General features: G+C 42.7%; 1 protein-coding gene across 2 annotated transcripts; it reads left to right on the top strand.

The window, feature by feature from the left end:
- The first annotated feature begins 81,989 nt into the window (after positions 1 to 81,989).
- Positions 81,990 to 138,214, top strand: LOC147634546 (uncharacterized). Of its 2 annotated transcripts, XM_086803635.1 has the most exons (15): positions 81,990 to 82,046; positions 82,404 to 82,498; positions 82,628 to 82,720; positions 83,793 to 83,936; positions 84,037 to 84,144; positions 99,800 to 99,851; positions 99,993 to 100,081; positions 100,240 to 100,323; positions 100,479 to 100,571; positions 135,451 to 135,594; positions 135,687 to 135,794; positions 135,918 to 135,969; positions 136,659 to 136,954; positions 137,067 to 137,111; positions 137,524 to 138,214. In XM_086803635.1, exons 1-15 carry the CDS (start codon positions 82,004 to 82,006, stop codon positions 137,632 to 137,634), a joined length of 1,557 nt encoding a protein of 518 aa, XP_086659761.1. In that variant the 5' UTR covers positions 81,990 to 82,003; the 3' UTR covers positions 137,635 to 138,214. The 2 variants fall into 2 exon arrangements, with proteins under 2 accessions (XP_086659761.1, XP_086659762.1); XM_086803636.1 differs by lacking the exon at positions 137,067 to 137,111.
- Positions 138,215 to 144,179: the final 5,965 nt, after the last annotated feature.

Raw genomic sequence — 144,179 nt, 5'->3', positions numbered from 1 at the left:
CTTTAATTTGACCTTCTTTAAGTTAATTTGACCTTCTTTAAGTTACTTTTGTGGCTCAATTTTTGAGCTTGTATTAAATCACAATTAGAGTTTCCATGGCTCAATGATTCTCAATGGCATTGACATATAACCAGAGTCGACATAATCACTTTCTTACTCTCGTCAAGAATGGGCTTTAATAGATATCATGACTCTTGGAGTTCATGCAGATATGTGTGTTATAAACTCCCAACAACGATAGCATTGTAGTGTAGTATATGAAACTTTTAATGGACTACATTATATGAGAATGGAGAGCCTCATTGTTGTCTCTCTTAAAGTGAATGTTGTCGAGTATGAGAGTTGGAGATGTAAGGCTCTCTTCTTGCATGAGGTTTGCATTCGACATATTTTTGTGAAATATTGCCACTATTACGTACGACTAGTACTATTGCTATGTGCTTGGATGGTTTCAAACGGGAGAGGTTGAATGCTTTTGAATCTATTATATTAACTTCACCTTCCACTCGCCCATTAGTTGATCGTGTTTCCAGTTAATGTTCCTTGTCATTGTGAACGACACTCTATTTGATCAGGGTATGAATAAATCCTTGTGTCTACATGCTCGTTAGGGCACGAAGTGACTTCTAATGCTATAGGCATCGATAGTTGGTTGAGCCCCAAAGTGCAGTCCCAATGCTGTAGACATCAATAGTTGGTTGAGCCTCAAAGTGCCACAAGCATTTTCCAATTATATCTCATGTTGGGGATCTTTCTTGATACTTTGAAAGGTTGCTAATATCTCATAGAGACAAGAAACCTAAATTCCTTCCAGTACCAAATGGAAATCGCAATGCTAAAGCACTAAAATTAGGATTCTGGGAGTATATGTCCCTCCCACTAGCTACAATACATTGGTTGTGGTCAATACGGGTTTGGAGGTCTAAGAGGGGCTAATCATGAACTTTCAATAAAGAACTAATTGGTTGTAGATGTTAGGTAAGGATTGTTGTTGGATGTACAACAAGGACATCAATTATCTTCAGTTACATGAATAAGTACATCCTTATACTTGACACTATTTATTTTGAAATTATTAAATATTTGTGATTCCAACGTGTCCTTGATTTTGGTATTTTATGAGTTTGTGATGTACTTGATTATATAACTATATTTGATAATCATATTGTGATAGACAAGTATCAATTCTTATGTGGTATCTAGGTTACTAAATTTTAGAGTCGTAAAGACATAACAAACCAAATATTTTAGAGTATTTATGATCTCAAATCTAACTTTTATCCCACTTTACCAAGTGCTTAGAATATGGAGAATATGTCGTATGTAAATTAGAAAAGTTGATAGATTAAATTAATCCTTAACATACACGACCATAGGAAACCTACACGATAATGCTAAAATTTATATAAATTAAATTTATAGGGTAGGAATACCAAAGTTTATTTATAATAAAGGGAATAAATGGAATTATTCATTGTGTATAAATTGTTTAATCAATAAAGCATGTGTTTTGAAATCAATTTTTTTTAAAAATCAACCTTAAGAAAATTCGCTTACAAGATATCTAGACTAAATCAATGTTCTGAATGTAATCAAAGATGGATGTTTGTTTAGCTTTCGTTTTAGGTTTTGTTGAAGTGCACACTTCCTTGTGTGATATTTAAAACATAATCATCTAATTTTTGTAAATAAAACAAAAATTTAATAAGTGGTGATTGTGTGTATTCTTAACACAAGAGATTGGTCATCTATTTGAGCATTATTCAAGTCAAGAGCTTATCTTAGCCTTGTTGAAGCATGTGTCATCAGGTCTTGTCTTGGAGAGGCATTAATGCAAATTTTCTATGTGGATGCTTTAGTTGTTGCGTCCCCACTCCATTGTCACCCGTTGCCAAAGGAGTGAAGGAAGCTCTCTCTATGCCTAGATGGAAGCAACAAGAGATGGTCCATTGTGATGGTTCTCTCTCATAAAAGGTAAACAAAGAAACTAATGAAAGAGAAAAATCTACAATTAAACCTATTCAAACAAGCATCTATCTAGTATGCAAGAATCCAACAACATGCAAGCAAGAAGAGAGAGAAAGGGGAGTTCACAAGTAAACTATTACAAGGAAATGATTGTGTGTTGCTTATTGTAAAAAATGACTAGTTTTCACACTAGGCTAACCAAACTTTAAAATGGTCTTTATCACTAGTCTTAAGCAACTATGTACATGAAGTCTATAGACTTTTCCTATTTGATATTAAGCTCATGGTAAGGGTGCTTTATGTGTTTCATCGTTGTCGTACAAAAGATGTGTGTCTGTTTGTGCGAGTAAGATGGCAAGGCACCTTAGGGTAGGTCGAGTGAGTGAAACCATGTTAACCAACGGAGTGAGTAACTTGGTGGTAAAGTTGTTGTTGGGGTGAAAGTGTGGATGATCCAAGATATGCCATGAAGTTGGTGACCGACATTAAGTGATATAGTTTGGGACTAATTTGTTTAGCTCGATATAAGAAAAAGTGGTGGGAAGCTTTGGGTAGCCTTGATGGCAAGCAACATGTCAAGGCGGCATGGAAAGTGATAGACAATGTAGCTGTTCTACATGCAAGGTCTCTAATACTAGTTGTCGAAGTGACGTAGACCCTTCAACATGAGGTAGTTGATAGAAACAGTATGTACTCTATGATTGGTGGAATGAGCACCAAGATCACCATGGAATGATTTACATGCAAAAATGGCGGACGAGATTTTCATGGCATGACATGAGAGTATGAGGATTCTTTGTGGCGAATACGTCGGCCAAGGTGAGGTTGTGCTGGTGATGAATTGGAGTTGAAGTAGAGGATACGTATGAAAGCTCGTTGGAGGTAGTTGTAAGATCGAGGTTTCTTCAAACGATGGATCATACCATGAACCAAGCTTACGTTCCTTGCCATGGTCTCTCTCTCTCTCTCTCTCTCTCTCTCTCTCTCTCTCCTCTCTCTCTCTCTCTCTCTCTCTCCCCCCCCCCCATCTAGAGATGTGCTTGAGAGTTGGCATTGAGATGAGGTTAGTTACAGTTGCGTGTATTTGTGTGCCGAGAGATGCAAGAAGTGAAAAAATTGTGATACCCGTAGTGAAATATACAGGTGACATGCATGGGCAATGGGTAAAAGGTCTAAGTTCACCTATGGTGGGAAGCCAATACAAAGAGTTAGGAGATATGTCTACATGGGGGTCACTTTTGTTGTACCGCGCTTTACCATGAGGAGGGCGGCGGAGGACAGATTGACTAGAGGATATGTTGCACTCAGAGCCCTGCAGAGCCAGTGTGCACACATCCAGTTTCATGAACTTGGGACGAAGCTCTGGTTATTTGACACGTTGGTTACACCAACTCTTTTGTACGGCGCTCCCATTTGGGTTCCTCTCAATTGAAATTTGGAAGAATTTGGTGGATGAGAAATAGTCCTCAAGCTGGGAACGAGCTTCTTTACCCATTTCTGAATGTCAAGCCTAGCCTTAAACAAAAGGATAAGGCATCCAACACCTTCTTGATACAAGCTAGCATCAAAAGAGTCACTTGTATCTTTAAGACTTAGTCGTAAACTTGGCACCATAGGTGTAGCCACATGATTACAGTCTTCAAGATTGAACCTCTTCAACAATGTATCTATGTAGTTCCTCTGCAGCATAATAATGCCATCATTACGTTGTCAAAACTCAAATGTCCAAGTAAGAGTGCAACGGTTCAAGATCTGACATCTTAAAAGACTTCTCTAAATTAGCTATAAAAGCTGAAATATAATCATCATTAGAACTTGTGAGCATCATGTAATCAATGTATAACACGATGATCAATAAAACTTAATCTCCTTAATATAAAGGGTATCGTTAGTTGGGCTGCTGTAAAAACCTTGTGCAACCAAGTATGCATGTATCTTTTCATACCATGCTCTAGAAGCTTGCTTAAGACCATATAACGCTTTTTTCAATATGCATACTTTTGATTCTTGATTTTTTGGAATAAAACCACGAGGCTGAGATACATATACCTCTTCATGCAAATCTTCATTCAAGAAAGCAATTTTGATAGTACATTTTAACCTCTCTGTGTTGCAAATGCAATGATAATTCTCATGGTAGTCATTCGACATGTGGGTGCAAAGGTTTCACCATAGTCAACGTCTTTCTTTTGTATATAATCCTTTGCAACAAGCCTAGTTTTGTATCGCTCAACATTGCCATTCGCTTTATGTTTGAGCTTGTAGACCCATTCTACCAAATCCCATGTATCATTTTTGAGTATTGAATCATACTCATATTGTATAGCACTCATCCAATTTTTTGATTCCTTTGCTTTCTCAAAGGAGAAAGGTTCTACTTCATTACATAATTAGCAATAAGAGTATAACCTGTGTCAACAAGAGATACATGATGAGAGCTTGCATGTGTTTTGCTAAGCAACGGTATGGTCAATTTGCTGTCACGTAGTGTCTGCACCAGTCATTTTGGCATACTTTTAGGCTTCACATTTATCTCATCAATAGGTTGATCTGTGGGTTGAAAAAGATGTTGATTTGTAACTTGTGTGGGCTAATTTTCAGCATTCCTTGGATTATCCAAATTCTCTATATCAATGTGTCGTGCATTAAACAATGGAAAGAGTGTTGAATTTGTCCTGCGAATATACATTTTGTTGTTTTTTACATGAAAGCAAGATCTTTCACAAATAGAATATCTCTACTCACATTGGTAGTAGGATGATAGCGACGATAACTCTTACTTTCTAAGCTGTATCCCAGAAAAATACATTTAACAGCCTTATCATTAAAGTTTGTTGCGAAGTTACTTAAGCACAAGTGCAAAATGCGTGAGTGAGTCCTAGAGGACTTTCTGTCATTCTAAGCTTTAAAAGGCATAATTGTATACAAAGCCTTTGTAGGACACTTGTTCACAAAATCTGTTGCACACATGACTCCTTCTAGTCAAAAACCATGAGGTAACTCGACTTTTGACCATACAACGTGCCATCTATATGAGAGACATGTTTTCACGTTAGCTACACTATTCAGGTGTAATTTTTGGGACAGCTCTAACTGAACCATTCTTAGGAAATGATGTTTACAACATTTTTCCAAGAATACAGCTCTCACAAACATGTTTGATAGAGGCTTCAAGATGTGGCAGCTTAGACAGCATGTCATGTTTATTCAAATGCAGCAAATTATCAAAGTTTAAGTGAATAAAGCATGTATGCTACGGCTTAGCATTAACCATTGTCTTTGTGGCAAAAACTGTACATATAGAATGCCTTTATCTTTCATATGCATCTAGCTTAGAAAAGCCATGAGACAAAGTACCAGAAGAAACAATTGTCTTGTCATCACTGCGATCATGAACAATACATCTGTCATCCTCAAACTGAACCACTAAGCCAGCCTTAGTAATGGCAGAGACGGATAATAAGTTTTTCTTGATCCCTGGTACATATAATACATCTAAAAGCGTGATTGTTCCACCATTTGCAACAGTGAGACTAATTTTACTAACTCCTTTTACAAGATATGAGTTGTTTGTACATTTTATAGTGTTTCTCTGTGGAGTAGATTCAAGTGATGCGAATAGACTGCGATAAGAAGTAATGTGCTTACTAGCATCACTGTACATATGTTATAGCTATGCATGCATTCTTATGCCAAGGCTCATAATTACATTTAACAATGAAAGCCCAATCATCATATGTTGTCCGATGACTCTGATTTTGGCTTGTAATTACCTTGAGGAAAGGATTTACCTTTATCTCCGTTGACTCGTAGTAAAAGCGTTCATATGTACGCATGATAGATCTGTTTTGCTTGGATTGCTCTTCTTACAAAAGCACATAAACCAACTCCTCAAAATTCAAGGCATTTGGATTGTCTTTCATCATGAGCGTGATGGTAGAAGCAAAACCTTGATGTGATTTTGGCAACGCATTCAAGACAATAGGCATGAATGAACTGTTAGGATATATTTCATCAATGAACTGTTAGGATATATTTCATCAATACTACCTAAATGCTCCTTAAAATCCTTGATTTTTGTAAGGAAACTATCCATAGAGTTTCCCTCATCCATATACTCTGACTCTTATTGCTTGTGTATACAAGAAATACGTGCTTCATTACATACCTGGCACAATGACGCAAGTGCATCCCAAGCACGTTTTGCAGTCCTACATGACCAAATGTGAGGAATGATACTCCTCTTAATTGACAAAGCAAGCAATGCATATACTTGCACATCTCTTTCATGCCACTTTGTTTGGTTTTGTGTAGTAGGTATGCTATGCTGTCTGCAGATGTGCCTTCTACATTATGTTCATCAAAGGAACCAGGATGTTTCTTAATGTCAACCCAATATTCCATAGCCCGTTGGCTACCAATACATGCCGCATTATACAGGACCATAACAGGTAGTTGGTTTCATTAAGCTTATCCTCAATGGAGATAACATCCGAAATACATCACTGTCGGCCATTTCTGATATTATTCAAGCAAGTAATCACGTAACTTGCAAAGTGCTGAGTGCCTTTAATGCAACCAATGTGGTTGCTAATAAGGTCGTTGACAATGGAGACTTGCAAGGTGTATGAAAGAAATGTAGAGTATAGTCAATAGAAATTTTACTCATAAAGCGCAGAGATCGATGTTGAAGTGAAGCTTGTAGATGCTTTCTCGCATATTTGCACACCTATTTGTAGTAGATCTAACAAAACTACTACAAAATTCGATTAAGAACAGCACAAATTCGGTTTCCGAAGATATCTACAGTAATAGCAAAGCAGAAATCGCGCAAACGGCTCCTAAAGCGCACCTAGAACAAAAATCTATTGGAAAAAAATTAGTGCACACTTCACAGTCCTCTTTCTTCTTCCAAAAGGGCTCCTTGATCCGATTCAAGAAGACAAACGACTCAGGGTGAGGGATAGGCAGCACCATAGGGACGAGGAGCTTATGCTATGATACCAAATGTTGGAAATAGGGTTGTGGGAATGCACACACAGTGGAGGAGCTCAAGAGAGCACACAATGAGATGATAGATAGATAATGAATGTGTACCGCACAATAGTGTGTTCACATATGACTACATACGTGTCTCTCATGTATGGAAAGAGGTGCTCTTACTTTCCATGATCTATATCCATTTGGCACCTTCTTAAAAGCTCACACTAGCATCCACCATTTTGAATGAGAAAATTTGAACACATAAGCCCTACCCTACTTTGTATACATAACCTATTAGTAAGCTATCCACAACACCATAAATCATCAAGCTTAGGGCCACGAAGAGATGTAAGCTAAGCGTTTAAGCATCTTGCTAAGAAAAGCTTTCCAACAAGAGAGTTCAAGTACAAAGCTATTCGATGATGTTGTTTGTGGTCTCCTTTAGTATTTTGTTCCGAAGAATTCTTTCCATGGAAATACTTTCAACACAAGATATTAGTGTTTTATTTCTAAGAAATTCTTACAATAGAAATACTTTTAACACAAAATATTAGTTAAAAAAGTTTTATAAACATAGTCTTCCATGGTCGTGTTTTAATTTACTTTGAAAAATATCTTAGATAAATTTTCAAGCAATCTATAAATGTAATACAAAAAAATTTCTCCATATATTTTGGCTATCACTTTTTTTATATAGGTCTCTATGAAGGTGGGATAATTACAGTATTTTCATGCTATTTTTAGAGTTTCTAAACTCTTAAAATTACTAAGTGTATGTTTTTTTTTGAAAACTTTGTCATAGATAGATGTGCTAACCTAGGAGTCTCGAGTAATTTCATTGAGTTCCAAGTTGATTATTCTTTTTATGGTTGAGCACCAAATCTACACATGGATGTCTCATGGTTCCCCAAGCGTTTGAATGTGCACACTAGAGCAGGCTGCAAATGCAGACATGCGGTTTTGTCTATATATTGAGCACCATAAAAGCTCTTCTTGGGTAAAGATGTGCATTGTCAGAAGGTTTCTTTACCTCTTTAATTTGACCTTCTTTAAGTTAATTTGACCTTCTTTAAGTTACTTTTGTGGCTCAATTTTTGAGCTTGTATTAACTCACAATTAGAGTTTCCATGGCTCAATGATTCTCAATGGCATTGACATATAACCAGAGTCGACATAATCACTTTCTTACTCTCGTCAAGAATGGGCTTTAATAGATATCATGACTCTTGGAGTTCATGCAGATATGTGTGTTATAAACTCCCAACAACGATAGCATTGTAGTGTAGTATATGAAACTTTTAATGGACTACATTATATGAGAATGGAGAGCCTCATTGTTGTCTCTCTTAAAGTGAATGTTGTCGAGTATGAGAGTTGGAGATGTAAGGCTCTCTTCTTGCATGAGGTTTGCATTCGACATATTTTTGTGAAATATTGCCACTATTACGTACGACTAGTACTATTGCTATGTGCTTGGATGGTTTCAAACGGGAGAGGTTGAATGCTTTTGAATCTATTATATTAACTTCACCTTCCACTCGCCCGTTAGTTGATCGTGTTTCCAGTTAATGTTCCTTGTCATTGTGAACGACACTCTATTTGATCAGGGTATGAATAAATCCTTGTGTCTACATGCTCGTTAGGGCACGAAGTGACTTCTAATGCTATAGGCATCGATAGTTGGTTGAGCCCCAAAGTGCAGTCCCAATGCTGTAGACATCAATAGTTGGTTGAGCCTCAAAGTGCCACAAGCATTTTCCAATTATATCTCATGTTGGGGATCTTTCTTGATACTTTGAAAGGTTGCTAATATCTCATAGAGACAAGAAACCTAAATTCCTTCCAGTACCAAATGGAAATCGCAATGCTAAAGCACTAAAATTAGGATTCTGGGAGTATATGTCCCTCCCACTAGCTACAATACATTGGTTGTGGTCAATACGGGTTTGGAGGTCTAAGAGGGGCTAATCATGAACTTTCAATAAAGAACTAATTGGTTGTAGATGTTAGGTAAGGATTGTTGTTGGATGTACAACAAGGACATCAATTATCTTCAGTTACATGAATAAGTACATCCTTATACTTGACACTATTTATTTTGAAATTATTAAATATTTGTGATTCCAACGTGTCCTTGATTTTGGTATTTTATGAGTTTGTGATGTACTTGATTATATAACTATATTTGATAATCATATTGTGATAGACAAGTATCAATTCTTATGTGGTATCTAGGTTACTAAATTTTAGAGTCGTAAAGACATAACAAACCAAATATTTTAGAGTATTTATGATCTCAAATCTAACTTTTATCCCACTTTACCAAGTGCTTAGAATATGGAGAATATGTCGTATGTAAATTAGAAAAGTTGATAGATTAAATTAATCCTTAACATACACGACCATAGGAAACCTACACGATAATGCTAAAATTTATATAAATTAAATTTATAGGGTAGGAATACCAAAGTTTATTTATAATAAAGGGAATAAATGGAATTATTCATTGTGTATAAATTGTTTAATCAATAAAGCATGTGTTTTGAAATCAATTTTTTTTAAAAATCAACCTTAAGAAAATTCGCTTACAAGATATCTAGACTAAATCAATGTTCTGAATGTAATCAAAGATGGATGTTTGTTTAGCTTTCGTTTTAGGTTTTGTTGAAGTGCACACTTCCTTGTGTGATATTTAAAACATAATCATCTAATTTTTGTAAATAAAACAAAAATTTAATAAGTGGTGATTGTGTGTATTCTTAACACAAGAGATTGGTCATCTATTTGAGCATTATTCAAGTCAAGAGCTTATCTTAGCCTTGTTGAAGCATGTGTCATCAGGTCTTGTCTTAGAGAGGCATTAATGCAAATTTTCTATGTGGATGCTTTAGTTGTTGCGTCCCCACTCCATTGTCACCCGTTGCCAAAGGAGTGAAGGAAGCTCTCTCTATGCCTAGATGGAAGCAACAAGAGATGGTCCATTGTGATGGTTCTCTCTCATAAAAGGTAAACAAAGAAACTAATGAAAGAGAAAAATCTACAATTAAACCTATTCAAACAAGCATCTATCTAGTATGCAAGAATCCAACAACATGCAAGCAAGAAGAGAGAGAAAGGGGAGTTCACAAGTAAACTATTACAAGGAAATGATTGTGTGTTGCTTATTGTAAAAAATGACTAGTTTTCACACTAGGCTAACCAAACTTTAAAATGGTCTTTATCACTAGTCTTAAGCAACTATGTACATGAAGTCTATAGACTTTTCCTATTTGATATTAAGCTCATGGTAAGGGTGCTTTATGTGTTTCATCGTTGTCGTACAAAAGATGTGTGTCTGTTTGTGCGAGTAAGATGGCAAGGCACCTTAGGGTAGGTCGAGTGAGTGAAACCATGTTAACCAACGGAGTGAGTAACTTGGTGGTAAAGTTGTTGTTGGGGTGAAAGTGTGGATGATCCAAGATATGCCATGAAGTTGGTGACCGACATTAAGTGATATAGTTTGGGACTAATTTGTTTAGCTCGATATAAGAAAAAGTGGTGGGAAGCTTTGGGTAGCCTTGATGGCAAGCAACATGTCAAGGCGGCATGGAAAGTGATAGACAATGTAGCTGTTCTACATGCAAGGTCTCTAATACTAGTTGTCGAAGTGACGTAGACCCTTCAACATGAGGTAGTTGATAGAAACAGTATGTACTCTATGATTGGTGGAATGAGCACCAAGATCACCATGGAATGATTTACATGCAAAAATGGCGGACGAGATTTTCATGGCATGACATGAGAGTATGAGGATTCTTTGTGGCGAATACGTCGGCCAAGGTGAGGTTGTGCTGGTGATGAATTGGAGTTGAAGTAGAGGATACGTATGAAAGCTCGTTGGAGGTAGTTGTAAGATCGAGGTTTCTTCAAACGATGGATCATACCATGAACCAAGCTTACGTTCCTTGCCATGGTCTCTCTCTCTCTCTCTCTCTCTCTCTCTCTCTCCTCTCTCTCTCTCTCTCTCTCTCTCTCTCCCCCCCCCATCTAGAGATGTGCTTGAGAGTTGGCATTGAGATGAGGTTAGTTACAGTTGCGTGTATTTGTGTGCCGAGAGATGCAAGAAGTGAAAAAATTGTGATACCCGTAGTGAAATATACAGGTGACATGCATGGGCAATGGGTAAAAGGTCTAAGTTCACCTATGGTGGGAAGCCAATACAAAGAGTTAGGAGATATGTCTACATGGGGGTCACTTTTGTTGTACCGCGCTTTACCATGAGGAGGGCGGCGGAGGACAGATTGACTAGAGGATATGTTGCACTCAGAGCCCTGCAGAGCCAGTGTGCACACATCCAGTTTCATGAACTTGGGACGAAGCTCTGGTTATTTGACACGTTGGTTACACCAACTCTTTTGTACGGCGCTCCCATTTGGGTTCCTCTCAATTGAAATTTGGAAGAATTTGGTGGATGAGAAATAGTCCTCAAGCTGGGAACGAGCTTCTTTACCCATTTCTGAATGTCAAGCCTAGCCTTAAACAAAAGGATAAGGCATCCAACACCTTCTTGATACAAGCTAGCATCAAAAGAGTCACTTGTATCTTTAAGACTTAGTCGTAAACTTGGCACCATAGGTGTAGCCACATGATTACAGTCTTCAAGATTGAACCTCTTCAACAATGTATCTATGTAGTTCCTCTGCAGCATAATAATGCCATCATTACGTTGTCAAAACTCAAATGTCCAAGTAAGCGTGCAACGGTTCAAGATCTGACATCTTAAAAGACTTCTCTAAATTAGCTATAAAAGCTGAAATATAATCATCATTAGAACTTGTGAGCATCATGTAATCAATGTATAACACGATGATCAATAAAACTTAATCTCCTTAATATAAAGGGTATCGTTAGTTGGGCTGCTGTAAAAACCTTGTGCAACCAAGTATGCATGTATCTTTTCATACCATGCTCTAGAAGCTTGCTTAAGACCATATAAAGCTTTTTTCAATATGCATACTTTTGATTCTTGATTTTTTGGAATAAAACCACGAGGCTGAGATACATATACCTCTTCATGCAAATCTTCATTCAAGAAAGCAATTTTGATAGTACATTTTAACCTCTCTGTGTTGCAAATGCAATGATAATTCTCATGGTAGTCATTCGACATGTGGGTGCAAAGGTTTCACCATAGTCAACGTCTTTCTTTTGTATATAATCCTTTGCAACAAGCCTAGTTTTGTATCGCTCAACATTGCCATTCGCTTTACGTTTAAGCTTGTAGACCCATTCTACCAAATCCCATGTATCATTTTTGAGTATTGAATCATACTCATAGTGTATAGCACTCATCCAATTTTTTGATTCCTTTGCTTTCTCAAAGGAGAAAGGTTCTACTTCATTACATAATTAGCAATAAGAGCATAACCTGTGTCAACAAGAGATACATGATGAGAGCTTGCATGTGTTTTGCTAAGCAACGGTATGGTCAATTTGCTGTCATGTAGTGTCTGCACCAGTCATTTTGGCATACTTTTAGGCTTCACATTTATCTCATCAATAGGTTGATCTGTGGGTTGAAAAAGATGTTGATTTGTAACTTGTGTGGGCTAATTTTCAGCATTCCTTGGATTGTCCAAATTCTCTATATCAATGTGTCGTGCATTAAACAATGGAAAGAGTGTTGAATTTGTCCTGCGAATATACATTTTGTTGTTTTTTACATGAAAGCAAGATCTTTCACAAATAGAATATCTCTACTCACATTGGTAGTAGGATGATAGCGACGATAACTCTTACTTTCTAAGCTGTATCCCAGAAAAATACATTTAACAGCCTTATCATTAAAGTTTGTTGCGAAGTTACTTAAGCACAAGTGCATAAGCAAGACAGCCAAAAATGCGTGAGTGAGTCCTAGAGGACTTTCTGTCATTCTAAGCTTTAAAAGGCGTAATTGTATACAAAGCCTTTGTAGGACACTTGTTCACAAAATCTGTTGCACACATGACTCCTTCTAGTCAAAAACCATGAGGTAACTCGACTTTTGACCATACAACGTGCCATCTATATGAGAGACATGTTTTCACGTTAGCTACACTATTCAGGTGTAATTTTTGGGACAGCTCTAACTGAACCATTCTTAGGAAATGATGTTTACAACATTTTTCCAAGAATACAGCTCTCACAAACATGTTTGATAGAGGCTTCAAGATGTGGCAGCTTAGACAGCATGTCATGTTTATTCAAATGTAGCAAATTATCAAAGTTTAAGTGAATAAAGCATGTATGCTACGGCTTAGCATTAACCATTGTCTTTGTGGCAAAAACTGTACATATAGAATGCCTTTATCTTTCATATGCATCTAGCTTAGAAAAGCCATGAGACAAAGTACCAGAAGAAACAATTGTCTTGTCATCACTGCGATCATGAACAATACATCTGTCATCCTCAAACTGAACCACTAAGCCAGCCTTAGTAATGGCAGAGACGGATAATAAGTTTTTCTTGATCCCTGGTACATATAATACATCTAAAAGCATGATTGTTCCACCATTTGCAACAGTGAGACTAATTTTACTAACTCCTTTTACAAGATATGAGTTGTTTGTACATTTTATAGTGTTTCTCTGTGGAGTAGATTCAAGTGATGCGAATAGACTGCGATAAGAAGTAATGTGCTTACTAGCATCACTGTACATATGTTATAGCTATGCATGCATTCTTATGCCAAGGCTCATAATTACATTTAACAATGAAAGCCCAATCATCATATGTTGTCCGATGACTCTGATTTTGGCTTGTAATTACCTTGAGGAAAGGATTTACCTTTATCTTCGTTGACTCGTAGTAAAAGCGTTCATATGTACGCATGATAGATCTGTTTTGCTTGGATTGCTCTTCTTACAAAAGCACATAAACCAACTCCTCAAAATTCAAGGCATTTGGATTGTCTTTCATCATGAGCGTGATGGTAGAAGCAAAACCTTGATGTGATTTTGGCAACGCATTCAAGACAATAGGCATGAATGAACTGTTAGGATATATTTCATCAATGAACTGTTAGGATATATTTCATCAATACTACCTAAATGCTCCTTAAAATCCTTGATTTTTGTAAGGAAACTATCCATAGAGTTTCCCTCATCCATATACTCTGACTCTTATTGCTTGTGTATACAAGAAATACGTGCTTCATTACATACCTGGCACAATGACGCAAGTGCATCCCAAGCACGTTTTGCAGTCCTACATGACCAAATGTGAGGAATGATACTCCTCTTAATTGACAAAGCAAGCAATGCATATACTTGCACATCTCTTTCATGCCACTTTGTTTGGTTTTGTGTAGTAGGTATGCTATGCTGTCTGCAGATGTGCCTTCTACATTATGTTCATCAAAGGAACCAGGATGTTTCTTAATGTCAACCCAATATTCCATAGCCCGTTGGCTACCAATACATGCCGCATTATACAGGACCATAACAGGTAGTTGGTTTCATTAAGCTTATCCTCAATGGAGATAACATCTGAAATACATCACTGTCGACCATTTCTGATATTATTCAAGCAAGTAATCACGTAACTTGCAAAGTGCTGAGTGCCTTTAATGCAACCAATGTGGTTGCTAATAAGGTCGTTGACAATGGAGACTTGCAAGGTGTATGAAAGAAATGTAGAGTATAGTCAATAGAAATTTTACTCATAAAGCGCAGAGATCGATGTTGAAGTGAAGCTTGTAGATGCTTTCTCGCATATTTGCACACCTATTTGTAGTAGATCTAACAAAACTACTACAAAATTCGATTAAGAACAGCACAAATTCGGTTTCCGAAGATATCTACAGTAATAGCAAAGCAGAAATCGCGCAAACGGCTCCTAAAGCGCACCTAGAACAAAAATCTATTGGAAAAAAATTAGTGCACACTTCACAGTCCTCTTTCTTCTTCCAAAAGGGCTCCTTGATCCGATTCAAGAAGACAAACGACTCAGGGTGAGGGATAGGCAGCACCATAGGGACGAGGAGCTTATGCTATGATACCAAATGTTGGAAATAGGGTTGTGGGAATGCACACACAGTGGAGGAGCTCAAGAGAGCACACAATGAGATGATAGATAGATAATGAATGTGTACCGCACAATAGTGTGTTCACATATGACTACATACGTGTCTCTCATGTATGGAAAGAGGTGCTCTTACTTTCCATGATCTATATCCATTTGGCACCTTCTTAAAAGCTCACACTAGCATCCACCATTTTGAATGAGAAAATTTGAACACATAAGCCCTACCCTACTTTGTATACATAACCTATTAGTAAGCTATCCACAACACCATAAATCATCAAGCTTAGGGCCACGAAGAGATGTAAGCTAAGCGTTTAAGCATCTTGCTAAGAAAAGCTTTCCAACAAGAGAGTTCAAGTACAAAGCTATTCGATGATGTTGTTTGTGGTCTCCTTTAGTATTTTGTTCCGAAGAATTCTTTCCATGGAAATACTTTCAACACAAGATATTAGTGTTTTATTTCTAAGAAATTCTTACAATAGAAATACTTTTAACACAAAATATTAGTTAAAAAAGTTTTATAAACATAGTCTTCCATGGTCGTGTTTTAATTTACTTTGAAAAATATCTTAGATAAATTTTCAAGCAATCTATAAATGTAATACAAAAAAATTTCTCCATATATTTTGGCTATCACTTTTTTTATATAGGTCTCTATGAAGGTGGGATAATTACAGTATTTTCATGCTATTTTTAGAGTTTCTAAACTCTTAAAATTACTAAGTGTATGTTTTTTTTTGAAAACTTTGTCATAGATAGATGTGCTAACCTAGGAGTCTCGAGTAATTTCATTGAGTTCCAAGTTGATTATTCTTTTTATGGTTGAGCACCAAATCTACACATGGATGTCTCATGGTTCCCCAAGCGTTTGAATGTGCACACTAGAGCAGGCTGCAAATGCAGACATGCGGTTTTGTCTATATATTGAGCACCATAAAAGCTCTTCTTGGGTAAAGATGTGCATTGTCAGAAGGTTTCTTTACCTCTTTAATTTGACCTTCTTTAAGTTAATTTGACCTTCTTTAAGTTACTTTTGTGGCTCAATTTTTGAGCTTGTATTAAATCACAATTAGAGTTTCCATGGCTCAATGATTCTCAATGGCATTGACATATAACCAGAGTCGACATAATCACTTTCTTACTCTCGTCAAGAATGGGCTTTAATAGATATCATGACTCTTGGAGTTCATGCAGATATGTGTGTTATAAACTCCCAACAACGATAGCATTGTAGTGTAGTATATGAAACTTTTAATGGACTACATTATATGAGAATGGAGAGCCTCATTGTTGTCTCTCTTAAAGTGAATGTTGTCGAGTATGAGAGTTGGAGATGTAAGGCTCTCTTCTTGCATGAGGTTTGCATTCGACATATTTTTGTGAAATATTGCCACTATTACGTACGACTAGTACTATTGCTATGTGCTTGGATGGTTTCAAACGGGAGAGGTTGAATGCTTTTGAATCTATTATATTAACTTCACCTTCCACTCGCCCGTTAGTTGATCGTGTTTCCAGTTAATGTTCCTTGTCATTGTGAACGACACTCTATTTGATCAGGGTATGAATAAATCCTTGTGTCTACATGCTCGTTAGGGCACGAAGTGACTTCTAATGCTATAGGCATCGATAGTTGGTTGAGCCCCAAAGTGCAGTCCCAATGCTGTAGACATCAATAGTTGGTTGAGCCTCAAAGTGCCACAAGCATTTTCCAATTATATCTCATGTTGGGGATCTTTCTTGATACTTTGAAAGGTTGCTAATATCTCATAGAGACAAGAAACCTAAATTCCTTCCAGTACCAAATGGAAATCGCAATGCTAAAGCACTAAAATTAGGATTCTGGGAGTATATGTCCCTCCCACTAGCTACAATACATTGGTTGTGGTCAATACGGGTTTGGAGGTCTAAGAGGGGCTAATCATGAACTTTCAATAAAGAACTAATTGGTTGTAGATGTTAGGTAAGGATTGTTGTTGGATGTACAACAAGGACATCAATTATCTTCAGTTACATGAATAAGTACATCCTTATACTTGACACTATTTATTTTGAAATTATTAAATATTTGTGATTCCAACGTGTCCTTGATTTTGGTATTTTATGAGTTTGTGATGTACTTGATTATATAACTATATTTGATAATCATATTGTGATAGACAAGTATCAATTCTTATGTGGTATCTAGGTTACTAAATTTTAGAGTCGTAAAGACATAACAAACCAAATATTTTAGAGTATTTATGATCTCAAATCTAACTTTTATCCCACTTTACCAAGTGCTTAGAATATGGAGAATATGACGTATGTAAATTAGAAAAGTTGATAGATTAAATTAATCCTTAACATACACGACCATAGGAAACCTACACGATAATGCTAAAATTTATATAAATTAAATTTATAGGGTAGGAATACCAAAGTTTATTTATAATAAAGGGAATAAATGGAATTATTCATTGTGTATAAATTGTTTAATCAATAAAGCATGTGTTTTGAAATCAATTTTTTTTAAAAATCAACCTTAAGAAAATTCGCTTACAAGATATCTAGACTAAATCAATGTTCTGAATGTAATCAAAGATGGATGTTTGTTTAGCTTTCGTTTTAGGTTTTGTTGAAGTGCACACTTCCTTGTGTGATATTTAAAACATAATCATCTAATTTTTGTAAATAAAACAAAAATTTAATAAGTGGTGATTGTGTGTATTCTTAACACAAGAGATTGGTCATCTATTTGAGCATTATTCAAGTCAAGAGCTTATCTTAGCCTTGTTGAAGCATGTGTCATCAGGTCTTGTCTTGGAGAGGCATTAATGCAAATTTTCTATGTGGATGCTTTAGTTGTTGCGTCCCCACTCCATTGTCACCCGTTGCCAAAGGAGTGAAGGAAGCTCTCTCTATGCCTAGATGGAAGCAACAAGAGATGGTCCATTGTGATGGTTCTCTCTCATAAAAGGTAAACAAAGAAACTAATGAAAGAGAAAAATCTACAATTAAACCTATTCAAACAAGCATCTATCTAGTATGCAAGAATCCAACAACATGCAAGCAAGAAGAGAGAGAAAGGGGAGTTCACAAGTAAACTATTACAAGGAAATGATTGTGTGTTGCTTATTGTAAAAAATGACTAGTTTTCACACTAGGCTAACCAAACTTTAAAATGGTCTTTATCACTAGTCTTAAGCAACTATGTACATGAAGTCTATAGACTTTTCCTATTTGATATTAAGCTCATGGTAAGGGTGCTTTATGTGTTTCATCGTTGTCGTACAAAAGATGTGTGTCTGTTTGTGCGAGTAAGATGGCAAGGCACCTTAGGGTAGGTCGAGTGAGTGAAACCATGTTAACCAACGGAGTGAGTAACTTGGTGGTAAAGTTGTTGTTGGGGTGAAAGTGTGGATGATCCAAGATATGCCATGAAGTTGGTGACCGACATTAAGTGATATAGTTTGGGACTAATTTGTTTAGCTCGATATAAGAAAAAGTGGTGGGAAGCTTTGGGTAGCCTTGATGGCAAGCAACATGTCAAGGCGGCATGGAAAGTGATAGACAATGTAGCTGTTCTACATGCAAGGTCTCTAATACTAGTTGTCGAAGTGACGTAGACCCTTCAACATGAGGTAGTTGATAGAAACAGTATGTACTCTATGATTGGTGGAATGAGCACCAAGATCACCATGGAATGATTTACATGCAAAAATGGCGGACGAGATTTTCATGGCATGACATGAGAGTATGAGGATTCTTTGTGGCGAATACGTCGGCCAAGGTGAGGTTGTGCTGGTGATGAATTGGAGTTGAAGTAGAGGATACGTATGAAAGCTCGTTGGAGGTAGTTGTAAGATCGAGGTTTCTTCAAACGATGGATCATACCATGAACCAAGCTTACGTTCCTTGCCATGGTCTCTCTCTCTCTCTCTCTCTCTCTCTCTCTCTCTCTCTCTCTCTCTCTCTCTCTCTCTCTCTCTCTCTCTCCCCCCCCCATCTAGAGATGTGCTTGAGAGTTGGCATTGAGATGAGGTTAGTTACAGTTGCGTGTATTTGTGTGCCGAGAGATGCAAGAAGTGAAAAAATTGTGATACCTGTAGTGAAATATACAGGTGACATGCATGGGCAATGGGTAAAAGGTGTGTCCATATATGTATACTTCTCTAACACGAAGATTTCTCCAAACTCAACTCCTTTCTTTAACTCTCCTTGTTGCTTTCTTTGCCATTTAGTTGACATCCATTTTCTTGCAGAGTGGAGATCATTAGATTGTTTGAGGCATGGCAATGAACTTTGCTTATGGCTACACCTACAATTCCAATGTAGCCCAACGATCTCTATGGCTCGATGGATTTGGCATTGGCAATAGCATTTGGAATAGAGGAAGTGTGGATCAAATGAGTGGTGTGTTCGAAGACGAGGCCACGAAAGATTCTTGTTGATTTAAGGAAGATCCACACGATGGGTTGTACAATGGGACAGGCTTGACCCCGCCATTGTGCCCCTATCCAGAGATGTACCTAGAGAGTTGGTGTTGACGAGGTTACTTGCAGGTGCATGTATTTGTATAAGAACATCGTCTATGTGATTATTACATGTAGAGTCCAAGGATATATTGCATGTAGCGTACATAGACATTGGGAAAGAAGTGTCATCATGTAGAAGCTTCTTCCGATGAAAACTCTCACACATTGCTTTCTTTGATCCCTTTCATTCTGCTCTCTTTGACTCTTACACATAGTTTGAGATAGGGAATTGGTTATTGATATGTAACGAGACTAACTGATAAGGAAGGTGTGAATGAGATTGGATTGTCCATGAGACTGGAAGAATTTACAACACCCACTCTGGCAGGTACATTAGTAAATCACGAACTATGGATGGCTTGCCAAACATACTGAATAGATCCGATTGCTTCTTGAGCCTCGTTTTCTGAAATGTTGGTGGCTATGTGGCCCGCTTGCTTAATGCATGACAACATTAGCAGAAAGAATGGAAGAAAAAACAAGCTTCCACAAAATTTGGGATTGCCAAACAATGCCAATCCTAGGCATGTTGCATACCCCACTTGATTAGCACGGATATAGGTAAGTTTTGTATCTTGGCCACGATTGGGATGCCCCCATTTGATTGGATAAGATGAAGGATTCTGCAATGAGCATATTCATGGATTCCAAGCATGCTTCATGCCGATGGAAAGCTAGTAACCCTTGAGACGCCAGAATTGTGATTCATGGATGGGAAAAGAGCTGGACTGAGCCTAGAAGTCTAGAATCACCTGTGCACAAGTTTTACCCGATTCTTTACAAACGAGAAGGTGCAGCTTATCCAATGCCTTTACACATGCACTCAGTTTACACAGATGCCCACTCGCCGCCGCCCAACTGTGAGCTACTGCAACCTGCCATTGTCGTGTATGAGCGGAGACAAGGGCTATTGGCCGTGGAGCCCCAGGCGGCAGAGCTTGCCAAGGAGAGGTGCGGCTGCGGTTGGGGATCAGAGGCGGGGCAGCAGCGGTACTGCTATACAGAGGAGGTTGAAAGGCTGGAGGCTATTGGGGTGTAGGTGGAGACGACTGGGGCGCGCCTGGAGGAAGATCTGTACAGGGGATCTGTACACATCACCAGGTGCGCATGATCTTTTGCCGCCTCGTGCGGAGGAAGAAGCGAGCCTACCTGGCGAAGTTGGAGCATGAGTTGTACCATCGTTTCTTGGGACAGGACAGCAAGGAGGCATGGCGAGTTTTCCAGACACCCAGAGCCCAGACACCTATTCCATCACCGGAGACATGGCATGCTTATACTACCTCGCTCTACCAGATACCCAAACAGCCACCTCTCCCCCGACCACCGGAGAGCTGACTCACCTCCTCCACCTTCTTCTCCGTCGGCATGATCCGCGACGCCATTGACAAGTTGCAAGATGGCCAAGCCCAGGATCATGATGGATTAGCGGTAGAGCACCTTTCGCATGCGAGGGATGTGCTCGTGCCACTCTTACCCCACATGTTCAATAAGGCCCTTTGCGAAGGTTTCCTAGTTGGTAAGCAAATACTATTGTGCCGATCTTGAAAGCAGGTGATCCTACGGTTCCGAGTTACTATAGGACCATCATGGTTGGCCACGTGCTAGCCAAGCTCTATGGATCGGTACTAGAGCATGAGTTGAGCAACTGGGCAGAGACACATCAGCATCGGGCACATGGACAGGCGGGGTTCAAGAGGGGATACTCTACCCTGGATCACATCTTCACGCTTCGGGCCATCATCAAGGAGGGCAGAGTTCATGGGAGGAGAGTATATTGTTGCTTTGTGGATTTCCACGAGGCCTTTGACACAGTACCACGAGGGAGGCTGATGCAACGGCTACAGGACATGGGGGTGCCAGCTGAGATGAGATGGGGAGTCTTAGCATTGTATGAGTCAGTCAAAGGCCGGGTCCGGGCTCCAGGAGGAATGCTAGAGGAGATCACTAGCACTATTGGGGTGAAGCACGGTTGCTCGCTATCACCCACTCTTCGGGCTATACATTGATGAGATCTTCGACTACATTGACGGACTAGGAGGACCTAGAGTTGGCTTGGGAGGAGTGTTGATCCCTATGTTGCTCTATGCCGGGACATTATACTTATCTCAGATACACCAGAGAGGCTATAGAGACACTTGGATGCATTACGGACCTTCTGCCAGGATAGGGACCTTATAGTGAACCTTGGGAAGACCAAGGTAATGGTGTTTAACACCTCTTAGCAGTGAGCCAATCAGTTGTCTAAGTTCACCTATGGTGGGAAGCCAATACAAAGAGTTAGGAGATATGTCTACATGGGGGTCACTTTTGTTGTACCGCGCTTTACCATGAGGAGGGCGGCGGAGGACAGATTGACTAGAGGATATGTTGCACTCAGAGCCCTGCAGAGCCAGTGTGCACACATCCAGTTTCATGAACTTGGGACGAAGCTCTGGTTATTTGACACGTTGGTTACACCAACTCTTTTGTACGGCGCTCCCATTTGGGTTCCTCTCAATTGAAATTTGGAAGAATTTGGTGGATGAGAAATAGTCCTCAAGCTGGGAACGAGCTTCTTTACCCATTTCTGAATGTCAAGCCTAGCCTTAAACAAAAGGATAAGGCATCCAACACCTTCTTGATACAAGCTAGCATCAAAAGAGTCACTTGTATCTTTAAGACTTAGTCGTAAACTTGGCACCATAGGTGTAGCCACATGATTACAGTCTTCAAGATTGAACCTCTTCAACAATGTATCTATGTAGTTCCTCTGCAGCATAATAATGCCATCATTACGTTGTCAAAACTCAAATGTCCAAGTAAGAGTGCAACGGTTCAAGATCTGACATCTTAAAAGACTTCTCTAAATTAGCTATAAAAGCTGAAATATAATCATCATTAGAACTTGTGAGCATCATGTAATCAATGTATAACACGATGATCAATAAAACTTAATCTCCTTAATATAAAGGGTATCGTTAGTTGGGCTGCTGTAAAAACCTTGTGCAACCAAGTATGCATGTATCTTTTCATACCATGCTCTAGAAGCTTGCTTAAGACCATATAACGCTTTTTTCAATATGCATACTTTTGATTCTTGATTTTTTGGAATAAAACCACGAGGCTGAGATACATATACCTCTTCATGCAAATCTTCATTCAAGAAAGCAATTTTGATAGTACATTTTAACCTCTCTGTGTTGCAAATGCAATGATAATTCTCATGGTAGTCATTCGACATGTGGGTGCAAAGGTTTCACCATAGTCAACGTCTTTCTTTTGTATATAATCCTTTGCAACAAGCCTAGTTTTGTATCGCTCAACATTGCCATTCGCTTTATGTTTGAGCTTGTAGACCCATTCTACCAAATCCCATGTATCATTTTTGAGTATTGAATCATACTCATATTGTATAGCACTCATCCAATTTTTTGATTCCTTTGCTTTCTCAAAGGAGAAAGGTTCTACTTCATTACATAATTAGCAATAAGAGTATAACCTGTGTCAACAAGAGATACATGATGAGAGCTTGCATGTGTTTTGCTAAGCAACGGTATGGTCAATTTGCTGTCACGTAGTGTCTGCACCAGTCATTTTGGCATACTTTTAGGCTTCACATTTATCTCATCAATAGGTTGATCTGTGGGTTGAAAAAGATGTTGATTTGTAACTTGTGTGGGCTAATTTTCAGCATTCCTTGGATTATCCAAATTCTCTATATCAATGTGTCGTGCATTAAACAATGGAAAGAGTGTTGAATTTGTCCTGCGAATATACATTTTGTTGTTTTTTACATGAAAGCAAGATCTTTCACAAATAGAATATCTCTACTCACATTGGTAGTAGGATGATAGCGACGATAACTCTTACTTTCTAAGCTGTATCCCAGAAAAATACATTTAACAGCCTTATCATTAAAGTTTGTTGCGAAGTTACTTAAGCACAAGTGCAAAATGCGTGAGTGAGTCCTAGAGGACTTTCTGTCATTCTAAGCTTTAAAAGGCATAATTGTATACAAAGCCTTTGTAGGACACTTGTTCACAAAATCTGTTGCACACATGACTCCTTCTAGTCAAAAACCATGAGGTAACTCGACTTTTGACCATACAACGTGCCATCTATATGAGAGACATGTTTTCACGTTAGCTACACTATTCAGGTGTAATTTTTGGGACAGCTCTAACTGAACCATTCTTAGGAAATGATGTTTACAACATTTTTCCAAGAATACAGCTCTCACAAACATGTTTGATAGAGGCTTCAAGATGTGGCAGCTTAGACAGCATGTCATGTTTATTCAAATGCAGCAAATTATCAAAGTTTAAGTGAATAAAGCATGTATGCTACGGCTTAGCATTAACCATTGTCTTTGTGGCAAAAACTGTACATATAGAATGCCTTTATCTTTCATATGCATCTAGCTTAGAAAAGCCATGAGACAAAGTACCAGAAGAAACAATTGTCTTGTCATCACTGCAATCATGAACAATACATCTGTCATCCTCAAACTGAACCACTAAGCCAGCCTTAGTAATGGCAGAGACGGATAATAAGTTTTTCTTGATCCCTGGTACATATAATACATCTAAAAGCGTGATTGTTCCACTATTTGCAACAGTGAGACTAATTTTACTAACTCCTTTTACAAGATATGAGTTGTTTGTACATTTTATAGTGTTTCTCTGTGGAGTAGATTCAAGTGATGCGAATAGACTGCGATAAGAAGTAATGTGCTTACTAGCATCACTGTACATATGTTATAGCTATGCATGCATTCTTATGCCAAGGCTCATAATTACATTTAACAATGAAAGCCCAATCATCATATGTTGTCCGATGACTCTGATTTTGGCTTGTAATTACCTTGAGGAAAGGATTTACCTTTATCTCCGTTGACTCGTAGTAAAAGCGTTCATATGTACGCATGATAGATCTGTTTTGCTTGGATTGCTCTTCTTACAAAAGCACATAAACCAACTCCTCAAAATTCAAGGCATTTGGATTGTCTTTCATCATGAGCGTGATGGTAGAAGCAAAACCTTGATGTGATTTTGGCAACGCATTCAAGACAATAGGCATCAATGAACTGTTAGGATATATTTCATCAATGAACTGTTAGGATATATTTCATCAATACTACCTAAATGCTCCTTAAAATCCTTGATTTTTGTAAGGAAACTATCCATAGAGTTTCCCTCATCCATATACTCTGACTCTTATTGCTTGTGTATACAAGAAATACGTGCTTCATTACATACCTGGCACAATGACGCAAGTGCATCCCAAGCACGTTTTGCAGTCCTACATGACCAAATGTGAGGAATGATACTCCTCTTAATTGACAAAGCAAGCAATGCATATACTTGCACATCTCTTTCATGCCACTTTGTTTGGTTTTGTGTAGTAGGTATGCTATGCTGTCTGCAGATGTGCCTTCTACATTATGTTCATCAAAGGAACCAGGATGTTTCTTAATGTCAACCCAATATTCCATAGCCCGTTGGCTACCAATACATGCCGCATTATACAGGACCATAACAGGTAGTTGGTTTCATTAAGCTTATCCTCAATGGAGATAACATCCGAAATACATCACTGTCGGCCATTTCTGATATTATTCAAGCAAGTAATCACGTAACTTGCAAAGTGCTGAGTGCCTTTGATGCAACCAATGTGGTTGCTAATAAGGTCGTTGACAATGGAGACTTGCAAGGTGTATGAAAGAAATGTAGAGTATAGTCAATAGAAATTTTACTCATAAAGCGCAGAGATCGATGTTGAAGTGAAGCTTGTAGATGCTTTCTCGCATATTTGCACACCTATTTATAGTAGATCTAACAAAACTACTACAAAATTCGATTAAGAACAGCGCAAATTCAGTTTCCGAAGATATCTACAGTAATAGCAAAGCAGAAATCGCGCAAACGGCTCCTAAAGCGCACCTAGAACAAAAATCTATTGGAAAAAAATTAGTGCACACTTCACAGTCCTCTTTCTTCTTCCAAAAGGGCTCCTTGATCCGATTCAAGAAGACAAACGACTCAGGGTGAGGGATAGGCAGCACCACAGGGACGAGGAGCTTATGCTATGATACCAAATGTTGGAAATAGGGTTGTGGGAATGCACACACAGTGGAGGAGCTCAAGAGAGCACACAATGAGATGATAGATAGATAATGAATGTGTACCGCACAATAGTGTGTTCACATATGACTACATACGTGTCTCTCATGTATGGAAAGAGGTGCTCTTACTTTCCATGATCTATATCCATTTGGCACCTTCTTAAAAGCTCACACTAGCATCCACCATTTTGAATGAGAAAATTTGAACACATAAGCCCTACCCTACTTTGTATACATAACCTATTAGTAAGATTTCCACAACACCATAAATCATCAAGCTTAGGGCCACGAAGAGATGTAAGCTAAGCGTTTAAGCATCTTGCTAAGAAAAGCTTTCCAACAAGAGAGTTCAAGAACAAAGCTATTCGATGATGTTGTTTGTGGTCTCCTTTAGTATTTTGTTCCGAAGAATTCTTTCCATGGAAATACTTTCAACACAAGATATTAGTGTTTTATTTCTAAGAAATTCTTACAATAGAAATACTTTTAACACAAAATATTAGTTAAAAAAGTTTTATAAACATAGTCTTCCATGGTCGTGTTTTAATTTACTTTGAAAAATATCTTAGATAAATTTTCAAGCAATCTATAAATGTAATACAAAAAAATTTCTCCATATATTTTGGCTATCACTTTTTTTATATAGGTCTCTATGAAGGTGGGATAATTACAGTATTTTCATGCTATTTTTAGAGTTTCTAAACTCTTAAAATTACTAAGTGTATGTTTTTTTTTGAAAACTTTGTCATAGATAGATGTGCTAACCTAGGAGTCTCGAGTAATTTCATTGAGTTCCAAGTTGATTATTCTTTTTATGGTTGTGAAGCACCAAATCTACACATGGATGTCTCATGGTTCCCCAAGCGTTTGAATGTGCACACTAGAGCAGGCTGCAAATGCAGACATGCGGTTTTGTCTATATATTGAGCACCATAAAAGCTCTTCTTGGGTAAAGATGTGCATTGTCAGAAGGTTTCTTTACCTCTTTAATTTGACCTTCTTTAAGTTAATTTGACCTTCTTTAAGTTACTTTTGTGGCTCAATTTTTGAGCTTGTATTAAATCACAATTAGAGTTTCCATGGCTCAATGATTCTCAATGGCATTGACATATAACCAGAGTCGACATAATCACTTTCTTACTCTCGTCAAGAATGGGCTTTAATAGATATCATGACTCTTGGAGTTCATGCAGATATGTGTGTTATAAACTCCCAACAACGATAGCATTGTAGTGTAGTATATGAAACTTTTAATGGACTACATTATATGAGAATGGAGAGCCTCATTGTTGTCTCTCTTAAAGTGAATGTTGTCGAGTATGAGAGTTGGAGATGTAAGGCTCTCTTCTTGCGTGAGGTTTGCATTCGACATATTTTTGTGAAATATTGCCACTATTACGTACGACTAGTACTATTGCTATGTGCTTGGATGGTTTCAAACGGGAGAGGTTGAATGCTTTTGAATCTATTATATTAACTTCACCTTCCACTCGCCCGTTAGTTGATCGTGTTTCCAGTTAATGTTCCTTGTCATTGTGAACGACACTCTATTTGATCAGGGTATGAATAAATCCTTGTGTCTACATGCTCGTTAGGGCACGAAGTGACTTCTAATGCTATAGGCATCGATAGTTGGTTGAGCCCCAAAGTGCAGTCCCAATGCTGTAGACATCAATAGTTGGTTGAGCCTCAAAGTGCCACAAGCATTTTCCAATTATATCTCATGTTGGGGATCTTTCTTGATACTTTGAAAGGTTGCTAATATCTCATAGAGACAAGAAACCTAAATTCCTTCCAATACCAAATGGAAATCGCAATGCTAAAGCACTAAAATTAGGATTCTGGGAGTATATATCCCTCCCACTAGCTACAATACATTGGTTGTGGTCAATACGGGTTTGGAGGTCTAAGAGGGGCTAATCATGAACTTTCAATAAAGAACTAATTGGTTGTAGATGTTAGGTAAGGATTGTTGTTGGATGTACAACAAGGACATCAATTATCTTCAGTTACATGAATAAGTACATCCTTATACTTGACACTATTTATTTTGAAATTATTAAATATTTGTGATTCCAACGTGTCCTTGATTTTGGTATTTTATGAGTTTGTGATGTACTTGATTATATAACTATATTTGATAATCATATTGTGATAGACAAGTATCAATTCTTATGTGGTATCTAGGTTACTAAATTTTAGAGTCGTAAAGACATAACAAACCAAATATTTTAGAGTATTTATGATCTCAAATCTAACTTTTATCCCACTTTACCAAGTGCTTAGAATATGGAGAATATGTCGTATGTAAATTAGAAAAGTTGATAGATTAAATTAATCCTTAACATACACGACCATAGGAAACCTACACGATAATGCTAAAATTTATATAAATTAAATTTATAGGGTAGGAATACCAAAGTTTATTTATAATAAAGGGAATAAATGGAATTATTCATTGTGTATAAATTGTTTAATCAATAAAGTATGTGTTTTGAAATCAATTTTTTTAAAAAATCAACCTTAAGAAAATTCGCTTATAAGATATCTAGACTAAATCAATGTTCTGAATGTAATCAAAGATGGATGTTTGTTTAGCTTTTGTTTTAGGTTTTGTTGAAGTGCACACTTCCTTGTGTGATATTTAAAACATAATCATCTAATTTTTGTAAATAAAACAAAAATTTAATAAGTGGTGATTGTGTGTATTCTTAACACAAGAGATTGGTCATCTATTTGAGCATTATTCAAGTCAAGAGCTTATCTTAGCCTTGTTGAAGCATGTGTCATCAGGTCTTGTCTTGGAGAGGCATTAATGCAAATTTTCTATGTGGATGCTTTAGTTGTTGCGTCCCCACTCCATTGTCACCCATTGCCAAAGGAGTGAAGGAAGCTCTCTGTATGCCTAGATGGAAGCAACAAGAGATGGTCCATTGTGATGGTTCTCTCTCATAAAAGGTAAACAAAGAAACTAATGAAAGAGAAAAATCTACAATTAAACCTATTCAAACAAGCATCTATCTAGTATGCAAGAATCCAACAACATGCAAGCAAGAAGAGAGAGAAAGGGGAGTTCACAAGTAAACTATTACAAGGAAATGATTGTGTGTTGCTTATTGTAAAAAATGACGAGTTTTCACACTAGGCTAACCAAACTTTAAAATGGTCTTTATCACTAGTCTTAAGCAACTATGTACATGAAGTCTATAGACTTTTCCTATTTGATATTAAGCTCATGGTAAGGTTGCTTTATGTGTTTCATCGTTGTCGTACAAAAGATGTGTGTCTGTTTGTGCGAGTAAGATGGCAAGGCACCTTAGGGTAGGTCGAGTGAGTGAAACCATGTTAACCAACGGAGTGAGTAACTTGGTGGTAAAGTTGTTGTTGGGGTGAAAGTGTGGATGATCCAAGATATGCCATGAAGTTGGTGACCGACATTAAGTGATATAGTTTGGGACTAATTTGTTTAGCTCGATATAAGAAAAAGTGGTGGGAAGCTTTGGGTAGCCCTGATGGCAAGCAACATGTCAAGGCGGCATGGAAAGTGATAGACAATGTAGCTGTTCTACATGCAAGGTCTCTAATACTAGTTGTCGAAGTGACGTAGACCCTTCAACATGAGGTAGTTGATAGAAACAGTATGTACTCTATGATTGGTGGAATGAGCACCAAGATCACCATGGAATGAGCACCAAGATCACCATGGAATGATTTACATGCAAAAATGGCGGACGAGATTTTCATGGCATGACATGAGAGTATGAGGATTCTTTGTGGCGAATACGTCGGCCAAGGTGAGGTTGTGCTGGTGATGAATTGGAGTTGAAGTAGAGGACACATGTATGAAAGCTCGTTGGAGGTAGTTGTAAGATCGAGGTTTCTTCAAACGATGGATCATACCATGAACCAAGCTTACGTTCCTTGCCATGGTCTCTCTCTCTCTCTCTCTCTCTCTCTCTCTCTGTCTCTCTCTCTCTCTCTCTCCCCATCTAGAGATGTGCTTGAGAGTTGGCATTGAGATGAGGTTAGTTACAGTTGCGTGTATTTGTGTGCCGAGAGATGCAAGAAGTGAAAAAATTGTGATACCCGTAGTGAAATATACAGGTGACATGCATGGGCAATGGGTAAAAGGTGTGTCCATATATGTATACTTCTCTAACACGAAGATTTCTCCAAACTCAACTCCTTTCTTTAACTCTCCTTGTTGCTTTCTTTGCCATTTAGTTGACATCCATTTTCTTGCAGAGTGGAGATCATTAGATTGTTTGAGGCATGGCAATGAACTTTGCTTATGGCTACACCTGATGTAGCCAACGATCTCTATGGCTCGATGGATTTGGCATTGGCAATAGCATTTGGAATAGAGGAAGTGTGGATCAAATGAGTGTGTGTTCGAAGACGAGGCCACGAAAGATTCTTGTTGATTTAAGGAAGATCCACACGATGGGTTGTACAATGGGACAGGCTTGCCCCCGCCATTGTGACCCTATCCAGAGATGTACCTAGAGAGTTGGTGTTGACGAGGTTACTTGCAGGTGCATGTATTTGTATAAGAACATCGTCTAGTGATTATTACATGTAGAGTCCAAGGATATATTGCATGTAGCTACATAGACATCGGGAAAGAAGTGTCATCATGTAGAAGCTTCTTCCGATGAAACTCTCACACATTGCTTCTTTGATCCCTTTCATTCTGCTCTCTTTGACTCTTACACATAGTTTGAGATAGGGAATTGGTTATTGATATGTAACGAGACTAACTGATAAGGAAGGTGTGAATGAGATAGGATTGTCCATGAGACTGGAAGAATTTACAACACCCACTCTGGCAGGTACATTAGTAAATCACGAACTATGGATGGCTTGCCAAACATACTGAATAGATCCGATTGCTTCTTGAGCCTCGTTTTCTGAAATGTTGGTGGCTAGTGGCCCGCTTGCTTAATGCATGACAACATTAGCAGAAAGAATGGAAGAAAAACAAGCTTCCACAAAATTTGGGATTGCCAAACAATGCCAATCCTAGGCATGCTACATACCCACTTGATTAGCACGGATATAGGTAAGTTTTGTATCTTGGAGGGAGATGAAGAGCATGATTGATTGAATCACTGCTTTGTGTGAAGATCTTCGTTTGGGTGTATGGATCCGATGACTCAATAGACCACGATTGGGATGCCCCCATTTGATTGGATAAGATAAAGGATTCTGCAATGAGCATATTCATGGATTCCAAGCATGCTTCATGCCGATGGAAAGCTAGTAACCCTTGAGATGCCAGAATTGTGATTCATGGATGGAAAAGAGCTGGACTGAGCCTAGAAGTCTAGAATCACCTGTGCACAAGTTTTACCCGATTCTTTACAAACGAGAAGGTGCAGCTTATCCAACGCCTTTACACATGCACTCAGTTCACGCAGATGCCCACTCGCCGCCGCCCAACTGTGAGCTACTGCAACCTGCCATTGTCGTGTATGAGCGGAGACAAGGGCTATTGGCCGTGAGCCCCAGGCGGCAGAGCTTGCCAAGGAGAGGTGCGGCTGCGGTTGGGGATCAGAGGCGGGGCAGCAGCGGTACTGCTATTCAATAAAGCATGTGTTTTGAAATCAATTTTAAAAAAAAAATCAACCTTAAGAAAATTCGCTTATAAGATATCTAGACTAAATCAATGTTCTGAATGTAATCAAAGATGGATGTTTGTTTAGCTTTCGTTTTAGGTTTGTTGAAGTGCCACACTTCCTTGTGTGATATTTAAAACATAATCATCTAATTTTTGTAAATAAAACAAAAATTTAATAAGTGGTGATTGTGTGTATTCTTAACACAAGAGATTGGTCATCTATTTGAGCATTATTCAAGTCAAGAGCTTATCTTAGCCTTGTTGAAGCATGTGTCATCAGGTCTTGTCTTGGAGAGGCATTAATGCAAATTTTCTATGTGGATGCTTTAGTTGTTGCGTTCCCACTCCATTGTCACCTGTTGCCAAAGGAGTGAAGGAAGCTCTCTGTATGCCTAGATGGAAGCAACAAGAGATGGTCCATTGTGATGGTTCTCTCTCATAAAAGGTAAACATAGAAACTAATGAAAGAGAAAAATCTACAATTAAACCTATTCAAACAAGCATCTATCTAGTATGCAAGAATCCAACAACATGCAAGCAAGAGAGAGAGAAAGGGGAGTTCACAAGTAAACTATTACAAGGAAATGATTGTGTGTTGCTTATTGTAAAAAATGACGAGTTTTCACACTAGGCTAACCAAACTTTAAAATGGTCTTTATCACTAGTCTTAAGCAACTATGTACATGAAGTCTATAGACTTTTCCTATTTGATATTAAGCTCATGGTAAGGTTGCTTTATGTGTTTCATCGTTGTCGTACAAAAGATGTGTGTCTGTTTGTGCGAGTAAGATGGCAAGGCACCTTAGGGTAGGTCGAGTGAGTGAAACCATGTTAACCAACGGAGTGAGTAACTTGGTGGTAAAGTTGTTGTTGGGGTGAAAGTGTGGATGATCCAAGATATGCCATGAAGTTGGTGACCGACATTAAGTGATATAGTTTGGGACTAATTTGTTTAGCTCGATATAAGAAAAAGTGGTGGGAAGCTTTGGGTAGCCCTGATGGCAAGCAACATGTCAAGGCGGCATGGAAAGTGATAGACAATGTAGCTGTTCTACATGCAAGGTCTCTAATACTAGTTGTCGAAGTGACGTAGACCCTTCAACATGAGGTAGTTGATAGAAACAGTATGTACTCTATGATTGGTGGAATGAGCACCAAGATCACCATGGAATGAGCACCAAGATCACCATGGAATGATTTACATGCAAAAATGGCGGACGAGATTTTCATGGCATGACATGAGAGTATGAGGATTCTCTGTGGCGAATACGTCGGCCAAGGTGAGGTTGTGCTGGTGATGAATTGGAGTTGAAGTAGAGGATACATGTATGAAAGCTCGTTGGAGGTAGTTGTAAGATCGAGGTTTCTTCAAACGATGGATCATACCATGAACCAAGCTTACGTTCCTTGCCATGGTCTCTCTCTCTCTCTCTCTCTCTCTCTCTCTCTCTCTCTCTCTCTCTCTCTCTCTCCCCATCTAGAGATGTGCTTGAGAGTTGGCATTGAGATGAGGTTAGTTACAGTTGCGTGTATTTGTGTGCCGAGAGATGCAAGAAGTGAAAAAATTGTGATACCCGTAGTGAAATATACAGGTGACATGCATGGGCAATGGGTAAAAGGTGTGTCCATATATGTATACTTCTCTAACACGAAGATTTCTCCAAACTCAACTCCTTTCTTTAACTCTCCTTGTTGCTTTCTTTGCCATTTAGTTGACATCCATTTTCTTGCAGAGTGGAGATCATTAGATTGTTTGAGGCATGGCAATGAACTTTGCTTATGGCTACACCTGCAATTCCAATGTAGCCCAACGATCTCTATGGCTCGATGGATTTGGCATTGGCAATAGCATTTGGAATAGAGGAAGTGTGGATCAAATGAGTGGTGTGTTCGAAGACGAGGCCACGAAAGATTCTTGTTGATTTAAGGAAGATCCACACGATGGGTTGTACAATGGGACAGGCTTGCCCCCGCCATTGTGACCCTATCCAGAGATGTACCTAGAGAGTTGGTGTTGACGAGGTTACTTGCAGGTGCATGTATTTGTATAAGAACATCGTCTATGTGATTATTACATGTAGAGTCCAAGGATATATTGCATGTAGCGTACATAGACATCGGGAAAGAAGTGTCATCATGTAGAAGCTTCTTCCGATGAAAACTCTCACACATTGCTTTCTTTGATCCCTTTCATTCTGCTCTCTTTGACTCTTACACATAGTTTGAGATAGGGAATTGGTTATTGATATGTAACGAGACTAACTGATAAGGAAGGTGTGAATGAGATTGGATTGTCCATGAGACTGGAAGAATTTACAACACCCACTCTGGCAGGTACATTAGTAAATCACGAACTATGGATGGCTTGCCAAACATACTGAATAGATCCGATTGCTTCTTGAGCCTCGTTTTCTGAAATGTTGGTGGCTATGTGGCCCGCTTGCTTAATGCATGACAACATTAGCAGAAAGAATGGAAGAAAAAACAAGCTTCCACAAAATTTGGGATTGCCAAACAATGCCAATCCTAGGCATGCTGCATACCCCACTTGATTAGCACGGATATAGGTAAGTTTTGTATCTTGGAGGGAGATGAAGAGCATGATTGATTGAATCACTGCTTTGTGTGAAGATCTTCGTTTGGGTGTATGGATCCGATGACTCAATAGACCACGATTGGGATGCCCCCATTTGATTGGATAAGATGAAGGATTTTGCAATGAGCATATTCATGGATTCCAAGCATGCTTCATGCCGATGGAAAGCTAGTAACCCTTGAGACGCCAGAATTGTGATTCATGGATGGGAAAAGAGCTGGACTGAGCCTAGAAGTCTAGAATCACCTGTGCACAAGTTTTACCCGATTCTTTACAAACGAGAAGGTGCAGCTTATCCAACGCCTTTACACATGCACTCAGTTCACGCAGATGCCCACTCGCCGCCGCCCAACTGTGAGCTACTGCAACCTGTTGAAATATACAAGTGAAAAGGGTGTGTGTGGGAACAAGCTCTTGGATAGAGGCTGTAAAAGAGGAGATGTAATTGTGAAAGAACCTGTGAAAAGGTTAGGAGAATCTACTAGGAGAGAATAATGGGTAGCATGAGGGAATTTAGGAGTGTGGAGATATTCTGGGAGATATTCAGGGAAAAGAGAAGAGGTGGAGAGAATCAGGCAAGAGGTGGAGATATTCAGGGAGTGAATCATGGAGAAATCAAGGGGATTTGATGCTTGATGTAAACACTATAAATTGAGGCATAGCCCTAATGAGAATTTGCTGGTTTTTGAGTATCCATGCCTACATTAATCTATGTGCTAATTATTCACTAATTACGTCTTAATCACTTACTAATCACAATGTTAATTATGCTGATTCTAGTGTTTGATCCACCATAGCTCATCATTTAGCTCAAATTTCAACATGGTATCAGAGCCATGCCTAGAATCAACTAGATTTATGAGCCCATTAGTGAATTAATTAGGATTAGTAAAATAATTAGCAAAAAATCAATTTTTTAGTAAGCTTTCACTCTTCCCCTTCACCCCCAGCCAGTGGAGGACTCTATTCTCCATGCACAGTCAATATTAGGCTATGCCCTCTTAGCACAAGATAGCTAATACATCTAGCTACCAGCCCATCGAAACGGCGCAGCAAACCGCCGAAGGAACTAGGAGAATTCGTGTTTTTTGCAGGCGCCTTTTTTCTCTGCAGTTTCTGCCATTACTACTTGCTCAAGTCAAATTGCTTCAATTCCTCTTAGCCCTGGGGGTTTTCAAGCATGCTCTACAAGCTGGTGAAGACAGAAATCAATTTCATCAAGTCTACAGAGAGATCCAAGCTCTTCATCAAATCTGCAGGTGACTTTGGTAAAACAGAGATTAAGCTTTCATTATTTGGTCAAATCTTGTGTTTCTTGGCTTAATCCTCTACTAGACTCATTGCTATTGATGCCTTTGAAAGCATTTGAGCTCATTTGAAGTGGAAGGCACCAGATCTGAGCTCCCCGCATACTCTGTTTTCTGCACACAAACCAGAGCATTAATTTGCTGATTAGCACTCACTGTACTTTGGTGCAATTGAGGGTTCAAATTAACCATTAGGTATCTGATACAGATCCCTAAAGCTTCAGATTGCAAATCGGAGTTGGTTTGATACTCCAACCATCCCGTACAAATTGGTTACTCTCAATTTAATGTAATTTTTGGTGATTTTATGCTGATAAAATTGTTGTAATCATCTATTAAACACCAGATTGAGTTGTAAAAGGGTAGACACTGCCCTTGAATCTTGAATTTGGATCAAGAGGTAAGACCCCCTTCACATCACCATGAATTCAGCACAGGAAATAGCCAAATTTAATGGAGAACAGTTTTATACATGGCAAACAAAAACCATGTATTTGCTGATGAGGAAAAATCTGTGGGGATTAGTTGAAGGGAGAGATGAATGCCCAGAGAGAGGGGGAAATGAGTGGAAGAGTAGGAATGAAAAAGCATTGGGGCTTATTGCACTCAGTTTAAATGATGAGATCATTCATCATATCACAGGGATACAGTGGGCAAAAGATGCATGGGATGAACTCAATAAATTATTTGGTACACAAGCAAAAAATTCCAAGATAAATTTGTTAATGCAATTCTACAAACTGGACATGAAGGAAAGTGAACCTTTAATCACACACTTGAACAAATATAAAAGCATTAAGCAACAGCTGGCAGCTATTAGCAAAAAGGTAGAAGATGATGAAGCATTAGCTATACTTTTGAAGAGTGTGCACAAAGGAGATTATGAAAACATTGTAGCAACACTAAAGAATGTACCTGAACTGAAGATACACGAGATAGAAGCAGCTCTACTAGAGCAAGAGAGCAGAGGCAAAGAGAAGAAAGAGTTCGACTCAACAGCAGGAGAGGAAAAAGCATTCTTCACCCGAGGAGGATTCTCTCGAGGACGAGGACGAGGAAGAGGCAGAGTAGGAGGGAGGACCTTCACTTGCCACAAATGTGGAAAGCCAGGACACATGGCGAGAGACTGCTACAGCAAACCCAGTGAAGAAGGAACGACATCGGCAAACTTCATGGAGGCTCCAAGAGAAGTGGAGTCGGATCATCTTTTCTGAGAGAGAGAGAGAGAGAGACCCCACAACCCAATGTAACCTGCCCCAATAAAGTAAAACCACCTCTGAGCCACCGATGATGTAGGCCAAGTGGTAGATGTATGTGTGAGCACTTTAGTCAAGGTCGCGGGCACTTATAGTAGCCTTGGACACATAGAGAGAGAGAGTGTCAAGGACTATGGAGTTTAGGGACTTGAGGCACTGGTCGCGGGCTATCAAGTAAGAGAGAAACTTGATACAGGGTCCAGGTGTGTTAGGATTATTCACTTGAGGGGAGGTGTTGAAATATACAAGTGAAAAGGGTGTGTGTGGGAACAAGCTCTTGGATAGAGGCTGTAAAAGAGGAGATGTAATTGTGAAAGAACCTGTGAAAAGGTTAGGAGAATCTACTGGGAGAGAATAATGGGTAGCATGAGGGAATTTAGGAGTGTGGAGATATTCTGGGAGATATTCAGGAAAAAGAGAAGAGGTGGAGAGAATCAGGCAAGAGGTGGAGATATTCAGGGAGTGAATCATGGAGAAATCAAGGGGATTTGATGCTTGATGTAAACACTATAAATTGAGGCATAGCCCTAATGAGAATTTGCTGGTTTTTGAGTATCCATGCCTACATTAATCTATGTGCTAATTATTCACTAATTACGTCTTAATCACTTGCTAATCACAATGTTAATTATACTGATTCTAGTGTTTGATCCACCATAGCTCATCATTTAGCTCAAATTTCAACACAACCTGCCATTGTCGTGTATGAGCGGAGACAAGGGCTATTGGCCGTGGAGCCCCAGGCGGCAGAGCTTGCCAAGGAGAGGTGCGGCTGCGGTTGGGGATCAGAGGCGGGGCAGCAGCGGTACTGCTATACAGAGGAGGTTGAAAGGCTGGAGGCTATTGGGGTGTAGGTGGAGACGACTGGGGCGCGCCTGGAGGAAGATCTGTACAGGGGATCTGTACACATCACCAGGTGCGCGTGATCTTTTGCCGCCTCGTGCGGAGGAAGAAGCGAGCCTACCTGGCGAAGTTGGAGCATGAGTTGTACCATCTTTTCTTGGGACAGGACAGCAAGGAGGCATGGCGAGTTTTCCAGACACCCAGAGCCCAGACACCTATTCCATCACCGGAGACATGGCATGCTTATACTACCTCGCTCTACCAGATACCCAAACAGCCACCTCTCCCCCCCGACCACCGGAGAGCTGACTCACCTCCTCCACCTTCTTCTCCATCGGCATGATCCGCGACGCCATTGACAAGTTGCAAGATGGCCAAGCCCAGGATCATGATGGATTAGTGGCAGAGCACCTTTCGCATGCGAGGGATGTGCTCGTGCCACTCTTACCCCACATGTTCAATAAGGCCCTTTGCGAAGGTTTCCTAGTTGGTCAGCAAATACTATTGTGCCGATCTTGAAAGCAGGTGATCCTACGGTTCCGAGTTACTATAGGACCATCATGGTTGGCCACGTGCTAGCCAAGCTCTATGGATCGGTACTAGAGCATGAGTTGAGCAACTGGGCAGAGACACATCAGCATCGGGCACATGGACAGGCGGGGTTCAAGAGGGGATACTCTACCCTGGATCACATCTTCACGCTTCGGGCCATCATCAAGGAGGGCAGAGTTCATGGGAGGAGAGTATATTGTTGCTTTGTGGATTTCCACGAGGCCTTTGACACAGTACCACGAGGGAGGCTGATGCAACGGCTACAGGACATGGGGGTGCCAGCTGAGATGAGATGGGGAGTCTTAGCATTGTATGAGTCAATCAAAGGCCGGGTCTGGGCTCCAGGAGGGATGCTAGAGGAGATCACTAGCACTATTGGGGTGAAGCACGGTTGCTCGCTATCACCCACTCTTCGGGCTATACATTGATGAGATCTTCGACTACATTGACGGACTAGGAGGACCTAGAGTTGGCTTGGGAGGAGTGTTGATCCCTATGTTGCTCTATGCCGGGACATTATACTTATCTCAGATACACCAGAGAGGCTATAGAGACACTTGGATGCATTACGGACCTTCTGCCAGGATAGGGACCTTATAGTGAACCTTGGGAAGACCAAGGTAATGGTGTTTAACACCTCTTAGTAGTGAGCCAATCAGTTGTCTAAGTTCACCTATGGTGGGAAGCCAATACAAAGAGTTAGGAGATATGTCTACATGGGGGTCACTTTTGTTGTACCGCGCTTTACCATGAGGAGGGCGGCGGAGGACAGATTGACTAGAGGATATGTTGCACTCAGAGCCCTGCAGAGCCAGTGTGCACACATCCAGTTTCATGAACTTGGGACGAAGCTCTGGTTATTTGACACGTTGGTTACACCAACTCTTTTGTACGGCGCTCCCATTTGGGTTCCTCTCAATTGAAATTTGGAAGAATTTGGTGCATGAGAAATAGTCCTCAAGCTGGGAACGAGTTTCTTTACCCATTTCTGAATGTCAAGCCTAGCCTTAAACAAAAGGATAAGGCATCCAACACCTTCTTGATACAAGCTAGCATCAAAAGAGTCACTTGTATCTTTAAGACTTAGTCGTAAACTTGGCTCCATAGGTGTAGCCACATGATTACAGTCTTCAAGATTGAACCTCTTCAACAATGTATCTATGTAGTTCCTCTGCAGCATAATAATGCCATCATTACGTTGTCAAAACTCAAATGTCCAAGTAAGAGTGCAACGGTTCAAGATCTCACATCTTAAAAGACTTCTCTAAATTAGCTATAAAAGCTGAAATATAATCATCATTAGAACTTGTGAGCATCATGTAATCAATGTATAACACGATGATCAATAAAACTTAATCTCCTTAATATAAAGGGTATCGTTAGTTGGGCTGCTGTAAAAACCTTGTGCAACCAAGTATGCATGTATCTTTTCATACCATGCTCTAGAAGCTTGCTTAAGACCATATAAAGCTTTTTTCAATATGCATACTTTTGATTCTTGATTTTTTGGAATAAAACCACGAGGCTGAGATACATATACCTCTTCATGCAAATCTTCATTCAAGAAAGCAATTTTGATAGTACATTTTAACCTCTCTGTGTTGCAAATGCAATGATAATTCTCATGGTAGTCATTCGACATGTGGGTGCAAAGGTTTCACCATAGTCAACGTCTTTCTTTTGTATATAATCCTTTGCAACAAGCCTAGTTTTGTATCGCTCAACATTGCCATTCGCTTTACGTTTGAGCTTGTAGACCCATTCTACCAAATCCCATGTATCATTTTTGAGTATTGAATCATACTCATATTGTATAGCACTCATCCAATTTTTTGATTCCTTTGCTTTCTCAAAGGAGAAAGGTTCTACTTCATTACATAATTAGCAATAAGAGTATAACCTGTGTCAACAAGAGATACATGATGAGAGCTTGCATGTGTTTTGCTAAGCAACGGTATGGTCAATTTGCTGTCACGTAGTGTCTGCACCAGTCATTTTGGCATACTTTTAGGCTTCACATTTATCTCATCAATAGGTTGATCTATGGGTTGAAAAAGATGTTGATTTGTAACTTGTGTGGGCTAATTTTCAGCATTCCTTGGATTATCCAAATTCTCTATATCAATGTGTCGTGCATTAAACAATGGAAAGAGTGTTGAATTTGTCCTGCGAATATACATTTTGTTGTTTTTTACATGAAAGCAAGATCTTTCACAAATAGAATATCTCTACTCACATTGGTAGTAGGATGATAGCGACGATAACTCTTACTTTCTAAGCTGTATCCCAGAAAAATACATTTAACAGCCTTATCATTAAGTTTGTTGCGAAGTTACTTAAGCACAAGTGCATAAGCAAGACAGCCAAAAATGCGTGAGTGAGTCCTAGAGGACTTTCTGTCATTCTAAGCTTTAAAAGGCGTAATTGTATACAAAGCCTTTGTAGGACACTTGTTCACAAAATCTGTTGCACACATGACTCCTTCTAGTCAAAAACCATGAGGTAACTCGACTTTTGACCATACAACGTGCCATCTATATGAGAGACATGTTTTCACGTTAGCTACACTATTCAGGTGTAATTTTTGGGACAGCTCTAACTGAACCATTCTTAGGAAATGATGTTTACAACATTTTTCCAAGAATACAGCTCTCACAAACATGTTTGATAGAGGCTTCAAGATGTGGCAGCTTAGACAGCATGTCATGTTTATTCAAATGCAGCAAATTATCAAAGTTTAAGTGAATAAAGCATGTATGCTACGGCTTAGCATTAACCATTGTCTTTGTGGCAAAAACTGTACATATAGAATGCCTTTATCTTTCATATGCATCTAGCTTAGAAAATCCATGAGACAAAGTACCAGAAGAAACAATTGTCTTGTCATCACTGCGATCATGAACAATACATCTGTCATCCTCAAACTGAACCACTAAGCCAGCCTTAGTAATGGCAGAGACGGATAATAAGTTTTTCTTGATCCCTGGTACATATAATACATCTGAAAGCGTGATTGTTCCACCATTTGCAACAGTGAGACTAATTTTACTAACTCCTTTTACAAGATATGAGTTGTTTGTACATTTTATAGTGTTTCTCTGTGGAGTAGATTCAAGTGATGCGAATAGACTGCGATAAGAAGTAATGTGCTTACTAGCATCACTGTACATATGTTATAGCTATGCATGCATTCTTATGCCAAGGCTCATAATTACATTTAACAATGAAAGCCCAATCATCATATGTTGTCCGATGACTCTGATTTTGGCTTGTAATTACCTTGAGGAAAGGATTTACCTTTATCTCTGTTGACTCGTAGTAAAAGCGTTCATATGTACGCATGATAGATCTGTTTTGCTTGGATTGCTCTTCTTACAAAAGCACATAAACCAACTCCTCAAAATTCAAGGCATTTGGATTGTCTTTCATCATGAGCGTGATGGTAGAAGCAAAACCTTGATGTGATTTTGGCAACGCATTCAAGACAATAGGCATCAATGAACTGTTAGGATATATTTCACAAATGAACTGTTAGGATATATTTCATCAATACTACCTAAATGCTCCTTAAAATCCTTGATTTTTGTAAGGAAACTATCCATAGAGTTTCCCTCATCCATATACTCTGACTCTTATTGCTTGTGTATACAAGAAATACGTGCTTCATTACATACCTGGCACAATGACGCAAGTGCATCCCAAGCACGTTTTGCAGTCCTACATGACCAAATGTGAGGAATGATACTCCTCTTAATTGACAAAGCAAGCAATGCATATACTTGCACATCTCTTTCATGCCACTTTGTTTGGTTTTGTGTAGTAGGTATGCTATGCTGTCTGCAGATGTGCCTTCTACATTATGTTCATCAAAGGAACCAGGATGTTTCTTAATGTCAACCCAATATTCCATAGCCCGTTGGCTACCAATACATGCCGCATTATACAGGACCATAACAGGTAGTTGGTTTCATTAAGCTTATCCTCAATGGAGATAACATCCGAAATACATCACTGTCGGCCATTTCTGATATTATTCAAGCAAGTAATCACGTAACTTGCAAAGTGCTGAGTGCCTTTGATGCAACCAATGTGGTTGCTAATAAGGTCGTTGACAATGGAGACTTGCAAGGTGTATGAAAGAAATGTAGAGTATAGTCAATAGAAATTTTACTCATAAAGCGCAGAGATCGATGAAGTGAAGCTTGTAGATGCTTTCTCGCATATTTGCACACCTATTTGTAGTAGATCTAACAAAACTACTACAAAATTCGATTAAGAACAGCGCAAATTCGGTTTCCGAAGATATCTACAGTAATAGCAAAGCAGAAATCGCGCAAACGGCTCCTAAAGCGCACCTAGAACAAAAATCTATTGGAAAAAAATTAGTGCACACTTCACAGTCCTCTTTCTTCTTCCAAAAGGGCTCCTTGATCCGATTCAAGAAGACAAAGGGATAGGCAGCACCACAGGGACGAGGAGCTTATGCTATGATACCAAATGTTGGAAATAGGGTTGTGGGAATGCACACACAGTGGAGGAGCTCAAGAGAGCACACAATGAGACGATAGATAGATAATGAATGTGTACCGCACAATAGTGTGTTCACATATGACTACATACGTGTCTCTCATGTATGGAAAGAGGTGCTCTTACTTTCCATGATCTATATCCATTTGGCACCTTCTTAAAAGCTCACACTAGCATCCACCATTTTGAATGAGAAAATTTGAACACATAAGCCCTACCCTACTTTGTATACATAACCTATTAGTAAGCTATCCATAACACCATAAATCATCAAGCTTAGGGCCACGAAGAGATGTAAGCTAAGCGTTTAAGCATCTTGCTAAGAAAAGCTTTCCAACAAGAGAGTTCAAGAACAAAGCTATTCGATGATGTTGTTTGTGGTCTCCTTTAGTATTTTGTTCCGAAGAATTCTTTCCATGGAAATACTTTCAACACAAGATATTAGTGTTTTATTTCTAAGAAATTCTTACAATAGAAATACTTTTAACACAAAATATTAGTTAAAAAAGTTTTATAAACATAGTCTTCCATGGTCGTGTTTTAATTTACTTTGAAAAATATCTTAGATAAATTTTCAAGCAATCTATAAATGTAATACAAAAAAATTTCTCCATATATTTTGGCTATCACTTTTTTTATATAGGTCTCTATGAAGGTGGGATAATTACAGTATTTTCATGCTATTCTTAGAGTTTCTAAACTCTTAAAATTACTAAGTGTATGTTTTTTTTTTTGAAAACTTTGTCATAGATAGATGTGCTAACCTAGGAGTCTCGAGTAATTTCATTGAGTTCCAAGTTGATTATTCTTTTTATGGTTGAGCACCAAATCTACACATGGATGTCTCATGGTTCCCCAAGCGTTTGAATATGCACACTAGAGCAGGCTGCAAATGCAGACATGCGGTTTTGTCTATATATTGAGCACCATAAAAGCTCTTCTTGGGTAAAGATGTGCATTGTCAGAAGGTTTCTTTACCTCTTTAATTTGACCTTCTTTAAGTTAATTTGACCTTCTTTAAGTTACTTTTGTGGCTCAATTTTTGAGCTTGTATTAAATCACAATTAGAGTTTCCATGGCTCAATGATTCTCAATGGCATTGACATATAACCAGAGTCGACATAATCACTTTCTTACTCTCGTCAAGAATGGGCTTTAATAGATATCATGACTCTTGGAGTTCATGCAGATATGTGTGTTATAAACTCCCAACAACGATAGCATTGTAGTGTAGTATATGAAACTTTTAATGGACTACATTATATGAGAATGGAGAGCCTCATTGTTGTCTCTCTTAAAGTGAATGTTGTCGAGTATGAGAGTTGGAGATGTAAGGCTCTCTTCTTGCATGAGGTTTGCATTCGACATATTTTTGTGAAATATTGCCACTATTACGTACGACTAGTACTATTGCTATGTGCTTGGATGGTTTCAAACGGGAGAGGTTGAATGCTTTTGAATCTATTATATTAACTTCACCTTCCACTTGCCCGTTAGTTGATCGTGTTTCCAGTTAATGTTCCTTGTCATTGTGAACGACACTCTATTTGATCAGGGTATGAATAAATCCTTGTGTCTACATGCTCGTTAGGGCACGAAGTGACTTCTAATGCTATAGGCATCGATAGTTGGTTGAGCCCCAAAGTGCAGTCCCAATGCTGTAGACATCAATAGTTGGTTGAGCCTCAAAGTGCCACAAGCATTTTCCAATTATATCTCATGTTGGGGATCTTTCTTGATACTTTGAAAGGTTGCTAATATCTCATAGAGATAAGAAACCTAAATTCCTTCCAATACCAAATGGAAATCGCAATGCTAAAGCACTAAAATTAGGATTCTGGGAGTATATATCCCTCCCACTAGCTACAATACATTGGTTGTGGTCAATACGGGTTTGGAGGTCTAAGAGGGGCTAATCATGAACTTTCAATAAAGAACTAATTGGTTGTAGATGTTAGGTAAGGATTGTTGTTGGATGTACAACAAGGACATCAATTATCTTCAGTTACATGAATAAGTACATCCTTATACTTGACACTATTTATTTTGAAATTATTAAATATTTGTGATTCCAACGTGTCCTTGATTTTGGTATTTTATGAGTTTGTGATGTACTTGATTATATAACTATATTTGATAATCATATTGTGATAGACAAGTATCAATTCCTATGTGGTATCTAGGTTACTAAATTTTAGAGTCGTAAAGACATAACAAACCAAATATTTTAGAGTATTTATGATCTCAAATCTAACTTTTATCCCACTTTACCAAGTGCTTAGAATATGGAGAATATGTCGTATGTAAATTAGAAAAGTTAATAGATTAAATTAATCCTTAACATACACGACCATAGGAAACCTACACGATAATGCTAAAATTTATATAAATTAAATTTATAGGGTAGGAATACCAAAGTTTATTTATAATAAAGGGAATTATTCATTGTGTATAAATTGTTTAATCAATAAAGCATGTGTTTTGAAATCAATTTTAAAAAAAAATCAACCTTAAGAAAATTCGCTTATAAGATATCTAGACTAAATCAATGTTCTGAATGTAATCAAAGATGGATGTTTGTTTAGCTTTCGTTTTAGGTTTTGTTGAAGTGCACACTTCCTTGTGTGATATTTAAAACATAATCATCTAATTTTTGTAAATAAAACAAAAATTTAATAAGTGGTGATTGTGTGTATTCTTAACACAAGAGATTGGTCATCTATTTGAGCATTATTCAAGTCAAGAGCTTATCTTAGCCTTGTTGAAGCATGTGTCATCAGGTCTTGTCTTGGAGAGGCATTAATGCAAATTTTCTATGTGGATGCTTTAGTTGTTGCGTCCCCACTCCATTGTCACCCGTTGCCAAAGGAGTGAAGGAAGCTCTCTCTATGCCTAGATGGAAGCAACAAGAGATGGTCCATTGTGATGGTTCTCTCTCATAAAAGGTAAACAAAGAAACTAATGAAAGAGAAAAATCTACAATTAAACCTATTCAAACAAGCATCTATCTAGTATGCAAGAATCCAACAACATGCAAGCAAGAAGAGAGAGAAAGGGGAGTTCACAAGTAAACTATTATAAGGAAATGATTGTGTGTTGCTTATTGTAAAAAATGACTAGTTTTCACACTAGGCTAACCAAACTTTAAAATGGTCTTTATCACTAGTCTTAAGCAACTATGTACATGAAGTCTATAGACTTTTCGTATTTGATATTAAGCTCATGGTAAGGTTGCTTTATGTGTTTCATCGTTGTCGTACAAAAGATGTGTGTCTGTTTGTGCGAGTAAGATGGCAAGGCACCTTAGGGTAGGTCGAGTGAGTGAAACCATGTTAACCAACGGAGTGAGTAACTTGGTGGTAAAGTTGTTTGTTGTCGGGGTGAAAGTGTGGATGATCCAAGATATGCCATGAAGTTGGTGACCGACATTAAGTGATATAGTTTGGGACTAATTTGTTTAGCTCGATATAAGAAAAAGTGGTGGGAAGCTTTGGGTAGCCCTGATGGCAAGCAACATGTCGAGGCGACATGGAAAGTGATAGACAATGTAGCTGTTCTACATGCAAGGTCTCTAATACTAGTTGTCGAAGTGACGTAGACCATTCAACATGAGGTAGTTGATAGAAACAGTATGTACTCTATGATTGGTGGAATGAGCACCAAGATCACCATGGAATGATTTACATGCAAAAATGGCGAACGAGATTTTCATGGCATGACATGAGAGTATGAGGATTCTTTGTGGCGAATACGTCGGACAAGGTGAGGTTGTGCTGGTGATGAATTGGAGTTGAAGTAGAGGATACATGTATGAAAGCTCGTTGGAGGTAGTTGTAAGATCGAGGTTTCTTCAAACGATGAATCATACCATGAACCAAGCTTACGTTCCTTGCCATGGTCTCTCTCTCTCTCTCTCTCTCTCTCTCTCTCTCTCTCTCTCTCTCTCTCTCTCTCTCTCTCTCTCTCTCTCTCTCTCTCTCTCTCTCCCCATCTAGAGATGTGCTTGAGAGTTGGCATTGAGATGAGGTTAGTTACAGCTGCGTGTATTTGTGTGCCGACAGATGCAAGAAGTGAAAAAATTGTGTAGTGAAATATACAGGTGACATGCATGGGCAATGGGTAAAAGGTGTGTCCATATATGTATACTTCTCTAACACGAAGATTTCTCCAAACTCAACTCCTTTCTTTAACTCTCCTTGTTGCTTTCTTTGCCATTTAGTTGACATCCATTTTCTTGCAGAGTGGAGATCATTAGATTGTTTGAGGCATGGCAATGAACTTTGCTTATGGCTACACCTACAATTCCAATGTAGCCCAACGATCTCTATGGCTCGATGGATTTGGCATTGGCAATAGCATTTGGAATAGAGGAAGTGTGGATCAAATGAGTGGTGTGTTTGAAGACGAGGCCACGAAAGATTCTTGTTGATTTAAGGAAGATCCACACGATGGGTTGTACAATGGGACAGGCTTGCCCCCGCCATTGTGCCCCTATCCAGAGATGTACCTAGAGAGTTGGTGTTGACGAGGTTAGTTGCAGGTGCATGTATTTGTATAAGAACATCGTCTATGTGATTATTACATGTAGAGTCCAAGGATATATTGCATGTAGCGTACATAGACATTGGGAAAGAAGTGTCATCATGTAGAAGCTTCTTCCGATGAAAACTCTCACACATTGCTTTCTTTGATCCCTTTCATTCTGCTCTCTTTGACTCTTACATATAGTTTAAGATAGGGAATTGGTTATTGATATGTAACGAGACTAACTGATAAGGAAGGTGTGAATGAGATTGGATTGTCCATGAGACTGGAAGAATTTACAACACACAATCTGGCAGGTACATTAGTAAATCACGAACTATGGATGGCTTGCCAAACATACTGAATAGATCCGATTGCTTCTTGAGCCTCGTTTTCTGAAATGTTGGTGGCTATGTGGCCCGCTTGCTTAATGCATGACAACATTAGCAGAAAGAATGGAAGAAAAAACAAGCTTCCACAAAATTTGGGATTGCCAAACAATGCCAATCCTAGGCATGCTGCATACCCCACTTGATTAGCACGGATATAGGTAAGTTTTGTATCTTGGAGGGAGATGAAGAGCATGATTGATTGAATCACTGCTTTGTGTGAAGATCTTCGTTTGGGTGTATGGATCCGATGACTCAATAGACCACGATTGGGATGCCCCCATTTGATTGGACAAGATGAAGGATTCTGCAATGAGCATATTCATGGATTCCAAGCATGCTTCATGCCGATGGAAAGCTAGTAACCCTTGAGACGCCAGAATTGTGATTCATGGATGGGAAAAGAGCTGGACTGAGCCTAGAAGTCTAGAATCACCTGTGCACAACTTTTACCCGATTCTTTGCAAACGAGAAGGTGCAGCTTATCCAACCACTCAGTTCACGCAGATGCCCACTCGCCGCCGCCCAACTGTGAGCTACTGCAACCTGCCATTGTCGTGTATGAGCGGAGACAAGGGCTATTGGCCGTGGAGCCCCAGGCGGCAGAGCTTGCCAAGGAGAGGTGCGGCTGTGGTTGGGGATCAGAGGCGGAGCAGCAACGGTACTACTACAGAGGAGGTTGAAAGGCTGGAGGCTATTGGGGTGTAGGTGGAGACGACTGGGGCGCGCCTGGAGGAAGATCTGTACAGGGGATCTGTACACATCACCAGGTGCGCGTGATCTTTTGCCGCCTCGTGCGGAGGAAGAAGCGAGCCTACCTGGCGAAGTTGGAGCATGAGTTGTACCATCTTTTCTTGGGACAGGACAGCAAGGAGGCATGGCGAGTTTTCCAGACACCCAGAGCCCAGACACCTATTCCATCACCGGAGACATGGCATGCTTATACTACCTTGCTCTACCAGATACCCAAACAGCCACCTCTCCCCCGACCACCGGAGAGCTGACTCACCTCCTCCACCTTCTTCTTCATCGGCATGATCCGCGACGCCATTGACAAGTTGCAAGATGGCCAAGCCCAGGATCATGATGGATTAGTGGCAGAGCACCTTTCGCATGCGAGGGATGTGCTCGTGCCACTCTTACCCCACATGTTCAATAAGGCCCTTTGCGAAGGTTTCCTAGTTGGTCAGCAAATACTATTGTGCCGATCTTGAAAGCAGGTGATCCTACGGTTCCGAGTTACTATAGGACCATCATGGTTGGCCACGTGCTAGCCAAGCTCTATGGATCGGTACTAGAGCATGAGTTGAGCAACTGGGCAGAGACACATCAGCATCGGGCACATGGACAAGCGGGGTTCAAGAGGGGATACTCTACCCTGGATCACATCTTCACGCTTCGGGCCATCATCAAGGAGGGCAGAGTTCATGGGAGGAGAGTATATTGTTGCTTTGTGGATTTCCACGAGGCCTTTGACATAGTACCACGAGGGAGGCTGATGCAGAGGCTACAGGACATGGGGGTGCCAGCTGAGATGAGATGGGGAGTCTTAGCATTGTATGAGTCAGTCAAAGGCCGGGTCCGGGCTCCAGGAGGGATGCTAGAGGAGATCAGTAGCACTATTGGGGTGAAGCACGGTTGCTCGCTATCACCCACTCTTCGGGCTATACATTGATGAGATCTTCGACTACATTGACGGACTAGGAGGACCTAGAGTTGGCTTGGGAGGAGTGTTGATCCCTATGTTGCTCTATGCCGGGACATTATACTTATCTCAGATACACCAGAGAGGCTATAGAGACACTTGGATGCATTACGGACCTTCTGCCAGGATAGGGACCTTATAGTGAACCTTGGGAAGACCAAGGTAATGGTGTTTAACACCTCTTAGCAGTGAGCCAATCAGTTGTCTAAGTTCACCTATGGTGGGAAGCCAATACAAAGAGTTAGGAGATATGTCTACATGGGGGTCACTTTTGTTGTACCGCGCTTTACCATGAGGAGGGCGGCGGAGGACAGATTGACTAGAGGATATGTTGCACTCAGAGCCCTGCAGAGCCAGTGTGCACACATCCAGTTTCATGAACTTGGGACGAAGCTCTGGTTATTTGACACGTTGGTTACACCAACTCTTTTGTACGGCGCTCCCATTTGGGTTCCTCTCAATTGAAATTTGGAAGAATTTGGTGGATGAGAAATAGTCCTCAAGCTGGGAACGAGCTTCTTTACCCATTTCTGAATGTCAAGCCTAGCCTTAAACAAAAGGATAAGGCATCCAACACCTTCTTGATACAAGCTAGCATCAAAAGAGTCACTTGTATCTTTAAGACTTAGTCGTAAACTTGGCTCCATAGGTGTAGCCACATGATTACAGTCTTCAAGATTGAACCTCTTCAACAATGTGTCTATGTAGTTCCTCTGCAGCATAATAATGCCATCATTACGTTGTCAAAACTCAAATGTCCAAGTAAGAGTGCAACGGTTCAAGATCTGACATCTTAAAAGACTTCTCTAAATTAGCTATAAAAGCTGAAATATAATCATCATTAGAACTTGTGAGCATCATGTAATCAATGTATAACACGATGATCAATAAAACTTAATCTCCTTAATATAAAGGGTATCGTTAGTTGGGCTGCTGTAAAAACCTTGTGCAACCAAGTATGCATGTATCTTTTCATACCATGCTCTAGAAGCTTGCTTAAGACCATATAAAGCTTTTTTCAATATGCATACTTTTGATTCTTGATTTTTTGGAATAAAACCACGAGGCTGAGATACATATACCTCTTCATGCAAATCTTCATTCAAGAAAGCAATTTTGATAGTACATTTTAACCTCTCTGTGTTGCAAATGCAATGATAATTCTCATGGTAGTCATTCGACATGTGGGTGCAAAGGTTTCACCATAGTCAACGTCTTTCTTTTGTATATAATCCTTTGCAACAAGCCTAGTTTTGTATCGCTCAACATTGCCATTCGCTTTACGTTTGAGCTTGTAGACCCATTCTACCAAATCCCATGTATCATTTTTTAGTATTGAATCATACTCATATTGTATAGCACTCATCCAATTTTTTGATTCCTTTGCTTTCTCAAAGGAGAAAGGTTCTACTTCATTACATAATAAGCAATAAGAGTATAACCTGTGTCAACAAGAGATACATGATGAGAGCTTGCATGTGTTTTGCTAAGCAACGGTATGGTCAATTTGCTGTCACGTAGTGTCTGCACCAGTCATTTTGGCATACTTTTAGGCTTCACATTTATCTCATCAATAGGTTGATCTGTGGGTTGAAAAAGATGTTGATTTGTAACTTGTGTGAGCTAATTTTCAGCATTCCTTGGATTATCCAAATTCTCTATATCAATGTGTCGTGCATTAAACAATGGAAAGAGTGTTGAATTTGTCCTGCGAATATACATTTTGTTGTTTTTTACATGAAAGCAAGATCTTTCACAAATAGAATATCTCTACTCACATTGGTAGTAGGATGATAGCGACGATAACTCTTACTTTCTAAGCTGTATCCCAGAAAAATACATTTAACAGCCTTATCATTAAGTTTGTTGCGAAGTTACGTAAGCACAAGTGCATAAGCAAGACAGCCAAAAATGCGTGAGTGAGTCCTAGAGGACTTTCTGTCATTCTAAGCTTTAAAAGGCGTAATTGTATACAAAGCCTTTGTAGGACACTTGTTCACAAAATCTGTTGCACACATGACTCCTTCTAGTCAAAAACCATGAGGTAACTCGACTTTTGACCATACAACGTGCCATCTATATGAGAGACATGTTTTCACGTTAGCTATACTATTCAGGTGTAATTTTTGGGACAGCTCTAACTGAACCATTCTTAGGAAATGATGTTTACAACATTTTTCCAAGAATACAGCTCTCACAAACATGTTTGATAGAGGCTTCAAGATGTGGCAGCTTAGACAGCATGTCATGTTTATTCAAATGCAGCAAATTATCAAAGTTTAAGTGAATAAAGCATGTATGCTACGGCTTAGCATTAACCATTGTCTTTGTGGCAAAAACTGTACATATAGAATGCCTTTATCTTTCATATGCATCTAGCTTAGAAAATCCATGAGACAAAGTACCAGAAGAAACAATTGTCTTGTCATCACTGCGATCATGAACAATACATCTGTCATCCTCAAACTGAACCACTAAGCCAGCCTTAGTAATGGCAGAGACGGATAATAAGTTTTTCTTGATCCCTGGTACATATAATACATCTAAAAGCGTGATTGTTCTACCATTTGCAACAGTGAGACTAATTTTACTAACTCCTTTTACAAGATATGAGTTGTTTGTACATTTTATAGTGTTTCTCTGTGGAGTAGATTCAAGTGATGCGAATAGACTGCGATAAGAAGTAATGTGCTTACTAGCATCACTGTACATATGTTATAGCTATGCATGCATTCTTATGCCAAGGCTCATAATTACATTTAACAATGAAAGCCCAATCATCATATGTTGTCCGATGACTCTGATTTTGGCTTGTAATTACCTTGAGGAAAGGATTTACCTTTATCTCTATTGACTCGTAGTAAAAGTGTTCATATGTACGCATGATAGATCTGTTTTGCTTGGATTGCTCTTCTTACAAAAGCACATAAACCAACTCCTCAAAATTCAAGGCATTTGGATTGTCTTTCATCATGAGCGTGATGGTAGAAGCAAAACCTTGATGTGATTTTGGCAACGCATTCAAGACAATAGGCATCAATGAACTGTTAGGATATATTTCATCAATGAACTGTTAGGATATATTTCATCAATACTACCTAAATGCTCCTTAAAATCCTTGATTTTTGTAAGGAAACTATCCATAGAGTTTCCCTCATCCATATACTCTGACTCTTATTGCTTGTGTATACAAGAAATACGTGCTTCATTACATACCTGGCACAATGACGCAAGTGCATCCCAAGCACGTTTTGCAGTCCTACATGACCAAATGTGAGGAATGATACTCCTCTTAATTGACAAAGCAAGCAATGCATATACTTGCACATCTCTTTCATGCCACTTTGTTTGGTTTTGTGTAGTAGGTATGCTATGCTGTCTGCAGATGTGCCTTCTACATTATGTTCATCAAAGGAACCAGGATGTTTCTTAATGTCAACCCAATATTCCATAGCCCGTTGGCTACCAATACATGCCGCATTATACAGGACCATAACAGGTAGTTGGTTTCATTAAGCTTATCCTCAATGGAGATAACATCCGAAATACATCACTGTCGGCCATTTCTGATATTATTCAAGCAAGTAATCACGTAACTTGCAAAGTGCTGAGTGCCTTTGATGCAACCAATGTGGTTGCTAATAAGGTCGTTGACAATGGAGACTTGCAAGGTGTATGAAAGAAATGTAGAGTATAGTCAATAGAAATTTTACTCATAAAGCGCAGAGATCGATGTTGAAGTGAAGCTTGTAGATGCTTTCTCGCATATTTGCACACCTATTTGTAGTAGATCTAACAAAACTACTACAAAATTCGATTAAGAACAGCGCAAATTCGGTTTCCGAAGATATCTACAGTAATAGCAAAGCAGAAATCGCGCAAACGGCTCCTAAAGCGCACCTAGAACAAAAATCTATTGGAAAAAAATTAGTGCACACTTCACAGTCCTCTTTCTTCTTCCAAAAGGGCTCCTTGATCCGATTCAAGAAGACAAACGACTCAGGGTGAGGGATAGGCAGCACCACAGGGACGAGGAGCTTATGCTATGATACCAAATGTTGGAAATAGGGTTGTGGGAATGCACACACAGTGGAGGAGCTCAAGAGAGCACACAATGAGACGATAGATAGATAATGAATGTGTACCGCACAATAGTGTGTTCACCAGGGATTTTATATTCACGTGATCACAAAAATTTTTTTGTTAATAACATGTGTGAACATGTTATTAACATGTTCACATGTTAACATGTTCACAAAAAAGCCGGTGGCAAGCGACCTGGTAACCGGGAAAAATCCCGCCGGGCTTTTGATATACCCCGGCGGGCCCGCCGGGCTTTTGCTTTGCCCGGCGGGGTCGTCACATATCCCGGCAGGGTACATTTTTCTATATATATGGGCCCGGGGGGCCCTTTGGGATTTCATTGCTGACAGCATACACAGGTAATAAAAAACTTGTGTGTGTGTGTGTGTGTGTTTGTGTATGTGGGTGTGTTCGTGCGGGCAGCCGCCCACTATCGCAATGCGCGGCAAGATGTGGGTGGTCCGCCACACGAGGGATGTGTGTGTGGGTGAGTTCGTGCGGGCAACCGCCCATTGTCGCAATGCGCGGCAGGATTTGGGTGGCCCGCCACACGACTGGTGTGTGTGTGTAAGGCCATTCTTCGGAATGGTGCTTACCCTGGGGCACTTAGTCGGTAACGCGGCTAGTCTGTGTCCTATGGTAAGTATGGCACGCCGTAGCGGTACTAGTCGGTAACGCGGCAAGCATAGTATCGTTATGGCGATGTCACCTTCCCTTCCCTTCCCTTTGTCAAATGCGGACATATGGTCGGTAACGCGGCCAGTGTATGTTCGTATCCTATTGGTATTCCCATAGAATCGGGCGGCATTTTGTCGTTAACACGGCAAGTTGGTGTCGTCCGCTAGTGCATAAAATGTTTTTTGCATATTGCGGCATTTGATCGTTAACGCGGTCGAATAAATGTCGTAAATTTGTTTGATTTGACTTGTATTGTTTTTATTGTGTTTGATCCATGCGATACTTGGTTGCTAACGCGGCATTAGTATTTCATGGATCAAAGTTTACATCATATTGTCTAACCGTTTTATTTTATAATATCGTGATTCGTAACTCGAAAAATATGAATCTCTCTCTTCTTACCCCCCTCTCTCTCATGATACACTTCACAACTCTTTCTCTATCTCTCTCATGATTCACTTCACAACACGATAGATGTGTAGATAATGATTTTTTTTATTTCTCTTAAAATATACATAATTCTTAATAATTTCTTTTTTCTCCCTCTATTTACTTAAAAATTAAAACAATACATTATTTTTCTCTTTAAGAACTCCCAAAAACATTAAAAATGTGATTTAATGTTTCTTCTCTCTATCTGTCACAACTCTCTCTTCCTCTCCTCTCTCTCTCTCTCTCATGATACACTTCACAATTCTCTCTCTCTCTCTCGCAATGATACACTTCACAACTCTTTCTCTCTCTCTCTCATGATACACTTCACATCTCTCTCTATCACGATAGGTATGTAGATGAGGAGTGCTTTAGGATTACAAAACATTATTTTTCTCTCTTTAGGAACTCACAAAACTATAAAAAATATCATTTAATGTTTCCTCTCTCTATCTGTCACACCTCTCTCTCTTCCTCCCCCTCTCTCTCTCTCTCTCATTCGATAATGTATACATTTCGTAAGTAATAATGCGCTTGTTGCGGTTGTCTCACGTTCGATAATGTATTGCATGATGTTGAGTTCAGTAATGTTTGATATATTCTGTTTTTGTTTGATCATTGATAAGTAATGATACACTTATTGCTGTTTTCTCACGTTTGATGATGTATTGGATGATATTGAGTTCATTAAAATTATTTGATATTCCGTTTTTGTATGAACATTGACGATATTGATATACTTGTTGCTGTTCTCTCACGTCTGCTTGATGTTTATTTCAGTAATGTTTGATATTTTGTTTTTTTATGTTTAGTGTTATTTGCTAGATTTACGAAGACGATCAACATGCTTTCTCCCGAAGAGCGCAAAATTGTTCTGCGAGCAATTCGCGTTGAAGCGGTCATCACAGTATCACAATGTACTGATGATGTCGTCAAGAAGATCAATGAGTCTGAGATACTCATGCGAGATCTCATAGACCAAATATGGGAAAATGCACAGCGTCGGCTTCGAAGCGGAGGCAACGCTGAGCTGCTAGATAGACAGAAGATAGCAGATTTCAACCATCAGCACATAACACGAACCATTTTGGGGAGCATGCGAGTAGCGTGCAGTGATCTTAGAGATGCTGCCCCGCCTGAAGCCAACATGCAACGTCTACAGTTATGGGACGTTGTATGGAGCGAGCAAAGGGCCAAGAGCAAGCGCATGAAGGCGTTGGATGCAGAGTCCCTCCCCAAAAGAGTGCGAATTGCCCAGGACGTCGCTGCAACGTCCAATCAGGCGGATGCAAGTGGTACAGGTGTCATTAATCGTACCATCTACAATTCTATGTGCACACATCTTATTGGCATCCCGCACGAAGCTCTTCACGAAGGACGAACAATTGGCTCCGGTGTGTTTGGAACAGTAAAAGAGTATGCAATTAAAGGTATATCATTTTTACCGGAGCACATCACTTTTTGCGGAAAGCACTACAAAGGAGAAGGCAGCGCGAAGTTCGAGAGCTTCCAGGTAGAGCAGGGTATGCAAGTGCTACATCCATCGATTGTCCGATGCATTGCCTTTACAAAAGAGGCTCCTTGGATCACAATTTTCCCGTACTATAATGGCGGCGCTCTTGGTGATACTCTTCTGAAGGTTCCCTTTAGATTCAGTGAGTTCACCAGAGCCATTTTTTGTTTGGATCGAGGATGGAGACAACCCCCGCCTGATAATATCCCTTTAGGTCATCTAGAACTTTCAAAAATAAAAGAGGTAGTAATAAATATGCCACATATTATGCATGCCCTGGTGGAAGGTGTAGCGGCAGCACATATGGCAGGTATTGTACATACCGACCTACATCCTTTTAATGTAGTGTTGGATTATACAAAAGAGCTAAAGCCACGCATAGGTCTTATCGATTGGGGGTTGCTGCTGAGAGCGCCCAAAAAACGGGTGTCTCTCAATTTTGTTTTTGAAGCAGACAAGAACCCGGAGAAGGTGGCACAGGCAGTCTCCTACGCAGACAGAGAGCGAAATAAACGGCCGTGGATAGCCCCAGAGCTTTATGATCCATTTTTGGCAGATGCATACACTCCTGCATCTGATGTTTTTGCCTTGGGATATTTATTACAAACTTTATATGACTTTTGGAAGAAAGTGCAAGAGTTGTGGATGGATAATAGTTCCCATGACAAAGTTACCATGGATACTATTATTCATAGAGTCAAAAATTGGATGTTTCTGCCTAATCGCGATGAGCGAAAATCAATTTTGCAAGTAGTTGAATTTTTTAGGTCACTAAATACTGACCCTACGAGGGCACAACGTCCTCTTGTAGAGCTATCGGTGGCATTCACCCCGACTTTGTAATGATACAGTATCAAGAGATGAAGTTTCAGGAATTTGAGAATTTGATGTGTCCAATGTTTCAAAATTTTGTTTCTCTTCAAAATTTGATGTGTCCAATGTTTCAAAATTTTGTTTCTCTCTTCATTGAGTCTTTGCAATATCTCTCTCCTCTTCTGGTGTTTAAGTTTATGTTTTCTCTTCAAAATTTGATGTGCGAGCATTGTTTGAAGTGTTTTTGGAGTCAAGTGGATATTTCTCATCGAGTCTTTGCAATACATATCTCCTCTCGTTGTGTTTGACTTCAAGATTTTGAGAGCAATGGTCAATTTATCTTACGTTGATCTTTACAGTTCATTAAAATCCTAAAGTCGTTTACGTTCATGCAGATATGGAGCAGGCGCAAGCGAACGAGCATCAAGAGTTAGCCAAGAAGGCATACGAGAGAATGAAGGCCCTTGCACATGGCCTGACAGCCCGCAAACCAGGTCAAAGAAAGCTTAGGGGCACAGCTAGCAGAGAAGGAGAAAGAAGCTGACCGATTAACTCAAGCGTCAACTCCTCCCCCGGCCAATAGAGGAATTCAAGAGCAGCTAACAAAGATCAGCCAAGACGTGCAGAGCATCTCTTCACGTATTGCTCCTGTGCGCCAAGGAAACCACATCTCTCATTTTTTGATACATCCTGATCTTGTGGGAGTTTCTGCTGAGGCTACAAGTTCCTCCACCCCCCAATGTCCTGTATGTTACAAAGTATTCGATGGGTGGAGCGGCCAGTATATACTACCATGTGGACACTACTACCACTTAATATGTTTAGTGAGACAAATGCAAAATACTTCCACATGTGCATTGTGCAATGTCCCAATAAATTAAGGTATTTATACAATGTTCGGTATGGCTAGCGAATATAAACCACCAGGACCTTTAGATGCAACTCCTAGTGCAATTCGCAATTTATTTCAAGATGAGAGCTAAGAAAAACAAATTCTACTTTTGTATTGATAATTTCTCCAAATATGATCATTTGTACAAGTACTTTTTATTAAATTAATGAAGTGACTTCTTCCTCTATGTCAGTATCTTGCTCCAAAATTCTTTCACCGTTTACTCTCTCGTCTGCTAAATTAAGCTCATCTAAGTCAATGTCTAAATTGTCTTCTATCTCAAGGGTGGTGCACAACGTACGTCCAACATCAAAGTTCTCGTCTACTACATCTTCACAATTGTACATCCATCTGGGCATATCTTCTTCATACTCTTCGCTTTCGATGTCTCGCAAGATCTTTTCATTGCAGTACATGTAAACAAGTTTATCTGCTCGATCTGCAAGAAGTTTATCTGCTCGATCTGCAAGAAGTCGATTGCAAGCATATAACAATGAATACACAAATGAAAAAACAACAAATCACTCACGTATAACAAAACATACATCTGCAGACAAAGTACTTCGAAACTATCTTGACAAATACAAAAGATCATCACATAACACAAAACTATTTCAAACTATCTTGCAAGGTCTTACTACAAAACTACTTCGAAACTATCATGCACATTGCACACCCAATGAAGGATGCCTTTTGTACCCAATTAAGGATACTTTACACAATCAAAGATCTATGCTTGCCTATAGGACAATAGACCCTTGTCTACTCTAAACTATATCAAGTATCAAGAACCAATACAAGCCCCTAAGTAGGACTCTTGGCTCCATCAAACCATTCATAAAGCAGAATGAGGTAGATTACGTACGTGGCTCAAATGCAAAGCTGAATGACTCCAAATTTGTCCCTAAATCTCCGCAAGTATTAGCTACGAACCACACCCTGCCCCCAGTTCAAAGAACTAAGGACGAGTGGCCCAATAGCCTTAGGAGTGCCTACAAGGAAAGACGACAGCCCCTAAAATAAGGACGTTCTTCCCAAGAGGACACTTCTAGCAACTCGAGAGCTCTACAAGTACTTTGAGGAGAGATATCACGCCCCCAAAACAAGGACTATCTTCCCAAAAGTTGTACGATGGGTGTCGGGCAGTGTTTATATACAGAATAATACCCCGCCGGTGTTTTTGTTTTTCCCGGCGGGCCCGCCGGGCTTTTACCTTTCCCGGCGGGCCCGCCGGGAAAACCTCATACCCCGGCGGGCCCGCCGAGAATGGTAGAAGCCCGGAGGTGTTACTGGAATAGTGGGTTCCGGCAGGTCATTTCTCAGGTCATGTGAATATACAATGTGATCACAAGTTTTAATATGTTAACAATAGGTTTTGTTAACGTGATCACGAAATTGTGAAGACGTTAATGAAATCCCTGGTGTTCACATATGACTACGTACGTGTCTCTCATGTATGGAAAGAGGTGCTCTTACTTTCCATGATCTATATCCATTTGGCACCTTCTTAAAAGCTCACACTAGCATCCACCATTTTGAATGAGAAAATTTGAACACATAAGCCCTACCCTACTTTGTATACATAACCTATTAGTTAGCTATCCACAACACCATAAATCATCAAGCTTAGGGCCACGAAGAGATGTAAGCTAAGCGTTTAAGCATCTTGCTAAGAAAAGCTTTCCAACAAGAGAGTTCAAGAACAAAGCTATTCGATGATGTTGTTTGTGGTCTCCTTTAGTATTTTGTTCCGAAGAATTCTTTCCATGGAAATACTTTCAACACAAGATATTAGTGTTTTATTTCTAAGAAATTCTTACAATAGAAATACTTTTAACACAAAATATTAGTTAAAAAAGTTTTATAAACAGTCTTCCATGGTCGTGTTTTAATTTACTTTGAAAAATATCTTAGATAAATTTTCAAGCAATCTATAAATGTAATACAAAAAAATTTCTCCATATATTTTGGCTATCACTTTTTTTATATAGGTCTCTATGAAGGTGGGATAATTACAGTATTTTCATGCTATTTTTAGAGTTTCTAAACTCTTAAAATTACTAAGTGTATGTTTTTCTTTGAAAACTTTGTCATAGATAGATGTGCTAACCTAGGAGTCTCGAGTAATTTCATTGAGTTCCAAGTTGATTATTCTTTTTATGGTTGAGCACCAAATCTACACATGGATGTCTCATGGTTCCCCAAGTGTTTGAATGTGCACACTAGAGCAGGCTGCAAATGCAGACATGTGGTTTTGTCTATATATTGAGCACCATAAAAGCTCTTCTTGGGTAAAGATGTGCATTGTCAGAAGGTTTCTTTACCTCTTTAATTTGACCTTCTTTAAGTTAATTTGACCTTCTTTAAGTTACTATTGTGGCTCAATTTTTGAGCTTGTATTAAATCACAATTAGAGTTTCCATGGCTCAATGATTCTCAATGGCATTGACATATAACCAGAGTCGACATAATCACTTTCTTACTCTCGTCAAGAATGGGCTTTAATAGATATCATGACTCTTGGAGTTCATGCAGATATGTGTGTTATAAACTCCCAACAACGATAGCATTGTAGTGTAGTATATGAAACTTTTAATGGACAACATTATATGAGAATGGAGAGCCTCATTGTTGTCTCTCTTAAAGTGAATGTTGTCAAGTATGAGAGTTGGAGATGTAAGGCTCTCTTCTTGCATGAGGTTTGCATTCAACATATTTTTGTGAAATATTGCCACTATTACGTACGACTAGTACTATTGCTATGTGCTTGGATGGTTTCAAACGGGAGAGGTTGAATGCTTTTGAATCTATTATATTAACTTCACCTTCCACTCGCCCGTTAGTTGATCGTGTTTCCAGTTAATGTTCCTTGTCATTGTGAACGACACTCTATTTGATCAGGGTATGAATAAATCCTTGTGTCTACATGCTCGTTAGGGCACGAAGTGACTTCTAATGCTATAGACATCGATAGTTGGTTGAGCCCCAAAGTGCAGTCCCAATGCTGTAGACATCAATAGTTGGTTGAGCCTCAAAGTGCCACAAGCATTTTCCAATTATATCTCATGTTGGGGATCTTTCTTGATACTTTGAAAGGTTGCTAATATCTCATAGAGACAAGAAACCTAAATTCCTTCCAATACCAAATGGAAATCGCAATGCTAAAGCACTAAAATTAGGATTCTGGGAGTATATATCCCTCCCACTAGCTACAATACATTGGTTGTGGTCAATACGGGTTTGGAGGTCTAAGAGGGGCTAATCATGAACTTTCAATAAAGAACTAATTGGTTGTAGATGTTAGGTAAGGATTGTTGTTGGATGTACAACAAGGACATCAATTATCTTCAGTTACATGAATAAGTACATCCTTATACTTGACACTATTTATTTTGAAATTATTAAATATTTGTGATTCCAACGTGTCCTTGATTTTGGTATTTTATGAGTTTGTGATGTACTTGATTATATAACTATATTTGATAATCATATTGTGATAGACAAGTATCAATTCCTATGTGGTATCTAGGTTACTAAATTTTAGAGTCGTAAAGACATAACAAACCAAATATTTTAGAGTATTTATGATCTCAAATCTAACTTTTATCCCACTTTACCAAGTGCTTAGAATATGGAGAATATGTCGTATGTAAATTAGAAAAGTTGATAGATTAAATTAATCCTTAACATACACGACCATAGGAAACCTACACGATAATGCTAAAATTTATATAAATTAAATTTATAGGGTAGGAATACCAAAGTTTATTTATAATAAAGGGAATAAATGGAATTATTCATTGTGTATAAATTGTTTAATCAATAAAGCATGTGTTTTAAAATCAATTTTTTAAAAAAATCAACCTTAAGAAAATTCGCTTATAAGATATCTAGACTAAATCAATGTTCTGAATGTAAACAAAGATGGATGTTTGTTTAGCTTTCGTTTTAGGTTTTGTTGAAGTGCACACTTCCTTGTGTGATATTTAAAACATAATCATCTAATTTTTGTAAATAAAACAAAAATTTAATAAGTGGTGATTGTGTGTATTCTTAACACAAGAGATTGGTCATCTATTGAACATTATTCAAGTCAAGAGCTTATCTTAGCCTTGTTGAAGCATGTGTCATCAGGTCTTGTCTTGGAGAGGCATTAATGCAAATTTTCTATGTGGATGCTTTAGTTGTTGCGTCCCCACTCCATTGTCACCCGTTGCCAAAGGGGTGAAGGAAGCTCTCTCTATTCCTAGATGGAAGCAACAAGAGATGGTCCATTGTGATGGTTCTCTCTCATAAAAGGTAAACAAAGAAACTAATGAAAGAGAAAAATCTACAATTAAACCTATTCAAACAAGCATCTATCTAGTATGCAAGAATCCAACAACATGCAAGCAAGAAGAGAGAGAAAGGGGAGTTCACAAGTACAAGGAAATGATTGTGTGTTGCTTATTGTAAAAAATGACTAGTTTTCACACTAGGCTAACCAAACTTTAAAATGGTCTTTATCACTAGTCTTAAGCAACTATGTACATGAAGTCTATAGAGTTTTCCTATTTGATATTAAGCTCATGGTAAGGTTGCTTTATGTGTTTCATTGTTGTCGTACAAAAGATGTGTGTCTGTTTGTGCGAGTAAGATGGCAAGGCACCTTAGGGTAGGTCGAGTGAGTGAAACCATGTTAACCAACGGAGTGAGTAACTTGGTGGTAAAGTTGTTGTCGGGGTGAAAGTGTGGATGATCCAAGATATGCCATGAAGTTGGTGACCGACATTAAGTGATATAGTTTGGGACTAATTTGTTTAGCTCGATATAAGAAAAAGTGGTGGGAAGCTTTGGGTAGCCCTGATGGCAAGCAACATGTTGAGGCGGCATGGAAAGTGATAGACAATGTAGCTGTTCTACATGCAAGGTCTCTAATACTAGTTGTCGAAGTGACGTAGACCATTCAACATGAGGTAGTTGATAGAAACAGTATGTACTCTATGATTGGTGGAATGAGCACCAAGATCACCATGGAATGATTTACATGCAAAAATGGCGAACGAGATTTTCATGGCATGACATGAGAGTATGAGGATTCTTTGTGGCGAATACGTCGGCCAAGGTGAGGTTGTGCTGGTGATGAATTGGAGTTGAAGTAGAGGATACATGTATGAAAGCTCGTTGGAGGTAGTTGTAAGATCGAGGTTTCTTCAAACGATGGATCATACCATGAACCAAGCTTACGTTCCTTGCCATGGTCTCTCTCTCTCTCTCTCTCTCTCTCTCTCTCTCTCTCTCTCTCTCTCCCCCCATCTAGAGATGTGCTTGAGAGTTGGCATTGAGATGAGGTTAGTTACAGCTGCGTGTATTTGTGTGCCGAGAGATGCAAGAAGTGAAAAAATTGTGATACCCGTAGTGAAATATACAGGTGACATGCATGGGCAATGGGTAAAAGGTGTGTCCATATATGTATACTTCTCTAACACGAAGATTTCTCCAAACTCAACTCCTTTCTTTAACTCTCCTTGTTGCTTTCTTTGCCATTTAGTTGACATCCATTTTCTTGCAGAGTGGAGATCATTAGATTGTTTGAGGCATGGCAATGAACTTTGCTTATGGCTACACCTACAATTCCAATGTAGCCCAACGATCTCTATGGCTCGATGGATTTGGCATTGGCAATAGCATTTGGAATAGAGGAAGTGTGGATCAAATGAGTGGTGTGTTCGAAGACGAGGCCACGAAAGATTCTTGTTGATTTAAGGAAGATCCACACGATGGGTTGTACAATGGGACAGGCTTGCCCCCGCCATTGTGACCCTATCCAGAGATGTACCTAGAGAGTTGGTGTTGACGAGGTTACTTGCAGGTGCATGTATTTGTATAAGAACATCGTCTATGTGATTATTACATGTAGAGTCCAAGGATATATTGCATGTAGCGTACATAGACATTGGGAAAGAAGTGTCATCATGTAGAAGCTTCTTCCGATGAAAACTCTCACACATTGCTTTCTTTGATCCCTTTCATTCTGCTCTCTTTGACTCTTACACATAGTTTGAGATAGGGAATTGGTTATTGATATGTAACGAGACTAACTGATAAGGAAGGTGTGAATGAGATTGGATTGTCCATGAGATTGGAAGAATTTACAACACCCACTCTGGCAGGTACATTAGTAAATCACGAACTATGGATGGCTTGCCAAACATACTGAAAAGATCCGATTGCTTCTTGAGCCTCGTTTTCTGAAATGTTGGTGGCTAGGTGGCCCGCTTGCTTAATGCATGATAACATTAGCAGAAAGAATGGAAGAAAAAACAAGCTTCCACAAAATTTGGGATTGCCAAACAATGCCAATCCTAGGCATGCTGCATACCCCACTTGATTAGCACGGATATAGGTAAGTTTTGTATCTTGGAGGGAGATGAAGAGCATGATTGATTGAATCACTGCTTTGTGTGAAGATCTTCGTTTGGGTGTATGGATCCGATGACTCAATAGACCACGATTGGGATGCCCCAATTGATTGGACAAGATGAAGGATTCTCCAATGAGCATATTCATGGATTCCAAGCATGCTTCATGCCGATGGAAAGCTAGTAACCCTTGAGACGCCAAAATTGTGATTCATGGATGGGAAAAGAGCTGGACTGAGCCTAGAAGTCTAGAATCACCTGTGCACAAGTTTTACCCGATTCTTTGCAAACGAGAAGGTGCAGCTTATCCAACCACTCAGTTGACGCAGATGCCCACTCGCCGCCGCCCAACTGTGAGCTACTGCAACCTGCCATTGTCGTGTATGAGCGGAGACAAGGGCTATTGGCCGTGGAGCCCCAGGCGGCAGAGCTTGCCAAGGAGAGGTGCGGCTGCGGTTGGGGATCAGAGGCGGGGCAGCAGCGGTACTGCTACAGAGGAGGTTGAAAGGCTGGAGGCCGTTGGGGTGTAGGTGGAGACGACTGGGGCGCGCCTGGAGGGGCGGAACGGGCAAAGACACAGACGGAGGGGTGGAGGCCGCAGAGCCATGGCGGCGGCTGGACTGAGGCGACTACATGCGATTTCTGGTAGACGGAGAAGAGGTGCATGCGTAGGTGGAGGTGAGAGACAAAGGCATAGCGGAAAAATTTTTGGTTAATAATTTATATATATATATATATATATTGGGGTTTTTTATTTGTTAATAAAAAGAAAAAGGGGGTTGTTTTCTAATAAATAAATTTAAAAATTAGAATAGGGGAAGGGACTTTTTTAATTGGAAAAATGAAAAACAAGGGGAGGGTTTTGTTAAAGATATATGTGTGTGTGTGGGGGGGGGGGGGATTTATACATGCATGTGTACGATATGCATGGTTTGTGCAGGTGTGTGCACAAGGTGCAAGGTACGTGCACGTGCACGTGGAAATGTGTATAGGCATGCATGTGCAAATGTGTATGCAATTCGAGAAAGGTGTGTGCACATGCATGAAGGTGGGTGCATGTGCGCATGAAAATGTGTGCACGTGCATGTTTTTAGTTAATTTCTTACGTCTCTTGTGTTTTTAGGTTTTTTAAGTTTTTTTATCATTCCCAATAAAGGTGGTAAATATACACTTGATCGGGGAGTCTATGTTACATATGTACACATGGACTGAGGGTTTGAGCTTACCGTACACGCGCTCACGTGAGGGCAAAGAATCGTTTACCTATCCCACGATGAAAGCTTGGACAACTCAGCAGTCAGTTTTGTTGGTGTGGTTGATTGAGCTTTGTCTTTCTTGTTCCATTTTACGAGTTGGTGTTACGACGTGGCGCACACAGGTGTTATGGAGTCATGGTGATCTTTTTGAGACGTGGAATGTGGCGTGGAAGTGTGCACACAGTTCTCTTTGGGGTTTGGCACCATGGGTGACTCATCTTTGACGTGAATAGGGATGGGTAGGGTAACTACTACAAATAGGCAAGGTGTTGACTCTTACTGTTTGGATTCCATAGATTCTTTGGAGTTCTCTGAAGGTGGTGTTGGCACATGAGTTGAGGTGGAAGCCACTATTCTCCATTCTTGGTTAAGCTTTGGAGTTGCCGTCGAAGGCATGGCTTTTGGTCTCTACTCCATCTTTGGTCTAACATTTGATGGGATGGTTGTAGAGGCTTATGGTGTAGGAGGTTTGGAACCCAAATATAAGGGTTTCCTTCGTAGAAGCCTTGTGCTTCTAACATCTTGGTTGGGATCCAACCACGATGTCGATTGTGAATTGGGGACCCAATGAAATATCATTCTAGGCTTGAACTAGGGTCTAAGGTCATTGCTGCCTAACTCTCTTTGACTTTGAAGTGTGTGGTCCACAAGGTTTTTGGAACCCAAACAGAAGGGTTTCTATCGTAGAAGCCTTGAGTTTCTAACATCTTGATGGAGATCCAATGGGCTCGAGGTGTGGGTAAAACTCTGTTGCTTGGGACCTCGCTTCACAGATCTCTGCTCATGGATACACTTCTGGCTAAATGGTGGCTACTAGGTCTTTTGCTTGGACATCGTACTTTCTTGGGACTGTGTATTTAGGGGATGATTGTCGTCTTCCCGACGGTGAGGTTTAATGAGTTGAGAAGGTGGTCGATGTGGCGAGGCGAGAGGAGTGTTGAACTATAGTACTTTAGTGTTGTAGTACCATATATAGCTACTCTATCTTATACGTAGTATTATTACTAATAATCCTAGACTAAATAAATTATAAAAGACTAGTAGGACTATCTACGAACTTGACTAGAGTAGACTAGACAAACTAGAGTAGAAAACTACACTAGTTCTAGACTTGATGAGTTCGGGGTGCCATGGGTACGAGCATTCCATGGGGAGCTCAAGTGTTGTGGTTCTTTTCCACCAACTGACTACACAATCGATGGCTGCAATCCACCCCTCCCAAGGATGATACTATCTTTTACTGTACCTATGGGGGTCACATAAAACTTGCAAGATACAGGTTTAGTTCTAGTAAGAAACCATGCTTCAAAACAACTGACACGGTCATGGACTAGGAATTATTTACTACGATAATGGTCGCTACTACTGTGCATGGTGCGAGGGGTACTTCTCCCAAGTCACTAGCCCTGGTGGTAACCAAGACGGGCCATGCAACTAGTTGTTAGTTCTATTTCAAATGCATTGATGAGCACGAACATGGATATGATTTTGGCACCGTCCAATCATGCAAACCTTTTCCCAAGCTTCTGTGGAAGACTGTCCATGATGATTTCCAGAATGTGAATCCAATCCTTAAAGTCAACATGCTCCTAGGAGAGGCTCATCGTCTTGGATCTTATCTTCATCACCATCCCACATCTCGTTGCAAGATCTATGGATATCAATCGATGTGGTGTGAGCTTCTGCGTTGCATGCTCTACGACTAAAGTGGTCCGAGTTGTTGTCAGACTCATTACCGAGAATGTCTTGACCCATGGGGTCAGTCTTCCATGTTTTCACATTTATTTTAAAGGATTTCTTACCCTTGAACATATAAATGTGATTGGTTTCCCAATCATGAACTAGCATTGCATCTCTCATGTAAGGTATTCCGAGGATCATGGTGTATGACCCTTTTCTCTGAAAATCCATCACCACCATGAATGTGCGGCGGAAGCTTAGCCCAAAGGTCTTTATCTTTGCATCGTGAAGGACGTCGTTCATAGACACATTTGGTTGTCCTTTTGTATTGGTTATGGAAGGAGAGTGCTCACTATGGTATGGTTCATCCTCCTTCTCTTTAGGCTTAGGTCCAGCTGTGTGGCCTCTTAAATTCCCATTCATCCATTCAGATAAGTCTCGCCAAAGTTGGGATTTTCCTTGTAAAAGAGAAATTATCGAGACTCGAACTTCCGAGGATAAGAAGGTTGTGAGGTTTGCTATGTCCCTCATGCGATATTTGCACTCACTTGGAGTTGGGGGCTTGGACCTAGGCTTGGTTGTACCTACCAATGTGTAGGACATGCATTGTCCTTCTCTAGGAGGCAATGCCTTTGATGGGGTTGAAATGAAGTCCTAAACTACAAGGAAATCTACACTCCATGAAAATAAGGGATGGTTCATCACCATCGAGAACTATATCTTATACCAATAACATGTCTTAAATTGTAAGTGTCTAAATGATATAGTTCTCAATGGTTTATCACCATTGAGAACTATATCTTATATATGTCTTCTATTCTAAGTGTCTAAATGATATACATGTAATATTTGTTGACATAAAGACAAACTAGGATACTGGCTGGATCAACCCAAAACATTGAGAAGGATGTGGCCTTGGTCATAGGTTATGTAGATATTTCACTAGTTTGAAGTGCCTTAATTATGTAGCTTTCCATGTGGCCAAATCTTCTTTTGATTACGGCATCTTTCAAGCTGCTTCTATTGTGTAATATTGTGTAATCCTTCATAGAGTTGAGAATTAATTCTCCATGGCTTGAAGGACCCTAGGCATGCCAATAAAATGGTTTTTGAGAATGGCAAAGAAAATCCTAGAGGATTTTGGGCAAGCTCATGTATTTTCAAGGCTTCAGAATGTATGCAAAACCCCTTAAAGTGATAAAAATTTGCAAACAATTGAGAGTTGGCTACATGGATTTGGCTTTGCTAATCCTATAGGTTCTTACTCGACTTTAAGGCTATCATAGTTTTTGCATTATGGCTTTTTCAAGTAATATGGTTATACCTAAACTGTCCTAAATTCTTATCCTTCTTCTTATGTTAGTCCTCTTCCCTCCTAGCTCTATTTGATTCTTTGTTGCAAATATGAGAGGATTTACAAGTTCCTTTTGCAATAAACTTTTTAAAGCCAGGAACCATAAGCATGACTCCTTTTATATTTTTAAACTCCTTGTTTTTACTTTTGGTGTCCAATTAATGGGAAGAATGAGAATGCTTGAAGAAGCTAAATATTCGGTGTCCCTCTTGTGACTTAAAACATGAGATGTGGTTTATCAATTCATATGCATGGGCAACATTGATATTTCTTTGGCCATCTCTCGAATGTTTTTACCATATTTATGGGCAAATTTGACACTTCTTTGGCTATTTGAGATATTTATACCATATTTATGGGCAAATTTGACATTTGTTTCGCTATCTGAAGTGGTTTTAGTTGATATACGCATGTGGCTTTTTTGGGGTTTGAAAAGAAGGAGGGAGGGCGCGAGGGAAGGGGAATGATAAATGTTTTTTGGGTGTTGCCTTTTGCTAATAATAGTGTAAAAGGCTTGTTCAATGTTTGGCTGGGTGAATCCAACCTAGCCTCATGCTTGTAATGATTTAAAAATGATTGAATTGCTAATAGAATTAAAATAAAAAAGTTTGCAAGGGTCAAAGGTATGATAGCCTGCAAGGGTCACAATTCTTGAAGGTGATGCATATAGGGTTATGCCGTTTGGCCTATCCAACACCCCAAACACTTTCCAAAGGCTTATGTGCACATCGCACACAAGAAATACCTTAGGGAGTTCCTTAAAGTTTTCCTGTGTTAATTACAAATGCAAAGCACATCTCTGGTGCCTTAGAAAGGTACTAGAAAAATGAAGATTATACCAAATATCCCTTCACCTGCTCAAATGCCAATTTTGGGTGAGGCATGGAATAATACTAGGCCACATTGTTTCTAAACATGGCATCTTCATTGATGACAACAAAGTGAAGCTAATTCGTGAGCTTCCACTGCCCAACACTAACTTTAAGGGTGCCTAGTGTATTCATGGAACATGTTAGATACTATAGACGATTTATAATCCTATACGTCCACATAGTGAGACCCTTGTATAGGCTAGTTGTTATCTTTGAGTGAGTAGAAGAGTGTCAAAAGTCCTTTAACACTCTCAAGAAAGCCCTAGCAAATGCACCAATTCTATGATCTCCCAACCAGGATATCATTTTCCATGTGCACATAGATGCCTCGGCTTTCGCAATTGGCTGCGTTTTGGCACAACCATGAGAGCATAATATGGATTTCCCTATTACCTTTGCCAATCACCAGCTGAATGATGCTAAACAAAACTACACTACCACGGAACAAGAAGGAATTTCCATGAACTATGCTGTGAAGAAGTACCGCCATTATCTGTTGAACAAAATTTTATATTCTTCGTAGAGCATCAGGAACATCTTTACCTGGCCAATAAGCCTTGCACAAGAGGAAGGATAACCTAATGGCTCTTAATTGTTCTAGTAGCGATGGCTCTTAATCCTTCTAGAGTTTGATTTCAAGGTGATCGTGCGGAAGGGTTCATAGCATGTGCATGCCAATCATGTGTATCCCCAATGGAGAATTGATGGTTGAAGTAGAGGAAGAAATTCTTGATGCTCCGCTCTTCAAACTCTACGTTGTTTTTGAATGGGCTGAAGAGATCGCCCATTATTTATCTAATGGCCTTCCTTAGGAGAGACCCCTCAATTATGATCGAGCACGACACCTCAATTAAAAGGTAGCCCCTTACAACTAATTGCAAGACAACTATACAAGTTGGGCGAAGACAAAATCATGAGGCATTCCTCAAGAATTTGAATATGTAGAAGACAAAATCATGAGGCCGTCCTTAAGAATTTGAATATGTTGACATCCTTGAGAAAGCCCACTCGGGGGTAGTGAGAGGACATTTATCCACAGACACCACTGCCAAAAAAGTTCTACTGGTAGGCTTGTGGTTAGCCACTTTGTTTGGAGATGCAACTGAACTTGTAAAAGGCTACGCGATGTCGAATGTCGGTGACGATTTTCTAATCTTCACAACCCGTGATTAAATTCATATGTATCTTGTAGTGTCTTTAACCATTTGAAAAGTGAGACATTGACTTTGTTGGACCTTGTAGTGGCTTTAACCATTGAAAAGTGAGGCATTGACTGTTGGACCTTGTAGTGGCTTTAACCATTTGAAAAGTGGGTCATTGACTTTGTTGGACCAGTTAGTGCAATGGGCTCGAGGTGCTCAAGTAGGTAGAGGCTCATGTGACCCCAAAGGCTGATACAAAAGCAACACCCAAATTCCTTCATGAGAACATAATTACTAGATTTGGATGCCTTATCAAACTAGTAAGCAACAGGGAAACCCACTTCATTAATGATATCATCAAGTTGAGTGAATTCATGGTCGTGCATCATGAATCCTTACCCTATTATCCCCAAGCTAATGGCCAGGTGGAAAGCACCAATAAGATTATCTATGGGAACAGAAGTTACCTGCTTCTCTTTGGGCTTACAGGATAGCCTACAAAGCTACTATCCACACGATGCCTTTTCACTTAACATATGGAACAATGCTATCAAGCCCATGGGGAATTCTTGGTACCAAGCTTAAGAAGCATTGTCAAGGAGAGATTCAAAGGGAATTCTTGGTACCAAGCTTAAGAAGCATTGTCAAGGAGAGATTCAAAGGGAATGTATTGACCGATTGATCATTTAAACTTGAACACTTGGATAAAGCCTAACTGCACGATGTTGTCTATGGAATAATAGTCAAAAAGTTAAAGTGCAAGGAATGGTTTGTCGATGAAAAGATCAAGGACAAATATATCGAAGTCAAGTACATGGTTCTCCTGTACAACATAAAAAACAAAAAGAATAAGCTCAAGTATAATAGGATAGTACCATTCCTTATCTGCAAACTCACCCCATAAGGATCAACATGCATTTGAAAAACTTAGTGGTGTTGAAATGCAAGGCTTCTTCAACGGTAGTAAACTTAGATGCTACTATTGCCCCTTGACTGAGAATGCCTTGAAGGCCATTCAACCAAAAAAAAAATGCCGCACTAAAACACGAGGCCCAATGAGAAGCTAGGCTTGTCACGAAAAGTTACGCAACCACCACGTTTTAATAATCAAAGCCCAACAAGTTGTTGACCCAGAAGAGGAGGACTGGGAGGGCCTTTGGCTAGGCATGACCACAAATATTAACCTAGAACACAATCTTTCCTTGGTCCGCCAGGTGTGAGACATAACCAATGTCCCACACAACTTGGTGTGCCTTGTAACAACCATTGTTGACACCCACAAATGCACGAATTAAAGGAGTAGACATAGTCAAAACCCCAAGCATAGGATCATTCACTGCTATGTTTTACATTGGGAATAAAGGGAAGTTCTATGTCATGCCTGCAAAACAAGTACCATGCGTGAAGAACATGGATGGTGACTTAGAACCTGAACCTGCTGGCGTGGCGTTAGTTGGTATCTCGATTGAGATATGGGGCTTGCCGTGTTTTAATTGATGGCGATATCACGATCGAGATACTCCACTTGAGTTGCATCGATGTCCCAATTTTAGAGAGAGTGAACAAAAGTGAGTACCCTCAACTTGCAACCACCCACAAGAAGCTGCATAAAATCAATTCTACAAAGGTTGTTCTCACCACGATTATCTCAAGAATCACACCTGTGATTCCACAATTACACTTGCCAAAGATCAATAGAAAGCTAAGGAATGGTATGAACAGTGTGATCCATAAGCCTAAAGCAATATGCCTGCACCTCTACATTAGTAGATCCATAAGGTCTGATCACCATAATTTTGTCGTCATACCAATCATGGTTGTGATCCCCAATCACACCTCCAGGAAGTCATAAGAATCTATCATTTTCACATACAAGGATGTTGCACATGGTGTACAAAAACATAAGCCAAGCTGCCATGATTTTCAGATCACGCCTATGCCACTTGAAACATGGCCATGATTCCTCGAATCACCTGCACCCAAAAAATGCTTCAAATGCCACTTGTAGGTCACATATTCCTCATGAAAAACTACTACATCAACAAAAAAGAAACACATTCGATGATTCAAAGGTTTTCGTCACCGTGATGTTTAACACATCATAAAAAATCATGCTTGTGTCATCTTATTCTCGGACGAGGATGGATGGGACACAATTTGTGCCAACTAGATTGGGACTCCCAAACTGCGACCTTGCAACTCATTTTTGAATAGGTAACTGTCCTTATGATGGATGAGGAGCCCAGTTCTTGCCAAACTTCACCACCAAAGAACCATTATCCCATCAAAGAAGTGCTTGCACCCATCGAACCAAAGGTACCTCGTACCCTAGTCAAGCCTCTTAGAATATGCCTCTCCTATCCTTGATCGTAGGGGTGAGTCACCAAGCTCCGATAAAGACCTTACCTACACAAGATCTACCTTTTCCATCAATGAGTACCCCTTGACGCAAATGGCCTATCCAAAAACTAACCCAGCTAACATCACTACCACTAACACATCTAACCTTACAGAATCCGAACCACATGTCCCATCCCCACTACCACCAATGTTTCCATGAGACGGGCAACGGCAAGTATCACCAAGTATTAATCCAAGAACAAGGTTACTAGGGCAATTAAAAATCTGGATACCCAACCAGAAGGTCTAGCATTTGCCAATCAAAGCCATGCCACCAACTAAACCACTTACCCAAACATCGACCCTCAAACAAAAAACATGGTTCATCAAAAGAGAGTTGTTGGAGGCCCATGGCTACTATGCTAGGTAGGGACAACTCTAGCTACCCAAAGCAATGCAGTTCATGATGCCTCATCGAGAGTAAGCTCACCTCCACCAAAAGCACTTCACAAAGACGGTGGGTGCCTGACATGCTTCTAGTGGCCCAAGGGTATTATGCAAGTAATAGAAGAATTTGGGTCCCTAAGGTCCCACCATCGGCTACCCCAACCTCTTCAGTCAGAATAAAAAGCACCAAAGAGAGATGGCAATGGCAACCCAAGGTTCCCAACAACACGGAAACCCTCAACATAAACCTTGCAAAAGGCAAGGAAAAAATTACCCAATTCATTGAGTCCAAGGACCATCTCCAAACATACCTATGACATGATACTCGCATTCAGCCACCTCTCATGCTGTGGAGATCCTAGCACCATAAAATATCCTACCACCACTGGCCTCCCGAACAAGCCTTGCCATGTGGATCAACAACAGATACCTCACTCTTGCCATATGAACAAGTGCACTCATCAGAAAAAACTCATTGAAAATTATCAAAAAAAGCAGACAAAGAGTCAAAGAAACAAGTGTGAAGAATCAAGAAACATAAGGCTGTTGCAAGATGCAGAGTCAACCCCCTCTAATCATTGGCCTTCTCGGTACATCTTTGGATGGGGGGCCATGGCAGGTGAAAATATGGCTCATCACCTTGATTGCCAATGGTTAAAATACCACCACCTTTGGTTATTTAAATATACAATTTTAAAAAAATCACAGTGCAAGATGTGCACACACGTTCACCTCTGCGCACGTTTCTATTTGTGCATGCCTATTCCATCAGTGTACACACGTTCACACATAAGCATGTATGTTCAAAGCTTTGAATGTACATATGTTGTTCTGCGTATGCACAGTCCCAAGAATGGCCTACGAATGTACATACCCCCATTGTGTACCTATGTTTCCAAGTTAAATCTTATAAAAACAAAGGGCCCCCTCTCATTTCCCACTATTTCATTTCTTCCTATGATACCCATCTTAGTACCGAAACTGTCTGCGATGTCACAGGTGCCGACCTAACCCTAGCCCTCACTATCGACGTGTTTTTCAAGCATAAGGCATGGTTCGCAACATCATCAAGGACCCTGTTAAACAAGGATGGCAACGAGTGGGAAGACATCACCCACCAGGACCTACGCAACATCATCAAGGACCCTGTTAAACAAGGATGGCAACGAGTGGGAAGACATCACCCACCAGGACCTACGCACCACTACCCGCGCTAACTTGCCTCCATTGGATGTCTAGGTATAGCCGTTGTAGCCTCTCCCTTCTTGATCACCTCAAGTTGGGTCAGGCCGTCAACTGCCACCAACGACTTTCATCACACGAGCTCCACAGTATTTGCACGCCCCACCCCAGTGGCTCCTTCCCTATCCTCCGTGGACTCTCCAACCCACCAAGAAGCAGAAGTTGGACCAGTAGGCCATGGCATGTGAAACCTTTTCCAACTTTATTGAGATAAACCTCATGGATACCCCCAACAGGTCGACAACTACAGGTCCAAGCACCAGTCCAGCCAGTGTGTTGGTCCATCTCCCACAACATCCCTGACAGTGCTAAAAAAAGCCTTCAACTTCGAAAGCTAACAGTTTTTTACCTCCCATGAGGCCCGGAACATCACGAAGGCACACTGTGGATCCAACAAGGCAACCTTGCCTTGGCCAAGAGCTTTTCACAGGCACTTTTCCATTCACAAGGCCACTTGCAAGATTTCCCTATAGCCTTTTCCTCCCTTCTCCAAAACCTGGCAGAAAAATGACATCTTACATGGTTAGGCAGAAGGAGATACATCACAACAAGCCCTCCTCCTGGCACACATAAACCTCACTCAGCTTGAGACCCACAGGCTGCGAGCCATTGTCCTCAATGATAGATTACATGTCAAAGACCTTGAAGCTAGCTCCAAAATCGCTCGCTTATGCAATGTGAACTAGAAGTCCTTCACACAGAGGTCGAAGGGGCATGAGCTGCAAGAGCCGAAACCCAAGAGGAGCTCACCCATGCCACTATCACACTTTAAAGAGCTAAAACCATGGCTCACAACTGCCAACACCTCCTGGATGAAGTCCACAACCAGATGTTTGAGCACTACAATGACTTTCAAAGAGCCCTAAACAAAAAGGATGCCACCATAGCTTAGCTGGAGCAACTTCTATTCGAGCTTACAACGGCTGGACCTTAAGACGAGAAGATCATAGCACCATCGTAAGGTGGATTGCATGATGGGATGTGGCCCACTGATCTTCCAAACCTTGCCATCCCTTTGCCCCCACCATCCTTTCTCCTCACTGAAGAATGTATGCTTTGCACTATATGCAAGTTCATCTAGGATTATGATGATGATGTACTGGACCCAGACATGGTGTCCACCTTTCACCTTTTTAGGCTTATCATTATACTTTTGGTGGAATTTCCAAAATGGCACACATTCGACAAAAGTCAACAGGGCATGGCTTTCAACATCAATAAGGGTCCCACACTTTACCAAATACTCCTACAAGTGAGTACACTAGATGCAAGACAACGTATGATCACTGTCAAAGATATGCTCATCGAAACTGCCTTCTGGACATCCTACAAAGCCTTCCATTGATCCACCTATTACACGAAATCCTTCTTTGACTTCTACTCAAACTTCAGTGACTTCTACTCGATAGCCTACCATAGAGGTTCACTGTCGATTCTGGGGATGGAATCGACATGATTAGGGAGGGGGATATGTTAACCACATTGGCTAACATTACTCCACGCATGGCAACTTCTTCAAGACACATTTTAAATGCCAAAAGATAGTCAAACACCAAGCTTACGACTTGTGTAATGCTAGTGATATACATTGAGGCCAAGAATAGTTGGGCATTGTATAAATTATTGTATATAAGACATTTTGACTAATGAGAAAAGACATAATCCCATTCTCACAATTGAGTTTGAGTCTTCTCGCTCTTGTGATTGAGTTGCATTCTTGCTCTTGTGATTGAGTTGCTTGTATTCTTTGCTCTTCTTCTTTGTTGCATACATGCTTAGAGATTATGTGGGTGAGTGATGGTGTTGATGTATGTTTTATGCTCTCTCTCTCTCTCTCTCTCTCTCTCTCTCTCTCTCTCTCTCTCTCTCTCTCTCTCTCTCTCTCTTCTTCTCTTGTCTCTCTCATGCACTCACTCACCATGGATGCAAGGCTATGCTCACTTTCAAAGATATTCTCGTCAAACGGAACCACCTTCTGGACATCCTATAAAGCCCATCAATCCACCCAGTATACAAAATTCTGCTTTAACTAATATTAGATCTTCAATGGCTTCTACCACTAGCCTCCCATTGAACTTCACTACTATTTCTAAGGACAGAACCATGATTAGGGAGGGGGATATATTAACCACATTGACTTACATTACTCCATGCACGGAAACTTCTTTAAGGCATATTTTTAACTTCGAATAGTCAAACACCAAGCTTACGACGTGTAATGCCAATGATGTACATTTAGGTCATGAAAGTAGCGTAGCTTATTGGGCCCTCGGACATTAGACATTTTGACTAATGAGAAAAGACATAATAAAATAAGGTTAATTTCACCAACTTTTACCATTACATCTTTGACAATTCTAACTCTGGGCTTTTATCCCTCAAAAAGGGGATTATTTAAGGTTCATCTTGTATTCAAGGTTGGCTTGCACTTTTAAGTACATTCTTACATTCACATTAAAATGTACTAAAGTATTTTCTATTCCTTACAAAGCTTTCTCTTTACACACAACTTCATCATTATATTCCTTTCATTAAAATGAATTCCTAAGCTCCATTACTCACCTAAGGTCTGTTAACATGTATTGATTATTTACCTAAACCAAGATGTTTTTTTAAACCAAATTTCCACAATTTCTCTTTCCTTATTTAACTAGGGTAATGCTTTTTTTTTCAAGGGTAAATTTGATGCAAATTTCAAGTCATGGCCTATAGGTAAGGCTTTACTCATTTTCTTAGGTCTAAATATCTTTCCCTTGACACATGGTCCCATAGTGTACTAGAAGAACCCATTCTCTCTCTAGGATTTTTTAAAGATCTAACTAGAGTTCAAGCATAATTTATTATTAAAAATTTCAAATTTAAATCTAAAATCAAGGATTGTGTAAAAAATATCATCCTTCTCTTAGCTTCCATTCTAGAAAGATAAAAGATTTTAAGGGATTATCTCTCTCTAAAGTATAGCATCCTACTTATAGTTTCTATGGTCAACTCTAGGGGTTTTAATCCTATAAATCAATACACTTTTATTGGGCTAAAATCTTGGTTGGATTAATCAAAACATATCCCATATGAAAGGCTCATATGCACATTTTAGGTTTGGTGCATAAAAAGGGTGCACATGCACACAACCTTAATTTAATTAACCGAGCCTCTAAGACGAACATTTTCTACTCTAATTTTTGAAATCTTGGGTAATCTACTTGGGTAATCTTAAGTATAAAATCCCAACTCAATTTGTAATAGTTATGGGCACTAGGTTATCAATAATATTCCTAAGGTATTCCTAATCTATTTTATCCTAAGATAGGGATTATTAAACTACTGCAACATATACAAATTATTTATTCAATCTAATCCTACGAAACAAACCAAGGTTCACCATCTAACCTACTTAAAACAATTTATTTGGTACTTTTATGATCAAGGGGTCATGATTTATAATTAAAATATCATTTTATGTTCTCTATTAATTCATAGAGAACGTAAAAATAAAGGAAAACAATATTCTAGCATAATATTTAAATAATTAAATTCAAATGAGAGACAAGAATAACTATACTTTAAAATTTTAATTTTTTGAAAGGGGTTTGGGCACCCACTTGTATGTAACCTTGATTTTTTATGTACACCCTTGCTAGGGGGTGATGTGTAGGCCTCAAAGCCCTCCAAAAGTCAACGAGTTTTTTTAGCTCTGTTTTCATCTCCAAAAGTATCCCAATAAAGATGTGTATAAGCCCAATTAAGTACTTAAGCTAGGTAAAGTACTAGTGTAGAGACCATAATGATGACGAAAATGATAGCTTGTAGCCCCTTAGAAGTACATATGGGAAAAATGAAGGTGGGAATGGTCATTTTAAAACCCAATGCCCTCTAGCCTGCACAACCACCTATTCTAAGTGGATGGCTTAGCCTACCATTCTCAACTAAGCTTAGTTGTGGGCAACTAGAGTAGAATGGTGGGATCTCCTCATGGTTTAGTTAACTTAAGATTTTGTAGGCCATGGTTGAGTTATTTGTAAGCTAGACTAAACCTTAGGATATGCATGAGCCCTTTTTTTCCAAGTTAACTAATAGAGATGAGCATGATACCTAGTTTTGGGTATACCATTTACCATTTACCACGTCCCAAATACCACAATTTGTTTTCCACTTTCCACTAAGCCAAATCTATCCTTGGTTTTACCAAAGCTTGCCAACCTTAAGGATTTATCCCTTTGCCAATTAATTTTACTAATGTGCACACACCTACAAGGTTTAATTAATTTGTTTAACATGGAAACCTTAATGTTTTTAGCCCCAAAATTCATACTAGGGTAATAACCCATCCTAAATTCATTTTTAGCCTTCATAATTAACACAAAATTCATACTAGGGAATTAACACATGTTGCATTCTTTTTAACCTTCATTTCACTTAATTTTCTTACTTTCTAAAATTTTTACTTTATTAATGTTGGGGGTGCATGCACATGTGCACATAGGCCCTAACAAGGCATTATTTTTTACTTTATTAATGTTAGGGGTGCATGCACATTTGCACAGAGGCCCCCAAGGACTTATTTTTAAATTTTTGAGCATGTAAACTTGGTATTTTCACTTAATTTTAATGTTCAAATTATTGTTAAAGCTTTAGGAATAATTTGTATATCTACAATACAAAATACACTGCTATACACTTTTTCACCCTCTATAATAATTACATACTTTAATAAATTTTGCATTAATCAAGTATAGGGTAAGAGGGATCTTACATTCTTCCCCACTTAAAGAACCAAGATGTCCTCATCTCACAAACTGCTTTACACTTTTTCTCTCTCTATAATAATTACATAGTTTAATAAATTTGCATTAATCAAGCATAGGGTAAGAGGGTCCTTACATTCTCCCCCACTTAAAGAATCAAGATGTCCTCATCTCACAGTTCTTCCATGTGGCATCTTTTGCCAGAAAGCATTTTCACTTGATTAAGTATTCCCATAATATCCTATTCCTTAGAGGTTTTTCTCTAATTTTTAAAACTTTCTCAAGTTCCAACTCTATTTGACCTTGAACTAGCATTGTTATTTAATCATCCTCCAAGATATGAGTAGGATCTGAGATATACTTCTTTAATAAGCTGACATAAAACACATTGTAGATCTGAAGATGTGGAGAAAGAAGAAGTTCGTAAGCTTGTTTGTAAGAGTGTTCTTTAATCCTTCAAGAAATAATTTATGGTCAGCAATAACTTGGTGATACTTCTTGTACTTTTCCAAAGAGAGAGAAGTTCTCTTGGGTCATGCACGAAGAAAAAGGCATCAAGATGAGGCTCAATCCATCCAATAAGTGGTCTAGAAAAAATCTAACCCAAAAGAGGGGGTAGAGGCAAATTGTGCATGAAAAATGGGCAAATCTACTCTCTGGAAAGTTTAATCATTGTATAGGTGACGTTGAGGCAAATAAACTCAAAACCATCCTTTCTTAAGACATAAATGTTTTCTTGGTAGTTTCTTTGAGGATGTAGAATCCCATAATCTTGATGTTGTTGAAATCTTCACTTGCTTACTCCATTGGGTAGCTTTAAGAAACCTTCAATCCATCCATTGGACCATTAAACAAGGCGATCACAGAAATAATCTCTTCCTAAGATAATGAGTGTGCCAATTTTCCAAAATGAAACAACAAAATGCATAAAAACCCTAATCAAATGAACCAATGTGCAAATCTACTCCAAACTCTCTACCAAATTTTGATACCATGTTAAGAATCTAAAGTGCTAGGGATAGGCTTGGTAGAGTATTTCACATAATGAAACAGATTAGATTAGGGAGGCTCAAAATAATTAAGATAATCCATGATTAATAGATGTGGACACCAATGAGCACACTCAACCGAATGTATTGCAATATGCTATCAACCATACAATGAGAGGCTTCTAATATGTTATCAACCATACAATGAGAGGCTTCTAATATAGATAGCCCTCTAACAAAGACTCTTTGCCATGTGGCATCCTTATCCATTAGTTGTCACCTTTCCAAGACTCTTTGCCATGTGGCATTCTTATCCATGAGTTGTCACCTTTTTAAGATAGCACCTACCCATGTGCTTATCCTTCCAACATTACACAAGTGATATCACCCAAATTATGTTTCTAACACTTCCCCCTCAATTATGTAAACATGTGACACCATATTTTCTAATAGGGGCTATCCATGAAAATGTGCATCTAGGACCAAGGGATAGTTAGCTAAGATAATCTCACTAGTATTGATGGCTTATTTTGGATGATGCATGAAAGCATCATCACTTATAGTCTCTTATCCTCCTTTCCTAAATCTACCCCAGGGTGCACCAAAGTGTCAAAAAGCTAACGCTTGGTGTGGGGCTCCTAGAAGCAAGCCTAGAGAAGCACTTTCTCTCTAGGCATGCCAGGGTTGCATATCCTCTCATCAAGCGGGCATGTGCGGTTGGTCCATGGAGAAGAGTAGATGTGGGAAGGTCACTCCAAGGTAAACATAATGAGGTGATCTCCACCTAGGTTCCTTTGTATAGAAAAGACCTACCTACTCTATGTTTGTGTGAAGTGCTAATAAATACCAAGACCTTGCTTTGGTGATATTAACCATGAGGTGTCTCTCATCAGGTGTATACATTACTTTCCCCTACAAGTTCACCAAAGTATTGCCTAAAAACTATCGTTTCAGAGAGAAAAAATCTAATTGGGTGTATACACTACTTTCCCCTACAAGTTCACCAAAGTAAGACTCCATACTTGAGTAAGACTCCATACTTGAGTAAGTCCATAATTTGTGCATGAAACATCATCACTAGAGACACTTGTGTTCAGTCCCCAAGTCCGATTCAACGCGGGACACAACCCTAAGTGCATGCTAAGGCCTCTTAAGGCAGACATACTCCCTAATTATTATAAGGGGAGGCCAATATGACACCAAAATGTTTTTCTACATTTGATTAAATAAAAATAGTGGATGGAGTCCCAAAAACTATTTATATAAAGACAGGCCAATAAGCGATCCAAATCATTTTTCTCAATAATTAATTATTTTTTGTCTTACGAACCTTAAGTTCTTTTTTTTGCGATCAAAATGAAGCTAAAAAAAAAAATTGAGCTTGGCAGTGATGTTCGTCAACGTTTCTTTTTTTAACAAGAAATTGTTGGATGATTCAGATCTTCAGCACAATATTTGGGATTCAAACAATGATGGATACGCATATCCAAAGGTGATCTGGTGATTTGTGACATCTGCAAGAAAGGGTTTCTCAAAGTCGATTTTTGATATCAACAGTACCTGAGCCAGGCTAATATCGGTGCAAGCCAGGGTCTTGGGGTGATATGGACCTGCACACATTTTTGGGGTAGGACCTGCACACAGTTCTGGTGGTAGACCTTGGGGTTTGGTTGTATAAATGACTAAAGTCACTTGATCGATTAGCATTGGCAACGGAAGGTTCCGTACAGTTGGGGTGACTCCACATAAGAAACACAGTTCATAAAGGAGAAACTAGAGCATGGACAGAATGTATGGCCCACCAACATGGAGTCTCCGCTCACGCCCAGTAGCCAAGAACAGCTCGATTGTTGCCGAGGATGTCTCTCCCCCGTCGTTGGCATCTGCCGTGTTGTGGAAGAGAATGCAGTGCATGAGACGTTGGGGGGCGTCGTGGAAGACGCTAGGGGGCTTTAGAAGGCGGTTGCGAAGATGTTGGGGGGCTTCCTAAAGTTCATAACCTTAGGCTCACCTAAGGTGTGGGCATTAAATAAATAATTATTTAACGCACCCATGAAAAAAGGCCTATATATATATATATATTATACATAATACATACTCCCTATTATAAAGGCAGGCCAATATATATCTATATATATATATTATACATAATACATACTCCCTATTATAAAGGCAGGCCAATATATACACATAATGCATACTTCGGATTTGCGAACCTGCTTGTACGAACAACTAGGTACCAGTTCCAACTCAATAAGAAAGCATACCCCGCAGTTCACCTTGTTCCAACAAAACACGCGCGCGCGCGCGCACACACACACACAGAGAGAGAGAGAGAGAGAGAGAGGGAGGGAGATTTCATTTTTAATATTTTCTGCACAGATGGGCCACTTTTCTTCACTTAGGGTTAACTATTATACATTGATATATCTGTGTAAATGTATGTTGTATGCCTGTATGTATTTGTTTGTGTTTGTATGTATGTGTGTATGCATGTACGCAGCATTTGTATCACTTCATTTACAATTGTGAACATCATTGCCACTCAAATATAAATATTTTGTGGAATGTGGAAATCTAATGAGTCAATTAGGTTCAAGAGCTGGATCAATGGTTAAGGTGACCAGTCAACGCCGTAAGAAGCTTGTGGCAGGACAGCAGCCTTCAGTTGAAATAACAGACGGCCCGGTATGCAGCTCTAGGCGCCGCATATTATCCAGTTTTTGGGGCTTTCTGTCAGCTTAGTTGGTATGATGTGATATTGCACTGGTTACTTCTTTTAGTGCCTTATGCAGCAGGGTATGTCAATCAATGCAGGGTGTTTTTAGCCTCGAATTTGATGGTGCATCCAAAGGCAATCCAGGCAAAGCTGGAGCAGGAGCCATTCTTAAGAACCCAGATGGTTCCGTGGTGAGTACACTATAATGACACATAGACTGCAGAAAATTTGATGTTTCAAAGGACTTTGAGGTGCTTGGTGTAGCTACTGTTTGAGCAAGGGAAGAGAGTTCAAGTATTTTCTTGTAATGCACATAAAACCTTGTTCAAACGCCTCTAAAGGTCACTTACTAACATGTGATTGGGGTCATCACTTTTTAAAAGTTTTGCCTCGACTCTGTCCCCTGTCATGTGTGTCAAAAGCAAAAAGGAAGAAAAGAGTCGACTATGCATGTTTCACTGGTGCCCCCAATGCTTGGAATGGGGTCATTGTTTGTCTCACTCCTCTTTGGAAGGAGACATTGGCAAGGATGGTTGCCCAACGACAACGAGAGCTCGATTGCCCAGCAGTAGGGTGCCCATTGCCTGGCATAGGTTCCTTCCCCACCTCTTATAATCAATAGGTGGAGAGCATAGAAACTCCAAGGCCACAAAAAATCTTATGTTCCAAAGTTTATTGAGGTGCTTGGTTTAGCTACTCTTTGAGCAAGGGAAGAGGGTTCAAGTATTGTCTTGTAATCCACATAGCATTCCCAAGATATTCTTGAACCACCTCTAAAGGCCACTTACTAGCATGTGATTGGGGTCATCACCACTTATAGTTTTTTATCGACTCTTTTCCCCATCATGTGTGGTCAAAAAGCAAAAAGAAAAAGAGAAGGGCCAACTATGCATGGTTCGTTGGTGCCCAATACTTGGAATAGGGTCATTGTTAGTCTCACTCCTTCTCGGAAGGAGAGAGTGGACCCATGTGGGATGGTTGTCCGATGAGTGCTTGATTGCCTAGCAGTAGGGTGCCCAATGCTTGGCATAGGGTCCTTCGTACCCCTTTCATTCAATAGGGGGAGGGGCATAGAAACCACAAGGCCACAATTTCGCTGTCCAGAGCTGACACCCCCACAAACTTAGGTAAATTAATATCTTAGGTGAGAGAGATTTTCTTGAATTCAGCATCTCATTTTCGATTCAATAGAGTAAGAGTTGGAGTCACTGTTTTGATAATTTTCTCAAGCTATACTGAGCATATGGATGGAAATTTGTGCAGCTTTGTGAGCTTGCAAAAGGAGTTGGCATTGCCACATGCAATTTTGCAGAGTATCGAGCACTCATTGTTGGTTTACAAGGGGCCTTGGACCAAGGCATATGCCATATTAACGCACAAGGGGACTCAAAGCTGGTGTGCAAGCAGGTGGGTATTTTTTTAAAAAATGCACTATTTCTAGAGTTTGGACTTGCACAATCATGGTCTCTTCACAAGGTTATTGGTCTTCATTGGTATATTGGTGCAGGTAATGGGGCAGTGGAAGGTTAGAAGTGAGAATCTTGCAACCTCTTTTACGGAGGTCATGGAACTCAAAAAAAGGTTCCAGTCTTTTTCAATCAAACATGTTCATAGGGTATTTCTTCTATAATCTTTGAACCATATATGTGTGTGCGCGCGCGCGTGTGTGTATATGTGTGTGTAGGCAAAACCCTTCACCGACAGGCTACACGCCTGTAGACAATCCTTAAAAACAGTTAATACATGCATTTTCTTCTAGAGAATAACATCTGCCAATGTGGAGGGACACAAGTGAGGTCTCCCTTGCTTTGCACGCCGAAGTCCTCTACCTGAGTCTGTAAACGGAAGGGCAGCTATAACACGGAAATCTTATCAATCATGAAAACTGAATAAACACATAAGCATGCCAAATAGAAAGAAGATAACAACTCTGCACTGTACACCACACTAGGGGCCAGAAGATGGGCTGACCCCCGCTCCTTAATGGTTAGATTACCAATAAGGAGTCTGCTTCCAAATACTTCATAGGTGCCTAGGGATTCTCCGCTGGCTAGCACCTATCTCTTCCAGTACAAGTATGAAAACAAGAAAACATAACATGAACTGAATTTGCTAACAATTCTCAGCACAAGTGAGCATTCCCGGCATCAAGCACATGCATGACAACTATGGACAGCCCATAGCACTCCCACATCAGCCCGGGACAACTCAACATCATCGTCTTCTTCCTGTCTGGCTCATAGAGCAAGCCGACCAGTCCTCAAAGGCTGTTTACAGCAGTCAACCAGCCCTCAATAGCCACAGAAGAAAATCAACTAGCAGCTGCACACAAGCCAAAAGGTCTTCAACCAGTAGAGGATCTATTCCCAACTCTTCCTCCTGTTTATATACCCTGGCCAGCAGCTTTTCAGACCTGTAAACAGCTGGCCAGTTGTTAGGAGAACTTGCAAACACAGTCGTCCAGCCTTCTATTGACACTTGGTAGGCTTCTGTCGCGATAGATGGCTGTAGCAGGCTGTAAAACAGAGAGAAAACCAGTGAACCAGCTCCATGCTCACCAAGAAGGAGGCACCTACGTGAAGAAGGCCCAAATATTGTCCAGTGCCTAGCTTTTGGCCACGATGTGTATTAAATAAGTCTTTTTTTTTTCTGAGAATTTTTTTTTTCCGAGAATGTATTAAATAAGTCTTGCTCAATGTGTACTCACTTATAAGTTGTCCGGTCACTTATAAGTGAGTGTTGTGAACTTGAACCAATAATTATTAGCATGTGAACTCATAAAGCTGTAAATTTAGTTTTTGGGGATACTTACCACCTGCAAAACACATGTAGACCACTTGTCAATCCCAAACAGGTGTGCACATACATGTCCACAGGGTGCCTAGGCATCCCTGGCCTATGGACAAACACAGGTAGAAAATCCAGGCATTGTCCAGGCAAACAAAACAAGTCATCCAAAGATAAAATCAAAGTCATGCATACACATGAGTGCAGCTAGACTGGAAGAAATGCCCATCTGCTCAGTTGTATCAGATAAAATGTCCAGGACTCATGATCCTTCCGGAACCTTACCAGAACATAAGTATAGAAAATCTCCAGGATAGCTAGTCCCAGGGCGTCACATCATGTTAGGCTCCATGAGCCATACATGTACACCATGTTAGGCCCCACAAGCCACACAAGTACTGTTATGACCCTTTGTTTTTCTCTCCGGACAACAAGCAGGTGGACACGGGCACGGGCATAGGATGGACAGTGTGAAAGGCATCAGTTTGGATGTGAAAAGGAAACTCATATGTGTGGCCAGCCCAAGTGTGAAAGGGGACAAAAAGAATTTTTAAAGTTTATAAGGTTTAATAAACCTTTGAAGGCTAAAAATTATTATTGAAGGCATGCGTTTTTCTATTATTGCTTTTGGCGTTTTTGAAAAAGCGATCACCTCTTTATAAAAGTGGAGGGTGGCGCATGGACCAGTGCGCGCATCCCCTTGAGAGGTCGCAGTGTGGAGTTGGCAATGCTGCGAGTATGCTTGGTGCAAGTGCTGCTGCGCATGGATTACAAACAGGCCTATGGTTTAGCGCATGGGCTACTAGGTGGGTGATTAGGCTGCTGCGCGCACATGGGCCACAGCAGGGTGCTGCTGCGCAAGGGCTACAGGGAGGCTAGGCGGCTGCTGCACACATAGGCCAGGCGGCTGCTGCGCGCATGGGCTACAGGCTGCTGTGCACAAGGGTTACAGGTGGCTGCTGCGCACAAGGACTTCAGGGTGTTGCTGCGCACATGGGCTACAGGCAAGCGAGCGACAGTCAGCTATGGGCGCCAAGTGGGCTGCAGCCAGGCGGGTATCAGGTGGAGGCTCTCTACGCCAGGTAGTTGCACGTATGGGCTTCAGCCAGCAACTAGCGCAAGGCAGGAGACTCTCTACAGTCAGTCGGCCAGCTAGAGGGACTGCAGGCGGCCACAAAGGCATAAGGGCTGAACAACATGCTTGATTCTCTCTCTCTTGTGGTGGAAGGAGGTGAGCTGAAGGAGACATATACACATGATGATGTTCTTGGAAGAGATGTGTGTTGCTCTTCGTCTAGGACTTATGTGTATTCAGGGATTGCTTGACGCGTCCTCTATCTTTCTCTCTCTAGGTTTTTGGCACCGTGATTGGATGGTGCATATGTGGGTTTATCTGTCGTGGAAATAGGACATTGTTTTTTCGAGAAGAAACAGGACTTTGGTATCGAGGAAACATGCCTATGGTTTATGGATAAAAGTCTATGGTTTATCAGATACAGGTCTTTGGTTTCAGGTGGAATGTCTTTGGATTCATGTAAACAGGTTCTAGTTTTCTCGAGGTTACATGCAAGCTGCGACTATAGGAAGGTTATATGGTTTGGTACAGCCCTACTGCTGTTTGGGAAAGGGTTGTGGGATCCATGATAGAGATGGAGAAGACCTTTTCAAGTAGGGAGGTGTCGTACAGGTGTGCCTTCTCTATGGAATGCTTTGTTGTGATTACGAGAGTTCTTATTTGGAAGTCCTGGGTGAAAGCTTCGAGGGATCCTATTGGTAGAGGATTCGACAAGTTGTACTTTGTACTCAAATTTTGTTCAAGTAAAGAAATATCGCAAGGGGCGCCATTGCGTTTTGGGGCCAATCGATGTCCTTGTACTATTTGCAGGAGCACTCTAGCTCCCTTGTTTGTTTTCCTTTTCCAGGTTCCCATAGGTGATGAAGTGTTTTGTGTGCGAGTGTTTGTTCCACCGCCCGTCAGATTTCTGAAGGCCGGTTTCATGTACTATCATGTCAGGCTACACTAGCCATACATGTACTGTCATGGCAGGCTCCATATGCCACACAGAAACACCATGTCAGGCTACACCAGCCATACATGTATGTCATGCCAGGCTCCACATGCCACACATGAACAATAGAAAGAGAGAAGCTATAAGAAGGTGATCCCACATAGGGTCTCAGCAAGCTAACATGAAACGCACTGTATTTTCTAGTGATCGGGCAATACCAATCTATAAGCCACTTCGTTTATCTTTTGCAAGATCTGGAATGGCCCGTAATACCTGTTTGAAGGCTTAGTAAACTTGCCTTCCTTGCCTGACGCTTCCGAAGACGTGCTTTCTCAAACTTAAGTAACACCTAATCACCTTCCTTGAAAATAAGCTCTCGCCCGTGCTTGTCAATTGCCCTTTTCTGCTTAGCTTGAGATCTTTCTATGGCTGTCCGAACCCGTGCAAACGCAATGTCCAAATCTCGGACATACTCATCTATTGCAAAGATTTCATCTTTTGTTCGTAAGATAGGTGGAAGCACCACCTTGCCATAGACTATCTCAAACGTAGTCTTATTAGTTGAAGAATGCACTGTGTTATTATATGCAAACTCAACCAATGGCAAATACTTTTCCCAATCTGACTTCTACGCAGATACATAACACTTGAGCAAGTCAAGTACAACTGAATTTGCAATTTCACTCTAACCATCCGTTTAAGGATGATAAGTTGATGAAAAACTCAGCTTTGTGCCCATGTTATCAAACAATGCCCGCCAAAATAAACTGGTAGTTCGAGGATCTCTATCCCCCACAATAGACTTGGGCATGCCATGATGCTTGAAAATCTGAGCCAAGAACAACTTTGCCGTGTGCTCTGGCTTGATCGTTTTCCTCATTGAAATAAAATGTGCCTGTTTGCTAAAACGATCTATAATAGTCCATATAGCATCATTTCCATGTGCCGATCTCGGCAAACCCATAATGAAATCCATAGCAATGCTTTCCCATGGTTCTTGTGGAATGGGTGAGGGCTGAAGCAAACGAGGTGTCTTGTGTCTGTCAAACTTGACTTTGTGACACTCTCTGCACTCTCGTACATAAGCTTCAATATCCTTGCGTAGAGCTGGCCAAAAGAAATATCTTTCCAAAGCTTGTGTAGTAGCTAGAATACCACGATGACCAGCATATGGCAGAGCTTGACACTCTTCCATAACCTTTTGGCGCAATTCACTCACCACACAAATAAGATTTTACATTATCAGAAACCCATCTCTAATCGAATAAGATGGAGCAGCATGCCATCATTCAAATCAACCCAAATAAGCTGAAAATCTGTGTCCAAAGCATACATATCTCGCATCTCGACAAGTCCTGATGATGGTGGTAGTTACGACATGCACTTGAGACCTGCGTGACAAAGCATCCACCACCAAATTCTTCTTGCCTGGGGTATGCAAAATCTGAAAATGGAACATGGACAAGAAGTCTGTCCACCTTAGATGCTTTTCTTAGAGTTTAGATTGTGTAAGAAAGTGCCGTAAACTCTGGTGATCTGTTTTTACCATAAATTCAGCCCCCAAAAGATAATGCTTCCATGTTTGAAGGGCATGAATAACGGCCAACAATTCTTTCTCATAAACCTGCAAATACGATTCCGCATGTTGTAGGCGGCGGCTTTCAAAAGCCATTGCATGTCCCTCTTGATTCAGAACAACCCCCAAACAATCTCCACATGCATCACACTCGACCACATGTAAATATGGAATAATAAGAACAGGCCTTGAGATGATGGCATCCTTCAACTTCTTAAAAGCTGTCTTTTCGGGATTTGACCAACGGAATGCCACTTTTTTCTTCGTTAGATCATGGAACGGCGAAGCCAAGAAAGCAAAGTGTCAAATAAATCAATGATAATAAGAGCATAAACCAATAAAGCTCCTAACTTGATGCACATTCTATAGTTCTGGCCAATCCTTGATGGCTTGAATCTTTGCGAGATCCATGCATACTCCATCTTTGGAGACAATATGCCCCAAATAGTGAATTTCTAACAAGCAGAATTCACTCTTTTTTCCATTGATAAAAAGCTTGTGTTTCCTTAGCTCTTCAAAAACAATGGCAAAATACTCTTTATATTCAGCCTCACTCTTTGAAAAGATAATAATATCATCAAAGAACGTTCCTGTGAACATTCGGTGAGGTCTAAAAATTCTGTCCATCATTCTATTGAAAGTGGCGAGAGGATTTGTAAGTCCAAATGGCACAATCAAATACTCATATAACCTGAATGATGTTTGAAAAGCCGTTTTGTGCATATCTTGAGGTACTACTCGAATATGATGGTAACCACTCTTAAGATCAATGCGACTGAAACAAGCATCTCCCTCAAGTTTATCAAGAATATCATCGATTCGAGGAATCAGAAACTTGTTCTTGATAGTAACCTTGTTAAGGGCCTTGTAATCAACACACATTCTCTATGTCCCATCCTTTTTCTGCACAAGTAAAACTGGAGAACAATAAGGCGAAGAACTTGGCCTTATCAACTCCTTCTCAAGCAAATCATTCACTTCAGTCATGCTTTTCTCTTGTTGGGGAGCACCCACTCTATAAGAAGGTCGGTTAGGAAGAGAGCTACCAGGGATTATATAAATACAATGATCCTTTGGCCTCTCTAGGGGTAATTGTCGAGGTAGGGAGTCAGCAAAACAATCAGCATACTCACTCAAGAAATCAATCTTATCTTGATCTGTGGGATTTACAGCATCATGCTCAACATTATCAAGTACAAAGACCAAGTAAGAACAAACTGATTTCTTTATTGCCTTGGAAATAGAAATATGGCTTAGAACGGGTATGGTACTCCCAATAGTACCCGCATCAATACAAACTTCCCTACCCCTATGAGTAAACATCACTTTCTTTTCTTTATGCAAAATCTTGGGATCCAAATGATAGTGCCAAGGCATCCCAAGTATTACATCACATCCGGTAAGTGGTGCCACGAGGAAGTCTTCATGATCCAAATATCCTTGTATCTGTATGCAAAGCTTCCCTATGATAGGAGTGACCTTAACTTCCTTGCCCTCAAAGACAGCATCCGCATAAAATTCCATGACCAATTCCTTGGGCTTTAGCTCAAGAGCAACAGCCATATGTATGGATATAAAGTTATCTGTTGAGGCATTATCAAAAAGGAATAAAGTTGTTTGGTCCTTTAACTTGTCCCAAGCTTTGCATAAGATCCTGCTCTTTGGTTCATGTGCAGTATTACCCTGAACATCAGGTATAACATTCACACTCAGTTTTGCATCCTGCACATTATTCTTTTTGAGATTCTGGGGGCATTGAGATTTCATGTGATCCTTGCTTGCATATGTGAAACACTTTCCCTCTCTCATGCAATAAAAAATATGCTGTCTGGACAACTTAGGATCATCCTTTTCACCCCTCGGCTTCTTTTCCGAGCCCCCTTTTGCATCCTTGGACTCATTAGGCATAAACTTAGGTGGTTGTCCACCCTTTTTTTGCTCATTTCCAGCTCTAGATTTTCCCTTGTATGAGCTGAATTCTTGTCTTTTTGAAGCTCCCTTACCATGCAACTCCTCAGAAATAGTGGCCGGATATATGAGCTCTTGTAAGGTGTTGTGGGGATACACTGCAAGGATCTTCAGAATGATTCTTTGGAACCCTGACTCAAACTTTCTTTTCTTCTCGTTCTCACTAATCGTCATGAAAGGTGTGACCTTGAGAAGAATCCGCCAAAACTTTGAGACATAAGAGGAAACGGATTCACCTTCATCCTGTGTTAGCCAATTCCATTCCTTACGTATATCCTTTTCGAAGTTAGAAGGAAGGCACTGATCATAGAATCGCGCCTTGAAAGCACTCCATGTATGAGCAGCCGTCCTGTACAAAAGCTTTGCCATCCACCACTCACTTGCAGTCTCTTTAAGATGCATACCCACATGCCTGAGTATAGATTTCTCGGTAAATTCCTCAGTGCAAAAGGCTATTTCTAATCGCCTTATGAAAGCAAGTGCCTTGGTAGTATCCAACTTTCCATTATAGCTCTCGAATTTGATGTCCTTGTCCCCTAACTTAAACTCTTTGGCCTTCTTGCTATGACGAGCTTCCCAATGCTCTAATACATCATCCTCCTCGTCATGTCTGCGATGGTGATGGTGCCTAGGTCTAGGGCTGATTTCCCTTGCAACATCTCCCACTCTGGATGAAACTCTGGGAGCACGTACATATCTAGAAGGTGGAGATACCACCGACAATGCATGAAGATCGTCCTTATCTCTCAAATAGGTTGAAGACCCCTCATCGTCCCCTCGAGCTGCATATCGGTGTACATGATCTCCTCGGACTGCATGCCCCCTCATATTTGTTGCATGAGCTGCAAGTTCCCTCAAAATGCTTGCTCGGGTTGCATGCCCACTCACATCACTTGTTCGGGCTGCATGCCCTCTTACATCACTGGTGCGGGTCTCACAACATCATTAGAATTCCCTTCACGGGATAGCCTGCGAGGCTGTCGTGTGAAGACCCTCTTGTCCTCATCATCGGAAACAACATCGCCACGGCTTTTTAAATAAGCAACAGCCAACTCTCGAGGTTTGTCAATTCCCATATGTTGACCAATTGCATCAAAGGTGACCACATCAGCCTTGGCATGAGACTTGGATTCGATGATCCTCTGTACATCTGGGCTCTTCCCAAAGCACGGAGCTCTTCAAGCTCATTCATCAAGGCATCCATATCCCGCTGATCTTCAGGCCTAACAGACAACGGTGGATCGTTATCTGCCAAAGCCCCAACATGATCCCTGTCTCTATCCTCTTCCTACATGTGGCGATTATAGGTGATAGAGTCCTCCACAGAATGATTTGACTGGCTGGCCATAATGTTTCTTCCAGATTTTCAGAAAGAAAAGAATTTCCGTGCCCCGGAATCACTTGCTACCAGCTCCCCAAGTATGATACTGAATAGATTGCAAGGGTGCAACAGCACCCCTACACAGACAGGAGGGCCACGAAGTCTTTCCACACTCTCACTGTCGCTTAAACCAAAAGTAACCTCTTTCGAGGCGCGACAATAAGATGAGGGCTACCTCAAAATTCCAACCTTCTCTCACGGATAATGACTCCTTACAGCCATATCCAGCATCATATTAGGCACAATTGTGTAAAAAGCTAGGCTCTGATACCAATGTAAACGGAAGGGCAGCTATAACACAGAAATCTTATCAATCATGAAAATTGAATAAACACATAAGCATGCCAAATAGAAAGAAGATAACAACTCTGCACAGTACAGCACACTAGGGGCTAGAAGATGGGCTGACCCCCCCCTCCCCCTCTTAATGGTTAGATTACCAGTAAGGAGTCTACTTCCAAATACAACTTCACGGGTGCCCAGGGGATTCTCCGCTGGCTAGCACCTATCTCTTCCAATACAAGTATGAAAACAAGAAAACATAACATGAACTGAATTTGCTGACAATTCTTAGCACAAGTGAGCATTCCCGGCATCATCAAGCACATGCAAGACAACTATGGACAGCCCATAGCACTCCCACATCAGCCCGAGACAACTCAACATCATCGTCTTCTTCTTGTTTGGCTCATAGAGCAAGCCGACCAGCCCTCAAAGGCTGGTTACAGCAGTCAACCAGCCCTGAGTAGCCATAGCACAAAATCGACCAGCAGCTGCACACAAGCCAGAAGGTCTTTAAACAGTAGAGGATCTGTTCCCAGCCCTTCAACCAGCTCTTCCTCCTGTTTATATGTCCTGGCCAGAAGCTTTTCAGACCTGTAAACAGTAGAGGATCTGTTCCCAGCCCTTCAACCAGCTCTTCCTCCTGGCCAGAAGCTTTTCAGACCTGTAAACAGCCGGCCAGTGGTGGGAGAACTTGCAAACACAGTTGGCCAGCCTTCTATTGACACCTAGTAGGCTTATGTCGCGATAGATGGCTGCAGCAGGCTGTAAAACAGAGAGAAAACCAATCGACCAACTCCATGCACACCAGAAAAGCATGCGCCCACCAGCCCTAACTGGGGTTCTCTTTAGTACCTAACTGGGGTTCTCTTTTAGTAATAGAGTCCCACCGCCATAAATAGCTTTGATGGGTGCTTTTTAGGTCCAGAAGGGGGCACCTACGTGAAGAAGGCCCAAATATTGTCCAGTGCCCAACTTTTGGCTGCCACATGTATTAAATAAGTCCTGCTCAATGTGTACTCACTTATAAGTTGTCCGGTCACTTATAAGTGAGTGTGAACCTACACCAATAATTATTAGCATGTGAACTCATAAAGCTGTAAATTGAGTTTTTGGGGATACTTACCACATGCAAAACACATGTAGACCATCTATCAGTCCCAAACACGTGTGCACATACATGTCCACATGGTGCGAGGTGTTCCTGTCCTATGGACAAACACAGGCAGAAAATCCAGGCATTGTCTAGGCAAACAAAACAAGTCATCCAAAGATAAAATCAAAGTCATGCATACACGTGACTGTAGCTAGATTGGAAGAAATACCCATATGCTCCGTTGTATTAGATAAAATGTCCAAGACTCGTTTATGCCATCATTTGACATATTGCCAGACACACAAATTTACCAGAAACAGCACTCTGGTTTGTCCTGCACAAACTGCTCTATTTTCTGCAGTGGTACTGTACTACACTCAAATGTCACAACCAGTGACCTCAATGTGCATACATACACCTAATGGCAACTGTTGACCTCCTTGCAGCACACACAATGTCTGCACAACCAATCTGTCTTCCTGCAGTTCTTAAAATAGAGTTCTGCAGAGAATCGATGACTTACCTGCAGTGCTTGAAATCGCCTGCTTTCTAAAAAACGGAGGTCCTAACGCGCCCGAAAGCGTTTTCGGCCTGGAAAATATTGTCCAATAGGACACTACAGTAGTCCTATAGCTTTACTCCCGTGAAGAAAGCTCCTCAATCAGAGATCGTTTCCGGTGCCTCCCGTAGACCTTCCGACAAGGGTGTAGTTGCCAACACAAATAGGGAAGAGTAGATGAAGCTCTTACCCTCGTATCGCTTCCTGTGCTTTTCTTGCTTGCAGCTCAGCCCTTAGCATGAACCAGGCTCTGATACCATGAAAAGATGTAGGGAGAAGAGAGCTTGAGCTCTTGCAACAAGCACACACACACTCACAAAACCCTAGAAGAGAATACACAAGGTGAGAGGCTGAAAGTCTTCTTCTTCTTCACACAACACTCAACACACCATATACAAGGATAAGAGTACACACAATATGAAAGGTACTCAACCAAATACATACTAGGGTTCTCTATAGTGTGAACCCAACTAAATAAGCTGACGCTCTATAGTGTGAATCCAACTAAATAAGCTGGCGCTATAACTATGCCAGTCTCTAGTATGGCTGTCACTTGTTATCCCAGTGGCCACATATCACCCATGATCTCACCAACCATGCCAGTGGTGTAAGTGGGGCCTATCCCCTAGGCAGGTCATCAGTGTCCACCGCCTCATTAGATGAGCTCGATATCTCAACACCAAAGCCACCACAAGGCTTAGTAAAAGGTCACAAAGATCGAGTAAATTAGGTTGTAAGTAAAAACCTTTCTATATCAATATTTGGATATATTTTCTTTTTTATAGAGTGATCTCCTCTCCTTAAAGGAGAATGGCACCACTGCCATTCCCCCTACCTACATTGGTGGATAGGATAGTGGCACCACTTCCATTCTCTCTTAGTTAGAATGGCATTCTCTCTTGGTAAGAATGGTATGAAGGGAGAGGCTCCACATGCCACACATGAACAATAGAAAAACAGAAGTTGTAAGGAATTTTGTGACAGAGTCAATTGCAAACCAAAAGCAGCTAACTTCGCTTGCTTGATCTGCCAACTTCTTCTTTCTCAAATGTCCATTTTTAATGCACAGTTTGACTTAAGAAGCCTTGCTCTATAGAGAGCTCCAAGTTACTTTTAAAGCTCTACCTTTAACATCATGAAATTCCTCCAAACAGGTGTGAGCATAATCTTATTACACTTAAACTATTATGCTCACAAAAAGTGTTCAATGCATCCAAATGCCTGTGTAGTGAGTTTCATACAGTAGGAGGGGAATCAAGGTGTTTTCTAGATGAGAACCTATGCCACCTAGTTTGTCAATGAAGTTAGGGATCTCATCAATGTAGAGCCCAAATAAGATCGGGGACAAAGGACTACCTTGTTTCACTCCAATCATGCTAGAGATCTTCTATGACATGCTCATGGAGCTCTAACCCAATCTGCAACTAACTCATAAAGTGTTGTGATGTCCCATGTAATCTTTGATGATACACCCAAATCTTGTAGACATGTGAAGAGGCATGCGTGAGGGACATTGCCAAAGCTTTGCGAAAATCTACAAAGTCGTGTGATATGGCTTCCTCAATATAAACCCGAAGTGTAAAAAATTGATCCAATCCGCATGACCATGATTGATCGTGCTAGCGACTCACCACCCAACTGTAGGTTCGGTGCCTCGAACCACCCCCGAGCTTGAGGTTTGATTGCCGTGAGTCTACTTGGTATTGATGGCCCCAATTTAGCATCCCATACCACGAGGCCAAACCACCCACCTTGGAGCTCTATGGTCATGAGGGCTTGCACGCCCTTGGTAGCCCTCGTCTAATGCATGGATACCTCAATAACTCATAAGTTTCCCCAAGGTCACTTATGTAGAAATAATCGAGCAATTATTGGCCTTTGTTTTATTTATAAGATTTTAGCCATTATTAGCCATAGGCTATTAATTATAAGCTCTTAGCCAATCTAGACCTCATCCTGCTAGCGCCCTAAGCCCATGTGTGAACCCTCCAGGTCCCCATGCCTCAGCTAAGCCTTAATCCTAACCTGAGGTAGTCCATGTCCAGACTTATCGGGATGTAACATACTTCCCTTCTTTTGTTCAATTCACGTCCTTGTGAATGCATAAGGAGACTAGCCTATGTAAGCGAATCCATGGATCCGGTCATGCGTCCATAGCATCTATTCAAGTCCACTGCCTCTTATTGAGGCCAGTGTAAGTCTTCTCTTGTAGACCCTGCTACAAAGATTCAATTGCTTACGACCAAACCAATTGTCATCCAAGAGCTGAATCCCAAAAGGACATTCAGTCTTAAAGTGCACCAAGCTCTACCATAACAACCCTTAGACCCACAACACAACTCAACTATCATACCAAATGGCATCTTGCATTAGTTGTTGGCAAATACTAGTCCACTTAATGCACAAACAAGTCCTAGTTCCACTTACCCCGAGTACAGTATTCTGACAATGAGATCTCCGCTATCCAATCCTCATCCAAGACTGAATGGAGATTGTGTTTTCACACATAACCAATAGATGATACCCACGTTGACTTTAGGGCAAGCATAAAACTGCCCAACAACTTATGGCTTCCAACTACTTTTCACTTCACCAAATTGGGATGAACTTAATATTGCCAAAGCATGCAATCCTATTAATAGAGATCCTCAAGGACAGTGGTTATAACATATTCCACCCCTAACATGTCCATGGCCTACACTCCATCGAACAAGTGGAAAATCCACGACTCCAAGGTCTTGGAAGCGAAATAACACCATGGAACTGCGTCCACCTTGGGGTATCTTTGACCATTTTGGGATCCAACCACATATACAAAGTTAGTATATCAAATGATCCAACTGTCAACTAGTCTAGACATTTAGTCTAAGACCGAGAAGTTCCAAACTTCTCATCTCTCTCATGTACAATTCCGAGGCTACCTCATGTGTCAATATGCATCAATATCTTTTGGCCATCCTAAGAGAGTGTGCGATGAATCATAAAACTTGTCACCCTACGAGTGACATGCTAATGCTCAGACAACCAAGAAAGTCCCTCATCTTGTCACTCTTAGATTAGCACTGCCCCTCAGTTACCATAGGTTAACTATGCCAAAAGATAGAATGTTCATACAAGAAACCCGCGAAGCTTGAGGAGATCCTCGAGGGCAATACACTCTGGCATCCCATACCACCAGAGCACACCCCATATAAAACCCCCGTTAAGCATGATCACAGGTGGAATGGCCAACTTTTCTACCTACAACCCAGCCTTGAAGGAATCAAATTCCTCTTTGAACATCAAGGTCAAACTTTAGGTCAACTGGAGGGTCAATCTAATCCATGGAAAGTCAAGGATGAAAGATACCACCATGTTTACACCCAAATCCTCTCCTTGGCCTCCATAGTTAGTTCTATTGGCTGTCCAGAAACCTTGGTCTTGACATCTTGGATTATGACCATCACCACAAGACTACCTAACTCGGCACCGTGTCGTGGGTTATGACAAGATTGTGTGCCACCTGGCTATCCGGATAACATGAAGGGTTTATGGTAAAACTTGGTATGCTCTCTTCATCATTTTGAAACAAATATCCACTCATGTGGAAGAGTAAGAGCATGCAACAAATTAGATTCCATCACAGTTCGGCAAAGACCTCGAAAAATTCAACATTATTAAATTAGGGGTTTTAAAAAAAGTACAAAAAAGTACTTGAAAATAAGTGTCACAATTGGGCTTGTGAAGGCAATCCTATTGAGCCATTCTTGGACTCACCAATGTGTGTGCAAATTTAGACTTGAATCCCACTTAGCAGAAGCTTTTTGACACCACTTGACAATCCCATGGTCATCATCGGTTGGCGAAGGCATGGAGAACCCATCAATTGTGGGCCCGACACTATGCTCCCTTGGGGGATCTGGGACAACGTGCTCCTATTTATGTTCCAGCCTTACTACTATGGTGGCGGGTAAAATCCTAGCCATCCCGGTGGCTTCACTTGCTCAAAGTTGTCATCGCCCACGATTGACTCCACGTCGTTATTGCCGGATGACTTCATGGAATTACTGCCATTGACTCCATATATTTCTAGTGCACAATAAATGTCCATGCTAACTTGGATAAAAGGAGTGATAGAAAGGTGACGAAGTGAGGCTAGAGAAAGCCTTATAGGGGAGATGAGAAGGGTGCAACGAAGTAAAACTCCTGCGAAGGAGAAGGTTCGATTCCGCCTCACACGTGAGAGAAGCTCTTGTGTGCCCCAATAAATATGAGGCCAAGTTGCTTTATAAGAGAATGATGGGAATAGAAAGCAAAGAAAAAGCTGTCCCTCTTTTAGTGTTGAAAAAAAAGCAAAACGTTTATTGTAAAACTCCCAAAGTAGCCTTCTCTTATTAAAAAAACTAAACTTACCCAACTTTATCTAAAAAAAGCAAGCTTGCTTTTTTTAATAGCAAAAAGTTGGTGCCCCTAAAAAAAGCTTGCTTGCTCTTTTCTTAGCCATGCTTTTACTTCTCTCTAGCACCCGACAGCTTCTCTCTCTGCATTACCCACAAGTTGGCCTTCTGTGCATATACACAAGCCTCTCTCTCTTTCTGGCTGTAATTCAGCCCTACGCACAAAGGACAGATCCATGTTGCTCCTCCATACGGCCTACATAGTGCGTATTGGATTTCCTTGTTGCAACTTCTTGATGTGTATAGGAAGAGCCCCCATGTGATGGGAGCTTCAAAACACATGGAAGAACTGAAAAGGAAATGAAAAAAATGGAAAATGTACATCCAGATAGCAGATGATTATTGTATGATACCCCCTCACCCAATCACATTAGTGTGTAAGAAAAAGAACCAAAGGCACAATGAAGATGACAACGTCGAAATGGAAAAGAAGAAAACAATTCACTTCTTACCAACGTCTGACGGTGACACCCGTGTTGTAGTCTGAGTAGATCTAGCTGGATGATCTGGTTGATCTCATGTCGTGAGAGGTCGAGGTAGGGGAATCTAGCCTGTACTGAAATGGGGGGAGACCACTCAACTACCTCCGAATACCATGCATCATGCATGTGTCGGTAATGGTGGTTGCCGTGTGGACAAGGAGGAGGGCAGTCCAGCTCACCTCACCCACTCCCTCTCCCTCTCGCGATATAACTGCCCAACCATACTCACACATGTATTAATGTTTTGGTTAAGGTCCCATGCAGGTGGGCATCCTTGGATGTCCACACATCCTTTGATTAGTTGCGGCCACTTTAAAAGAGTTCATATCGTAAAGCTAAAGCTCAATAAAACCTTAATAAAATAGGCCCAGTTTCGTATTTACTTCTTGCAAAACATATTAAAATGTGGGTCAGTTTTCTGGCATGCCTATCCTTGGGATTTTCGGGTATCTACATACATAAAATCCAGGTCACGTCCATGATCAAAGACAGCTCACATGCACATTTTCACATGAACACTTATCAAGGAAAAATCCCCCATCTTGCAAAGCTTTGTACCAAATAGTTTGTCAGGCAAGGAGTTAGGCTGGTGTGACAACTTGGCTCATATTAAGAGAGAGGTGTGACACATTGCATATACTTGCAATTTTTCTTTTTTGGTAGGAATAATATTCTCTTGGTTACACAACTGCAGGCATCTAACTCGGCTGCTGATGCTCTGGCTAATACTGCATCTCAGCTCCCTGGTATGCTGCTTCTAAGTTTGTGCTATCATTTAGTTACAAGTGACTTTAGATACAGTTGATTAGGCAGCTTGCTTGACAAATTTCTTGTGCTGGTGGAACACGTCACATCTGCTCTTTTCTTGTTGGTCTGAATTATGCAAGAGAACAAACTTCTGAGCTACTACAATACAACTCCAGACACACGAAACACGACAGAGATTTCAAAGAAAAGTTCTTCTTGCAAAAACAAGGTTAGAAAATTTTAGATGTCATGTTTATAGTGCACAATGCACATTATTATATCTGGTGCTGGCTTGACTATGCTCAACAAAGCTTGCCATAAAGCCACAATCAGATGTGCTCCACTTTCTGTCTAATGGGCAGAGATTCATTAATCTTTAATGGTCAGGTTGCCGAAGATCCAGGTGCTGCAGATTCAGGTTCTAAACACATGGATACTAAGCCTTTTAGTGTCCTTAAAGAAGCAAAGGAGGTATTGCATTTATCCCCTTGTATATGGCTCAAATGGGTTCAAAGCACATGGATGCCCTTATTGGGATCAATTTTTGATGGAGTGGCTAAAATGGGTTCAAAGCACAAAATGCCCTTATTGGGACCAATATTGATGTTGAGTGGCTTATGCATCAGAGGTTTTATCGACTGGAATATCATGGTGCATCCAATGGCAATCGTGGGAAGGCTGGTGTTGGAGCACTACTTTACTCTCCTGATGGTCTGGTGGTAGGTCAATGTTTTCCCCCCCTATTTTCATATAAATTTTTATTGGATATTCTAAAGAAAAATACAAATGAGGTGGAAAAAATATTCAGGTTTTTTACTTATTGATAAAATGCACTCACAATTTGCAACTCAAATATGTAATTAAGATTTTTTAAAAAACCAAGTGTACATGCTGGTTAATTGTAAAAACAAAGGTGCTGTTTTAATCCATATTTTATGTTTTGGTGACCCTTTTTTCCTGGGGCTGGGGAGGTGGGGGTGGTGGTGTGGCGTGTGGCACTTTGTTTGTGAGCATTTCTCGGTGAGAAGAATGACATTTTCACGAGCATTCTCTCTGTATTTGCTCTAATATTTTCTTTCCTTCTCCACTCTCTCTCTCTCTCTCTCTCTCTCTCTCTCTCTCTCTCTCTCTAATATGCACATGCACACTTTTTCTTTTCTTCCGATGACCGGAAGAACACAGTTGTATTATTTTTTGTCTCATAGGCCGACTTTGGCCTCTCGTAGACGTTAATATATCTTTCTTCTTTCTTTCTCTCTCTAATATTTTCTGCGCATGGACCACCTCCCACCCTTTCAATACAGTTTAGACTCCCCTTTTCTCCGGCTCTCTCATGAGGACACCAACGAGATTAACTGGTTAGATCTTCTTAGCCTTTACACCCACTGCACATGGATCACACCTTCGGAGCTCCCACCGAAGATGCGCTTGTACAGAGATCATTTCCTCACACTCACTAAGGATGGATGCAGTTCGGATAATGCGCTTCTACAATGATCATTTCCTCACACTCACTGAGGATGGATTTATCCAGTAGTCGAGCTACCTGAGTGTTCACATGTCCCATGCCATGCGGATTGCAATTGGCTAGATACGGGTTTCATCCCGCCGCCTTAGAGTGGAGATAGGAAGAGCAGAGCGCATCTTCAGAGCCGGGGAGCTCAGACGGAGACCCAGGGAGGAGAGGATCTACCGATTATGCCACACAGATGTTGAGATAGAGAAGCGTTACATATGTTGTTGCCCAGTATACTATGAGATCCGCGGGAGGTTTCAGTGTTCCATGAGGGATTTGGCCCACTCTCTAGGATCCTTGACTTCTCGGACCAGCGTTGCCTAGGGCTCTTCCTACTCGAGCTCCGCAGACATAGGGACACTTTTGTGAGAGAGCTTCGGTCCTTGCCACCTGACCCCTCCCTCACCAGCCAACCGTCATCAGCTTCTTCTTCGGGACTCAGGAGGAGGACACCCATACAGTGGATCCCGTGGACCCACCTCCGGCTGCTCCGGACGCACCTCGCCCAAACGAAGTTACCTTACACCAGGCCTCCGCATTTCAGTGTGCCTGATGCCCTCGGTCCCTTCTCTTTCACACTTGATGAATTACGTGAAATTGTGCCAATGATTGAACATGATCTAGTGGCCTACCTTTCACAACAAAGTAATCATGCAATAATCATCCAATGCACCAAATCTGACGAGATTGATGTTTTGGAGAAGTCAAACAAACTTAAAAGGCACACATGATTAAGACATAGGAGAGAGAGGGAGAGAGAGTGAGTTGGTGTTAGGGTTCTCTTTATTCACATTGTACAAAAAGGTGACTGTATGTTTGTACATGACTTAGGCCCTTGGTCTACTTCCAAAGGGGTGACCTTTGGCCCCTTCTACATGCTAGATGCTGAATGCTATTTCTGAATATGATTGATGCAAATGATGGATTCTGCTTATATATATATATATGCTTAAGGTGCTGGTCTGCCAACAAGTGCTGCTGTCGGCCAGTTCTTGGACAAATATTCATGGATTAAATCCCTTAATGCTGCGCATTCATTCAATGCTTGCCCAAACTTTACTGGCCTTCATACTGATGGTGATGACTGGCTGTTTGGGTCCCCTGGATGGCGGCTGATTGTGTTATAGAGGCTGCCGGCCAGGTTCCCATGTCCTCCATGCTGATGATGATGCTCTAAATGCTGTCCTAACTGTTGTCCTAATGAGGGATTATGCTGTTCATGTTGGACATTAGCCATGGCATGGGTGTGCATGCGACATCCCCTCTTGCTAAACTTGATGACGGGGTGGACACTCTGTCATCCTTCCTCCTTGGACTACTGACTTTGACTTAAGGCTTTGACTTTGCCCTTCTACTTTGACACTTTGTCTGAACTCTGTCCACTTTTGATCTCCACTTTCAAGTCTTCCTCAAGAACTGAGCATCTGTTCCACTACTGTCCCCATGCCTGCCATGCCTTCCCCTTGACACAGCGGTGGGTCACCTGCTGGAATTCCTGTTGCTAGGCCTTTGGAACTAATCTGAGAGCTTAATGATGTACTGGTTCTGAGTACATACCCCCAAAGAACACTTTCCTCTAGCTTCGCCTGTTGTAGACCACTCCATATGCTACCCTGATTGCATTCTTCTGATGGATCTGTGTGCACCTCCTTGAGACTTTCTTAGTGGCTGAGCCTCAATGCTCTAATACCAACGTTGCATGCGCGGAAGCCTTGCTGTACTGATCCACAGCCCTAAGCGTGATTAAGAACAAGATGATGAATAAACATGATTAAGACAGAGGAGGGAGATAGTTGGTGTTAGGGTTTTCTTTATTCATATGGTACAAAAACGTGGCTGTATGTTTGTACACAACTTAGGCCCTTGGTCTACCGGTGACCTCTGCCCTCTTCTACATGCTGAATGCTAATTCTGAATATGCTGAATGCTGAATATGATTGATGCAAATGATGGATTATGCTTATGTATATGCTTGAGGTGCTGGTGGTTGGCCAGCAACTGTTGTTGGCGGCCAGTTCTTGGACAAATATTCATGGATTAAATCCCTTAAATGCTGTGCTTCATTCAATGCCTACCTACACTTTGTTGGCCTTCATACTGATGCTACTGACTGGCTGTTTGGGTCCCCCCCATGGCTGTTGACTGTAGTATGGAGGCTGTTGACCAGGTTCCCATGTCCTCCATGATGATGATGATGATGCTACTATTGATGATAATTCTAACTGCTATCCTAATCAGGGATTATGTTGTTCATGCTGGGATTAGCCATGGCATGGGTGTGCACGTGACACTCCAAATATGCCATGCATCAATACTATTGCAAATCTCCCGTCTCTCGGGAGAACCTGGAGTCCAGTGACCAGTATAGATGGAGCTGGGACCGGCATTGCAGAAATACGAAGGTGAGAGACCTGAAGGGCTAATCCCCCACCCAAACTGATGGCCTCGGCCTCAATGACCCAAGCAACTGTGCCCCACTTAACAGTGCCGGGGGGGGGGGGGGGGGGGGGTCCTGGTCCATAGTGAAGATGTGGAGAATTTGTTGCCAAATCTACCAATCCCAAAGACAATGATGCTCCTAGAGATGGCCACCCCTCGAATAGATTGTTGGTCTATCTCTAACGGCCAGCCAAGTGCCAGCCACCAAGCTCCATGTGCCAACTGCCACTGAAAGAGAGTGATCTTTCGTTGCAAAAAACTATCCCACAGCCTCATCCGGAAATCATTATGAGAGAAACTGAGGAGGGAGGTCTTGGGATTGCCAGTGTCTTGTTGGTGCTGGAGTGCTCTCAACCTCTGGCATCATGATCCTACGGCCCTAGCTATGCGGTGTAGGCAAAAAAGGGGGTACCAGGAGTCTCTTCCTTGTCATCTGGATCATGCCATGTCCACTATCCCGGGTCCCACTAGAGGCGCATGAGAGGACGACCCTCCGGTCCCACTGGAGTAGCATGAGAGAATGGCCCTCCCAAATCTACAAACACTAGAATCTCTCTTTGGCCACCTTGGCCAGTGGAGGATCTATGTGCCGCTTATGCACATGGAAACCACTCACCCTGACCCTATGCAAGGTGCATCCCTTATAATCGTCCATAGGGGGCTTTGCGCTCTGAAGGCTGCCATGAAGTCCAGTAGAGGAGGTGAGTAAGGTGGAGCTCTCATCCGCGACATGGACTGCCAAAGGTATGTCATGCCTAGTGAACACTCCCAACCACTGCGTGCATGCGCCCGGGGGGGGGGTGTGCAGGGTGGCAACCTCTCCGGAGGGATGGAATAGTCGATGTTGAGGCTAAGTTTGTCCCTCCCCCGGATCCTAGTGAGGCTCCTCTTCTGGGCCTCTGGGGACAGCTGTTTGAACGTAAGCCAATCTCCAAGTGACCTAGTAGGACCCATGCTCAAAGCTTCCCCATGATACGTGCGGGCAAGCCCCCTGCATGTTACCATTGGGAAAATGGACCATTGGGTTCCAGATTAGAGGCTATCGGAGACGCTCCTCAGATGCAATAGGAGCGGACTGTCGAAGGGTTGGCTTGAGATGATCCCGAGCATGCAAGAGACTGGTTGCAAATCTGTCCTCAAATGCAAAGCTAAAGCCATGAGCCCACATCTCCGTGAAGATCCATCTCGTACTCCAAGGCCAAGGGCCTCCGAAAATCGGGGTGCGGGTGGAGATCCTGGCTAGGAGGAAGTCCTTCTAGGGCTAGCCGCTTGGAAGAAGGCTAGGAACTATCAACTTGTCTAAAAGGGCATGACTCTGAATGGAGGGGTCGATGATGCCCCCTGCATTGCAGGTGAATGATTACTCCCCCAGCCACCTTGGCCCGGGTGGGTGGCAACCTCTCCGGAGGGATGGAATAGTCGATGTTGAGGCTAAGTTTGTCCCTCCCCCGGATCCCAGTGAGGCTCCTCTTCTGGGCCTCTGGGGCTAGCTGTTTGAACGTAAGCCAATCTCCAAGTGACCTAGTAGGACCCATGCTCAAAGCTCCCCATGATACGTGCGGGCAAGCCCCCCGCATGTGACCATTGGGCAAATGGACCACTGGGTTCCAGATTAAAGGCTATCAGAGATGCTCCTCAGATGCAATAGGAGCGGACTGTCGAAGGGTTGGCTTGAGATGATCCCGAGCACGCAAGAGACTGGTTGCAAATCTGTCCTCAAATGCAAGGCTAAAGCCACGAGCCCACATCTCCGTGAAGATCCATCTTGTACTCCAAGGCCAAGGGCCTCCCAAAAACAGGGTGCGGGTGGAGATCTTGGCTAGGAGGAAGTCCTTCTAGGGCTAGCCGCTTGGAAGAAGGCTAGGAACTATCAACTTGCCTAAAAGGGCATGACTCTGAATGGAGGGGTCGATGATGCCCAAGCCTCCCTGCATCGCAGGTGAATGATTACTCCCCCGGCCACCTTGGCTCGGGCGGGCCTCCCCTTGCTGCCAGCCCACATAAAGTTGCAGATCAACCGTTGAACTTGACCAATGCAAGTTCGGGAGAAGGCCCCACAAGATGTATGGTGGCAAGAAGAACCTGGTTTGCCACCACGACCTTGCCAGCTAAGGAAAGCTTGGTTGAATTGCAGCATAACAACTTCTTTGGAATGCTTTAGAAGAAGAGGCGCTAGCTGTTGCTTCGGGGAGATATCGATGCCCACTTGGCATCCAAGATAACGAACTAGAGTGCCCCTCCACCGGAAGTCTGGATGCCAAGTTGGGGCAGGCGATGAGCCAACCCAAAATCGACACCGCTTGTGCCAGTTGATTAGTGCCCCAGATGCACGGAAGATTATCTCTATTGCCTTGGCGAATCTCTAGAGGTTCCCCTCATCTCCGGACAGGTATGCTGCTGTGTCATCGGTGAACTTGGAATCAAGCAACTCTTGTGCGCGGATGGGAAGATGCAGTCCCTAGAACCCTATCTCTTGAGTGGAGAGAAAACTACTCATGGGCTCGGCTACAAAAAGAAATAGATTAGGTGCCAGTGGATAGCCCTGTTGGAGTAGAAAGCGGAAATTCGTCCCCTTTGGCTCCCTAAATGAGAACCTAGCTGTGTGAAGCCAAGTAAAGTCCAGAAACACCTCGGACCCACTTCTCAAGAAATCCCATCTTGCACATCGTTCCCTCCAGAAAGCCCCAATCCACTCTGTCATAGGCTTTCTCAAAATCAAGGAGAGCAATAAGATCTTGCTGCCACAACGTGGCTGAAGCGGTTGCCTCTCAGAAAGTGAAGATGTCCAGGATGCTCCGATCCTAGAGGAAACCTGTATGTGTGCCATGGATCAAACGGGGAGGAAGGGCTGCAGTTGCCGGCTGAGCGCCTTCTCTCGAATTTTGTTGGCGATCCCTAAGAGGGTGATGGGTCTCCACTGGCGAATCTCCAATCTGTTGCCACCCTCCTTGGGAATCAAATGGATGAATCCCTCTGACGGCCTATCTAGCATGGCTCATGTGATCATCATCTCATTGAAGGTAGCTTAGAAGCCGCCTTCCATGAGATCCTAGTGTCGGAGAAATAGGGAGACCGGAAGCGTGTCCTCTCCCGGGCATTTGTCCCTAGAGAGTCCCGTCATATCCTTTGCAAGCTCCTCTGCAGTAAAGGGAGTCAACAGGAAAGTACGGATAGCAGGAGGAACCACCTCTCTTGTACGTCGCCAAACCCTCTCAGGCACATCCAGCCCTAGTGAAGATAGGGGGGCACTCATGAGGGGCAATGGCTCTCACATGGGGGGGATTTGCAACAATGGATCCATCTTGGTCTCCTAACCCGTGGATACCATCCCTTCGCCTTTGTGGACCTTCTATCTCAAAGGAATCCCCGGTGACCCTAACTCCCGCCTGGGTCCAAAAGGAGGCTCTGGCATGATATCTGTACTCCACCCTCCGCTCCTCGATGGAACTAAGCCCTGTACGGGTGGTAGCCAATTGGGCCTCAATCCACAGGCTATCTGGTGAAATCTCTTGGAGCTGCTACAAGTAGGCTAGGCTCTGACGGATGCTTCTCTCTTGCTTTCAGAAGCGAGCCAATCTGCTCTGTACTACCTCCTACAATAAACTACTGATCTCTCCAAGGCCTGCATCCAAGGCACTTGCGGCTGATTCTGATTGAAAATCCAACCTCCGCTCCTCGATGGAACTAAGCCCTGTACGGGTGGCAGCCAATTGGGCCTCAATCCACGGGCTATCTGGTGAATTCTCTTGGATAGGCTAGGCTCCGACGGATGCTTCTCTCCTGCTCTCAGAAGCGAGCTAATCTGCTCTGTACTACCTCCTGTAATAAACTACTGATCTCTCCAAGTCCTGCATCCAAGGCACCTGCGGCTGATTCTGATTGAAAATCCAACCTCTCCCAAATCTCCTCTATCGAGCTGCATATTTTTGAGTCCTAAATGAAGCTGTTAGGGATCCAAGTGCTCAAATGTCTGTTTGGCCTCCAGGGATAGAATAACACGTGCATGATTGGAGAAAGTCACCACGTGCGCAAGCCCACTCATCTACATAGAACCAGTCTAATCTGGACAGGTTAGGGCCTGTACTCATCTTGTCGGATCTTGAGAAGCACAGTTTCCTTGGGCTGCGTCCAAGCTTTGGTAAATGCCAAGGGTTTGCCCCCTCAAAACTAAATCAACTGTAGAAGCCCAGGGGTGTAGAGGAGAGTGTGTCGGTGAAGAAGTGTGAGAGTTGGAGCAGGTTTGTGAACCACACAGAGAGAGATAGCAGAAGTCGACTCCTTGCAGGTTTCTTACGTGAGTGTTATTCTTACACTCACACTACGTGAGTTTTATTAAAAACTTAGGGTACACATGTGTCCGGGCGTCCAGCCGGACACGGGCCAATTTGGCCATGTAAAATAATGTGTGTGTGTGTGTGTGTTTATATGTACACACTTTACATATGCTCAGCAAGAGCTTTACCCCAACAACCTCCCGCTTAAAGATCTTGATGAGCGATCTTGTAGGAGTGTGTGTGTGAGAATCATCTAACTCCCACCAAATCAAGGCAATGCTCATGCGATGACTTGGCGAGGCTCTTTGTCAATACATCTGAGGGATTTTCTTGTGTTTTGATCTTAGTCAGTGCGACTAGACCATCTTCTATCACTTGTCTGATAAAGTGATAGCGCACATCAATGTGCTTTGTACACGCATGAAACATGGCATTCTTAGCCAGATGAATGGCACTCTGGCTATCACAATAGATGACTGGCATGTGCTACTGCAAACCCAACTCGGTGACAAGTCTGTGGAAATATATTCAGCCTCAGTAGTGGATAGTGCAACAATCCTTTGTAGCCTGGAGCACCATGAAATTGCACCACCAGCCAATGTAAACACATACCCGCTAGTGGACTTGCGAGTATCAACATCACCTGCCATGTTTGCATCACAATACCCCTCTAGATGCATGGACCCTTCACCAAAGCATAAGCATTTATCCACTGTACCCTTCTAGTAGCGTAATATGTATTTCACTGCTTCCCAATGCAACTTGCCTGGATTTGCCATGTATCTGCTTACAACTCCCACTGCATAAGCAATGTCCATACGAGTCGTGATCATGGCATACATCAGTGAACCACAAGCTGATGCATACGGTACATCTCGCATAGCATTAATGCTTGCATCATCTTTTGGGCAGTCTCTCTTGCTAAGCTTAACATGAGGAGGCAATGGCACTCCTTACGGCTTAGCATTAGACATATTGAACCTGTCAAGTACCTTTTTAATGTACTTTTCTTGAGACAAGAAGAGAAGCTTTCTCTTTCTATCCCTTTTGATACGCATGCCCAAGATGTGTTCTGCACTGCCTAAGTCTTTCATAGAAAAGACTGAATTCAGCTGTTTCAGAGCTTCAATTCTCTTTGCGGCAAGTAACATATCATCCACATACAGTACCAAGATGATGAGACTGTCATCGTCAGCCCTCTTGGTATACAAGCAGTGATCAGCATCACTTCGTTTAAAACCCTGTGAGAGCATGAGGCATCAAACTTTTTGTACCATTGTCTGGGTGCTTGTTTCAAGCCATAGAGACTCCGTTTAAGTTTGCATACAAGATGTTCCTTCCCAGACTGTACAAAACCTTCTGGCTGTTTCATATAGAGCTCTTCCTCTATATCTGAAACCGATCCCGTCTAGTGGGAATAGACTCCGTTGGACACCCACATGCGTAATAGCACAACTTAATATCACAATTTGAAGTGGACAACTTAATAACAACTGAAATTTGAAATGAAATAGATGGACACCAGCACTGGGGCCGGAACGGGCCGACCCCCCCCTCTCAATATATGATATATTATTGGGAGAATTTAACAAATACAATGCTCCATGGGTTCAATGAATCAGATGATGTCCATGTACAAATGAATACAGTACCAAACAAAAAGCTCGAAGTAGATGTTCGAAGGAGAGCGACCACTTGAGTGGTCCAGTCTCTACGGTCTTGTGCCTTCACTGGACTCCGCGGAGAGCGCCCCACTGGTGTTCCAGGACCACGCACAAACAGGCGCTCCCGTACTAACGCCTGGCTCTCCTGATCTCGGCACCTTTGGACCGTGGTTCTCCAAAAGCTTGGACTACCCAGCACCGAACGGGTGTTTAGCCGTAGAGAGAATCCTTTATCAGATTTACAACAAAGTTCTTTACTTAAATCCGAATTCACTTACTTGTAGCTTGCAGATGGAAGACCAATACCCGAGGTGTTTGTGTGCAGCTACTAGTGGTGGACACCAAGACACAGCAGCCTGTCGAAGAGAAGGAGGAGGAGCTGCCTGTGTTGAAGGTGTAGCCACCTAGGAGGTGCAGAGCCACCTGTAACCACCTATGGATTAACCGCCTGGAGAGGAGCACAGCCGCCTGCTGTGGAGGAGGAGTAGGCGCAACCGTCCATTGGAGGTAGAGCCGCCTGGCTGCAGAGCACAGCCACTAGTCTGAAGAGGAGAAAGTGGCGCAGCCTAAAGAATCGTGGAGGAGCAACTACTATACAGAGGAGGCAGCCTGCTGTGGGAGGCACTGCCTGTTGAAGATGGAGCGCAGCTTGCAAGAGCCTGCAGGAGGTGAAATGCAGCCTGTTGGAGATGGAGAAGGAGCCGCCTGTATGCAGAGCACAGCCGCCGGGGGATTAGAGGTAGCCGCCTGGCTGCAGCCGCCTTTGGGGTGGCCCAGCCGTCTGCAGGACAGAAGCAGCCGCTGGAGTTGGTCACACAGCCGCCTACAAAGGGGAGGCAGCGTAGCCTTGTTATGAAGGTGGAGCAGGTGCAGTCGTCTACTGGAGGTGGGCACACAGCCGTCTGTAAGAGGCAGCGTTGCCTGCTGGTGTTGGACACACAGTCGCCTGTGGAGAAAGCAGCGCAGCCTGCTGGTGTTGGACACACAGTCGCCTGTGGAGAAAGCAGCGCAGCCTGTATGCTGGAGGTCGCAGCCAGCCGCCTGGTGGTGCAATCGCTTGAGAGGAGTAGAAGTGCAACTGGCTGGAGAACAGGCGCACGATCATATGCCTTTTTTGGGTGGTCGTGGTGCTTCCTTTTGTAGAGGTTGGAGAGGAGTTAAATCACCACAGCTAGCCGGCTCCCCACGTTTGCATGGGGGTGGCCAGCTTCAACACCCCACACACACACTTAAGGGACTAAGTGTGGCTCCCCACCTTGGCCCATATGTGGGTGCCCATAATGGGTCCCCACTTTTAAGTGAATGTGAACTTAGAACCTTATAAAATGAAAGGTTAGAAATAAACTATTAAACCAACAAGTGCAATACACTTACCAGCTGTTCACACGCAACAAAACTCGTCAAAAGACAGAGCAAACTTCACGACTCACTGGCAGGCGTCCCTGCTCAGTGAAAGTGACACGTCAAACAGGCAAACACAAAAATACAAGTCATGCGAAAACAGTTTCAAACATGCAAAAACATGAGTGCATGTGCAAATAGTAATAGTATCATGGACATATCTGTCGGGCACAAAAATGGCACGACATAAAACATAAATCTTGGTCTTCCTATGGAGTGACAGTCCCATAGGTAAAACACAGTTCCAGGCACGAGCCTTCCTATTGAGTGACAGTCCCATAGGCAAGACACGGCACGAATACTGGCTCTTCCATGGCGTGACAATCCCATGGATAGAACACAGTCCAGGTCATACACGGGTGGCACCAGTCTGGCTCCCGTCCATACGACACCATCCTGCTAACACACGGGTGGCACCAGTCTGGCTCCCGTCCACGTCAAGCAAAAATACTGGCCTCTTCACATGAGACACCGGCCTGGCCTCAAGTGAACGAGACACAAATCTGGAGATGGACCAAATGGTCGGCCAATTGGTGACATCCCCTTGGGCTTCTAAAGAGTTGTCCTCAACTGGAAAGCCTCAAGATATGCCTGCAACAGCTGTGGGTAATCAACAAAATAATCCTCGTTTACCCACTTTGCATCAATGGGCAAATAATTCCTCTATGACCAACATAAGGTGGAGCGTGACATTCGTTCATAACCTTTGGACGCATATCCTTCACCACACATAAGCACTCATAAGATAACCCTCTTTAATCACATAAGAGGCATGTGAGTGACCAGCCATCAAATCAGTCCATATATGGCAAAAATCAGCATTCAAATGATACAAATCTTGCATAGTAGATAAGTCTCCTCTGTAATTGCAGCCACATATGGCCTCTTGGACAATGCATCTGCTACCAAATTCTCCTTTATTGCTTTATTAATATGGATGTGTGATACAATCGGGATGGAATATCCCTCTTTGCCAGCATGATCAACACTACCCTGCATATCGGGAACTGCATGCACATTAGGCTTAGACTGCTTGTCCTCTTGCATCTTGCTTACGTTTGGGGCATTGCCGAAACATATGCTCTTTGCTTCCACATGCAAAACATTTCCTGTCTTTCGCATATTGCTCCCTTTGCTCAGGAGTCAAGCCAAACCTGTTCTTCTTGAACTTTGTGGCATGAGGCTCATGGTCCTCTCTTTTTCTTTTCCCCTTATCCAACGGGGCAGCCCTATCTGCATGGGCTCCATGGGCCATCATGGAAGTTTCATGAAGCACGGTGGCATGTGCTCCACGAACTTGAGAATCAGATGCATGTGACTTTCTTGCATAAGACAATGTCTCTCCATGAGACAACTCAGAAGGCAAAGCTCTTTTAGTGGCAGACCTGTCACCCCTACCATGGGATACATGTCTTGAATGCATGTGACCTTCATGCCCTCCATGAGCACTAGCATACATATACCTGTCAGGCTTTGTGTCTTGTGGAGAAGATGCATGTCGAGAGGTGACTGTCACCTCTTCCTTTTGCATAAAAGACCTCAACCTTTGAGACACGGGATCTCCATGCTTCAAGCAAGGTGGATTTCTGAATTTCAGCTCTCCATCTTCCCCCTTTTTGATGTCACCTTTGCGGAGGAGGTAGGAAAGTGCCAACTCCCGTGGCTTCTTGCCCACTTCTTGTGCCATGGACTCAAAAGTCACGTCTACCATTGCATCAGGCTCTTCTTTTTGCATGACTGTCTTTCCTCGAGACAGTTGTCCCTTTGAATCACTATCAGTTACCCTTTCAAGGGACTTGTGCCTTCCTCGTAGAGCATCAGAACCACGCGAGGCACTTGATGGGCCCCAGCACTTCCAAAGGGTTACCTTGGCTGTCCATTGTGTTAATTGTGCTAGAAGCGGGGTGTCCAAAACACAGGTTCGTTTCCCCACTAAGAAGAGGGAAATGACCGTGCTCTGATATCAATGAAACCGATTCCGTCTAGTGGGAATAGACTCCGTTGGACACCCACACGCGTTAGCACAACTTAATATCACAATTTGAAGTGGACAACTTAATAACAACTGAAATTTGAAATGAAATGAAATGAAATAGATGGACACCAGCACTGGGGCCGGAACGGGCCGACCCCCCCCCCCCTCAATATATGATATATTATTGGGAGTATTTAACAAATACAATGCTCCATGGGTTCAATGAACCAGATGATGTCCATGTACAAATGAAAACAGTACCAAACAAAAAGCTCGAAGTAGATGTTCGAAGGAGAGCGACCACTTGAGTGGTCCAGTCTCTACGGTCCTGTGCCTTCACTGGACTCCGCGGAGAGCGCCCCACTGGTGTTCCAGGACCATGCACAAACAGGCGCTTCCGTACTAACGCCTGGCTCTCCCGATCTCGGTACCTTTGGACCGTGGTTCTCCAAAAGCTTGGACTACCCGGCACCGAACGGGTGTTTAGCCGTAGAGAGAATCCTTTATCAGATTTACAACAAAGTTCTTTACTTAAATCTGAATTCACTTACTTGTAGCTTGCAGATGGAAGACCAATACCCGAGGTGTCTGTGTGCAGCTACTAGTGGTGGACACCAAGACACAAGCAGCTTGTCGAAGAGGAGGAGGAGGAGCTGCCTGTGTTGAAGGTGTAGCCACCTAGGAGGTGCAGAGCCACCTGTAACCGCCTATGGATGGAAAGTGTAACCGCCTGCAGAGGAGCACAGCCGCCTGCTGTGGAGGAGGAGGAGTAGGCGCAACTGTCCATTGGAGGTAGAGCCGCTTGGCTGCAGAGCACAGCCACTAGTCTGAAGAGGAGAAAGTGGCGCAGCCTAAAGAATCGTGGAGCAGCAGCTACCATACAGAGGAGGTAGCCTGCTGTGGGAGGCACTGCTTGCTGAAGATGGAGCGCAGCCTGCAAGAGCCTGCAGGAGGTGAAACGCAGCCTGCTGGAGATGGAGAAGGAGCCGCCTGTATGCAGAGCACAGCCGTCGGGGGATTAGAGGTAGCCGCTTGGCTGCAGTCGCCTTTGGGGTGGCCCAGCCATCTGCAGGACAGAAGCAGCCGCTGGAGTTGGTCACACAGCCGCCTGCAAAGGGGAGGCAGCGTAGCCTTGTTATGAAGGTGGAGCAGGTGCAGTCGTCTACTGGAGGTGGGCACACAGCCGCCTGTAAGAGGCAGCGCAGCCTACTGGTGTTGGACACACAGTCGCCTGTGGAGAAAGCAGCGCAGCCTGTATGCTGGAGGTGGCAGCCAGCCGCTTGGTGGTGCAATCGCTTGAGAGGAGCAGAAGTGCAGCTGGCTGGAGAACAGGCGCACGATCATGTGCCTTTTTTGGGTGGTCGTGGTGCTTCCTTTTGTAGAGGTTGGAGAGGAGTTGTCGGGCACAAAAATGGCACGACATAAAACATAAATCCTGGTCTTCCTATGGAGTGACAGTCCCATAGGTAAAACACAGTTCCAGGCATGAGCCTTCCTATGGAGTGACAATCCCATAAGCAAGACATGGCACGAATACTGGCTCTTCCATGGCGTGTCAATCCCATGGATAGAACACAGTCCAGGTCATACACGGGTGGCACCAGTCTGGCTCCCGTCCATACGACACCATCCTGCTACCACACGGGTGGCACCAGTCTGGCTCCCATCCATGTCAAGCAAAAATACTGGCCTCTTCACATGAGACACCGGCCTGGCCTCAAGTGAACGAGACACAAATTTGGAGATGGACCAAATGGTCGGCCAATTGGTGACAATATCACCATGCAAGAAAGCAGTTTTGACATCCATTTGATCTAGCTCAAGATCCAATGAAGCCAGCAAGGCAAGTAAGACCCTTATAGTGGTCATTTTTACAACAGGAGAGAACACTTCCTGGAAGTCAATGCCCTCTTCCTGCTTGTACCCTTTTGCTACAAGTCTTGCCTTGTACTTGGGTTTTCCATCAACACACTTGACTTTATAAACCCATTTGTTTGGAATTGCCTTCTTGCCCTTAGGTAAGCAAACCAAATCCCAAGTGTCATTTTGTAACAATGACTTCATTTCCTCTTGCATGGCAAGCTCCCACTGTTTCTGTTTATCACATGATTGGGCTTCCTTATATGAAACAGGCTCACCCTAATCTGACAGCATAATGTAATCAAGAGAAGGCGTAAACCTTTGAGGAGCCCTTCTAACATGTGTGGACCGCCTCACCCAATGATCTACATTGGCAGGCATAGGATCCACATCAGGTAGAATGTTCTCCACAGCATCATGGGGCTGATTTTCCCCATTTTCAGCCAGCTTTCCATCATTTGCAGGTGGATTTTCAGCCCCCTGCTTGTTGCCATACATGTCTATTGGCTGTCTGTTATCTTCTGGCTCAAAGACAATAGGCTCTTCATCAGCCATTTGCTGATTTTCAGTCACAACTGGTGGCAAAATTGACTCAAACTTAACTCTTTTCTTGTTCTCATTGCATGGAACAGAGTTATTTAACAGTTTGGTCTCATTGAATATTACATCTCGGCTGCGAACAATCTTTCGAGATAGAGGATCCCACACTCTATAGCCCATTTCTCCTTCATCTCCATAACCCATGAAGATGCCCTTGATGGACTTCCTGGCTAGCTTGGACCTATTCTCTACCGGAATAAGCACATATGCCTCATAGCCAAACACTTTTAAATGGTCATATGAGGCCGGTTTGCTAGACCAAACCTCCTCAGGGATGCCATTCTCTAACGCACGATTAGGAGACCTGTTGCATATATGAACCGCGGTTTTCAATGCCTCTCCCGAGAACTGCTGAGGGAGATTAGCAGTGGACAGCATGCAACGGACTCGCTCACATAATGTACGGTTTATTCTCTCAGCCACCCCGTTTGAAGAGGGATTATAAGGAGCTGTGAGCTCCCTATTAATTCCTTGCTTCTCACATAGCTTGTTAAACCCTTTAGATACATACTGTGTGCCATTATCAGTTCTCATGCACTTTAGTTTCTTGCCTGTTTGAGTACTCACATAGACATAGAACCTTTTAAATGCATCTAGGGCCTCATCCTTATGTTTCAAGGGATATGCCCACAACTTTCGAGATGCATCATCAACAAAAGTGATAAAATATTTCATATCACCGTATGTTTTCACAGGCATAGAACACACATCAGAATGAACCAGATCAAGTATTTGAGACTTTCTTCGCACACCAGAGTAATAAGAACGTTTTACTTGCTTTCCAAAGACACAATCAGGACAGAAATCAAGATGAGTTTTCTTTACATCAACTCTCTTAAGAGAAGAAAGTACCTGTAAACCCTTGTGGCTCATATGGCCAAGCCTCTTGTGCCAAAGCTCCATGTGAGACTTCACATCTGCAACAACAACAAGACACTTTCCAGAGATGACCTTGGAGTGCAAATAGTACAATGTGTGAAACCGGCCTCTGATAGAAACCAGAGCGCGGTAGACTAGCAGTCACCCGTCCACTTGTAGTCTAGATATGAAAACAGAAAAGATTGGGGCTAGAGTGCCCAAATCTGAAAACAAAGCGACACCTGTTGGCAGCTTTGGCGTCCCATGCGGTATTTCTTTATTCAATTCCAAAAATATGAATGGCTGAGTACAACAAAAATCAGCCAAGAGATTACACCTGTATGTCCAATCTGACGGCCCACAATACCTCTCAGCACAGAGGATCCATGCACACAGATCTGTGTCTCAAAATAACACACTGTGCCTCCCTCTGATCAGCCAAGACCACTAAGCAGGGCAGCCATGAGCATACATCTGGCATAACTCAAGCACATGATTCAACATCTCAGCTCGTACATACATGTACTGTTCAACCTCTGTCATACCCCTCCTCTCACAAGGGGCCAGATAGCTCAAATCTGCAACAGACATCAAGAAGTAGAAAGAGAGATAGATGAACAGATGAGGAGCTTACCAAAATCAGCCCGTGTATTTGCACCGGAGGAAGTAACGGTACCAATCTGTACTTGCAGGCACTTGTTTCCACAACCCTGCTTCACACGCATGTGCGTACTTGTCTGTACTCTCCTCCTTGCATTCAACTATATGCTGTACTTGATTGTACAGATCTGAAAAACAGCCCTGTACCGGTCTGTGCTGCTTCGAGATACGTGCCAGAAGCTATCCTTGCAAACACCGCCTGCAGCCAGCACCTGTACACGCCTGAACCTGCGCAGCCAGTTCAGTCCAGCGCCGCCAACAGCAGTTTAGTCCAGCACCGCCAACAGTACAGCTGTACCTGAACTGTCCGTACACTGTACGGCAGTCGTACAGTGCTGTACCTGTAGTGTACTTGTCTGCATAGCCTGTACTAGCAACTATAGCCTGTCCAGAGCCTGTACGCAGCCTGTCTAGCAGAGAAATAGGCCCGCAGCAGCTCCTGTGCGTAGCCTGTACACCAGGAGAGAACCTGCAGCCTGTCCGTACAAGGCTGTACGGCTGGTTTGCACAGTGAAAACAGCAGCAACCAGAAAATCTGCAGCCGACTTGCTCCCTTCCTTGCTTTTCCACGCTTCCCAATAACAGCACGTATGCTCCACGATTTCCAAAAGGGAAGAGAGAGAGGGAGGAGAGAGAAGCACACACTCCAAAAGTGGAGTGGCCCCCCTCCCCATAATAATCCTAGGGCCCCTCCCACTTTAAAAGTTATTAAAGTCCCTAGGGGCCACTAAGGCCTAGGGGCAACTTTAATAAACATTAAAAGTTTAATGTTCTAGTTCCCCCCCTTCACACCTAGGGATGTCCACACATCTTTAACTCTGTCCGGGCACCCCCCATGTGAATCATTCAATATTCTGACTCTGCAACCACCATGCCCACACTTGTGCTGTTCCATTTTCACAGGGCCATGACATACCCCCCTCTTGAAAAATGGCAAGCGTCCTCGATTGCATTCTGGTGATACAGCAAAATATCCAAAGTGAAATATACAATATGGCAAGATCAACGTCCCAATCTCTCTAAGCCATGCACATGTATCAACATTCATTACAAACCAATGGCATAGTAATAGTCCAAGTTGTATACCACTGTGAACCATACATATCCACAAAATCGCATGTGACTAGTACACATATATCATAGAAGTCCCATAAACAGATGTCCTGTCAGCCTCAGTACCTTCGGGTGAGATAAAAACTGCACCAAGCGACCTCTAGATGTCATCTGAGCCTGTCTGTATCAAGGGAGTGGAGGTGCTACCCCCCTCTTGAGCATCAGGTAATGCTCCAGACCCATGCTTTGCTGAACCTGAATGAGCCACAACAAGAGTCGGCTCTAACTCAAAGGCATCGAGATAAAGCTGCAAAACCTGAGGTGAATCTGTTAAGTTACCTTCCTCCATCCACTTCGCATCCATCGGTGAATAGTTCGTGAACTTCACAAGATAGCGACGGGAAACTTTACCTCGTACCTTCCTTTCTTTATGTGCCAGTATCTGCTCTGGAGTCAGAACCTCATCAAGTTCCTCAACTTCCAGCTGAGCCTCATCTGATACATCCTCAGGCACATCCCCACGGAAAGGTCTAAGAAGACTCACGTGAAAAGCATTGTGAATCCTCCAGTGATCTGGTAACTTCAAACGATAGGTTACCTCACCAATCTTTTCCAAAACCTGAAAAGGCCCATAATAACGCATGCTCAACTTAGGGAATAAGCGCTCTTTACCCTTCATCTTCTTGAGTCTAGCCTTTTCAAAGCGCAAAAGAACCCAATCACCCAATGCAAACTATAAATCACGTTTGTGACGGTTTGCGGCTTTCTTTTGCTTCTGCTGAGTTTTCTGGAGTGCCAACTTAACTCTCCGATAAGCTTCATCCAAACTTTTCACATACTGATCAGCCTCAAAGATCTTATCCTTTGTATGCAAAATGGGTGGTACCTTCTTCCCTCCTTCCACAATCTCAAAAGGCGCCTTGCCTGTCGAGGTATGTACAGTGTTGTTATATGCAAACTCCACCAAAGGAAGATATTTTTCCCATTGTTGCTTGTGCTCTGACACATAACACTTGAGAAGATCCAACACTGTAGAGTTAGCCTCTTCTGACTGACCATCTGTCTGTGGATGAAATGACGATGAAAACTTGAGAGTTGTACCCATGTTGTCAAACAACCCTCTCCAGAACAAACTTGTCATCCGTGGATCACGGTCACTAATGATAGACGTAGGCAAGCCATGATATTTGAAGATGTTCGCCATGAACAACTTCACCATATGATCCACTTTGATCGTCTTACGCACGGGAATGAAATGTGCCTGCTTACTGAACCTGCATATGATAGTCCAGATGCCATCATTTTCCGTTTGTGTCCGTGGAAGATCAAATACAAAATCCATGGCAATGCTCTCCCAAGGTCTATCCGGAATAGGTAAAGGCTGTAATAACCCTGGTGTCTTTTGACGGTCAAACTTTACCTTCTGACATACGATGCATTGCCTCACAAAGGCATCAACATCTCTTCTCAAGGTTGGCCAATAAAAGAAAGTCTCCAGTGCTTTGACCGTGGCGTCAATACCTCTATGACCTGCATACGGTGGAGCATGACTTTCAATCATAACCTTGAGTCGCAATGGCCTGGTAACACACAGTCTGCCATGCATCAATAAAAACCCATCTCTGAGAGTATAGTGCTCATGCCGCTGACCCTCAGACATCTGATCATACAACCTTTCAAAGTCCTCATCATGGGCATACTGCTCTTTCATTTCATCAAGCTCATGATGATAAGCAAGTGAAACTGCAGAGACTTGTGGCTCCACATGCACAATCTGGAAGTGAAACATTGACAAAAAGTTTGCCCAACGCATATGCTTCTCTGAAAGCTTAGTCTGCGTGAGGAAATAGCGCAAGGTCTGATGATCTGTCTGTACAGTAAAATCAGCCCCAAGCAAGTAGTGTTTCCATGTAGAAAGAGCGTGAATTACAGCCAACATCTCTTTTTCATAAACCTGTAAATGCTTCTCGGCATCTTGCAATATTCTACTCTCATAGGCTATGACATGTCCCTCTTGCATGAGAACTGCACCAATGCTACTTCCACATGCATCACACTGGACAACAAAAGCCTTTCGGAGGTCCGGTAACACCAATACTGGGTCCGAAGTAAGCTTTTCCTTGAGCTTTTTGAATGCTGTAATTTCTCGATCAGCCCATCTAAACGGAGTTGCCTTCTTCGTCAAAGCATGAAGAGGCGAAGCAATTTCAGCAAAGTGCCGTATGTAACGCTTGTAATAGGAACACAATCCTAGAAAACTGCGTACATCATGCACGGTCCTCAAAGCTGGCCAATTAAGTATTGCTTCCACCTTTGCTGGATCCATACGGACTCCATGCGCAGACACAATCTGCCCCAAGCAATGTATCTCCTGCAAAAAGAAGCCATTAACAACCAACCTATGGTTTCTGAGTTCTGCAAACACAATGGCCAAATGCCTTCTATGCTCTTCCTCACTTTGTGAATGCACAATCATATCATCAAAGAATGTGCCCACAAACTCTCTATGAGGCCTGAAAATCCTGTCCATCATTCTGTTAAATGTGGCAGGCGCATTTGTCAAACCAAAGGGCATAACCAAGAACTTATACAACCCAAACGTGGTTCGGAATGCTGTTTTATGCACATCCTCGGGTCTAATGCGTATCTGATGATACCCGCTTTTCAAGTCAATACGACTAAAAACTGTGGAGCCCTGTAAGCGGTCCAAGATGTCATCGATCCTCGGTATGGGGAATTGATTCTTGATGGTATTCTTGTTCAGCGCCCTGTAGTCAATACAGATGCGCCAAGAACCATCCTTCTTTTGCACTAAGAGCACAGGTGAGCAAAAGGGTGATGAGCTAGGCTGTATCAACCCTTTATTCCAAAGCTCCTGCACCTGACTCATAATCTCTTCCTGTTGGGCTGCACTAACACGGTACGGCGGTCTATTCGGTGGAGTACTACCAGGAATTAGATCAATGGCATGATCTTCTGGCCTCTCAGGAGGTAGTTCTCCTGGCAATGACTCGGAAAAACAGTCTTGAAACCCACATAAGAAATCAGTCATGTCCTTATCTAACATAGACAAATTAGACTTAGACTCATCATCTTGTGCATCCTTTACATAAATCAAATACGCAGAAAGATGCTTTTTCATTACTGATGAAATCGCCGAAGCGGATACAATAGGAACAGATTCCCCTTTGAGTTTTACATCCAATACATGTTCTTTCCCTCTATGAGTCAGAGTGATTTTCCTATTGTAAGTATCCACCACCGCATGTAGCCTGTGGCACCATGGCATCCCCAACAAAACATCACAGCCATCTAAAGGCATGATGAAGAACTCTTCGCTGTCCACATAACCCTGCAAATGAAGCCGAAGCTTCCCAATAATAGGAGTAATGGGTTTTGCATACCCTGGACAAGCCATGTTAGCCTCATGTAACGGCCCCATCTCCTCTGCGCGAATCCCCAATCGGCCAGCCAAATCTGGTGAAATGAAGTTGGCTCTAGCACCTGTGTCAAAGAAGATCAAGGCATTCTGATCTCTCACTTTGCCCCATGCCTTGCACAACTCTGTGGCTTCACCACCTGGCTGTTCCCCCACAAGATCAGGAACTAAGCCCGCAGAAGGTTTTCGTTTCTTGGACTTGGGCTCTCCTTTATTGTCAGAGTCCTTTTGGGACTCTTTCTTTTGGGACAATTGAATGACATATGCCCCTCTTCAGTACAGTAAAAACACTTATGAGCATCTCTCAAAGCCTGTCTTTCCTCAGAAGTCCTCTTGGGCATTGGCAACTTCTTATACTTTGTCTCTGAAGACTCTTTAGCATCACGAGAAGCATGCCCAAATTTTTCAGCTTTCTTGCCCAATTTCTTACTGCCTTTAAACCCAGATGAACCACCAGTGAGTAACGCATTAACTGTCATAGCATTTTCAATCATCTGTGACATGTTCGTTACTCTTGTCTTGATACAATAATCTCGTACCTCTTTGGGCAGCCCACAACAATACTTCTCTACCTGCTCAGATAATGGCACCGCACGATAAGAAGTCACTGGGAGTAAAGCTTCCCAAAACTTCTTGTTATAATCCTCCAAATTATCACACTTTGAAGCATCCAATTTGTGCCATGCGGTCATAACATCCACCTCAAATGTAGATGTGAGCCATACGGAAGAGAAAACCTGTTTAAATTGGACCCATGTAGTGGGTGCTATGCCTTGCAAAAGAAGAGTAGACCACCACTGCAAAGCATTGCCCTTGAGAAAAGTGGCAGCTTTCCTCACCTTAGAGGACTCTGTGTAATTCCCACCAAAAAAAGCAGCATCAAAGTGCTGTAAAAAGGTAAGTGCTTTAAGTTTATCCTTGGCCCCACTGAATGTATCAAACTTCACTGCAGCTCCCCCTTCCTTGTAATCCTTCGCCTTTCCCATAGGCGTTAGATTATCATATGGAAGTGGTCGCAAGATTGCTGCCCCCAACATTCATGCCCATCATTGGGTCAACATTTCCCATTCCCACACCAGGCATACCATACATTCCAGCCATGTTTCCAAACATTCCGTTATGCATACCTGGCTGCATACCACCAAACATATTGCCTTGCATCCCAGGTTGCATGCCTCCAAACATATTTCCTTGCATACCGGACTGCATACCACCATACATATTCCCCTGCATACCAGGCTGAAAATTAGCTCCAAAAGGCCCGTGCATACCCATGCCTCCCTGAGGGTAACCCCCAGTCATAGATTGGAACACCGAGCCACCACCAAAATAACCTGGATGCATATTCTGCTGAGGAATAGGTGGCTGTTCATAGAAGGAACTCTGAGAGTTTGCACCATAAGCATGCTGCATGTTCGGAAACTGGCCAAAAGATGGTTCCTGTGGGATGGCACCACTATGACCCTGTGGAAGATTCTTAGAACGAACCTTCTTCTTCTTTTTCTCGGGCTCTGTGCGGGGCTCTGTGCGGGATCTCATAAATTCAGCAAATCTTTCACTTTGTGTGAGCTGCATAAATACATCCATAACACCAGCCAAACGATCTTTGAACCGAGCATCATCATCCTCTTTACCAAGTACATCTTCCGGCTGTGTTACATCCTCATAAGGCTCAACATCTACAGCCTGTTCTCCTGCAAAAATATCCTCAGATACATCTTTCTCAAGAGAAGTCTCTTGCTCTTCTTCTTCATGATAGAAATACTCATCCTCTGTATCAGACATGTTTGCTGAATTTTTTTCAGCGATGGCTTTCTTCGAGGCAACCATGAGCTCACCCCCTTCAGAAAGTTGATGATTGGTCTCGGGGACGGAACCTTGAAACCGGCCTCTGATAGAAACGAGAGTGCGGTAGACTAGCAATCACCCGTCCACTTGTAGTCTAGATATGAAAATAGAAAAGATTGGGGCTAGAGTGCCCAAATCTGAAAAGAAAGCAACACCTGTTGGCCCCAAAGCTTGGCGCCCCTTGCGGTATTTCTTTATTCAATTCCAAAAATATGAATGGCTGAGTACAACAAAAATCAGCCAAGAGATTACACCTGTATGTCCAATCTGATTGCCCACAATACCTCTAGCACAGAGGATCCATGCACACAGATCTGTGTCTCAAAATAACACACTGTGCCTCCCTCTGATCAGCCAAGACCACTAAGCAGGGCAGCCATGAGCATACATCTGGCATAACTCAAGCACATGATTCAACATCTCAGCTTATACATACATGTACTGTTCAACCTCTGTCATACCCCTCCTCTCACAAGGGGCCAGATAGCTCAAATCTGCAAACAGACATCAAACAGTAGAAAGAGAGATAGATGAACAGATGAGGAGCTTACCAAAATCAGCCTGTGTATTTGCACCGGAGGAAGTAACGGTACCAATCTGTACTTGCAGGCACTTGTTTCCACAACCCTGCTTCACACGCATGTGCGTACTTGTCTGTACCCTCCTCCTTGCATTCAACTATATGCTGTACTTGACTGTACAGATCTGAAAAACAGCCCTGTACCGGTCTGTACTGCCTCGGGATACGTGCCAGAAGCTATCCTTGCAAACACCGCCTGCAGCCAGCACCTGTACACGCCTGAACCTGCGCAGCCAGACCTGTCCAGCGCCGCCAACAGCAGTTCAGTCCAGCGCCGCCAACAGTACAGCTGTACGAATTGTCCGTACATTGTACGGCAGTCGTACAGTGCTGTACCTGCAGTGTACTTGTCTGCACAGCCTGTACCAGCAACTATAGCCTTTCCAGAGCCTGTGCGCAGCCTGTCCAGCAGAGAAATAGGCCCGCAACAGCTCTTGTGCGTAGCCTGTACCAGGAGAGAACCTGCAGCCTGTCCGTACAAGGCTGTACGGCTGGTTTGCACAGTGAAAACAGCAGCAACCAGAAAATCTGCAGCCGACTTGCTCCCTTCCTTGCTTTTCCACGCTTCCCAATAACAGCACGTATGCTCCACGATTTCCAAAAGGGAAGAGAGAGAGGGAGGAGAGAGAAGCACACACTCCAAAAGTGGAGTGGCCCCCCTCCCCATAATAATCCTAGGGCCCCTCCCACTTTAAAAGTTATTAAAGTCCCTAGGGGCCACTAAGGCCTAGGGGCAACTTTAATAAACATTAAAAGTTTAATGTTCTAGTTCCCCCCCTTCACACCTAGGGATGTCCACACATCTTTAACTCTGTCCGGGCACCCCCCATGTGAATCATTCAATATTCTGACTCTGCAACCACCATGCCCACACTTGTGCTGTTCCATTTTCACAGGGCCATGACAATGTGCCTCTTTTGCTGCCTTTGGCCACAAGCATAAAACCCTTGTGCATCTTCCAAATGCCACTGCCAAATGTGGTAGAGAAACCACATGCATCCAGCTGACCCACTGAAAGCAAACTCTTCTTGATGCCAGGAACATATCTGACATCATGGAGCTGTAGCTCCTGCCCATTCTCAAGGACCAACTGTATTGTCCCTTTGCCCTCTATATTGCATGCATGATTGTCCCCAAGGAACACCTTTGCGCATGGGCCTGGAGTATACGAGGCAAACACATCCACATTTGGAGTTACATGGAACGAAGCCCCTGAGTCAACAATCCATGATTGAGGCATCTCGTCATGGGTGGTCAGCAAAGCTTCTATAACATCCTTTCTGTCAATGTGCAAGTCACATTTGACGTCACTAGCACGTGACTCAACAGAATCTGATGCAACAAGGATGTCCTCTGTGTCTGACAACTCAGTGATCACAACACTAGAGGCAACATTGGCTTTTTTAGCCTCAGAGGATGATTTTTCTTTGTCATCCTTCTTCTCATCTTTCTTTTTCTTGCCCTGCCACTCCTTCTTTCTCTCTTGTTCCTTCTTAAAGAACCTGCAATCGATCGGGCTTTTTATGCCCTTTTCTGCCACATTGGTAACAAGTAATATCTGAGTCTTTCTTTTCCTTCCCCCTGCTTTTACTCCTTGCTCTGTCAGAGGAACCTTCAGCATTCTTGCCTCTACCTCTAACTTGGTAGGCACCACCTGACTCCCCACTTGTTTTCCTCCTTATCTCCTCATTGAGGATAGAGCCCCTGACTCCATCATAGCTCAACGAAGAGGAGTTACTCAACGAGACGACTAGTGTCTCCCATGAATCAGATAGTGTCATCAACAAGAAGATAGCTTTAAGTTTATCATCAAACGGAGGAAGACCTGTGTCTTGAAGTTGACTCAGGATACCTGTAAACACACTCAGATGCTCGGACGCTGATTTAGATTCATCTAGCTGCAAATTTACCAACTTCCTCATCAGGTGAACCTGATTAACTGGAGTGGCATTCTCATAAGTAGCCTTGAGCTTCTTCCAAATGTCAGAAGCTTTATCAAGACCCTTAAGTTTTGTCAGAATATCATCTGACACAGCCATCTTTATATATTGTGACAGCTTTCTTATTCAGCCTATCCCATTCTGCATCTGACATAGTGTCCGGTTTTGTACCCTCAACAGGCATATCGCACTCTTTTAGAAAGAGTACGCCCAATATGCGCTCCTTCCATAAGTCAAAACCCTGCCCATCAAATTTCCGAATCTCAAAGAGATTCTTGAGCTCGGATGATGAAGCCATGTTGCTGAAATTTTCTGTTTTTCAGCTTATAAACACCTGTTACTTGTCACCTGTTACCTGTCACCTGCTTTTCCCTATGAAACCCTTTTAAAATGCTTGCTGAAATGTCTGTTTTTCAGCTTCATCCGTGCCAATGGCCAGAAGTGAGTGAGCACGTCAGTGATATACAGATCATGCAAATGGTATGAAAGCTCTATGGCCAGCTCGTGAATAGTGGCAAACATCGACTCCATGCTCCCGGTGATGCACTAGGGGGAAAGAGAAGATCATCACGCCACTCTCTCGGGTGGAAGACCTGGAGTGATGTAAAACCACACATACACAAATGGGAGTCACCGTCTCTAAAATACCGGCTCCTTCAACGGGAAGGTATCAAAAGAAGCTGTAATCAATTGGCTGCCCTAGCACTCGTGCGGGGGGGCGGGTGGGGGCTAGGGAGGCGGCGATGGTCATCTTTGCTACTACTAGCTTCGTGAAACGGTGGGTCAAACGGCGGACTGAACTAGTGTGCTGCCTCCACTTCAGGTCAAGTGCGGCCGGAGGGCGGTGGGAGTGCTTTGGTGAGGCAGAAGGGGGTGGGGGAGGGAGGGGTTCCGATGAAGTCGGGGCGGAGGGAGCTGCAAGGGGGAAAGCTAGAGCAGAAGATGGGGCGGAGGGGGAGGGGGGCCGGGAGAGGAAGGGTTTGCCTGTGAGGGAGGTGGGGCCAGGGGTCAAAGAGCCTCGCGGGAATGTGGATGCTTGGAGCGGGATTGCAATGAGGCAACGGTCTCAAGGAAGGGGGGGCGGCGGATTCGAGGGGAGGGTGGGGGGTGGGGATTTCATCACTCTCCCAATAATACCACCTATCACCGGGAGGAGAGGAAGGCTACCACCTCTCAAAGAAGGCTTGGGCCGTACATAGTGCAAGGGGGCTCAGCTACATGACTCTGTCCCATGCTACAGGGGAATTAAACTCAACCTGGTAGTAACCACGCCCCAAGGGATGAATATTAGTGGTCTTTCCAGGCTCACCAAGAACTCTTGCGTGTGACAAATCCCTGAGCTATCCACGTGTCGGGCTGGCTACCCACAATCTTGTAGACCAAGGTGGAGGCCTCCAGAGATGCGATTGTTGAAGCGAGGAGCTCGAGGTCCGCTTCTGAGAAAGAAAGGCAAGGGACGGTGGCCTTGGTCAGGGATGATGGATGTCATGTGCATGCTTGCCCATGGACATAATCTGGAACTAATCCTGAAGGGGGCAACCAGAAAAATAGCTTAGAGCTAGGATTTTGAGCACAAAGTGCAGAAGTGGCAGTGTTGGACTTGGAGCAAGACATGGAAGACTTGGAAGAGGCTGTCGGTTGCAAGACAGGGGGCTGTCGGTTGCACACAGTGGAGTCGGCTGTACCAGATTCAGGCGCCTCAGCATTTATAAAGAATGTATGCAAGTCGGCCGGCCGACCAGCAGTCGGCCAGCACTCCAATGGTTCAAAGGGCCTATAAATAGGCGTAGGTGCTCATTGTTTGAGTCATTCACTCCCCCTTTGGGTGTGGGTCTAGACTAGGAGTTGTTTTAGTGTATTCCACCTTTTATGAAGGCAACCTATGCTGTAGATTAGGGGTACCTTTTTGTACCATATGAATATACTGAATTTCCATCTCTCTCTCTCTCTCTCTCTCTCTCTCTCTCTCTCTCTCTCTCTCTCTCTCTCCGCTGTTCCGCCTCCCTTTCCCACCCTTCGCTGCCTGTCCTTCGCTCTTTCTCTCTCTTCGCTGCTCTTCGCCTGCGCCCCCCTCTTTCTCTCTCTTCGCTTCTCTTCGCTGTCCCGCTACCTGCCTGCGCCCCCCTCTTTCTCTCTCTTCGCTGCTCTTCGCTGTTCCGCCTGCGCCCACCCCTCCCGCTACCTGCCTGCGCCCCCCTCTTTCTCTCTCTCCGCTGTTCCGCCTCCCTTTCCCCACCCACCCTTAGTCAGGCCCCCAAGGCAGCAACATAACTCTCTCTCTCTGCTGAATCTCCTCTCTTTCCCTTTCCCCTGCATGACTTGACCCCCCCCCCCCCCTCCCTGTTGCTGCTGTTTCGTGCTGCTGTCATGGATTAATTTTCAGTCCATTGGCTGTGGGAAGTTCTGCAAAAAGTCATGGCCAAGACCGGGTTTAAAGAGGAGCTCGTGAAGGTAGAGGACAAGCTCGGCACAATTATCAAAGAAAACAAGAAGATGGTCGACTCTTCCGTTACCGCAATCATAAACCGCCTCTCCAAACTCGAGAAGGGATTTGACAAAATCCAGGAGCTCGAAGAGAGATCTTCCAAGCAAGAGGCTGAGATTTCAGCCTTAAAGGAGGAACTAGTGGAGGCCAAACTGCATGCTAAAAGTCAAGCGGCTGAAATCTCAGCCCTCAAAAAGGAGTTGGAAGCCACTTCAAAAAGCAAGCTTGAGGATGGAGAATTTCAGCCCTCCTTGATTGAAGAGCTGAATACCATCAAGGAACAAATGAGGATCATTCAAGAGGAGGAGGAGCAACATAAAGAGAAGACATCTTCATGGGTGGAGGTGATCACAAAGACACAAAAGAAGATGGACGAAGCCGAGAAATGGATCGAGGTCGCCAAGAAAGGGAAAGGTAAAGAATCGCCACCCATCCCCACTCCCACCATCATCAACATGACCCTTGAAGAGGAGCAAAGGAGGAAGACCCGGGCCTTACATGTACGAGTGTCCGGTCTAAAAGACCGTGATGATGCGGAAGGGGAAACCAAGGAGCTCTTCTCTATGATGGGCATTGAAGCCACGCACACAAAGGCATGGAGAGTGGGAAAGAAGAGGGAAGGTAGTGGCGAATCTTCTTCTAAGGAGAGAGCACTTATCATTCGTTTCCCCTCCATGGAAGCCAAGAAGGACTTCTTGAAGAGACGTCCTACACTCAAGCAAACGGGAATATTTCTTGGAGATGACCTCACACTCTCGCAACTTGCCCACATGAAAGAAGTTATGCCCGAGATAAGGGCAGCCCGAGAGAAAGGGAAAGTGGCCTTCTATAGAGATGGTAGAGTGGTGATTATGGAGAGGCGCTCTTCATGACGGCGCGAGACCTATGGGACTACACTCAAAGTTGCTACTTGGAATTGTAATGGATCTCTACGCCTTGATGTAGGGGCTTTTGAGGATAGTTTCACTGGGAGGGACATCATCTTCTACTGTGAGACGCATCAGGCTCCTGGACAGTCCATGCCACATGTTAGTGGATACCGATGGGAGACAGCTTGTAGACAGGAGACTCGTTCAGAGCATAGAGGACGGGGCTCAGGAGGAGTGGCAGTATTGTTTAGAGAGGAGCTACAGCCACTGATACATATAGTCCGCAGAGATGAGTAGGCTAGGTTCAATGCCAGGACCGCCCATAACCAGACAGTATTTTATGATACCTCAGAGGAGATGTTGAGGGAGCTTGATGTTAGGGATATGGGCCTATCTAGACTCTCACAAGATGAGGAACATACAGTGTATGGGCGGTATTTGATAGACATGGGGATTGCACATGGATTGGCCATCCTGAATGGCCTACAGAGATTCCCAACATCGGGCGGTTTCACTAGCTTTCCACATCGGCATGGTGCTAGTACAGTGGACTATGTTATGGCTCAGCCCAGTCTCATTCCCTCTTTTCAGGATTTTATGGTAGGCACTAGGCCGGTTGGAATAGCAGTGGATCATGCTATCTTGTCCTTCACTCTCACATTTCAGTTCAGCACCGCTCCATTGGGACAGGTCTCCACACACACTCGTTATACCTTTACGAGGGAGACTGACACCGTATACACGGATGAGATATACAGACGCCTATGTGCCGAGGAGCCGGGACGGCCATTAGATGAGCTCACTCAGATATTGATAGAGACGCTTCATGCTGCAGCAGCAGAGGCATATCCCCATAGTCAGCCTACACGGAGACGATCTGGGAACATGTCCCAGAACAGTTGGTATGATGAGGAGTGCAGAGAGATGAGGATCAGATTACAGAGAGAGGTGCTCATGGGTGTTACCACTCACAGACAGTCACGGATTACCTTCCGGCACCTAGTGCGACGGAAGAAGAGGGCTTATCTTGCTCAGTTAGAGAGGGATTTGTACCAGTTGTTTATGAGTCAGGACTCAGGCAAGGCATGGAGACTATTCCATGAGCATTCACCATCACCAGCCATTACCTCCACAGAGATTTGGGGTGAGTATGCAGCATCCCTGTACACAGCACCAGGACAGCCGCCCCTGCCAGACCCATCGGAGCCATGCCCAGAGACGTGTGCTTTCTTTACTGCTGAGATGGTAAGGAAAGCTATTGACAGGATGAGGACTGGGAGAGCATATGATCATGATGGTTTGGTAGCAGAGCACTTTATTCATGCCAGAGATATGCTTGCAGAGCTTATTGCTATGATGTTTAACCGAGCCATGTGTGAGGGTTTTCCTGAGACTTGGAATATGTCCACCTATCTTCAAGTCAGGGGATCCCATGCTTCCTGGGAATTATCGTACCATCATGATTGGTCACACATTGGCTAGATTATATGCATCTATTCTTGAGCAGGAGTTGAGTAGATGGGCAGAGAGAGAGGGCATACGTGCATCAGGGCAGGCAGGGTTCAGGAGAGGTTTCTCCACTCTTGACCATATCTTGACACTCAGAGCTATTATTGAGGAGGGCAGATTATATGGCAGGAGGATTTATTGTTGCTTTGTGGATTTCCGCAAAGCTTTTGACACAGTACCGAGAGCCAGACTGATGTGCAGACTACAGGAGATGGGAGTGCCCACAGAGCTGATTTGGGGAATCATGGCTTTATACAGGACAGTTGTGGGGTAGGTACGTACTACCCAGGGTATATCTGAGATGGTTCACTCCACTATTGGGGTGAAACAGGGCTGCCCCCTTTCCCCCACCTTATTTGGGATGTATGTGGATGAGGTTTCGGACTATGTAGAGCGGGAGGGTGACAGAGGAGCACAGCTAGCAGGGACATGGATTCCGTTGTTATTGTATGCTGATGATATTGTGCTGATCTCAGATTCTCCAGAGGGGATGCAGCGTCATTTGGATGCATTGCACATGTTTGCAGAGGACAGTGGATTGTCTGTTAACCTTGGTAAAACCAAGGTGATGGTGTTTAACACCACAGCACAGTGGGTTAGGAGGTCAATGCCCACCTTTACATATGGTCAGGAGACAGTGGAGTGTACAGATGCATATACTTACCTTGGTGTGGTTTTTAGTGGCCCACTATTTTCCTTGAGGAGATTAGCGGAGACCAGATTGACCAGAGCTTATGCAGCATTGGGGAGACTAGAGAGGATGTGTTCGCAGGTTCAGTTTCAGGAACCTCGAACAAAGCTGTGGCTCTTTGACACTTTGGTCACTTCAGCCATGCTGTATGGAGTGGAGATATGGGGACCCTCAGTGGATCACCACAGCCGAGCTGGTAGCACTGATGGATGGAGACGTATGGAGAGGTCCTTGGTTTCTATGATTTCCCGGATGATTAGGGCCAAGGCCTCCGTACCACATGATATTATCCGTGCAGAGATGGCTGCCCCCCCATTGGTAGTAGAGGCACTCACTCGATCAGTCTCCTTTATACATAGCACTTGGGCTCTCCCTAGAGACAGATATGCTCGCTTAGCCCTGGAGTCTTCACGACAGTTGGCATCACAGGGAGACGGATCATGTTGGTATGCACAGATGACAGCTTGGTTCCAACTGCATGGCTTTAGTATGGACAGGCTACCTCCATTTCAGTACTCCCGGGATGCACCCTCCCTCTCTCTCACACGGGCAGAGATTACCAGACTTATCAGGCAAGACTTGACTCAGCTGGACACTAGGAGGACATGGATACAGCTGACACAGGAGCTTGGTACGAAGATGGCTTTCTATAGAGATCATCTTCTCCAGCTCACGGAGGATGGGTTTGTGATTAGACCCAGCTACATGGATACTCATCTTTCTCATGGGGTACGGTGTGCTATTGGTCAGATGCGCACATCCTCACACCAGCTAGAGATTGAGACTGGCAGATTCAGAGGAGTACCAGCTGAGGCCAGGATTTGTCAGCTGTGCCAGATGGAGCCAGAGACAGAGTTACATTACATATGTCACTGTCCAGTATATTATGAGATACGAGGCCGTTTTCACTGCCTGTTTAGAGAGGGCTTTGGACCACTTTCTAGAGTCATGAGATACCAGGATCAGAGATGCCTCGGATTGTACTTGCTGGAGCTGCGTAGACATAGAGAGGGTCTCCTGAGAGGGAGGGGATCAGAGAGGGAGAGACACCTACAGAGGCAGATTACAGACTTCTTTCGACCAGAGATTGAGCAGTCAGGTCAGCAGGCATTGCAGCTAGCCCCAGAGTACAGCCGCACCAGAGGTACACTGATTGATCGGGCTATAGAGCTGGGGCGGTCCAGGCGCCCCAAGATGAGAGGCCCATCTCGACACCGGCGGAGACTACAACAGAGGATCAGGACCATACTAGCACGGCATGGGAGACGTCCAGTCAGAGTACTCACCATGGAGGACATTGAGGATATCCGCCATCGACCGATGAGAGACATCTTTGGATAGTGATGTGTATGATGCTTACCTTTGTTGCTGGAGTTTTCCTCCTAGATGTTATCCATTAGGAGTTCGTAGTACCGTACTTTTCCTCATAGTTGTTTCAGTTTCAGTTAGTTGTTTAGTTGTTTTTAGCTTTCCTTACACAGACATTGTATCAGATCCACCAATTGTTGTAACCTTTTTGGTCTCATAGGTCATTTTGGCCTTTTGAAGACGTTAATATATCATTTCATTTCATTTCATTTCTCTCTCTCTCTACTGTCTGCGTTTTTGCATCAGCATGTTCTCAGTGGTGTTTAGGGTTGAAGAAGACTCCTAGAGCTTCCGCATGTTACATTGGTATCAGAGCATCAGGCTCAGCAAGGCTAAACGCTGATTCAGTCCCATATGATGGTGTACAGGTCCAAGGTATAGGGGTATGAAGCCCAAGGCAAGGAACACAAGATCGGGAAGAGCTCCAAGGAGGTTTGTTGGTGGTGTTCCACAAAGCCACAGGGGATGGCAGTCCTGTGAGGAGCCAGATAGGTTTTCGGGCAACGGTCCCAACGGAGGATATCCTCCAAGGGGTGATGTGAGTGCCAGACTCATTTCTCAAGAATGAAGACCAAGACATTGTTCAGAGTGAGGGCATGAACGGATTGGGGACTGGATGGAACAAATGCATAGATCTTATTCAGAGTTAGGGTGGTTTTGGAGACTGGGCTGGGTTTTCAGAGAAAAGGGTTGTCAGATGGATGGATGACAAAGGGACTTCGGGAAAAAGAATGGGATGATTACAGTCATCCAAGAATAAGTTGGTATCCCGTCATCAAGTTTAGCAGAGGGGGATGTCATGTGCATGCTTGCCCATGGGCATAACATGGAACTAATCCTGAAGGGGGCAACCAGAAAAATAGATTAGAGCTAGGATTTTGAGCACAAAGTGCAGAAGTGGCAGTGTTGGACTTGGAGCAAGGCATGGAAGATTTGAAAGAGGCTGCCGGCTGCAAGATAGGGGGCTGTCGGCTGCACACAGTGGAGTCGGCTGTACCAGATTCAGGCGCCTCAGCATTTATAAAGAATGTATGCCAGTCGGTTGGCCGACCAGCAGTCGGCCAGCACTCCAATGGTTCAAAGGGCCTATAAATAGGTGTAGGTGCTCATTGTTTGAGTCATTCACTCCCCCTTTGGGTGTGGGTCTAGACTAGGAGTTGTTTTGGTGTATTCCACCTTTTATGAAGGCAGCCTATGGCTGTAGATTAGGGGTACCTTTTTGTACCATATGAATATACTGAATTTCCAGCTCTCTCTCTCTCTCTCTCTCTCTCTCTCTCTCTCTCTCTCTCTACTCTCCCTTCTGTCTGTGTTTTTGCATCAGCATGTTCTCAGTGGTGTTTAGGGCTGAAAGAAGACTCCCAGAGCTTCTGCGTGTTACAATGGAGCAGTTTTTGCCATGGAGTCTTCTTGGAGGTTCGAAGACCAGAAGTTGTGGAAACTTGCCTAAAACAGAAACTGCGTGAAAGCTGAAAGCACATGTACAGGGAGACGATGAAGGGGATAAGGGGGTGATAGGCTGGAGAGGCGGAGGCCCTGAATGCAAAGGGAGAAGGGAGCCGGGTGGCTTACGAACTGGAGAAGGAGGTGGTGTTGAGGAGGCGGACAGGAGGCAGGGTGGTATGAAGGCAGAAGATCGAGGTGGAGAGCTCAGGCCGGAGGTGGAAGGCAGGGCGGCACGAAGGAAGAAGGCGGAGGGGGCTCAGGCGGCAGGCGCCACAGGGAGGGGTGGATGGCAGCGAGGTGGGGGCAGTGGGGGGATGCGGTGAAGGAGGGCGGCTGCGCACAGGAAGAGGGGGCAGGGGAAGTGCGCAGAAGCGATGGATGCTGAAGGATGCCTCGTGCAGTCATGCATACGGGGGGGAGCCACAGCGCTAGACCCTCTGGGTCTTTTGAAGACTTAAGTCTCTCTCTCTCTCTCTATAAGGGTTTCATTTTCTAGGTGCCAGTAGTATCATCTTTATTTTTCATTTTCTGGTTTTTTATCCTGACATTGTATCAGATCCACCATGATGTAACTTTTTGGTCTCATAGGTCATTATGGCCTTTTGAAGACGTTAATATAACATTTCATTTCATTTTCATTTCTCTCTAGAGGGGTGGATAGGGAGGCATGAGAGCCCACCACAGTGGATACGGGAGCCACACAGGACATGTGGACATTGATGGCCTTTACACAGTTCCTGAGGATGATGATGAGACCTCTCCACCAGCCACCCTAGCTTGATGTTCCTTGGACCTTGGGTCATCGTCCTATTGTATTCCTGAGGATGCTACTTGTATTTGTAGCTAGTAGTCTTTTTCCAGTGTTTTATTTTTCTGTTTTACCAGGATCAGTGTAACACTTGAGTGGTCTTTTGAAGACGTTAAAAAAAGTTTCTCTCTCTCTCTCTCTCTCTCTCGTGTGTGCAAAAGTGTATCTATGAAGTCCTTTACACCTATGAATCTTTTTCTTGACAAACCCATTGAGAAGGGCCCCCTTATGTGGATTTTTTTTGCAAAATATGATTTGGAAAACCCCTCATATTGAATCCATATTTCTCAATTGTTATTTGTGAAAATTATACAGCATTTAGAGATTAGACAAGGGCTAGGGGTAGCAACTCGCAATGTTGCTCATTATCAAGCCCTTGTTATCGGGCTGCAAGCAGCCCTCGACTGCAGTGTTTCACATATAAACATACAGGGAGATGCGCTTCTCATCTATAAGCAGGTACTTTGGAGGAATATTTAGCTTGTGACAAGGCCAGTATTTCAATGTCATAGTAAATGCTTAGGTTTTCTGTAGTTTTTATCATGGATCAGATGATGGGCCAAATCAAGGTAAAAGATGAGAACCTGCTTGCTTTGTGGAAAGAGGCTAACACTTTGCTGACAAGGTTTATGGAATTTTCGATCAGCCATGTGGACAAGGTAATTGTTGTTCAAGGACACTATACAACTTCAAGTTCAACTTCAACGGATTCCTTGTGAATTTTGGACTTCAACTAAATTTGTCTATGTGTTCATGTGTGCGTGCACACGTCTTCTTATTAGGGTGACAACTCCACAGCTTGTGCTTTGGCAGAAGCATCTATACATCTTCCTGGTATGTGTTTTTTTTGAGGCTTTCTGGTTGTCTCTTGCGTTTTAGATACTCCTATAGCCATTTCAAGGTTTAGGGTGCACACGTGGACACATGCACCAACGTGCTTGTATGTAAAAATATAAATATAAATGTGCGTACGCATGTGCAGGCCACATGCAATGGTGGTTTGTGTGCATGCAATGTATGTATGTTGCAATTTACGCAATGCATGGATGCGTAGATGCATGTGTGCAACGTACGTGGCATAATTGTAGGAAACAGCCATTCTGCCTTAATGGAGTGCAGAAATTCCTTTTCCCATTCCCCGCCGTTCCCGTTCCCGTTCCCTTGTTCCTGTTCTTATTTTTTCATGATCATGTATATATTTTACATCATACAGTTCCATCTCCATTCCAAACTAATCCTGTTTTGCACCCTGCGCTGTTCCCATTTCATGCAACAATAGTTCATGGGTATGTACTTAAGTATATATGGTAGACATATATGAATGCATGCAATGTACATATGTATGTCATATGTACATGTGCCATATGTATGGATGCTTGCAATGTATGCATGCATGTGTGTATTTATGTATGTGTATGATGTGCATGTATGTATATGTATATGAGACCTTCTGACAAAGCGTGTTTTTCTTTATTAAGAAGGAAGTTTTTCTTTGTCAAAATAAGAATCTTTGCTTTTTGTAGAGAATTACTCCGACAGGTTTGATGTTTTCAAAGCAAGCGGAGCACTTAGTATGCATGGCACTCCTGCAGCTCAAGGGCAAGGTGGTGGCAGAAAAATTAATCTTAATGCGATCAAAAGATCAATGGAATCATTGAATACAATTAGTAATAGGGTTTTGGCAATGACGCATTGTTCTCGAGCTTATGTGTCTTGCCAACTCATGTTGCGTCCGTCGTTCAGTCAGCAAGTATCCAGAGTTCCCAGAATAAAGGCTCCCCAAGCCTTGAGCTTACCATTCTCTGTAATCATGTTGAAGGTAACTGTTCAAGCCCTCTTAGTTGTTAGGTATTGTTAATGCATGCTATCAGAAAACTTTTCTTTCTGTTTTTCTAGCATGAAGTATCATCTTTTCTTGGTAAACTTTTCAGTGCCTTCCTTTATACGCTGCAAACACGTCGATACACAGGGTTGCGGTGAGCTCTTATTTCTGTTACTAAAATGGGAAAACATGGTGGTGAGCTTTGTGTTATGACTCCAGAGTAGGCTGCATGTAATGGCTTGAATAGTCTTGTAATCATGTATCTGAAAGGGGTCACAACTTGATTATGTGACATACAATAAGGTTGGTCACTCTAAAATTCTTACCCATTACCGGGGGTCCATTTTAGTTCGGCCATCATCTCGCCTGTCCAACTCTCCGTCTGTCCCACTGGCAGCCATTGTTTTATAACCACTATGTCTCTATAAAGCCATATGGTATGCTTTCTTAAAGACCTTAATATCTCAGCCCCAAGTAGAAGGTTTATTAAAACAAATCGACATCACCTTGTTGTCAAACACTACATTCCATCAGTATCTCATCCAGCTCTTTTTTGTTGATTGCAGTGGTTTCTCCCCTCTGCAAAATTAAGGCATCTTCCACACATTTTTCAGAGGTCTTTTATGCATGTACTAGCTGTGCCAAAGTCTGCTTTCTCCACCATTCCTTTCACATGAGGCTTCTGTAATTGGGACTGCGTGAGCTCCATCTGCAATGCATCAATTTCTCTGTTCTTCTAATATTCATCCCCGTAGCTCAACAGTGACAAATATTATGGAAAATTCATTGGTGGATGGAAGTCAGTCAAGCTTGATTGCACAGTTGACAGGATTCAAACGTGTCATTGGTTGGAGGAAAGCCCGGGATCCCCTACCACCAGGGCAGGGCCCATCTATTGAAAAAGGTGCTGCAGCTAGCAATTTTACTTTTAGTATACTTGTGTGAACTCTGGCGTAGAAGCTCTTGGGCTATGTCAACTTCTGCCCAGATGCTTGTGGATGCTGGCTTTGCACGAACCTTTTCATATTGCTAGACAATTTTCTAAAATCACATAATGGTTATATGCCTATACACCATTAACCCATCTCTTGATGAGAAATTCCACTTCCTCGTCTATGCTGTGGTGCTTAAAACTCATTTCCTTGTGTAATGAAACCTTCAAGAGAAGAACCCCTCAGAACAGAAGGTATAATGAGGAATGTGATTAATCTACTTTCAACCAATGGGCTATAGTGATGGCACGGTGTGCCTTGACTATTTCGATGTGGTATTAGTTGCTTAGACAATAGTAGAATGCAAATAAGCTAAATTGGTGAAACTATTAAGTGAAGGAGTACGTGTTAAATGTCCTATGCTTGTACTCGTTTTTTTTTTCCCGGGAAAAAGATCCTTCTATTAATAAAAAACAGCCATGAAGGGCTAAATACAACCACGAAGGGCTAGATACAAACTTGCCTCCATGTGAGGAGTGGGGATCAAATAATCAATAGATAGAGAGAGATGCACTTGTCCTCCTGTTGGCCCCTCTATGAGGAGAAGGCTATCTCATACAGGGGGAGGGGGAGGGAATAAGCAAAGAGGTGGTCGATAATGCCAAGTGGGATCACCACCTCGGTGAGAAAAGGGCCAGGCCGCCAGAGTTTCAAGAAAGCTTTCCGCCGCTTTCACATGCGGTTAGAGCCACCCTGTAGCTTCCCCCACTGGCCGCGGAGGGCCGGGCCACCAGAGTCTCAAGAAAGCTTTCCGCTGCTTTCGCATGCGGTCAGAGCCACCCTGTAGCTTCCCCCACTTGTCACGGAGGGTATGGATGATGTCTAGCCAGATGCTCCTGATGGACACCGCAGGCATAGTATGGGTACCCTCGATGGCTACGTTGCATCTAGCTCTCCATATGTGCCAGGCTACAATGCTACTGGAAATCTCCCATCTCTGACATGAGCCGAGTGGTCAGTAGATGGGGCTAGGACTGGAACTGCCAAAATGCAAAGGTGAGTGACCTGAAGGGTTAGCCCCCCACCTTCCTCCTCATAAGCCATGGAAATCTTAGCCTCTGTAACCCAAGCAATAGTGCCCCATGTAATGATACGGTCGAGGTCTTGTCCATCATGAAGATGCGGAGAATCCGCTGCCAACCCTATTGAGCCTACGGGCAATCCCAAAGACAGAGTTGCTGAGACTCCTGAGGGTGGCCGCAGCTCGGACAAGTGGCTAGTCGACCACCAATGGCTCATGTGTGCTATCAGCCAAAGAAAGAGGATAATCTTTCGAGGCCAAATTATCCCAGAGCCTCTTCCAAAAATTTGAGAGAAAACGCTCTGAGAGGCCCTGTATTGTTGCTACCGGGGTGCCATCAACCTCGGGCATCTGAATCCTGCGACCTAGCCATGGTGTGTATGCAAAGAAGGGGGTATCTAGAGTCTCCTCTCGATCACCAGGATCATGCCAAGTCCTTTCTCCCTGGGTCCCACTAGAGGCGCGGGGACCGGCTCTCCCAAATCCATAGCTGCCAGAGCCTCTCCCTGGTCACCTTGGCCGGTGGGGGGTCTATGTGCCACTCATGTGCATGAAACCCAATCACCCTCACCCTCTGTAAGGTGTAGCCAATGAAATCCTCCAAAGGGGACTCTGATCTCTCTAATCTACCATGGGGACCAATAGAAAAAGTAAGCAAACCACATCCCTCATGTGCGCCATGAACTGCGAAGAGAATATCATGCCTAGTAAACATGCCTAGTCACTGTGGGGGGGTTGGGTTTAGGATAGGTGTCAGCCACTCCTAGGGAATGGCAGAGTCGATGTTGAGGCTGAGTCTGTCTCTACCCTTGATCCATGCCAGACCTCTCCTGTGAGTCCTAGTATATCACGAAATCCTATCCGTGTCAACTAAGATTGATTGAGTATCCATACCGTGCACGCTGTCAACTCTTCGGACCACCTTATCAGGATTCTCTGAGCTGATCTCATTGCCCGTCTTCCACGGCAGATGGGCTCAGACCTCTGGGGGCAGCTACTTGTGTGAGCCAATCTCCAATGGACTTAGCGGGTCCTATGCTCAACGCTCTCCATGATACATAAGGTCTGGCCTCCAACATATGGCCATTGGGTAAATAGAGCAGGGGATTCCAGATCAAGGGTTGCCGAAGACGCTCCTCTGAAGCTACTGGAGCTACTGGAGCTAATTGCCTAAGGGCCGGCTTGAGGTGATCCCAAGCTCGGAGTAGGCTGGCTGCAAATCCGTCCTCAAAAGGTGGGCTAAATCCGTGGGCCCTCATCTCAGTGAAGATCCACCTAGTGGTCTATGACCAGGGGCCCTTAGGCTCAGGGTACGGGCTGAAATTCGGGCCAAGTCGAAGTCCTTCCAAGGCTCACCACCAAGGAGGAGTCCTCTAACAATCAGCTTGCCCAGGAGGGTGTGGCTCTGGATGGCAGGATCAATGATGCCAAGGCCCCCTCTGTATTGTGGCTGAATGATCTTTCTCCAAGCCACCTTGGCCCGGGCGGGCTTGCCATCAGTGTTGGCCTACAAGAAGTTTCGGATCAACTGCTGTACTTGACCAATACATGCTCTCGAGAAAACGAAGTAACGTACTGGTGGCAAGGACTTGGTTTGCCACCACCACTGGACCAGCTAAGGAGAGCCTTGTAGAGCTCCAGTACTAAAGCTTCTTTCGAATGCTCAGAAGAAGAGGGGCAAGCTGCTGCTCTAGAGAGATATCGATGCCCACATGGGATCCCAGATAGGGAACTGGAGTGGCCCTCGGGACCCAGTGGAAAGCCTCAACTGGGCACTAGGTTGGGGCAGGTGTAGAGCCTACCCAGAAACCGCACCCACATCTCCGGTTAGGTATGTTGCTGTGTTATCTGTAAACTTTGAGTCCAGCAACTCCTCTTGAGTATGGAAAGGGAGACGCAATCCTTGGAGGTCCCGTCTCCTGAGCGGAGAAGAAATCGCTCATGGCCTCGGCAACGAATAGGAAAAGGGAAGGTGCCAGTGGATAGCCCTACCGGATCGAGCAAGAAAGGGGGAATCTGTCGCCTCGAGCTCCCTAAATGAGTACCTGATTGTGAGAGGCTAAGTAAAGGCTTGAAACACCATGGATCCACTCCATTGGAAATCCCATCTGATGCATTGTGCCCTCGAGAAAGCTCTGATCAACCCTATCATACGCTTTTTCAAAGTCAAGGAGGAGCACTATGAGGTCTTTCTGCCGCAGCCTGGCTGAAGCTGTCGCCTCCTAGAGAGTAAAGATGTTATCTAGAATGCTCCGATCCTGAACAAAACCTGTTTGAGTGTAATAAATCAAGTCAGGGAGGAAAGGCTGAATTCTCTGACTGATGGCCTTGGCCAAGATCTTGTAGGCCATCCCAAGAAGGGTGACGGGTCTCCACTGTTGGATCTCCAATTTGTCACCACCCTCCTTAGGAATCGTGTATCAAACCCTCTGAAAATCTCTCAGGCATGGCACCTTTGATCATAATCTCATTGAGGGCTGCTCGAAGGGCGCCTTACATAAGATCCCAGTGTGGCAAAGAAAGAAAGAAACTGGTAGCCCGTCTTCCCGCGAGCATTTTCCCCTAGGGAGAGCTGTCAATGCCTCTGCAAGCTCCTCTGCTACCAGTTTCTTTCTTTCTTTGCCACACTGGGATCTTATGTAAGGCGCCCTTCGAGTAGCCTGTCTTCCCGCGAGCATTTTCCCCTAGGGAGAGCTGTCAATGCCTCTGCAAGCTCCTCTGCTCTGAAGGGAGTCAATAAGGACCGTAAAGCAAGAGGAACCACCTCTCTCTTGTGCCGTGAGACCCTCTCGTGTGCGTCCATCACGTGGGGGGATAATGGGGCGCCCATGAGGAGAGATTGGAAAAAATCTATCGCTATGGTTCTCACATTTTTTTTTTTGGGGGGGGGGGGGGGGGGGTCAGAAACAATAGCTCCATCTTGACCTCGCAGCATGTGGATACCGTCTCTTTGTCTATGGGGGACCTGCAATCTCAAAGAAGTCCCCGGTGATCTCTAGCATGGTACCTGTACTCCACCCTCCTCTCCTGGATGGATCTGATCTCCGTATGGGTGACAACAAGCTGACTCTCAATCCATGGACTGTTGGGGGAACTCTCCTGAAGCCGCTTGAGAGGAGGCAAGACCACTCCTTAGGCTCCTCTCCTACTCAAAATCCCTCCAATCTATTGTGTTGCCTCGTGCAAAAATCTACTGATCTCACCAAGCCCAAATCTAAGGTGCTCATGGCAGAGCCTAAGAAAAAATCCACTGCAACAACTGAGATATGAAGGAACATGAAAAACAGCACCACTAGGCTGGAGGACACCACCTCCCTGTCCTGATCTCTATGGCCGGAGCCTCCCAGCTCCATCCTAGCCAGGGGCCAGAGGTGGGGGAGAACGTTGGTGATGCGAAGATCATGAAGATGGTGTGAGAGCTCTACTGCCTGCCCCTTGGATGGCGGTAGCCACCGACTCCGAATCCCACTCCGTCGTCGGGGCTACACTCAAGGAGAAGGAGAAGATCAATGCACCACTTTCTGGCGTAGAAGGTCTGGAATGATGAAACACCACACATATCCAATTAGGAGCCATTGCCTCCTTAAAAGTAGAAGTTCCCTCCACCGTAAGGCATCGAAAGAAACTATAATCCACAAGTAGTCCGAAGGCCTTGGGGGGCCCACGTGGGGACTAGCAAGAGAGTCTTCATCAGGGAAGTGACGATGGTCAGCTCTACCGGCTCAGAGAACCGATGAATCAAGCGGCGGATGGAGCTCGCCGGCTGTCTCCTCTTCGGGTTGGGCGCTGCAGGAGGGCGGAGGGAGCGCTCTGGAGAGGTGGAGGGAGGGGGGGAGAGGGCTCTGAGGAAAAGGGTGGGGCAGGGGGGGGGCTGTTCTGCGAGAAGAGTCAGAGGCGAGGATGGGTGATGACGAGGTGGGGGGGGGGGGGGGGGGGGGGGGGGGGAGAAGAGGTGGACGGGAGCGGATGGGAGTGATCCACCGGAGAGTGGTGCAGGGAGGGGTTTGCCGGGGGTCAGTGGGGCTAGCTGGCCTCACTGGAAATTGAGAGTCGGAGAAGTCATCTCGGCGAGAGATCGGCTGCCAAGCCGGGGGGGGCCCGGAGGGACCCTTGCTAGTGATTTGAGGGGGCCCATCGTCCGACTGGTTGGTGTTGTGATAAATGCTCGAAAGGGTTCTTTGACAGAACCGAATCCTCCTGTACTTTACCAGCGCGGTGGATGTAGTGGCGGTGCTCAGCTCTAGTAGTCGGTTGACGGCCTTGGCGCAGGCCAACGATCTGCCACTCTCCGGCAATAGAATCGTCTGCGGGTCGGGTCAGGCCTTGGTGCTCAACAGCTTGAGAGCCTGCCTCTCGCTCTACCCCTTGGTGAAAACCGGAGGGGGGAACTACTGGAGGCGGTCTCTTGGACTGGCACCGAGGGCAAGCTCTGGCGAGGTGACCCATCTACCTGCAAATGAAACACTGGCCAGAAGGCTTGAGTACTCCACCCGCTAAATGATGGGGTCTCCCCGAAGGCATGGAATGGATATGACATGAGGCACTATCCGCGGCAAGGCAATACAGATGCGAAGGGATGGAATCCCGGTTGGCTGTGCGCGGACGAAGCGGCAGTTGGGGGGGGGGGATTCCATCACTCTCCCAATGGCTTCACTGATCACCGGGAGAAGAGGAAGGTATTGCTTCCTGAGGCCTGGGAAGCAGACTATCACTGGAAAGTCTGACACGCTAGCCAATGGGTCGAACGCAGGTTTAAAACTGTGCTACCACCATCGAGCAAAGAAGGCCTGGGCTGGATGCAATGCAATGGGGCTTAGCTGGATGACTCGATCTAATGTCATTGGCGAGTCGAACTCTACCTGGTAGTAACCATGCCTCAGAGGATGAATGTCTATTATCTTTGCAGGCCCACCAACGAGGCTAGCCTGTAGAAGATCCTTGAGTTGTCCGCGCACAGGGCAGCTATCGACAATCTTGCATACTAGAGTGGGGGCCTCTAATGAGGAGCTGAAGGTCCACTTCCGAGAAAGATAAACAAGCAACGGCAGCCTCAGTCGGGAATGATGGAGCGGCTGCCATGGAGTCCTCATGAAGGTGAAGACCAGAAGGGGCCAAGGCTTGCCAAAAAAGAAACCTGAGAACACGAGACTGCTAGGAGGAGCGGGGGGAAAAGAAAAACCTAGAAACTAGAGGGAAATTGGGGGGGGGG

This window comes from Cibotium barometz, chromosome 10 (assembly GCF_041138505.1).
Source record: "Cibotium barometz isolate CiBa-2024 chromosome 10, ASM4113850v1, whole genome shotgun sequence".
NCBI classification, from domain to species: Eukaryota; Viridiplantae; Streptophyta; class Polypodiopsida; order Cyatheales; family Cibotiaceae; genus Cibotium; species Cibotium barometz.
This window is presented reverse-complemented; position numbering and strand designations above follow the sequence as displayed.

Coding starts and splice junctions, on each gene's coding strand:
- LOC147634546 (XM_086803635.1), top strand. CDS start 82,004: ATGCATACTTCGGATTTGCGAACCTGCTTGTACGAACAACTAG. Junction 82,499..82,627: donor TTGAAATAACAGACGGCCCG/GTATGCAGCTCT, acceptor CAATCAATGCAG/GGTGTTTTTAGCCTCGAATT. Junction 84,145..99,799: donor CAATCAAACATGTTCATAGG/GTATTTCTTCTA, acceptor ACACAACTGCAG/GCATCTAACTCGGCTGCTGA.